Source organism: Cricetulus griseus, chromosome 3 (genome assembly GCF_003668045.3).
Source record: "Cricetulus griseus strain 17A/GY chromosome 3, alternate assembly CriGri-PICRH-1.0, whole genome shotgun sequence".
NCBI classification, from domain to species: domain Eukaryota; kingdom Metazoa; phylum Chordata; class Mammalia; order Rodentia; family Cricetidae; genus Cricetulus; species Cricetulus griseus.
In genome coordinates, this window is record NC_048596.1 from 273,490,766 (window position 1) to 273,609,401 (window position 118,636).

Below are 118,636 nucleotides of genomic sequence, written 5' to 3' on the forward strand. Positions count from 1 at the left end.
CCTCCAGGGCACTGGGTACAATCACACTGGGCTTTTTTACATGTATTCAGGGGGACAAACTGGAGTCTTCGCTCTTGCATGGCAAGCACTTTTCCCGCGGAGCTACCCGCGGCACTTCTTACGGATGTTACGGGATAAATCAATATACCAGGCTTGGCCTGAGCTATAACTCCAAAACCTATGACTGTGCTTCTGTTGTCTTCCTTCCCCTCCTCATACTCCATGACCTTGGAAGGAAAACCAGCTCTGAAATGTTCCAGCCAGCCAGTGCGTTTAGTGGGTCCCTAGAAACGCTGCTACCGGACAGCCTTCGAAATGGATTAAGGATCTGAGGCTCACTTTAATACTCTGCACACAAGATCAAAGAGTGCCGGAAAGAGCTGGGAAGCAGGGAGGGTGCAGGGTGGAGCAGACCCCAAGTAGCTGGCACAGCTGCAGGGAGCGGCAGGCCCACTTTCCGTCCAGGCTGTGCCTCCAGGAATCAAAACGCACACTTCACCTGCTAATGGCGCCGGCGTAAGGCTGGGGCACACTGAGTGTTTCCCAAAACAGCAGCTCGTGTACAGGGGAAAAAGGACGGACGGCCCGAGGCAGGCACACAGCCCACACAAAGGCTCCACAAAGGGGAATGCGGGCGGAAAGCACAGGCCCCCTCTGCACCCTGGAGCAGGTTTCCGCCCTCAGCCTTGCCTCGTCTGCCCTCTAGCGGCCACACAGGGACCCAACCGACTGGTCTTAGCCGCTTTGAACCTGAAAACCACATCCCCTGCTCTCTCTCCCTCCTTGGCCGCTAGCCTGGATCCCTTTCTCCTTGGACTCTGCTACAGCCTCCCCAGGGGTACCTCCTACTGCTGGATGGTGTCAGCGGGAACCGTGCTGGGCAGTCACGAGTCACCCGGAATTCTTACAACTTTCTTAGGAATCGGGTTTACAGAGAAGGAAACTGAGGCTCACAAAGGTTAAGGAGACCAAGGCCGTGTGTGTGGACGATCTGCAGTGTGATCCGTCTACATGCTGGATCTGTGTCCTTGTACGGAAAGAATTCACCAGCAGCAGCCATGTCTCCTGGACAGTTTGGGGGATTTAAACTTGGAGGCTTGATGACTAGTTAGCTGATGGTGAGATTACACAGTGGTGACAAGTGGGAGGTGGAGCCTAATTGGAGGAAGCTGTTCATTGGGGCATACCCTCAAAGAGGATATTTCATTCTCTGTCCTCTGTTTTCCTCCTTCCTCTCCCTCCCTCCCTCAGCAGAAGTAAACATTTCCTTTTAAGCTCCACTATTATGTTACAACAACGAGCGGCCAACAAGAGCTAAAACTCCGGGCCAGACCTAACAGCGGGGTTTAAGCCTCTAGCACAGCGTTTCTGAACTGCTCTGCCTTGCAGCAGCCTCCAGCATTTCTTCCTTCTGATCTGTAAGTCTCCACGCTGCCCCAGGCGGCGTTTCTAAAACAGAACTTCCAGCTGCTTAAAGACAGGCAAGGCACTCAAGCTGACCCCCTCAGCCCCCTCACAGCCAGCCAAAAGTGCCTCTCCGCCACCCCTCCTCCCTTTTTGCCGGAGAGAAGCTGGGCTGGAGCGGAGAGTCTAACGGAATGCCTTCAGTGCTCTGTGCCAGCCCCTCCGTGTGAGCGCACTGGAGGACATTCACTCCTCAGCTGCGGAAAAGGCACTACTTAGGGATGTTGGAGTTTGCCAAACAAAAGCCTGAGGCCAGGTGATGTTGCAGCCCAGGTGCTTCCAAGCCAAATTGATAGGAGCCGAGTCAGGGGTGCAGCGCTGTGGATGCTGAGATGACCCCAGGCATAGGCTCGACAGTAAAGGCTCTGGCGTCCGGCTGGTTTCATCAGAGAACCCCAGTGCACAAATTCCACTCTGGGTCTCCTTCCCTGTGACCCACAGAGGGAGACAGGGGCCTGGAGGAGCCCAGAGTCTGAAGATGAATAGGGCTTCTTACTGTTTGAGCCAGAAAATTTTTCTATGAACATGGGTGTCTTAGTTAGGGTTTCTGTCCCTGTGAAGAGACACCATGACCACGGCAACTCTTATAAAGGAGACATTGAATTGGGATGGCTCGCTTACAGTTCCAGAGGTCCAGTCCATGGTCACCATGGCAGGGAGCATGGCAGTGTGGTCCAGGAAGATGTGGTGCTGCTGAGGGCCCTGCATCCTACAGGCAACAGGGAGTCAGCGGACACAATGTGCAAGATCCTGAGCGCAGGAAGCCTCAAACCCACCCTTACAGTGACACTTCCTCCAACAAAGCCACACCTCCTAATAGTACCACTCCCTATGAGATTATTGGGGCCAATTACATTCAAGCTACCACAACCGGCATATAAGTATATAAAATAGGAACACAAATAAAACACTAAAAATACTACAAAAATTTATTTATTAGGAGATACGCTTTTATTATGTAATCCTGACTGGCCTTGAACTCACAGAGATCCGCCTGCCTCTGACTCCCAAACACTGGGACTAAAGGTGTGAGTCACAACATCCAGCTAAGAAGTGTGTGTGTGTGTGTGTGTGTGTGTGTGTGTGTGTGTGTGTGTAGGGAGAGAAGAGGGTTCCCTGATGTCTGTCTATGTCTGGTGCCTGAGGCCAGAAGATGGCATTGGATCCCCTGGAACTGCAGTAATAGGTAATTATTAGCCATCGTGTAGGTGCTGAGAATTGAACCTGGATACTCTAGAAGCACAGCCAGGTGCTCTTATCCACTAAGCCATCTCTCCAGCTCCAAGAAATTTATTTTTAAATTTTTTGGTATACATGTTATCATTTATTAAAAGCTAAAGCAAAGCCAGGTGGTGCTGGTGCACACCTTTGATCCTAACACTTGGAGGCAGAGGCAGGTGGATCTCTGTGAGTTTGAGGCCAGCCTGGTCTACAGAGAGAGTTCCAGGACAGCCAAGGCTACACAGAAACCTGTCTCAGAAAAAGGAGGAGGAGGAGGAGGAGGAGTGGAGGGAGGGAGGGAGGGAGGGGAGGGAGGGAGGAGGGAGGGAGGGAGGGAGGGAGGGAGGAAAACAAAAAACTAAAGCAAATTTTGTACCATTGCACTGTTTATTTTTGTGTAAATAAAATATTAGCACTATGGCTACACTTCCCCTGGAGTTACCCCCATTCAGTCTTACCTGTTTAAGTCCTGGTTACTACCATGATGAGAATCAGAAACTCTGGAAGGTTACAAGCCTGTGTGACTGTCAAGTTGTGGCAGGTTAGTGACATAGAGCAACTGGCCCTATGGTGTCCAGTCTAGCAGTCCCTCCCGGCCGGCTCAGCTCTGAACTTCAGATGATCTGCTTGTGAGCCTGGCCTGTCTGTACCCTGAGCCTTCTCCCTTGCTGGGTACAGCTTTCTTGTCCCCTTTGCGCCTCTGATGCCGACCTCATAGATGGTCCTTCTAAAGACCCCTCCTCCCTTCGAACCTCTCCCCTGGGCTCCCATGCATCCTGCCCCTTGGGTGGCTCTGATCTGGGGGTGCCTGTGGAGCAGGTATGGATGGGGGACTCCATGCCCTGTGGGTCTCTGAGCTACCAATGCTGGCTAGAAGTTGACCTGGTGCTGTGCAGAGGATTCTGTGTTCAGTAGCTTGAAGGCACAATGGGGTGTGTACAGGGAGCATCTGGTGTACTTCTCCCACCTGATCAGTTCTTGGCTCCTAGAAGTGATGCTGAACCTAACCCCCTCCCCAAACTTGTTTTTAACTAATTAAACTTTACTGCTTTTACTTTAAAAAAAAGAATAAAATATTAGCTGAATATTTGAAATTGTAGGATATTTTCCATGTTTTTCAAAGTTGATATTTTGATTCAAAATTGTCAGTACTGCCTGGTGGTGGTAGTGGCACATGCCTTTAATCCCAGTACTTGGGTGGGAGTTTGAAGCTAGTTTGGTCTACAGAACTCCAGGATAGGCTCCAAAGCTAGAGAAACCCTGTCTCAAAAAAAAAAAAAAAACCCACAAAGGTCAATATTGAGAACACCATCTCACATACTCAATACAAAATGACCCAATTACATTTAAGCCGCTTCAGAAGTTGCTGAAAACACTATTCTAATTCAAAGTCAAAATTCATTTAATGATTCTTTTAATGTAACAAGTCAGCAAGTCAACAGCAATTCTTAAAATCAAATGTTCTAACACTATATAATCCAAAGACAGACTAACTTGATACTTACATACTGAGAAATGCTGGAAACATTGAAATCTTTGTTCTCCATAATTAAGCCATTTTTGTTTAAGAGCATAAAAACACTGCAATTCATAATGGGCAGAAGTCTCAAATCTGATCTGTGGTACCTGGGGACCATTCGTTGGCATTGTGGAGCACGGAAGTACACAACACAAAGTGTACAGAACTTTGTGTGTTCGGAACCAGGGCTTCAGCAACACACCCAATGCCAGGCAGAAGGAGCGGGGCCCCAAACCCCCCAGATTAATTATAAATTTGATTTTGACTTCCCTTTTGGTCCCTGGGCATTCAGAACCCTTATATGGTCAGTTTTTGAGAGTTTCCCGCGTGCATTTGGCGGGCTTTCATTCCTCCCCTCCAGTCCCTCTCCCATCACCTCCACTACTGTTCCCTCCAACTCCGTGTGTCTGTTTTCATTTCCCTCAGTCCACTTGGCATTGCCAGTGTGTGTCCTGGAGTAGGGCCATCGGCTGCAGCACCTGTGGATTTCAGGGCGCCAGATATTGATTGAGAAATAAAAGGAGCTTACGATAAGGATATCCTTTATTAGAAAAACATCAGCCAAACCCAAGCCAGAGCGTGCCAGGGGCAGCAAGGCAGGGAGGCCAGAGAGAAGGGGCTCCCATGTGCCTTGCAGCCCCTGACAGACATGGTCAGGCACACCTGTAGCCAGCTTCTAGCAGGCATGGCTTACACTGTCCCCTATACACCTGTTTGAAGAAAAGTGACTCCCCCAGCAGCCATCAATTGCCATAAGCCCTCAGCTAAGCACAGAACCTCATGACCACCCTACACCTCCCATGCCGAGATTTTATCTGTCTCATTCATGCTGTCACACCGGCTGTGAATTCCTATGTGTGACCACCCTGTGGTTTCCTGAAGACACTATTGCTCTGCGGTCATCCATCCCCTCTGACTCTTACAGTCCTCCCCCCTCCTCTTCCACTACTACCCTGAGCCAGGAGACGGGGGCTGTGATAGAGACGTCTCATTTAGGGCTGAACACTCTGCAGCTTCTCTGCCTGCTGATGAGTTTTGGGTCTCTGTTAACCACCACCTACTGCTAAAGAAGCTTCTTTGGGAAGGATGAGACGTGCACTAATCTACAAGGGATCAGTGCAGGCTACATCCAGTTAGCAAACTAACACAGTGGGTTCTCCCCCACGGCCTATGACTTATCTAACCACAGATTCTTGACCCTGATAGCAACAGTGACAAGCACCAATTCCACCTTGTGCAGGAGGCCCTAACTCCAATCAGAAAGTGGGGATTGGTTTCTTCTATAACATTCTATCACACCAGTGACACCAATCCAGCCAGGCCAGTCATTCTTGCAGATGACAGGATCCATAGCCAGGTGAGATTGGCAAACCAGGTAAGATTGGTAAGACAGATAAAGCCAGTAGTGTATGTAGCACCTTCCAACACTATGAAATTAGATTTGGCCTAATCTTACAAAGTTTCCAGGTGGGTACCACCTTGATTTCTACATGTCCCATGACTCAAGAATGTGGTGTCTTCAGCAATAGGGTCTCACCAGCAAGTTCTGGAGAATAAGCAAAAGCAATGGCAATTTAACCTGTAATGATTGGTGCTCTGTGGGACCCTGTTGACCAACAGCTCCAAAAGAAGTAACCCATTTCTGGCACTGAGGTTTTTATTTGGTAGTCTATGAATTAGCTTGCCCCCTCACCATTTCAACATTTTGTATATATGCACCTGTATATATGTTAGAAAATTTCTACACTTTCTCAAAGGTCTTTGGTGTTGGTTCCCTCCCCCCCCCACAATCCCTCCTATACCTGCTTCCCTCTCCCCAACCCAACTCCTCCTGCTCCAAAACTCATGTAACCAAATTCTTATCGATACCCCTCGTTCAACTGTGCAATCACATGTGGGTTGGATCACAGCAGGCAAAGTAGAAGTGTCCGGGAATTTGGGTTAGCACGCTCATCAGTACAGGCACTATAAGGGAACACACTCACATTTCACAGCTACCTGCCTCCACCACCAGCCTTTGTTGCTACTCCTGACCAGGTTGGCTCCTCTCACTCAAACCTTTCACCTAGCCAGCACACAATGCAATGCCTCATCCAGGAAGTCCTCTCTCTCCATGTGCAGGCATTCCTCCTTGTCCGTGCTGAAAAAAACAAACAGGTTGAAGGCAGGGCTCCCAGTGTAACTGGTGTTAGAATTCCCTGGGGAGCTGGGGTAAGGTCTGAGGTGGGGTCTGAACATCAGATGGTTCAAGTGCTTAGCTAGGGCCTCTAAACTTATTTGGCATTCTACTCAAATTGTAACTCCTTTCCCATATATGTCTGTACTCAAACACATACTGCACACTTACTGGCAGTACTGGGCCCACGATAGACATGGAGGGAGAGCAATGTTGTGTCAGACAAGGTCCCTGGGACATGTGGCAGGTTAGTTGGAGAGACAATCACAAAACAAGCCAACAGATGAGCAGCTCAGATGGCGACAGGCGCTGTGGTCCAGTTACACCTCGGCACCTTCCCCACATAGAACCATGTCAATTCCAAGGTTCACAGTAAGTAAAACCTCTCGTTCAAGTGGCTCATGGACCTGGAACACTGGATGAGGGGAAGCCAGCTGATACTTGAGAAGCCCAAAGGCCAAGCTGCTGAATGAGGATCTAACTTCCCAAGAGCACAGCCTGAGATCTTAGGGCAGTGCGCTGGGAGGCCAGTGTAGTGTCCTGAGCACAAGAGTCTAGCCTGGGTTCATCTTTTTAAAGATGCTTCTATGTGTGTTTATGTGCTTAAGTAAGGGCACCCATGTCCCATAGCACACATATGAAGGGGGGGTGTCCAGAATTTGTTCTCTTTTTCTATCTTGTTTATTTTTCTGTTTGGCTTTGATTTTGGTTTCCTGAGACAGAAATCCCACTATGTAGCTCTACTGTCCTAAAACTCATTATGTGGACCAGGCTGGCCTTGAACTCAGAGATCCACTTGCCTCTGCCTCCCAAGTGCTGGGATTAAAAGCATGAGCCACTGTGCCCAACTATCTTCCACTTTGCTTGAGGCACAGCCTCTCGTGTTGTTTTTGCTGCTGTTCTGTGTCCTGGTCAGGAAGCCGCAGGCCAGTTCTCCAGTCTCTGCCCCGTTGTCCCGACCTGCAGGATGTCAACCTGGGGCAAGAGAGTCAGGGATAAGGAATGGGGACAAGAGACACAGAAAGAACGACCACAAGACAGGATTCTGATCAAGTGGCAACCTTTACTTTTAGCTCAGGCCAGCTTATATAGTTGGCAGAGCAGGATATGGGAAGGGGTAGAATGGGTTGTTTGTGAGCCAGGTGTTAGTGTAGGCAGGATATTAGGAAGCCACAAAGAGGATGTTTGGCAGGGTAAAGAGTTCATGAGTAAGAGGTCCAGGAAGGGTTGCCTAGGTGACTGAGCCTGCGGGTGGAGGACTGGGTCAGGTTGTTTCTTTTCTTGAGCTGAGGTTCTAAGGAGCTGCTATGTAAAGGTTAACTATGTGGCCTGCCAAGCATGGCCTAGGATCTCATGCCAAGCCCTGAGATTTGGCCCCCAACATCCTTCACCACCACATCTAGCTTTTTCATAGGTTCTAGGGTCAAATGAGATCATCATCAGGCTGGCCCAACACTGAGACATCACCCCAGTTCCTGACTTGTTCTTTTATGAAACCACTGTATCTATCAGTCAGGGTTCTCTAAAAGAACAGAACTGATAGAATACACATCTCTATATTAAAAGGGGATCTATTAAACTGGCTAACAGGCTGTGGTTCAAATAGTCCAACAATGGCTGTCTCCTGATACAAAGGCCAAGAATACAGTAGTTGTTCATGAGACCCGGTGTTTCTGCAGTCCCAATCTAGTGCTGGGGTCCTGAGGCATTCCTAAGTAGCCATTGTCTTTGGTTCATTCTGGGAATTACAAAGGAGCAGGTTCTGACACCAGTGAAAGGATGCTCCAGCCACAGGACGGATGAACTTGACAATGAGAGTAAGAACAAGCGGCAGAAGTAAAAGCTTCCACCTTCCATGTGTTGTTGCAACCAGAATGTGTGGCCAGTACTTAGGGTGGGTCTTCCCAGCTCAAATAATCTGATCAAGAAAACCCCTCCCAGATGTTCCCAGCTGCTCAGGTTTTAGTAGATCCAGAAGTGGTCAAGTTGACAACCAAGATTAGCTATCACAACCACAACCACACTGAACTGTAAGCATCTTTGCGCCAACCCAGGTGCTCCTGGGACAGAGACACTTGATCTCCACATTTGCATCCTTAGTGCCATGCTTGCGCTGGCACAGCACAGGTGCCAAGGCTGAGTGGACTCCGCTGCCTTCACCTGTCTTTTGCCTCCAGCTCACCACACCAAGCTTCACTTTTCTCTGGATACACCGGGCACAGTGGCACCTTCCCCACACAGAACCGCATGAAGCACGAAGTTCTACAGTTCCTGAGCCTTTATGTCTATGCCACCATCAGGTCCCCTGTACTTAAAGCTGGATTGTGGAAGGAGCATGGGCTTCAAAGCAATGCACTGACTCTGGATCCCGGACACGATCCTAACCTTCCTGTCAAATGGCTACGACTGCTTCATCCCGCTCTCCCTGTACTGGCCCCACACAGGGACCTCGGCCGTTTCCTAGTTGGCCAAACAAAGACAGTGAGAATTTTCAAAAGCCCTGCAGCTGCCAGGCTGGAGATGGAGCACACCATAAACACTCAAGGAAGAACTGCGGCAAACAGAATCCCAGGCCGCATCTCCTGCAATATGAACTTCACAGTGGCATCTCATTCCAGGAGAAACACTTCTCAAGACGGCTTTCATCCCCATTCTGTGTGAAGTTGAGGCCATGTTCTGGTTGCCTGTGCTCAGGGCATCACAGGGTGATCTGATTCTTGCTCCACTCCTGGCCCAGTGTCCCTCCAGTAACATTAACAGCAGCGGAGTAAGAGGAAGCCTGCGTTCACTGTTCTCAGAAGTGCCTCGGCAGCTGCGGACTGAGTGTGGCCAAGCATACACAGGTGACAGTGTTACTGTGGCATTGTTATCTGGGTGGCTTTTTCACACTCAGCCCTCTTCTCCTAACCCAAAAGATGAAGATGTCAGATGCCTTTAAATCACAGCTTAGGTCACGAGTGTAGTTCAGCTGCAGAGTGTTTCCATTGCATGTGTGGCGTCCCAGGTTGAAGACTCGACATCACAAAAAATACAAAAATCAAGCACTATGGGTCCATTTGGCAATAATTTCAAACATAAAAACCAGAAGTAAATCTTAATTGCTAACTAAACAGTTTTCAGTATACAATCCTTTTTCAAACGTCTGTGGAGAATCTAATGAAAATGTCCCCATAGGCTTGGTCCCCAGTAGGCAGTGCTGTTTGGGGAGATTAGGGAACCTTTAGAAGGTGCAGACTTGAGGAAGGAAGTGCCTTACTAGGGATGGGCTTTGAGTTTATAGCCTTGCCCAATATCCAGCCTGCTCTCTGCTTTGTGTTTGTGATTTAAGATGGGATGGCTCAGCTGCCTGATCTGGCTGCCTGTTGCCATCCCTCCCACAGCCATTATGGACTCCCCCTGTGGAGCCATCGGCCAAAATAAACTCTTCCATGAGTTGCTTTTGGTCATGGTATTTTATCACAGCAATAAAAAGTAACTAATACAGTGTTAAGGCTGTGTGAAGAGCTCCTGAAAAATATTAAATGTTCCTTTACAAATCCCTTCCCACTCCACTCCATCCATATTAAAGCCTAAACTAGACTATTTTCCAACTCCCCTTTGCTCAGGTGATGAACCCAGGCCACAGTGAAAGCCCTTCCTATGGCAGCAAAGTCTACACAGCATGAGCACAGCATAGCACAAGCTATGATGTTATACCTGCATGAGCTATTCCTGCATGAGCTCTACCTGCATGAGCTATTCCTGCATGAGCTCTACCTGCATGAGCTATTCCTGCCTGTGCTGTACCTGCATGAGCTATTCCTGCATGAGCTCTACCTGCATGAGCTATTCCTGCCTGTGCTGTACCTGCATGAGCTATTCCTGCAAGACTAAAAGAGCTTTTTACCCAACATCAGTAATGCCAGGCACTTTAACACACCAACAAACTCCACCCCAGCTACTCTGCTACTATTCACACTTTAAAGACAACCATGGGCTCAGTTGAAGAGCACTTGTCCAGTGTATGGGGGGCTCTAGGCTTGATCTCCAGCGCTACAAAACAAAATTCAAAAAATGTTCACAAGAAAGAAAAATCCTGAAGGTGAAGTAGCTTGTCCAGAATCCTCCAGAAAAAGAATTGGAGCCCAGGTCACCCAGTACCCTGCCAGCCCAGGGCCTGACACTCCCCCTCCTCTCCTCTGCAGTCCCCTCCCCCTCCACCTGACCATCTTCTCCACCACAGGACACCTTGCTGTGCTGCCAGCTGCAGCACCCTCCTCACGTGGCTCCGCTGCACATGTGACCCTACTGTACTCAGCAAGACTTGCACTGAGACCTCCTCCACACCCACCCCCTTGTAGGTACCCCAGCTACCTGGAGCTTTGCCCTCCTCCCCATACTAGCTACTGGCACAGTTTTGAGTTACATTGTCCTGTTCACCACACACAAACCCATCATGGGCCCAAACAGACTGCAAGCAAAAGGCACCTCTACCATGTCACTGTTCCAGCTGCTGTTCCAGGTGTGACGGCTGAGCCTTCTCCATAGCAGCTGCCCGAGTGACTAATGTGGCCCGTTCAGCTGTGGGGTGGGGAGTGGGAGGACCCACAAGCTGAGGGGGGCGGGGGGGACAAGTGACAGGTCTCTGGAGCCAGCCTCTGTGCTCTCACTGGGAGCTGCCCCATCTCACTGCAGGGAAGGGATTTATCAAGCACGCCCTGTGCCAGGTGCTGTGGGAGACACTTTACCTCATTTCCCTCTCCTCACAGCCCACGGGGAGGGGACGTAAGCCCACAGCTTCGTGATCAGGGTGGTTGCAGTCCATCACTACCGGCAAGTTCAGAGTAACAGGCGTCACTTGGACTGTGCAGTGTCAGGGGAGAACAGGGAAGAGCTCTCCTGCTCACGGGTATGCCCAGTCTGCAGTGCACTGGTGAGTGGTATCCCGACTCCCTAATCTTTGAGACAGAGCGAACCTTTTTGCTCTGTGAGGGTTTTCTCCTTCCACAGAGGGTCAGCATTCCATGGCTCTTTCTTTCCAGGGTGAATGGAATGGAATGGAATCTGCCCTTCAGAGAGTTAAGGGACTCAAGAACATACCTAACACTTGCTATATTCCTATATTTGATGTATTTTATGTTTATGTATTTTATGAGTGTCTTATCTCCATGTATATGTGTGTGTCACATGTACAGTGTCTTTGGAAACCTGAGATGGTGTGAGCCTGCTGGAACTGGAGTTACAGAGAGCTGTGAGACACCACATGGGTGCTTGGAACAGAACCTGGGTCCTCTGCATGGGCAGCAAGTGCTCTTAGCTACTGAGCCATCTCTCCAGCCCCTCCCTACCACTCTTTAAACCAAGCCCATCCACATACCACACGACTGCAGCCAGCTCCTGGCACACACAGGGCCTGTGGGCACTCACAGAGCTTTCAGGATTGCTGCTTCCTTCTTCTCTTGTGACACACCACACCTGTCATCTGTGAGCAGTGACCTTCACTGGGCTCAGCCTGCTCCTTTGATCCATTTCTCCATCCTTGGGGACACCAGCGTCTGATCAGGACTCCCTGCCCTTCTCCTAATTCCCTGCCAGGACTGTCTAGCAAGCCTTGTCCTGGCGTGGGTTAGAGAGGCAGGACAAAGCCTCTTCACACACCCACCTCATGCAATCTCACCTTGTGGCAAGGGGGATCCTTCCTGCATCTCATGCCATCACAGTCCCAGGGCTGCCACAGAAGTACTGGAGTTCTGGCTAGCCTGAAACGCTGTAGACTAGGCTGGCCTCTGCCTCTTGTGCTAGAACCAAAGGTGTGAGCCACCATGCCCAGATAAAAGTTCCTACCCTTTAGCTTTTTTTTCCTTCAGGTCAATACCAAGATAGGTCAGGGAATAGTAAATCCCAGTCTTACCTTGCCAACTAAAATCCAGTCCTTGGCCAACCTGCAGCCTCCCACCAGCTCTTACTACAGAATGCACTCAAAGAAGAAGTGAAGGGAAGAAGCATCAGGTCTGGGACACACAATGTCATTCTTCTGGATGCACTTGACTTCCAAAACTTCCTAGACAGAGATGGGTCCAAGTGCTGTGCACAGACCACCACTGGGGGGCGCTCCTCCCCAGCGGACTAGTGTAGATAACAGCTAATCTCTAAGTGACAGGTAGGTAGTTGCACCTCTTTACCCAAACTGAAGAAGGGAAAAAACCCATATAGATGAGGAGGGAATCAACTGCACACACCCTTAACATTCTTTTCCAATGCTGAGGGTGACAGATAGGTCACAGTGACCACAGGAATTAGAAAATACAAATGCGTCCAAGTGTATTCTAGTGACAATAAGAGTACAGGATTTAAATAATGGTGGCAAGCAAGGGAAGTGACAGGCTCAGGCTACTGGGAAGCTGAAGAAACATTACCAAGCCCAACATTGAGACCAGCAAATCACCTCACTAACCTGGGATAGTAGTCAAGGTTTTAGAATCACGGCCTCCTTCCTGTGAAACACCAATGGCAATCTGAAGAAACGAAGTAAAGGTCCAGACGGGCCTTCCAGCAAACCTGACTCTGAATGTGATTGTGTGATAACTAGCAGTGCGTTACCTATAATTCCCAAGATTGTGAAGCTGAAAATAACGCCCTCAGAAGGCAACAAGAACTGGCAACAGCCAATGCTCATCATACAGACACAGAGAAGGCCGTAACTAAAAACATCTTTAGGACTTAAGTCAGGCATGTATCTGTAACCCCAGCACTCAGAAGACTGAGGCAGGACTGCTTTGAATTCAGAGGCTACCCTGGTGAGTACTAGTTCAGACAGGGTTACACTGCAAGACCTTGTCTCAAAACAGTAAAAAATGTAAAACTACAAGAGCTTACTAAGTGCTGGTAGTAATAGTGAACATGGTGTTTGGCAGTGCCTAATTTCTCCATGGAAACAGCAACACGGCGGCCAGAGGACAACGCTCTAGAGCTGTGCACAAGCTTCCTCCACACAGGTCCTAAGGACTGAACACAGGTCATGGGGTTTGGAATCCAGTGTCCCTACTGAGCCACCTCGCCAGCCCTGCCAAGTGTTTCTCTTAAGAAGCTAGGCATGGCCCGAGCCAGTGGGAGCTAGTGTGACTATGGACTGACAGCTGGGGAACCTGCATGGGATCGAACTAGACCCTCCGAATGTGGGTGAGTTATGTGACTGGATGTGTTGGAGGGGAATCATGACAATGGCACTAGGACCCATCCCAGCTGCATGAACTGGCTTTTTGGAGCCCATTCCTTATGGTGGGATCCCTTGCTCAGCCTTGATATGAGGGGAGGGGCTTGGTCCTGCCTCAACTTGGTATGTCAGACTTTGTTGACTCCCCAAGGAAGGCCTTACCTCCTCTGAGGAGTAGATGAAGGGTAGAAAGGGAGGAATTGGGGGGTAGGGGGAGAGAAGCAGAGGGAGGGGAACTGGGATTGGTATGTAAAATGAAAACTGAACTTTTTTAAGTTAAAAGAAGGTAGGTATGATGAAGTAGAATAAGGTAGAAAAGACCAATTATTGGATGCTGATTTATTGACTTACTCAGTGATTATTAAAGCACTGCTTGTCCTATTTGCCAAGCGTGCCTTCACTTACTACTTGGAACAGAATGACCTGGACTAAAAGCTGAAACAATGGGTCGTTGCCCTAACAACCTGACAGCCAGTATGCTTCCATAAAATCATGGCAGCTTCTTCACACCACCTTGTGGTTTTAAAGTATAAAATGAGAATGCAAACTGGACCCAGGCCTGAGGCATTTTGGGAGCTGTCCTGGCTTTGGTCCACCAGTGACCTCTGTCTTCCTCTCATTGGTGTCAGTGCTTATTCTAGAAAGATCGCTACAACTGTGACAGCTGCCTGTAACAGCATTCAGGAGGACTGTGAATTCAAGGCCAACTTGGGCTACATAGCAAGTTCCAGACTGGCTCGGATGACATGATGAGAACTAGCACAGACTTAACTCCATCTTCTGTTTGCTGTCAAGGAAGTTCAAAGTCATGTTAGCTGAGTCATCCATGTAGGTCCTCACTCTTCACATAGTTCTTTTTTTAAAATAACTCCTTTTTATTTATGTGCACTGGTATTTTGCTTGCATGTATGTCTATAGGAGGGTGCTGGATACCCTGGAGCTGGAAATACAGTTGTGGGAATTGAACCAGGGTCCTCTGGAAAAGCAGCCAGTGCTTGTAACCTCTGAGCTGTCTCTCCACATTTCTGTTACATTTCCTCCACCTTGACTTTCTAATTGATATTTGTCTCAATCTGATTTTGTATTTGTTTGCTTTAAAATAAAATGTTTCTCTATGTTTGCCCTAATTTATTATTTACAAAACCAGGCAGAATGAGGCCAGACACACACCCAGCAGTCAAATAGCTTTCAAATACTGCAACAGCCCAACACTGCAGTTCAGAGCTATTGGTTAGGATATTAAACAGGGTTATAAACTCTACCTCTCAGATTTTTTTCCCTACCTCTCAGATTTAAAAACAAAACAAAATTTAAAAATCACAGAATCTTCCTGGGATAAAAACAGTAGCATAACTTTAGAAGCTTCATAATAAAAGCCAGTTTTATTAAATGCTCAACTCTAAAAATTATTTTTAAAAATCCCATCCCTATGCTGTGCTCCCTCTAAATAAATACTGCCTATGTAGCATCATACACAGTGAACTCTGTCGTATACAGAATCCAGAAAACAGGGCCCTCCCGGCGGGCATGCTGTGACAGTCATGTGATGGTTACTCTTGGGTGTTAACTTGACTGCATCTGGAAATCACTGAAACCCAACCAGCTGGGCACACCTGATGGAGATTTTTCTTGATCTTTTGAGGTGGGAAGACCCACCCTAAACCTAGGCCACATATTCTAGTGGCAGCCTATAAAAAGACATGGAAAAAAGGAAGCTTTTGCTTTTTGCCTGCCTGTCCTCACTCTCATTGCAAAGTCCATCTGTCCTGCTGCTGAGACATTCCTTCTCTGGTATTAGAACCTACTTCTTCAGGATTCAGCATAGCAGCAGCTCTCTAGGGCTTCCTCAGGACTCCAATGTCAGATTATCCAGTGTCTCAAGCCTGCAACATCCATCCAGGCTTGGCCTTCCCATCAGGAGACATCTGTCATTCACTACTCAGAAAACAAGCTGTAAGCCATTCTGATAAATCCCGAGTGTGTGTGTGTGTGTGTGTGTTTTCTATCAGTTCTGTTCCCGTAAAGAACCATACTTACGCACAAAGTCCTCATTAGCTAACTGGCAACAGGGGTAAGAATGGAAAACAGCTAACACAAAAAAAAACACCAAAAACAAAAACCAGAAGGGGTTGGGGGAGAGTAGCCCTCGCTTATCACAGTAAAATCAGTTCAGAGAGGATTAGGGATGCACAGTCTAATCAAAGTTTTTTGTAATTTTTACAATTTATAAACATTTAGATTGCCCACGACGTCCAAAGAGAACAGATCAAACTATACAAATGAAAGTCTGCATCTTCCCTGCTCAGGCCCCTTCTCAGGAGTCATTCGGAAGCCCAAACAGCTTCACAGTCCCATATAAATGAAAGTCTGCACCTCCTCTGCTCAGGCCCCCTCTCAGGAGTCATTCGGAAGCCCAAACAGCTTCACAGTTCCAGCTTCCCGACTGCTGTCATATTTGCCATCTTTGTCATCACAGGCAAACGCCAGCAGAGGCCTCTTGGGGTGCCACGCCACGGTGAAGGTCGGGGACTCACACTGCACCTCCCACAGCTTGTCTCCTATAGGAACCAATGTAAAGAATGCTGTTAAGTAGCACATTCATTAAGTACTCAGAGATGTCACACACAAGGAGGTGACGGGCTCTGAAGCTCTACTCTATAATCCTTAAAAAGCAATCTACAGCTATCGTATGCTGAGCGCCTCATAGCCAGCCTGTCCTGTACTGAATGCCAGCGGCAGCCCTCTCCCTGTAAGGCAGCTTTTAAACTATTTTATGACTGAGGGGGGAGCAGTATCTTAACAAAGTGACACCTACAGAAACGGCACACACAGTAAATGAAGCCATTTGCCTTCTGAAGGACTCAGGTTCAATTCCCAACACCTATATGGCAGCTCACAGCCATCTGTTTAATGCCAGTCTACAGGGATCCAACCCCCTCTGCTGTCCACTGTGAGCAAAAGGCACACATGATATAGATATACATGCAGGAAAAATAGCCATACAAGTCAAATAAATGGTTTTTGTTTTTTTAATTTTTACAAAAGACTTGTAGTGTAGTATACATCTAACAGGTCAATACATGGCCAAAAAAATTACATTGTATACTATAAAGATGTAAGCATGTATATGAAGTATTTAAAGTAATTCCATGTGGGGGCAGCTATCTATAACTTGTCTGAATAATCTCTAAGCTGTGTGGACATCCCAGTGGTCTGGTCTGGGGCATTCACCACTATACAACTCTCACTCTTCTTTAGGTGTTTAATTCTATATCATTTGCTATGGGTTTGGTTAATATAAAAATTTCACACAACTCAAGAAAACCAAAGCAATCATGAAAAAGCCTGAGGGCTGGAGAGATGGCTCAGCGGTTAAGAGCACTAGCTGTTCTTCCAGAGGACCGGGGTTCAATTCCCAGCAACCACAGAGCAGCTCACAACTGGCTATAACTCCAGTTCCAGGGGATCTAACACCCTGACACAGACATACCTACAGATCAAACACCAACACACATTAAAAAAAAAAAAAAAAATGGGGCTGGAGAGATGGCTCAGAGGTTAAGTGCACCGGCTGCTCTTCCAGAGGTCCTGAGTTCAATTCCCAGCAACCACATGGTGGCTCACAACCATCCGTTATGAGATCTGGTGCCCTCTTCTGGTGTGCAGATACACATGGAAGCCGAATGTTGTATACATAATAAATAAATAAACTCTTAAAAAGAAAAAATGAAAAAGAAAATCCTGAAATGTTTCCCAGGTAACCATGCAGCCTTACAAATGAGTCCTGTGCTGGCTAGTTTATGTCAACTTGACACAAGCTATAGTCACTGGAGAAAAGGGAGCTTCAACTGAGAAGATGCCTGCATAAGATCTGACTATAGGCAAACCTATAGGGCATTTTCATAGTGATTGATGGGGAAGGACCCCACCCACTTTGGATGGTACCATCCCTGGGTTGAAAGTCTTAGTTTCTATAAGAAAGCAGGCTGAGCAAGCCATAAGGAGCAAGTCAGTGAACAATACCCTCCATGGCCTCTCATCAGCTCCTGCTTCCAGGCTCCTGCCCTTTTGAGTTCCTGTCCTGACTTCCTTTGATGATGAACAGTGGTCACAGTGTTTAATCATAGCAACAGTGACCCCACCTAGAACAAATACCCTAACAATTTACTGCAAAGCTTAAGCACTAAATGACATACAGTGCTGACTGTATGAGAACGATGCTACAATCCCAAGCCACCAGCTCGAACAGACCAATACAAAATTGTGTGCTATATCTGAAAAATAACTTTATTAAAAAGAAGTTCTATTCTATACAATATCAGGAATAAAACCAAAATTCATTCTTACCTTGTTTCAAACTTAACTATCAAAAATATTCCAGGAATTATTCCTAATGTTATTTACTCCAAAAAAAAAAAAAATGTATATACAGAAAAAAAGACTAAGAAGAAATGTACAAAAAATTAGCAATAGTTAGCTTTAAATTATGGACCTAAAAAAAAAAAAATGAAGCTGGCAAAGTAGCTCATCAGATAATGGCATTTACTAAGCAAACCTGGTGACCTGAGCTCAACCCCAGAACACTTACTATCTGTAACTGGTTTGTACACCTGCTCTACACACCTATATAACCAAGGTCACATGAAAATTCTCAGGCAACTTTGTACCTGACCCCTTTGGGCCATGACTGGAGAGAGTTTAAGAAGCCAGCCCTAATGACCCTGATTGTTGAATGGCTGCCAATGCTCACCCAAGGCCAATAACCAGCTCTCTAACACACAGGTCCATGGTCCTCTCAGAAGTAGTCTGCATGCTGTAGATGGTACCATTAGGACTGTGCTGGCCAGTTTGAATTGTCAACAACCTTTTCTGTCTAGATGAGGCATGCCTGTGAGAGGCTTTAACCAGGTTCCGTGAAGGGGGAAGACCCACCCCACCGGAATGTGAGTTTCGGGGACTGGCCCTGGACTGAGTGAAAGGAGAAGGAAAGCTGCACACAGGCTTGCATCCGTGGCTCCCTGTCTTGGCCAAGACACTGTTCCCTAACTGTGGAGCAGACCGTCCTTTCTCCCGCAAGCTGCTTCCGTAAGGGCGTTTTATCACAGCTACAGGAAAGGGGCCAGGACAGATGATCACAATTGGTGAGAACTACGCAAAATTCAACAGAAAGGTGAATACTCCAAGTGTTCTCTCATTTGGGGGCCCTAGATTTTAGAGATGCATAAAATCATGTAGTTACAAATTACTTCAACGTAGAAGCAAAACTGAGGAACACAGAACGCTGATGGGAGAGGTCAGAGGGGCAGTGGGGTTTGGGAAGGAGCATGCACAAATGCCCAGCTCTCGGTCTCTTATTTAGAAACCTTTCAGCCAGACATGATAGTGTATCACGTTAATCTCAGTACTCAGGAAGCAGAGGTAGATAGATAATCTGTAAGTTCAAGGCCAGCCTCATCTACATCAGAGCTCCAGGACAGTGAGAGTTACAAAGTGAGACCCTGCCTCAGAAAAAAATACACTTTTACAAGAACTAACGCAAATGCAAAGTATTTCCCTACACCACTTCCCTTCAAACCCGGCACGTTTCTCCTGTCTATCCATCCATCCATCCCATCACTGCACCAAACTGACAGTCATATAAGACAGAGTCATTTCTGATAGTGCTGGTGAAGAAGCAGTGTGCAGAGCTCAAACCTGACAAGAAAAGGCCTGAGGCCAGACACCAAACCCAAAGGATTCAATCCGAGTCACCTGTCTCTACTTCAGCTATGTCAATGAAATGATCCTCTGAGGCTGACGCCAGCATTTTCCCATCGTGGCTAAAACTGAGGGTCCTCACAGGCCAGTCCAACCTATGAGAGGATGGACAGAAACATCAGAAACACCCAAAGGAAGAAGGAACAATTAACATATCCAACAGGAAAGGCTGGCAGTCACTTACCTAGAGAAGCACCGCACACACACTAACTCATCGACATCCCAGAGGCTAACCAAAGCATCTGCGCTTCCTGTGGCAAAATACTTCCCCATGGGATCAAACTTGATACATATGCAGTTAGAAGGGTGGGCGTTGATGGACTGCACAGGCTTCAGTTCGGGGTAGCTAAGAAACAAGACACACAGCATCAACATGCAGAAGAGAACTGTGGCACTGAAACACCGGGAGAAAAAAACACAACAAAAACCTTCCCTAAAGTCAAGGGGAAAAAAAATTGCTCAAGCTACTAAAGGAGCACAGCACAGCACACAGGTTCACAGTGTTGAACCTACACCATTTAACACCAAGATAAACTAGTGACGTCATAGAACATTACTTCCTCTCTGGATTTTCTGAGAGCACCACCTTGTAGCAAAAAAAAAAAAAAAGTAAGAATGGCATACCTAAGACACAGAAGCAAGAAGATGAATCCAAGACAGTTAGTTAGACCTAGCAAAACTATTCAATACAGGAAATAAAAAAAAAAAAACACAGTACAGTACCTACAAGTTTTTAACATATAACTCCTTCAATGTCCACAGCCAATAGGTTGAATTTTGTTTTGTTTTGTTTAACTCGGGATTCACAGCAACTCCAAACTCCCACACAGAACCTATGCGTTACTCACTGGCACAGCAATAAGCACAGGCTCTTATGGACCTGAATTTTAGTACCACATTTTCATTTACTTACAGAACAAATATTTACTGAGATCCCACTATTAAGGCAGGCACAGTCCTTTTCCACCATGACACTGCTAGTATAATGATAGAAATAAATAAATACACATTATAAAACAGAATTAAGAAATGCTTCCTGGCCAGGCAGTGGTGGCGCATGCCTTTAATCCCAGCACTCCGGGAGGCAGAGGCAGAGGCAGGTGGATCTCTGTGAGTTTGAGGCCAGCCTGATCTACAGATGGAGTTCCAGGACAGTCAGGGCTACACAGAGAAACCCTGTCTCAAAAACAAAACAAAACAAAAAAGAGCTTCTTATAGGAAATGTGTAAGATACATTAAAACCCTCCTCTAATCTTGGAGAAAAAGCAGGATAGAAGGATGAAAGGTTACAAAGTGAATTCCAGGACAGCCAAAGAAACCCTGTCTCAAAACACAAAAACAACAGAAAAGGATGAAAGTGACTGTGCTAGAGGGAAAATACTATTTAAGCTGAAATTTTAAGGGAGTGAATTCAAGGTATACTAAGCCCCTGGGCCAGCTATCTGATAATTAAGTGAACATTTACAATCAATATCAGTAAGAACTCAATAAAATGCAGAATATCTGGCTCAAATGTGCCCCTAAAAAAAACTAGGATTTTTAAATACTTTTTCTTTCAAGTCTTCTAGGTTAGGCTCACACTTAACTCATCTATGTACCTGACATAGCACCCAGTACAGAGGTACAACAGTCCCTCTAGCCAGAAGCCCCTCACCTGAGAATGTTGATACAACCGTTGCCATTGGTCAGGAAGAACATGTTATTGTCGTTATTCCAGGAGATTTCATTGACCTCAAACTTGAACTGCTCTTCCGCTTTGGAACGGTGTGTCTTGGCATCGATAAAGGTGACAACATCATCCTTGTTGCCCACAGCAATGGTCTGCCCATCGGGACTCCAGCAGATATTAATGTTCTCCCCTGGGAACCCAGACACAAGCCATCAGCAAGATCATCCTTGCCCATCCTCCTCCAGAAGCTTATTCTGCTACCCTAGAAAGAAGATCAGAGCTCTCTTCAGTGCTCAAATCACCAAGACAATGGAAGAAAGCTGCTGCTGGCAGCTAACATTTGTCCAAAAGTACCACGTCACACCACTCCCAGAAACCAGTCTTGTCATCTAAGTCCAGGAGTCGTCCACACTGCACACAACTTCATGGAATCAAAAATGCCATTTTTCTTTCACACTTTACTATCTATAGTGCATTTAAAAATCTATCAGAATTTGTTTCGGAGCAGGGTGGTGGTGGCACACACCTTTCACTCCAGCACTCAGGAGGCAAAGGCAGAGAGAGTTGGATCTCTGAGTGGATAGCCTGGTCTACAGAGAGAGCTCTAGAACACCCAGGTCTACACAGAGAAACCCTGTCTCAAAAAAAAACAAAGCAAAAATGCTTTGTTTAAAAATAAATAAATAAACAAAAACATTTTTGTTGTGGGGCTGAAGAGATGGTTCGGCACTTAAGAGCACTTGTTGTTTTCCAGGAGACCCAAGTTAAATCACCAGCACCCACAGTTCACAACCATTTGTAACTACATTTATAGGGGATAAGATGCTTTCTTCTGGCACCTGCATACATGAGGCACACATACTTGAAAATAAAAAAAAAAATCTAAAATAAAAAATAAAAAGAATTAAAAAAAAAAAGAAAAAGAAAAAAATCTGGGGCTGGGGAGATGGCTCATCGGTTAAGAGCACTGACTGATCTTCCAGAAGACTTGGGTTCAATTCCCAGCACCCACATGGCAGCTCATACTGTCTGTAACTCCAAGATCTGACACTCTCACACAGACATATATGCTGGCAAAATACCAATGCAAATAAAAGTAAATAAATTATTTGAAAAAAATTAAAAATCTAAAAACAACAAAAATGTTTCTTAAAAGATTGTAGATGACCTCTTAGAGTCAATTATGCTAGACTCAAGATTTACAGGGTATTATATAACAAGAAAACAGCGTTTGAATGTGATGTACAACTTTCCAATCATTTCTTGGAAACCAAGATCATCCAGGTTTCAGCCATTCTAACCTGCCAGAATCTCCTAAATCCTCTATGCCTTCACACACACTACTCCTCTTTGTATTGTTTCCACCGCTCTGACCAGTAACTACTACAGATGATCAAAAAACGTGCTCAAATTCTACTCTTCCTTGTCTCCTCCAGACGGACATGTATACATCATCCTGATAACCCACTCTGTGGCACTAGCTGCAAAGAACACGGTCAACAGTTTCTGGAAACTATAATTAGCTTTTCTACCTAAGGCTCCTCTCTCTCTGAAGTTACCTTTAGTATTCACAGTGGCGATGCACTTTGTAGTCCTCACGTCCCAGATGCGAATGGTTTTATCTCCAGATGCGGTGACAAAGAGGTCAGGGTTGCTTGGGTGCCAGCAGAGCTGATCCACACTATCTCCGTGGCCCCGGTAGTTGTTTTCTTTGACCTTAAAAGAGCAGAATCCAGGTGTCACTTCACACAGATGCACCTGCCTCCACACGCAACTTAACTTTTATCCAAACGGTGGTACCCTGAAACCGGCAAAGATGTGGACGATCCAAAAGAATCCAGTCCTTTCCAGAACTTCAGCCCCTGTGAATTGTTCTGAGCTTGGACACTGGCTCTTCTCTTGCCCTTCCTGCCCTCCCCTCTTCCACCACCATCATCATCCCAATCCAACGGTCCATTCCCAAAGGAGGCGCTATCGTTTCCAAATAAAACCTCTCGACCCCGTGGGGATGCCAGCACTCCCCGCCCAGGGCTGCTCTAGACCCTGACCACTGCAGGCCACCTGACTGCACCTCTCCGTCCCGCAGCCCCTTCGCCACCGCCTAACTGCCACCAGGTTCCCGCTCCGCGCTCCTCCGGGCGGCCTCGCCCGCTCACCGCACCACCAACGACGGTGCCCACACCACGTCCGCCTCTTCCCGGCCGGGCCGGGCCCTACAAGCTCACCAGCCGGTCCTTCTCCAGCAGGAACACGCTGGCCGTCTTGTCGAAGGACCCCGAGGCCAAGCGACGGCCGTCGCAGCTCCAGGCCACCGAGTGCACCTTGGCACTGTGCGCCGGGAACTCGCGCGTCTTGCTGTGGCCTCGGAACAGCTCCTGCATCCCGAGCACGTAGCGAGACGGGCCGCTGCTCATAGAGCACCAGGGCGCCATCGAGCCGGGGCCGCTCTGGCTGACCGGCGGGGGCCCCAGGATCGACGTGGGCGCCGCCATGCCTCCGTCTCGCTCCCTCGCTCTCTCTCTCAGTAAGGACCGCGTACCGGCGGCTACAGACACCGGGCCCGGCGCCGCTGCGGCGCGCATGCGCCGGGAGCAGCGCGCATGCACCAGGAACGCCGCCGCGTCACTCTGCGCAGGCGCGCGTGTCTCACTGGCGCCCCTCCCCCCAAGGGACTGCAAATCCCGCCATGCAACGCGTGTCCGCCTCTAACGTTTGGAAGTAGCATTTTGGAAGAGTTCGACTTTTTTAATGGTCTTCTAACCCGTTTCTTGATAGTCTCGCTTATTCGAAGAAGAGAACCAAGATAAAGCCTCCAGTTTACTTACCAGTAGAATATCTTTTTTTTTCCCCTCGAGACAGGGTTTCTCTGTGTAGTCCTGGCTGCCCGGGAACTCACTCTGTAGACCAGGCTGGCCTCGAACTCGGATTCTCCTGCTCCTGCTTCCCCAGTGGGGACATTAAAGGCGTGCACCACCACTGCCAGGACAAAAATACCCTTTTCAATAGAGCTGTTTTTTCACTACAAGGCCCTCTTCCCTCCCTTAAAGCAGAAGGCCACAGCAAAGGAGAAAGGTTAGCTGTTTGTGGAAATAAGGAGTTGGTTAATGAGAGTGTGGATTTGTTGGTTTGGGTTGGGCAAGGTTGCTTGGTTGGTTTGGGGGTTTTGTTTTGTCTTTTGATCCTAGTTTTTAGAATATATTGCATATGTATGATAGCAATTTTTTTCTTTTTCTTTTCTTTTTTTTTTTTGGTTTTTGGAGGCAGGGTTTCTCTGTGGCTTTGAAGATAGTAAATTTTTAAGAAGAGTGAAAAGTAAAGTGACCACTTGTGTATGCTACATTCACATCTCAGCGCCTCCCACTTCTTACATCTCTCTTAGACAAAAGATATTCAGCTGGAAAAACATCAATGGTGAGCTCCAGGATGAGCTAAGGCGCTGTACAAGAGCTCTGAGCTCGGGATAGGGGGCCCTGAAGGAATATGTTCAACATATAATGTATACTTGTGTGAAAATGTCTGTATGAAGCCAGCTGTGGTGTCGAAGGCTTGTAACCCCAGCACTGGGGACGCAGAGGCAAGCAGGCATTTTTGGAAACTGTGAAGATTTTATACAAAAAAGTGTCAGTGAAATCAATGAAGTCTTTTGGGTACAAATCTATTTGCTAATTTTCCCTCCTTACATTTCTTTTTCAAATATTTCATATGATTGCATATTTTTACCATGCACTGAGAACTTATACCTCCTGTGTTAGAGGCAAAGTGGCCTACCCCAAGTTACAAGACTAACATGGCAAAGCAAAGTATTCTTTTTGTTTCGTTGATTTTTTTGAGAAAGGGTTTCTCTGTGTGGCCCCGGCTGTCCTGGAACTCAGTCTGTAGACCAGGCTGGCCCCGAACTCAGATCTTCATGCTTCTGCCTCCCCAATGCTGGGATTAAAGGTGTGTGCCACCACTAGCCTAGTGGGGCTTTCTGCTTAAACAACAGTAGGTTGTGAGACAAGTTAGCAGGAATATAATCACAGGTGTTTTGTTCACAAGTGAAAAACCGCCTTTCAGGCAAAGGAATATGGCCATCCCATAGAGGATAGCCTCAGTATGGGAACAGTTCATTTGTCCCTTGGGGAAGTCCTGTGGGGCACGTGGTTTTGTATTTTAGCACAGGTCATTTGGATGTACTATAACAGAGAGTGTGGGGTGTGGTTTTGTGTTTTAGCACATGTCATTTGGATGTACTGTAACACGGGGAGAGTGGGGTTCTATTGCACCTACTGCTTTGTCTTTGGAAGCCCTTCCCCGACTCTAAGGATCTTTAGAATTGATTGAAGGGCTGCCCTGTTAAGTTAGCAATGTCCTGGACAGGTTTACAAACAGACACAAGACAAGCACCTAACACACTTTGAGCATTTAACCCCTCTTTTAACAGAAGTCAGCAGCACTTACAATATGAGCTGATTGTACCCAGGTGTTAGAATATAAACACTATCCTATTGTAGGGGATTTTTTATTTATTTCTGTCCTAGAATTGAGTTGTCTTAGTTAGTTAGGGTTTCTATTGCTGCAATGAAACACCATGACCAAAAAGCAAGTTGGGGGGCAAAGGGTTTATTTGGCTTAAACTTCCATTACACTGTTCATCAAAGGAAGTCAGGACAGGAACTCATACAGCAGGGGCCTGGAGGGAGGAGCTGATGCAGAGGCTATAGAGGGTGTTGCTTACTGGTTTGCTGCTCCCCATGGCTTGTTCAGTCAGCTTTCTTATAAAACCAAGACCATAAGCCCAGGGATAGAAACACCCACAAGAACTAGGCCCTCCCCAATCAATCACTAATTAAGAAAATAAAATGCCCTACAGGCTTGCCTACAGCCTGATTTTTTGTTTGTTTTGTTTTTTTGTCAAGAGGTTTTCCATATGTATCCCTGGTATCCTAAAACTAGACCAGGCTGGCCTTGAACTCAGACATCCACCTGCCTCTGTCTCCCCAGTGCTGGGATCAAAGGCATGTACCACCACCACCACCACCACCGTAGCCTGATCACTGGTGGAAATGGGGACATAACTCATAAATGGAGCTAGCTCTAGGAGAGGTGTCATCATCCCCTGTGACTTCCCTTAGGGGAGGGGAACCAAGACCCAGAGGGGCTCCACCTGGGTCCTGTGAGGACAAGTCAGAGGAGAGAAGCCTTGGATACAACCAAGAGCAGGGAGGTAGGGCATTGGAGGACCCACTGTGGGTGTGGGAATAACTAAGGACAGAGTCAGGAGCAGTAGTTTCAGGAGTCACAGGCAGGGCATAGGGGAGGGGGATCAGTGTTCTCTAGCAGTATGAAGGACTTTTTCTCCCACATTGCTAAAACCTTCTGGATACCATGTTTATGGTCTCCAGCAGCCAGAAAAGCCATGTTCCCAGGATGTGTAACCATGCTGGAATGTAGGGAAACTGATCCGGGTATCCAGGTCGTCCTGGAACAATAGCCTAACCCTGGCAACAACTTTGATGTTGAGTAACCCAGGTAACTAACCAACACACACAGAAAGCTGGCCAATAGAGTTCCCCTGGAAAAGTGGACTCACTCTCAGGATCCCCCTGTTTTTAAGCCAGATTTAAAGTTTTGTAACATTCATTACAAGGGGGATGTCAAAAAGCATCAGTGATGTTCAGTTTTCCATGTCTGTCTGTAAGATTAATGGGACCACAGAAGCACAGACAAGGGACAGAGACAATGAAAACCTACATGTCAGGTGGTGGTGGCACAGGCCTTTAGTCCCAGCAATCAGGAGGCAGAGGCAGGCAGATCTCTGAGTTCGAGGCCAGCCTGGTCTACAGAGCAAGTTTCAGAATAGCCAGGGCTACACAGAGAAACCTTATCTTGGAAAAACAAACCCGAAACCAGTGGGCACAGGATACAGATTGGTGGACACCAAGACAAACCAGGTCCTGAGGGTGTGTGGTGGCATACCAGCCACATCCCAGACTCAGTTCTCACACAAGCCCCCCAACTGGTGCCCCAGATTGGCCAGAAACCCAGGTTAATCTTACCTCCAGAGGTCCCAAATACAAGTATACATGTGGACTTCTTCTAGAAGTTTTAAGGGCAGGTTGGTAAGGAGTAGTTATTCCTGGAGTTAAGAAAAGTTCTCAGTGGTCTCCCCTAGGTTCACCAACCTTTACCCTTGCCTAGGAGAAGCTCCATCTCAGGGATCTCAGTGGGACCTCCAGATGTTACAGGATCCTGAAGAGAGCACCCCAGAGGCCTTAATTAGTCGAGTGACATGGAGCCTGTATTTCCTGCCACAGGGCTACCCCTTACAGAGTACAGGGAAGCAGGGCTGTCCCATACAGAGTACAAGGAAGCAGGGCTGTCCCATACAGAGTACAGGGAAGCAGCTGCCTCCAATATGCTTGAGCTTTTACAGACAAAAGCCCTAATTGTGTCATTCAGAAAGGGAGCTGTGAAATCTGCAGGAAGCAAGCAAGCACTGATACAGAAGCAGAGAGACAGCAGTTAAGGGTCAGGCTGTTCTCATAACCTCAAGATCAGGGACACACTGTATGGAAATGTATGGCTAGTCTACATAACCAGTTTACCCAAGATAATTTTAGCACTTAAAGATTTTCTTAAGAATGCTTTAATGAGATGGTATTAACTATAGTTCAGGGGCCCACTACAGTTGTGATGGTGAAGCCTTGGAGACCCCAAGATGTTGGAGATGCCAGAGCTGTGGGATATCTGTGAAGGGGAGCTGCAAACAAGGTGTAGTGTGGGGGACCAAAGTATTTCCGCTATGGAATATTTTGAGATTCAGCCTTGGGTCTCACTAAACATGGAGCACCAGAAAGCTCCGGCCCACTATTGTATTGTTAATGTCAGTAAGGCTACTACTGTTTACCATCGCCTGAGGGTAATATGCCTCTTATTTGCATCTGTATGTGCCTAAGCATCTGAATAGGCCCTCACCTGGGCAGAGGAGAGAGGTATGTGAATAACTTGTGAATATAGAAGGTTAGGAAGAGAGGCAAACAGCCAGAGCAGCCAGGGAACAAAGAGAGAAATGGTTGCCTCATGATATTAGCAGGATGGTTAAGAAACACCAGAAAAGATGGCTAATAAAGAAATGACTCTAGTTCCACAACATGGAACTGAGAGCTCTCTGAAGATGACAAGATGCCTGTGTTTGGTCTTTATCACTGTTGGGTTGCTCGGAGCTTCCAGGTCCACACACCCCCAGTCAGGTAGAACCTCATGGACTAAGGCTGAGACATGCTGGGTCACGACAAAATGGCGCCCAACGTGGGGCCTGAGAACAGGGGAAGAAGCCGTGGACACCACGAAGAAATGGACAAGGCAGAGGCTGAGACACTTCAGAGAGATAGTCGTCGCAGGCGAACCAGTTGGAGAAGAAGCACGCGCAGAAAAAGGAAGAAAGAAGTGGCCGAATGTGGTGAGTGAACAGCATTAAGTCAGGAATAAAACTGTATATAATGGTAGAAATTGGAAACAGATTTATGTAATATAAAATAGAAAGACGTCAGCCAGCAGCTGACGAAAAAGATAAATCAGTTATTTAACCCTTAAAGCAGAAATATGCACAAAATATACATAAGATAATAATATCAGCCAGCAGCTGACAAAAAAGATAAAGCGGGTTATTTAACCCTTAAAATAATGAAAGATGGGCAAATGAGAGAATGTCAGCCAGCAGCTGATAAAAATAGGTAAAGCGGGTTATTTAACCCTTAAAATAAGAGAAAATGCATGCCGGGCGGTGGTGGTGCACGCCTTTAGTCCCAGCACTCGGGAGGCAGAGGCAGGTGGATCTCTGTGAGTTCGAGACCAGCCTGGTCTACAAGAGCTAGTTCCAGGACAGCCTCCAAAGCCACAGAGAAACCCTGTCTCGAAAAAAAAAAAAAAAAAAAAAAAAGAGAAAATGCACACAGTAGGTATGAGACTGAAATGTCAGTCAGATGATAAAGTAATAAAATGTAATATGTTAAACTCCGAATGAAAATTGTAGGTAATTGTAAATATGAAACAGGAATATTAGCCAGAGGTAAAGAGAAGTAAGTTAGCCTTGAAAATAAAAATGTATATAGTTAGAAAAATCAGGCAGCTAATTGTTAGTCAGATGATTGTATATTTATTTACTTGGGTATAGTTTAATAGCTAGGAGACTAAAACAAAGTAAAAGCAAATACAGGAGATTTTAGAGTTTAAAAGTTTTAAAAGGATCCTTCCCGCTTGCAGAAGCAACCACCATGATGCAGCATTTCGAGTTGTGCAGGGGCTTGAGAAGACATAGGTGCAGCCTCACATACACGCAGGCCCTCAGGAGATATCTAGGAATGTAATGGAGAACAGAAAACTCCGAGCCTACTTAAGGGTGGCTGGATAGTAAAGAACATACAGGACAAATGATTGGGATGAGCAAGGAGAGAGAGTTAATAAGTACCAAAATGGAGAGCCTTCACCTCCTTCTTTCATTTTGAACTGGAAATACGGAAAGGCAAATACTCAATGGTAAAATTCAGCAAGAGCTAAGAGAATTGGAAATTTTAACGAAATTGCTTACAGGAGATAAGAAATTTACAGGTTTCCTTGCATCAGAGAGAGCGGCTAGGGGAACATAGCAGGACACATGTGCCAATACCATTCAACCAGCTCCAGGAACTAAAAATGGCTTATGTCCAGTATGGACCAACAGAGGCTGATAGGGAATATTGCTGTAGAAACCTCACCCCTAGGAAATTGAAAGCGGGTAGCCAAGGCCTGCCGGTCAGGAGGAGGAAATTTGTTATAGAGAGCAGGCAGGGACCTAGGGAGTTAGTTCAGAATTGATTTCTAGGCCTGTATGGACATTATACAAAAAGGTTAGAGACATGGGTGATAAAACTTTGATTATGAAATAGCTAGCTTATGATAATGTTGGTAATGCATGCCAGACCACGCTAAGGCCTCACAGGAAGAGGACTGATGTGGCGAGTTCGTTAAGAATTGTTCAGATATGGACCTAGCTTACACTCAGGGATTAGCGATGGTGGCTGCCTTACAGGAACTTTAAAATAAGTTATTCCTACACAGAAAGCAAGGCACAGGGAAGAAATGCACAGAGCCTTCTAGAGGTTGCTTTGGGCATGTTCAGGAAGAGCTCCAGGTCAGACAGAGTCCCAACAAAAGAGAAAATAAGGGATCAGGCTTATGCCCAAAATACAGCCGCAGATTTTTCAGCAGCCCAGAGGGCATGGTGGAGCTAAAGCCAAGGTCAGCCATGGCAGCAGCCACGGTCTGCCGGCCCTCAGCCAGCGGCAGGTGTCTGCAGCAGGCTAGAAAAAATGGCTGATGGGCGGCGGACAGCCTGCCTCCTCGTGGTAACTTACAGCCTTGGGAGGCGCCGCCATGGCTGATGGCTAATCATTGAATATAAATGCTATTGATACAGCCAGACAGAAACTGTTTTTGATACTTATAGAGAAGAAAGGGCAACATTTTTAAGCTTAGAATTGTTCAAATTTTGGATGCTCATATTTCAATGATTGACTATAGCTGCTATGTTAGAAATTTCAATTAGGGATTTTTCTTTTCAACAAACTGATCATAACCTAGGCAAAAGGAGAAATATGAGACGTATGCAAGTTATAAATGAATGGTGTGGCCACACCTGGATGCATGATGTGATTGTAAATTTATAAATTCGGATGAATGGAAATGCCTAAATTATTGCCTTGGATATGATTAGAGATATTTACATTGCCTCAGATATTGTTTAAAAAATAAATAAGTAAATATCAAAATCACTTTAATATGGTCAAAAAGAGCATCCAGTTAGTCAGTCAATGTCTTAACAGGAAAAATTATGATTTGAGCCCTAGGAGATAGTCAATTAAAAGGTTAGCAAAAACCTATAGCGTTAGAGACATGAGGAATCTATGAATGATTCTGTAAAATTTGGCAGATGAGAGGATACAGGTCTTACTAAATTTTTATTGTTAAAAAAGGAAATCTAAAAAATAAAAGTTGATACATGATTTTAAAAGGGGTTTATGAAAAGCCTCAGGAGAGAGCCAACCTGTTAGGTTCACAGCTTGATTGTATCTTTGCAAATGCAAATTAAGACAGGTCAGCTAACATGCAAATGAGGTCTTATCAGCTTGTCAGCTTCAAAGGTTAGATTAGAAAAGGCTACTCAGAAACTTTAAATAAATCTAAAAAATTGTTAAGGACATGTTGTATTCTAAAGAAATTAAGGCTTAATAGATAATTGGAAAAGATAGTTTAAAAATCTTTAAATAAATTTTTAAAAAAATGTTATAAAATATTCATTGGTTTAGTACCTTTTTTGGGGACATCTAATGAGTAAGATTCTATAAGGAGATAATGATCCAGATGTGCCCAAGCAGCTAACTAAGAAGATAGACAAGTTCTATAATTAGAGGAGGCGATTCAGCATCATCAGATATATTGAGTATGCAAAACCATGGGAAGCTTAGTACTCTCCACAAAGCATAGTCTGACTTCTGTTTTATGGCAGAAGGAACCATTACTATGGTTGCGTCTATCGTCTCACCAGCCTAAATGTATTAAACCCTTATTTTAAAGCGTTAGCCTACATGATACAGAAATGCCATATAGATTCTAGAAAGTATTTTAGGAGAAAACCAAGTATGATACATATCTTCTACTTCAAGCAAAGTTTAATTGTTGTTTCAGAACAATGAGTCATGGGCGATTGCCTTTGCTCAGTTTTCAGAAAGAATTGATAATCAATTTCTAGTTCATGGACTGTTACAATTTGCACTAATACATCCTTTTATATTTCCAAAATTGTAAAAGACAGTCCTATAAAAATATGCTATGTTAGTTTTTACCAATGGTTCTATTGGAAGAGTCACTTACATAGGTTATTAATAAAAAGGAATAGATAGAGCAGACAGCTCTGGCTTCAGCTCAAATAATCAAATTGCGAGTTGTTACAATGGCCTTTCAGATCCTGGTAAATAATTCATTTAAATTTATATACTGACAGTCACTATGTCTTTAAGGATCTTGAGGTAATAGAGACAATTCCATACATAGGATCCAATATTAAATTAATTTGAGCAAATTCAAAATGTTATTCACCTAAGAGAATTACCGTGTTTATGGGTCACACTGGGAACCTATTAAATAGGCCTTTCCCTGATTACTAGCCAAAGGGAATGAATTAACTGATTAACAAAATTGGTTGATTTGCCTCAAATAAAAAAAGCTCAACAGGTTTGTAACTTTCTTCATCATAATAGCAAAAGTCTAAGTAAAAAATTTGGCTTAACCAGAGAGACTGCTGGTCAAATCATCAAACAATGTGGTGAAATATGTCCACAATATGGGTATGGCTAATTTAAGGGTAAATCCAAGCATTGAATTATACCTTAAGTCTTACAAAGGTCTCTTCAGTCTCTTTTCTAGTACTAGTTCTGTATCTCCACTCTAACTCATATCTATCCTGTTTTATCCTGCCTTTCAAAGATTTCTTGTTTAATATGTGGATGATAGAATTATAGAGTCTTGCCAGGCAGTGGTGGTGCACGCCTTTAATCCCAGCACTGGGGAGGCAGAGGCAGGCAGATCTCTGTGAGTTTGAGACCAGCCAGATCTACAGAGTGAATTTCAGGACAGGCTCCAAAGCTACACAGAGAAAGCCTGAGAGAGAGAGAGAGAGAGAGAGAGAGAGAGAGAGAGAGAGAGAGAGAGAGAGAGAGAGAGAGAGAGAGAAAGGAGAATTATAGAGTCTTTAAACTATATTGATGAGATTTTTTTTTCCCATGCAAGAAGACAATATCTCTTTTGAATCTCCTCTCTCTCCCCCTCCCTCCCTCCCTCCCTCCCTCTCCACACACAGAGAGAGAAGATAGATAGATAGATAGATAGATAGATAGATAGATAGATAGATAGATAGATAGATAGCCGGGCGTTGGTGGCACACGCCTTTAATCCCAGCACTCGAGAGGCAGAGGCAGCAGTCTGAGGTTGGGTGGAACCAGGATTGCCTTTCAGTCTGAGGTAAAGATAAGAGCTCGTGACTGGCTGCTTTGCTTTTCTGATCTTCAACTTGAAGTTTGAACCCCAATATCTCTCTCTTAGTTCTTTTATTTTTTGTACAACATCATCCTCTTCTGGCTTCAGGGGTTCTAATGCTATCTCCTAGCTTCTAAGAGCACTGCACCAATGTGTATACAAACATGCAGGCAAAACAAGCCTACACCAAAAGAAAAAAAAAAAAAAAACTAAAGAAAAAGTCTGCTGTCTCTACCCTTTGTAACTGCTCCACTGAATTTTGATAGTGTATCAGTAGGACCAACAAAGCTTGTCAAAAAATCCCAGAAGAAAAGGGTGTGACTGAGCTGTGGTATGGACTCCCTGAAAAGCTGATAGAACAGCAAAGCTTTATATACATCATAAATTCCTGTGGGAAGAGATTAGAGGAACCAATAAAACCAGTCTCACAGAGCCCTGGGGCAAAACCGCAAAGGCCCTCAGGCAGCCAGAGAAGCAACTGCTAAAGCTGTAATAGATTCATGCTGCCATTCCCAAGGGAGTGGGGGGGGGGGGACACAGATGAACCAGGATTCCTCATCCATGGGGGAATGGAAGACAATGATTTCCTACTGTTGGAAATCATGGTCAAACAGTCAGTTTACAAATCTCCATGAGGCTTACCAACCCCCAGAAAACAGACCTCAGTAATCATAGGAAGCTGGGCTTCTGCCAGGGCCTCCTCTCCCTACATTGGGTCTGCCTCTCAACAGGTCACAGGTCCTGCCCGCCATCATTATCTTATGGCCATCTTGGCCAGCAGAAGCCTTCAGATAAGTCATGCTAAGGTCAGGGACTCACCATACATCTCTCCAGGCTGTCTTCACAAAAATCAATACTACCATTATGGCATGATGACACTGCTTTCAGTGGTGGAACCCTTATACAACTGTGGCTACCACACAGTATGGGGAGGACGCTATCACAAGTGGGCTCTGTATTGTTTACATGACAGTTTCATTCCAATGGTATGTTGCTCTATCATTGTACTGTATAAAAGAATCAACAAATGGTGTTACTAGTAAGAGAGACTATTCATTAACTTTTTGTTGCTCTAATTTTTTTCCTACAGGATCCCATGGAGTCATCATTGTCCCATTTCAACAGGAAGTAATCCTAAGAAAACAAAGTCCCCTTCCCCTACTGTTGGCATTGAGGGATAATATTCACTTGCATAGGGTTGGGTTTTAGTTGTATAGGGCTGGTTATGGAAGGTGATGCTCAGACTCAGGTATCTCTTTGAGATGAGTTTAGGGTATGGATGGGAAAGGTAAGGTTAGTATGGGATTAGGTAGATTAACATACTTTCTAGTGAACTAACTTTAGCAACTGTTAGCTATATATAGATAATTTAAATTGTTAGATTCTTGTTTGGGTCTTCTTTCTGTTTACAATGTTTTGCACACAAATATAAAACTATCTTGATATATATACATTTTGTATATTGATACAACTTAAGATATTTTATCATTGTGCACTTTATAGTTCTACCTCTAGCCAAGACATTTCAGTTCTATCTCTGTTTTTGAGAATTATATATATGTATATAGTTACAAATTTGAGGTCATTTTCCTTGCTACATAAAGGTTTTAAGATTGTTTAAATTGGGCTGGAGAGATGGCTCAGAGGTTAAGAGCACCAACTGCTCTTCCAGAGGTCCTGAGTTCAATTCCCAGCAACCACATGGTGGCTCACAACCGTCATCCCTAATGAGGTGCCCTCTTCTGGTATGCAGATATACATGGAAATAGAATGTTGTATAAATAAAATCTTTTAAAAAAGATTGTTTAAATTATTTTGGGAAGCTTCAGCCATTGTACAACTATGTTTCTGAGAATTACAGATTATTATTCACCCATGTTTCTTATACCTATGAGATTAGTCAGACATAGATATTTGATCTATATTTGATCTTCAAACACTTCATAGACCTACAGAATATGACATTTAAATGTTTTATTATTAGTACTCTGTTGACTTGAGACACAATTGCTCCTGACAGCACCAAGCTATTCCAGAGTATATGTTGGGCACTGATGTAACTCCTGGAGTTCATTCTCTCCTCAGTTAATGGCCTCTTGGGCAAAGAACTACCCCCACCTCGACCACTAACTTTGTTTTTTGGTTTTTGGTTTTTCGAGACAGGGTTTCTCTTGTGTAGCTTTGGAGCCTATCCTGTCACTCACTCTGGAGACCCAGGCTGGCCTCGAACTCACAGAGATCCATCTGCCTCTGCCTCTGCCTCTGCCTCTGCCTCCCGAGTGCTGGGATTAAAGGCATGCGCCACCAACTCCCGGCCTCGACCACTAACTTTGGACATGCTGTCCTACTGTGCTTACAGGAGACAAACATAAAAGACTGCTGAACCTTGCCAAATCAGGGTAAGACGGCCTTTCAACCTCCCTGCTTCTGTGTTGGTCAGTCAGATACTCTAGGCCTTAGCCAAAGCTGGTCGCCCCTACGCTGCTGTGAGACTTCGGGTGACTGTCCAGGTAGCTGGCTGTTTCTGTCTTCACTGTACCTTTTGGAAGTTGCTCGCCGGCACTTCCTGCCTACCCTAGTATTGCTATCCTCCTTCTCGGGTCTTTGATGAGGTTGAAGATTAGACTGTCACAATTATTGTTCTCTCTTCCTAGATAGAAATATTAGGTACAAGACTTAAATTTTCCAGCTTAGGACAACTCTATATCATCTCTGTTAGGCCTTTACCCTAGGACTGGATATGTAGTTCTTGCCATTTGCTCTTGTTGCTTCACTGGCAATAGGTCTTGAGTGTGTTTGCTCTTACTTTTCCCTCTCTTGGAGCACACTTGATATTTGCTATCTTTGTATATAGTTTTGTATCAAGTCTAAATCTTTTTCTTTAGACTAAAAAGGGAATTGTAGTGAGAAATCCACCCCACCCGCACCTGTGGCACTGACCATATCCACCCATTTGGGCAGACATGACAGAGAGTGATTTTAGGTCTGGGGTCGGGGCACAGGTAGCTCTCTCTCTCTCTCTCTTGCTTCCAGTCAAGTCGCAGAGAGCAGCCTGTGTGGATCCTTGGAGCGGGAACGTGTGGTGGTCATCTGTTTCCTGTGTAAGTGCCTTCTCCCCGAATAAAATTATATTAACCTATATTGAGCCTAATCCAGTGAATCTTGATCCACACATCTATACTTGCCTACATTAATTTAGTTAGTCTTCTTAATAATCCATAAGGACAGGTACAGCCATCATCCCACTTGACAGACAATACTGAAGTGCAGAGCAATCACAGGCCAGCATTTGCTCAGCCAGCAGACCTGAATAATGATCCCTGGAGCCCACACAGTCAGGGGACAGACTGACTCCCACGAGTTGTTCCATGGTCTCCACATGTGTCCACACACAAAATAATAACCAAATGTAAAAACTAGAAATAGAGGCCCTACAGGACTTAAAGGTGGCTGAAGATAGAGTGTCAGCATCCCGTGACTGATTATCTTTCTGTCTCTATCTGTATATACACTGTTGGGTATCAAACCCAGGACAGATGGCTAACTGAGGTGCCTGTTTAACATATCAGAGCAGACACTGCCCTGCAGGTTCTCAGCAAGCACCATCCTGCTGCACACCTGGACCCTACCTTAACCTCTCCAGCCCCCGAGCTTCACTTCCCTTTCCCCGCTTCTCTGATCCCTGTATAACCTCAGCCATTTTGGCTACGCAGTCTCTTAGTGCTCTTGGCCTCTGGGTTCCCAGGTGTACTCTTTGCTCCCTCTCTCCTCTCTTCCTTTCTCACCCACCCCCCATCTGTGGCCCAGTTCAGTCTGGCCATGCTTTCCCTCCTCAGCCCATTCCAAAGAGTATCTCGTCCCCATTTTACTTCATTCATATACACATAACCTAGTCCTGCCATTCCACTGCTGGATGTATACCCAAGAAAAATGGAGTGACAGATACATGGCGTATGAGAAGATGGCTACAGTAGCATTATTCGTAACTGCTAAAAAAGTACACAAAACCAAATATCCATCAGTTTGTAGACAGATGTACTCTGACCATAAAATGAAATACCATTAAGCAATAAAAGGGGCTGAGCACTGCTAAGTGCTGCAATATGGATGAAACTCAAGAAAAAGGCCTGGGCTACATGAACACGTTTGGGCACCAGCTGCTTATTCCCCAAGAGGATGAGAGTAGATTACAAAAGAAAAGAGCCTCTGACTGGACCTGGGGGAATTGAAGAAAGAACCTACAGAGGAATCTAGAAAGGAGGGGTTGATATGTAGACATTGATGCCATACCCAAAAGGCAGAGTGTTTCTGAGAAGACGACGCTGATCAGACTATTCTCTATATTAAGTGACTGGAGGTTTATTTGTTGTCAATCATAGAAACAAATGCTTCTGGGCATGCTCAGTTCAGTGTTATTATGGCTGAGTGTACTCTAAACCACCTAAAATTAGTCATAGTGGTATGGTGACCTTGGCTGGTTCTTCATAATTCTCTTCAAAGAGATTTAGGCTGAAGTAACAACAAGAAAAAGACAATTTTGAAGGCATGGTAATGGAATTTCACCTGGAAAATTCCCAAAAGCTAATATTGTATCAAATATTAATCTTTTAACAACTTAGAACAATAGTTATTATGTCGTGTAATTTTTAAAGTCCAGGAGTTGGGTGGTTTTGACTGAGTCTCTCACAAGAGACAGCCAAGACTTCAGTTTTCAGAATGGCTGAAGGGGCTGAAGATTCCAACCAAGGCTGTGGTCATCGGAATGGCTGATGGGGCTGAAGGACCTCTCATCAAGATGACCCACTCAGAGCTGCTTTCTCCCACAGTGAGTAATTCAAGACAGAGGTTCAAGCCATGATGTCTTCGATTAGCCAGACTTGGAAGCCAGATGTCGTCAGGTTGAAGAAAAATCATTACCCAAAATATTCAGAGGAGAGAGCAAAAATGAAGAGTAAAAGCAACCTCAGGGCTCTCCAAGCTCAGAGCCGTGGACACAGGGAAGTAAGAGAGCCTGGGAGCAGTGAACAGAGGCGGTGCCCCAGCTTTCATCCACAACATGGCAGCAGAAGTTTCTGCCTCCAGATAAGCCTGGAGAGGTAATCATGGCAGTGCCCTGGTAAGGATGAGGCTCATGGTTCCAGCGGAAAATTCTAGCATACCTCATCCAGCAGTGAATACAAACTCCCCTAAGCCACTGGCCACAGTGTATGGGAAACAAATCCAGCACTCACAGATGTAGCAACAAAAAGAATTTCAGGGACATTCCTAGAGCCAGTCGTGATAAACCCCAAGCTCCCAAAAGGAATGAAGCAGCATCTAAGGATGAGGAACCATGAGGGCAAATGATGTGGCTGGCTCTTCTGTGGCCTGAGCCAGAGAGAAACTTCAGCCTCCATTGTGCTCTGGTTCTGCCCCAGCAACCTCAAGGCACAGAATAACTCAGAACTTAGCTCTGAATGGAGAACAGCAATACGTTGATAAAGACACACAGGCTTCAAAGTCAGAATGCTTTCCCAGCATGCCAAACAAAGGATCATTTTACCTGCATAACAATATTAATGTAACAAACAGAATTCAGTACGAAGAGTACTAAAAGTAATACTTTGCTATCAATAAAATGATGAACAAAGAGTTATTGAAATTTTTTATATTTTATATAAGAGTTGAAATACTAAACTTAGAAAGTACATTAATTTCCTCCCTCAGTGTCTAACGAAATGAGCAGTAAATGGTAAACACACACACACACACACACACACCATCAACAAACTAGCTTGGTGGCCAGGGAAGCAGCAGAGAGTTCTGAAGCGAATGGGTCCAGCTTAGCTCAGAAACCATGCATCCCCACCCACCTCAATGCCCAGGAGCCTTGGCAGTTTTGGCAAGTTCACAAGTCCCTCTTGCTAATGCTCTCAAAGCTTAAGTGATCCACTGGATGGGAATTCTCATTCTTGTATCCCTGACCAGGAAGTGATACACTAATTTATGAAGAAGATGGGGGAGTCATGTGGTGGTGGCGCGTGCCTTTAATTAAATCCCAGCACTCAGAAGGTAGGGCACGTGGATTTCTGTGAATTCAAAGGCCAGCCTGGTCTACACAGTGAGTTCCAGGACAGCCAAGGCAAATAGTGAGACCATGTCTCAAAAAGCAACAACAACAAACAAACAAACATACAAACAAAAAGCACTATATATGTTAAGTGAAATGACTATTACCAGATCAAACAACTAGCCATACTGTAACTGCAAATCTGTAAGACTGATATACACACAGTGAAGTAGATTTTTGTTTTGGAAGGGAGAAAAAAATCAATTGACACTTAACATGTATCTGTAACAAATCAGCAAACAAACACCCATTTGTCCACCTCGCTTTGCCTGTAGTAATGTGGATGCAGGGTTTACCCATCTGGGTAATTATGTTTGCAAGATGGTGTTAGTAACTTCAGTTCTCAGTTAACTCAAGGTATACATCATGCTGCGCAAAACTGCCCTGGTATTCTTGAAATGTCTAGTTGAATACAGAGCCATCCTCAATAAATCATGTCAAACAAAAAGGTTGGCTTTGAGGTCATTAGTGCAATCAGCCCTGAATTAGCATCCCAATTCAATTAGTATTCAGATCAAAAATGCAAAACTATTTCACCCTGTATTCCATACTATACTTACGTACAAAGAAATCACTCTGTATTCTGTACTATTCTTATATACAAAGAAGTGGGTGTAATCTAGCCTTCTCCAAATCAGTCCTGTATTCTTTTAGTTTAATGTGTTGTTCTGTGTACAAGTTCTTTAGAGCTCTGCTCATGACTTAAGTCCAACAGCCCCTAAGTGGCTCCATGCTGCAATTACAGGGCCACCAAATGCTCCCCAATTTGGACCATTACTCCATCATATAATCCTATTTTTTTTAAGATTTTATTTATTTATTTATTATGTATACAACATTCTGCTTCCATGTATATCTGCACACCAGAAGAGGACACCAGATCTCATTACAGAAGGTTGTAAGCCACCATGTGGTTGCTGGGAATTGAACTCAGGACCTCTGGAAGAGCAGTCAGTGCTCTTAACCATTGAGCCATCTCTCCAGCCCCATAATCCTATTTTAAAGGTTTAAATGATTCAATTTCAAATTAGTACTTATTTCCACCTCTAAAAACCTAATTTAAGGTATCCACCTGTGATGGAAAGACAGCTCAGTACACCTATAGCTGTACAATAATCCTGTTATTATTAATCCTACACAGTAACTTCCTATCTAGGACTATATAGTAAAGACCTGTTAATGTTCCAAGTGTTTGTTACTTGGTGACTGATGAATAAATGATCTAAGCAACATGATGCTCATTTAATACATGCTAGCTATTCACATAGATTTCATTGATTGCTATTGAAGAGGGTGATTAGCCTGGGGGAGAAGGGCAATATTATGAAAGCTTCAAAGAAAAAAACTACAAATGACAGTGCACATTTAAAAAGTACTTTGCCTTCCCCATAACCAGGCAAATGTGAGACAACTGAGAGACCAGCCAGATCACTTGACTGCAACAGGAGAATGAGCTAACCAGTGCTGGAAAACGAGCACTTTCCCAAACTTTTTGTTGGAATACTATTTGGCACAGACTTTCTGGATGACAATTTGGAATTTCTATCAATGAGAATGACATACACATATTATCTAGCCTGGTTGCCAAGGTGTAGGAACTTCCCGGCAGCTGTACCAGCAAGACTTAGTAAGAAAAATACAGCTTTTTTTTTTTTTTTGGCAGTCCACACCTTTGATCCTAGCACTCAGGAGACAGAGGTAGACAGATCTCTGTAAGTTTGAATGCATATTGGTCTACAGTGTAGACTCTACATAATGAGTTCCAGGCCAGTCTGGCCTACATAGTTACTTCCTATCCAGGACTATATAGTAAAGACCTGTGTCTGTCAGGTCCAAAGAAACTCCTTTTCCCAGATTCTGGCAATTAGACAAAGAAAAAAAAAAAAAAAAAAAAAAAGCTTTTGCTCAGGGACTTGGAAAGCTTGCCAAAAGGAGTCATTCTCCTTATCGATAGCAAAGGGGATACATGGCTCCCCATTAACATGTGCCTGTGGTGCCTAATAGCATGTCTAGGTCCAGGCCAGCCTACAGGCTCCCTCAGGTCCTACTCATAAGTACCTGCTATACACTTTAAAGCCCCAACCCCAATTTACAGGCTCCCTTCCTCCCAGGTACCCATTCCCTTATAACCCTGAAGATTTTCCCGCCCCCACCCCACCCCCTACCCCGTTGCTTTCCTCTGCTCCTCCCACCCCTCCAAGAGTCAGCCTTGGCTGTTTGGAATAAACTTTTCCCTTTCATCCACAGAATGGCATTTCCGTGTCTTGCCAGACAAATATTTACAGCTTTTAACTGCCAGTCTTTCATTTTGATAACTTTGTGAAGCAAGACCTCTCTGGTCTCACAGACATGTTTCTTTTATCTTTAAAGACTGCTGCATGCCTTTTCTGGGAGAACACACATCACTTCACATCAGGCAGTGAACAAACAGACAGAAGAAACAATTCCACAAATTCCAACTTCGGGTGAGCAATGATTGTCACTGGGGTCACTTACAGAATATGGGCAACTTAAGAGCGGCTACACCACTGAAGAGTCTCCATACCAGCAATAGTGAAGGGCTTAAATGTTCTGAGGAGGGGCTGGGCTTATTAGCCCAGGTAGCCCACGCCTGTCTGTTTTCTGAGTGGGAATGTTAGTGGGCCAGTCTTATAAGGACTCTGAAGTAAAAAGTCAGCGGCCAGTCATGTCAAAACCAGACAACAGAGTTCTACAACACTGTTCCATTTCAGATATGGAAGATGGGAGACAAGCTCATCGCTGTTTTTTGTGTGGCTTATCTCCCTTGCCACAGTGACTTCAAAGTTTATCCATGTTGTTGCATATATCAGAACGTTATTCCTAACGTGATAAAATTCCTAATTTTATCCTAAATTATCTGTTATATGCACATCTGCCATACCAGCACTCCTAGGATTAAGACAGGTTGATTGGCTGGAGGCCATTCTGGGTTACATAGCAAGTTCAAGGTCAGCTTGGTCTATGAAGGAATAATACCTCTCAAAAAAAAATCTTAGTTGGGTAGTGGTGGCACACAACTTTGATCCCAGCACTGGGGAGGCAGAGGCAGGCAGATCTCTGAGTTCAAGGTCAGCCTGGCCTACAGACTGAATTCCAGGACAGCCAGGGCCTGTCTCAAAAAATCAAAAAAAAAAAAAAACAAAAAAAACAAAAAAAAAAACCCACAATAATCTTTTTCTAAAACAATAATCTTGTTTTGTTTTTTGTTTGTTTGTTTGGTTTGGTTTGGTTTTTCGAGACAGGGTTGCCCTATAGCTTTGGAAGCTGTCCTGGAATTCACTCTTGTAGACCAGGCTGGTCTTGATCTCACAGAGATCTGCCTGCCTCTGCCTCCCAAGTGCTGGGAATAAAGGTGTGCACCACTATCGACGAGCTCTAAAACAATCATATTAAAGGGTATGAAATAAGTAACTAAGTGTGGCTTCAGTTTGAATTTTTAGTTTATCTAAGTGTAATTTTAACTTAGTTAAGATTTATTGCTATTTTTTTGAAGTACAGGAATGGAATTTTTGTTGGGGGGGGGAGATAGGGCATGGGTTTGAGACAGGGTTTCTCTGTGTAGCCCTATTTGTCCTGGAACTAGCTCTACAGACCAGGCTGGCCTCAAATTCACAGATATCTGCCTGCTTCTGCTGGGATTAAGGTGTGCACCACCAGTGTCTGGCATTTGGGGGGGTTGTGGGGAGTTTCTTTCCTTCATCACAAACCAAGGGCAACTCCTCAGCTTCAGAGCTCTGGATGAAGGCAAGAGCTGCCTTACTGCTTTCATATTTCGAGTTTGTTTTGTTTGTTTGTTGAGACAGGGTGTCACTGTGTAGCACTGATTGGCTTGGTACCTGCCTTGTAGGTCAGGATGACCTCAGATTTGTAGTGATCTTCCTCCCTCAGCCACTGGAGTGCTGGGGTTACAGTTTACATCACTACACCCAAATTGCTCATTGCTTTGGTCCTGGCTTCTTCCATGTTAGCTGGCACACAAGAGGCACTCAATAAAGAATAAAAAATAATTCCAGGTGGTAGAGGCGCACACCTTAAATTCCAGCATCAGGAGGCAGAGGCAGGTAGATCGCTGAGCTCAAGACCAGTCTGGTCTACAGAGTGAGTTCAAGTCAGCCAGGGCTACACAGAGAAGCCCTGTCTTGAAAAACAAAACAGAAAACAAACAACAGAAAGAATATGTAAATATCTTACTAAGTACAAAAGACTACACTGGCCTCTCAGTTGATATGAGATTGTTTTACTACTTAGGGGGAGTAAATCTATATTGAAGTGACACCTTACAAAATACACACTTCTGAAGAAGACATCATTTTTGAAGTCTTAGATAAACAAGTTGTTTCAGGACAAACCCAGGATGACCAAGAAACCATTAGCAATGTGACTTACAGTTAAGGAAAGTAACTCCAGGGCCAGTATTCATCCCACTTGGTTGGCAATGTGGTCTTCAGAAATTCTCCAGACAATGCAGTCAGCAACTCTGTGCTTCCCAAGTTTTAGGCAGGATTACTGAAGAGAAAGATATATATATATATATATATATATATATATATATCAGAACATTGCTGTACCACTACAGTTATATGACCAATTTCACACTTAAAAGTCATTTATTAATGTTAATCATTTTATCATAAACTCTTTAGCAAAACAGTGAGCATTTGAAAATTTCCAATTAGTTACTATATCTCTGGGTGACTGTTCCATACCAGATGACAGCAAGCCATTGCTTCCTCCCCACTGAGGGAAATGGGGGCTGCTCTGCCTTTTCCATTCACTTCACACAGAGTAAAGTGAGACGAGGTGTTCCTTACTTCTTTCCCCAAGCTGAGAACTTGTCTGGACTTAACTGACTTGACTGAGTCTCAGATACTCACAGGAGGAAAGGGCTGGAAGGACAGAGGGCACTAAGATGAGAGCTTCCTGTATTCCCTTCCTCCTTGAATTATGTTAAATTCTCTGTGTTTGTAAGTCCTTTGCAGCTCAGCAGGTGGCTGGCATTTCTCAAGAAGCTCCTCTGGATCCCTCAACAGTGGAAGATTGTTAGATGTACCTGGAAGACACTGGTGAGAGAACATAGGAGAAAGAGGCTGAGCCTGCAGTGTCTTAACTCAGGAGCCTCAGAAAGCAGCCATGTGCAGAGTGCAGGCGAGAGAGCCAATGTTCACACAATGAGAGAACTGTTACTCAAAAAGGCAGAGTGACAAATGCCACTCTGTCAAGGACAGTCTTGCAAAGAACATTCTTTGTTTTTCTTAAGAATAGAAAGGAGAGAGCAAGGGGGAGACATCATTAACCCTTCCATGAGAGCAATTGTAAGTGTACTAGATCAGGAAAAGCTGTGTGTTCAATAGGAGATGAAATATTTTAAGGGGCCAGGCTGAAATTTTAATGCCTGGAAGGAAACCACATGAATGACTTTTTTGAAAGTGGCTACAGTAGGCTGTCCTCAGGAAAGTAGATACCCAGAGAACAAAAGGATTTCTAGAGACAGTGGTAGTGGTTATTGGAGGGGAAATAAAACTGATTTATATTTATGATTCACAGGTTGACACCTCTCACCCTGATGGTAGACTTACCAGGATTTCCTTAATCTGTTCTCCTTAAAGTATAAGCACTGTGAGACCAGGACCAAGGTAATCACCTCCATTGGCATAGCCCTTGAGAGAGTAAATACATTTACTCTATATCTAGATTTAGAAGCAGCTAAACATTTATATGATCTAAAAACACATAATGAGCTATGTTTGCCTTTAAATTTAGTTCACAGTGTGTTTGGGTACTGAATGTTTGCATTTTCCCCAAACACATACATTGAATCCTTAACCTTCAATGTGATGGTCTTTGAAGATGGAGCACTTGGGAGGTGACCTAGTTTGCTTTCTGCTGCTTTGGTAGATACCATAACCCAAAGCAACTTGGGGGAGGAGAGGGTTTATTTCATCTTATAACTTCCAGATAACAGTCCATCATTGAGGGAATTCAGGGCATGGATTCAAGGAAATTGGGGACTGAAGCAGAGGCCATGGAGGGAGGAATGCCATTTACTGGCTTGCTCTCCATGGCTTGCTCAAGCTGCTTTCTTATACAGCCCAGAACCACCCATCCACAGGTAGCACTGTCCATTTTAAGGTGGGCCCACCTCCAGCAATCTTGAAAATGTCCCCGTGGATGTGCCTACAGGCAGAGACAATTCCTCTGCAGAGGCCTCCCCTTCCTCGGTGACTGGAGTTTGTGTCAAACTGTTAACTGAGCGGAACCAGCAGTCCAAGGTAACTGATTTAGTGGGACTGGTGGCTTTGAAAGAGGAAGAAGAGGAGCTCTTTCTCCTCCCAGGTGCCGCAGATAGGCCATGTGAGGACACAGCGATAAGTTCACAACAGGCAACAAGAGAGAAAATCCTCACCAGGAAATGAAGGGACCAGTACCTCAGCCTTCTTCTAAGAGTTGGAGAAATAAATGTTTAAACCATACAGTCTGTGGTGTTTTATTAATGGCAGATAGAATTAAGACACCGTCAAGAGGAAGTGGCTAAAGGAAAAATGATGCATTCATACTTTGTTTGAGACAGAGCCTTTCTGTGGAGCCCAAACTGGCTACAAACTCTTGATTTTTCCTGCCTCCATTTCCCTAGTGCTGGAACTTCTGGCATGTGCCACCAGCTACGACTTGTAAGACTGCTTTGACAGAGTGAGCAAAAAAGGAGTAGAAGACAAGTACTTTCGGGAGGATTAGGCCAGAGATGACAGTAACTTGGCTATTAGCAGAAGTCAAAAAAAGAAAAATAAAAAGTGAATGAGCAAACACAAAAGATAGGAGGTAAAATGGGACTTGAAGTAGAAATCAGGCAGACTGTTCATGTCAACAACTGCTGGCTGATAATACCACCATTCACTAATACTAAATGCTAATATTTAGAAAGTATTAAAATACCAGCAAATAATAAAAGAAAGCAAGTAGTTTTTTTTTTTTTTTGAAAGAGAAAACAGTTTCTGTGAGGAGAACAGAGATGAGTCCAGATGCCTAGAAATGCCAATTCCATTTGGAGATTTGCAAATGGAACTTTAAGGACAGTCTGGGCTGGAGATAAACGAGTCGGATGCTGTTAGCATTAAGATGGTCACGGAAGTCACAGGAGTAGCTGAGATTATGTGAGGAGAAAGTAACGGTCGGAAGTGGCCCATGTCAAAATGCTGAGGAGCATTCAGATTTAAGGCCTGGGAGCTGGCTCTGAGGTTAAAGGAACCTGTTATTATTGCAGAGGACCATGTTCAGTTCCCAGCACCCCCATGACCCACAACCATCATGACTCCAACTCCAGGAGATTCAATGAGCTCTTCTGACTTGTGCAGCCACCAGGCATCTGTGTGGTGCACATATATACTTGCATGCAAGCAAAACACTCATTGACATAAAATAAAATTTAAAAATCTAAAGTTTTTTAAAAAACAAGGAACTTAAAAAAAAACTTTTTCACTGGGCAGTGGTATTGAATGCCTCTGATCCCAGCACTTGGGAGGCAGAGGCAGGCAGCTCTCTGTGAGTTTGAGGCCAGCCTGATCTACAGAGAGAGTTCCAGAACAGCCAAGGCTATACATAGAGAAACCCTATCTTAAAAAAACAAAAGAAAAAAATTCAAGGACTGAGTAGATGGATAGAGTCAGCTAGACACTAGAAAGAACTGCTAAGAGAATGCAATCACAAAGCCTAGAAAACACAATGTTTCAGAAAAGAGGGGGACTTTGGGCCAAAAAGCCAGAGATATAGCTAAGCCTGTATGGCATCCTAGATTCAGTCCCCAATGTGCAAGGGTGTGTGAGCTGAAATGAATGTTTGATAGCATTACAGGAAGCTCAACTTACTGAATCCCTTTGTAACAGTTCACCAACTGGACCAAAACATCTGAAGTCTATGAGTCATACACTACTTGCCCAGCAGGCCAATGATCTCCTCTCTCTCTTACCTCCCTCGCTGCTCATCTTTTCTCTTTTTCTCCCACCCTGGCTGCCCTCAGCCTTTCAAGTACTAGGATTAAAGGTATGTGCCACTATGCCTGGCTCAGACCAGTGAGTCTTAAAGTGTGCTCACCAGGCTTTAAGCAGCATCAGAATCACCTAGGAACCTGAAAGAAATACTAATTTGGGGGCCTCACTCACAAAATTCAGTTTCTCAATCAAAAAGACTGGTGTGTGGTCTTGCAATCTTTATTATACACCCTCTGGCTGATTCAGTTCACTGAAGATTAAAAAACACTGCACTAAACAATGCTTAGATACCACCCATTCCTGCAGGGAGGAAAAAAAAGATACTCTTTTTGCTAAAGCCATTTTAATTTGAATCAATTACTTTGAAAAATAAAGTTATTTGAGCCCAAGCAGCAGACTTTTGTCAATATCCCATATTTTTTAAAATAACCAAGGGTCCTATTTTGATTTTAATGCCCCTGCCCTACAACAAACAAACCGAAGAATTCACTACTTACCAACATTTCCCGATGTGGGGACATAGTTTTATCCTTATAACTTCTGCTCGTTCACAGCATAAGAGCATACATGCACTCTGAGACCTCATAGCTCTACCGTGTGCCTTTTTGGCATTTCAGTCAACTAGCAACTCAGTAACTCTTACATCTGACAGTTTAAATTTCTGAGACACATGTTGTTGGTGAAACTTCAAATTGGTACAAATTAGGATAATTTGGCGCCATTTGCCAAAATAACAATAAAAACACAGATCTGATCCAATAATTCCACTTGTGGGGGTTTATCCTATGGATGGATCTACCTGCACTATCAAACAAGCGGGGTCTCTTCCCCACCTCAGTCAGAAGTCAGGTCACCTCTGACCAACTGGCTCTGCTCCAGTCAGTAAGACACCAAGTTCAGGTCACCCTTCTCAGCGGCCTCCTTACCCCGTCACCCACTGTCGGTCAGCTGGAGGCCCCACTCCCCCGGCGATGGGAGGCTCTGTCAGAGGCCAGGCCAGCCCACCCAAGGCGAGCCCTGTCCGTGTGGGCCGAGCTGGCTAATCACGCCTCCTCACAGCAGCAGCCAGAGGCTAGCCACATCCCCGCACACCACGGTCAGTTGAGAGCGGCGGCGGCGGACACCCCCTCAACGCCAACGTTTTTCCACGCCCGCGAACCGCACGGCCCAGCCTCTGCCTCCCGTCCCTTCCTTGCCCCGCGCGCCCTCCCCTTCCTCTTTTCCCTCTCTTTCTTTCTGTGAGGAAAAGGGAGAGCGGCGCCTCCCGGGCTCGGCCCTCAGCCCTCAGCCCTCCAGCGCAGGCGGCGGGCGGGGCGGGGGCGGGGGGGGGGGAGGGGGGGCAGGCGGGGTACTAGCCCGGGTGTCGGCGACGCGGTCGCTGCAGTCGCTTCAGCTGCTGGAACCGAAGTCGCAGTCGCCGGGGTCGCTGGCCGCTCGCGCGTGGCTCTGGCGGGCCCGTAGCCATGGAGGACTTCATCGTGATCTCCGACGACAGCGGTTCCGAGAGCTCGGCCGGGACCCGCTCGGGCAGGGCGCGGAGGCTGCGCCGGGCCCTGTCCCGGACCCCCGGCGCGCTGCCCCGCCGAACCGTGGTGAGTGAGCCCGCTGCCGCTCGCCACGCCCCGCGGGACCCGAGCGTCGCCTCCCCGGGGCCTCGGCGTTGCGACCCTGGTTCCCCGCCGCCGCGACTTCCCGCCTTTGGCGGCCTCGGGCCTCGAGGAGCGCTGCGGCGCCGCCGGGACCGCAGGCCTCGGGCTGGCCAGCGCAGAGCCAGCCCTACAGGGCTGCGCCGCCGGGCGGGCCGAGCACATGGGCGGGCGACACACCGAGCACCGCGGCGGGCTGCCGTGCAGCGGCCGGCGGTGGCCTCCGGCCCCGGGTGGCCCCAGGGCTTTGGCAGCGGGAGGTGGTGGGGGTCCTGGGCAGGCCGCAGCCGCCACCGGACCTCGAGGCGGGCGCGCGGGAGCGCGCAATTGTTTGGCTTGTAGTGGGCACAGATGTGTGCAGGGAGGTAACAGGAGCCCGGCTGCAAGCGAGGGAAGCGCCGCCCTTGGCACGGTGGCGACTGCGCTCCAGGGCCTAGTTTCTGAGCCAGGGGCCCGGGTTTTGAGTTGTGGGGAAGGAAGGTCTGTTTTGCTTTGCAAACGCGAATCGCGTACAAAGCCCGAGGGCGGGGCACTTGCACCTTTGTTTTTCCTCCAGATCCTTTAGCTTTATCTCTCTACTCCTGAAGTGGTGAATAAAAATGTTTGTGGTCTCTGTCTTTCTAGAACCCTCCACAGAAATCTAGTGAAGCCCTGCCATGCTCCAGATGCTGTGGCTTCTTCCTAATATATGGCCTAACTCAAGGTCAGCTACTACATAAGCCTGTAACATCACTTTTGGAGTGCTCATTCATGCTAGGTTGGCTTTGGGAAGTAGGAGGGTCTTCCTACACCCAAAGGTAGGTGTCTGAGTCAGGGATACCATTGCTGTGATGAAACACCATAACCAAAAGCAACTTGGGGAGGAAAGGGCTTCTTTAGCTTACACTTCCACATCACTGTTCATCATCGAAAGAAGGCAGGACCGGAACTCAAATGGCTAAGGATCCTGGAGGCAGGAGCTGATGCAGAGGCGGTTGAGGGGTGATGCATACTGCCTTGCTCCCTCTGGCTTGCTCAGCCTGCTTTCTTACAGAACCCAGGTCCACCAGCCCAGGGGTGGCCCCACCCACAATGGTCTGGGCCTTCCCCCATCAATCACGAATTAAGAAAATACAGTCTTGCCTACAGCCCATCTTATGGAGGCTTTTTCTCAATTGACATTCCTTTCTCGAAAAATCACTCTAGCTTGTGACAAGTTGACATAAAACTAGCCTGTACAGTAGGTGTTCTCTCTCTTAGGAAAGGAACTTATATTTTTGTATTGTCCAGCTTGTAAATATATCTTTATTATATACATCCTTTCAGTACCTTTATTATGGTATGATTCCATATAATAAAACTCATCCACACAATACCTTGAATTGTACAGCCATCGTAACTGAAAAAAGCATCTACCATAAGGAAACCTTGTTGCTGTTCTTAAGGTCCACAATCATGTTTGGGAAAGTAAATTTTCACCACTTTGGATTATGACTTACTTGCCTATTTCCACTGTCTGGAGAGTTACAGTTTATTGTGTATATTACTATAGAAAATCTTCCTTTATGTATGCACAAATGTTTGTATCTAATTCTTTTCTAATGGGGTTGTACTAACTTTTTTTTTTTTTTGAGACTGGGTCTCATGTAGCTCAGGCTAGCCTCAGATTTGCTGGGTAGCTGAGGATGACCTTGACTTCTGATTTCCCCTTCTTCCACCTATTGAGACTGCAAGCGTGTACAACCATACTTGGCTTATGGGGTGCTGGAGATCAAACCTAGGGACTCATGTCTCTTAGACAGGCATGATACAAACTGGGATATATCCCCAGCTCTGAGACTGTAGTGATTTTTTAAACTCCCATAATAACTTTAGGCATTTAAATTGAACATCTCTACACCATTCAGATTATAGGCTATTTTGTTGATAATGTTATTCCCTGTATATAATATGGATCCTGGTACACAGTAATTTAGCAGCGTCATATTATTCTAACATAAAAAAATGATTCAGCTGGGTCTCTTTTGCTTTTGCTATTGAAGACTATGATGGGATGTTTGTAGGGAAGGTTCTGTACAATGTAATATATGCTACCAGAGTTTTTGATTGGATTGTTTTCTTGATATCAAGTTTCTTGAGGTTGTTTTGTTTTGTATTGTGGCTATTAGCCCTCTATGGGATGTGTAGTTGGTAAATATCTTTTCCCGTTCCGTAGGCTGCCACTTAGGCTGAATGATGGTGTCTTTTGCTTTTCAGTGTCATGAGGTCCCATTTAGTAATCGTCGATCTTAGTGCCTGTGCTAATGGTGTTCTGTTCAAAGTCTTTGCCTGTGCTTTCTCTTCTGTCAGGTTCAATGTGTCTGGCTTTGTATTGGGATCTTTAATCCATTTGGAGTTGACTTTTGTGCAGGGTGGACTTATTTGCATTCTTCTACATTGCAATCATCCAGTTCGACCAGCACCATATGTTGAAGAGACTTTTTTCCAATATGTATTTCTGGTTTCTTTATCAAAAATCAGATGTCCATAGATATGTGATTTATGTCTGGGTGTTCAGTTCAGTTACATTGATCAATGTGTGTCTGTTTTTATGTCAGTGCCATGTGGTTTTTATGACTACAGCTCTGTAGTACAACTTGAAATCAGGGATGGTGATGCTTCTGGCAGTCCTTCTATTGTTCAGGATTGTTTTAGCTATCCTGGGTTTTTGTTTTTCCATATGAAATTGAGAATTGTCCTTTCAAGATCTGTGAAGAACTGTGTTAGAATGTTCATGGGAATTACAGTGAATCTGTAGATTGCTTTTGTTAGGATGTCCATTTTTACTGTATGAATCCTATTGATCCATGAGCATTGACAATCTTTCCATCTGCTGATATCTTCCGAAACCTTTGGAGTTGGGGGCTAGAGTAATGCAGTGAGTGGTGGGAGGCCGGTTAGGAGGGGAAGGTCTGTGATCCCCTGGAGATGGGGGTGTGGTGGGTGGGAAGCTGAAGCAGGTTGTCTGTTGTAAACTGGTGGGGGAGAGGCTGGATTTGGAGGGGGGGAGGGATCGGTGAAGAGCTGTCATAACTGAGTGTTTTTAAAAATATACTAGGTGAGCTCATCAGAAAATTGGAAGACAGTAACAGAGCGCAAACATGGAAGTTCAGGACAAATCAATAGAAATCACCAAGTTCAAAACAGAATGGGCAGGGAGATTAAATAAATTCGTAAGCACATAGTTATTATGTTGGGTAATATGTGTGCCATGGAGTCTTAAAGAGCAGGGACAGCCAGGTGGTGACACATGCAGAGGCCGGCGGATCTTAGGGAGTTAGGGGCCAGCCTGGTCTACAGAGCCAGTTCCAGGACAGCCAAGGACTGCTACACAAAGAAACCCTGTCTTGAAAAACCAAAATAATAATAACAATAATCATAAAGCAGTAAAAGAACAGGAATAGATGAGAGAAATGTTTTTTAAAAAAAACAATTGATGAAATTTATCATATCTGATTGTGGGAGAATTAATGTACAGACCCCAAAAAATAAGACACATGGAAGAATAAACAAACAAAACTCCTTTTTTATCTACACAGAGAAAACGTGTGTGTTACACATTTAAAACAACTGTACAGTTAACAGCTAACATTTTGTAATTATGGAGGCCAAAAGACTCAGGTTGACATGGTCAAATAATGGAAGGAAGAAACTTTTCAGTTAAGAATTCTGTGTTGAGGCCGGGCATTGGTGGTGCACGCCTTTAATCCCAGCACTTGGGAGGCTGAGGCAGGGGGATCTCTGTGATTTTGAGGCCAGCCTGGTCCACAGAGCAAGTTCCAGGACAACTTCCAAAGCAATACAGAGAAACCCTGTCTCAAAAAAACAAACAAACAAACAAAAAAGAATTCTGTGTCGATTGACAGCTGGGGAACCTGCATAAGACCAAACCAGGCCCCCTGAAAGTGGGTGTCAGTTGAAGGACTTGAGCAGGCGATGGGGCTGCTGGCAGTGGAACCAGTATTTATCCCTAGTGCTCAAATGGGCTTTGGGAGCCCATTCCCTATGGAGGGACACTCTCTCAGCCTAGATTCACGGGGAGGGCCTAGGTCCTGCCCCAAAAGATGTGACAAACTTTGATGATCCCCATGGGAGGCCTCGCCCTCCCTGGTGAGTGGTCAGAGGGTGGGAAGGGGAGATGGTGGGGGGAATGGGAGAATAGGAGGGAGAGGGAAATGGGATTGGTATGTAAAATAAGATTGTTTTTAATTTAAAAAATTAATTAAAAATGAATTCTGTGTCTACAGAATTACCTCCAAGAATAAGAGCAAACTAAAACCATTTTTAAATATAAACTTTTCACTAGAACTCCTGCATTGCAAGATATTTAGGCTGAAAACAAATGACATCAAGTGGAAATACATATTTTCACAAAGAAATGAAGAGCATCTGAAATTCTAAATATAAGCTTAAAAACTAACACTTTAAGAAATAGGATCTAGAGGCCAGGCGTTGGTGGCATGTGCTTTTAATCCCAGCACTCGGGAGGCAGGTGGATCTCTGAGTTTGAGGCCAGCCCGGTCTACAGAGTGAATTTCAGGACAGGCTCCAAAGCTACACAGAGAAAACCCTGTCTCGAAAAACAATAAATAAATAAGTAATAGAGATAGTTTCTTTAACAATAACTTGCTTGAAAAGTGTAGTAATAACTACTTCTTACAGGAGGATTGAGACAGAATTATCACAAATTTGAGGCTAGTTTTGGCTTTAGAACCTGTCTGAAAAAAACAGTAACAGAAACCAATAGAAGTAGAGGAATGTGGTGATCTCTGCCACCTTCTCGGGCAGCAGAGTGACAACGTGTGGGAAGACAGAGTCAGGGTAACTCGACTCAGTAGCCAGTGCTGATTCAAACTGGGATTCTGGCCCAAGGTTCATGTAAGCACAGCACAGTCTGGTGAAAACTGTTTTTGTGATGGCTCGCTCAACCCCATGTGTACAACAAAGCATATCTAAAGTTTCTTTGGGGAACAAAGTAAACTAAATACAGATCAGACGTGACTACATCGAAACTCTGCGAAGCACATGTGACACCTTCTGTAAAGATAGATGCTATAGACTAACTGAGAAAACAAGTTTATGAGGAGGCTCTTGAGAGTTCAGTGCCAGGGAGCCCTGGGCTACAAAGATAGTGCAAAGGTCATCAGGCCAGAAAGCACATCCACTTCAGCCTTCTGGGTAGAAAACAGGTTTCATCTCTAGTCTCTTGAAAGAACAGCCTTGTGTACTTAATATTCCAGATTCCCCTACTGCATGTCTATGAGCACAAAGACCTCTGGACCCCTTACAGAGTAATAAATTGAGGAATTTGCATGTATATATATTTAAATTAGTATAAAGTTATTTATAAATATTCACCATAAAAATGTGGGTAAGGAACAAAGTAAACAATATCTCTTAAGGTGCCTATATTTTTACCCTAAATAATGCAATTTTTTTCTAAGCATACACTAGAACATACTGAATTTCTAGACTGTAATCCCCAGGTCAGCCACTGAAAATAGAATTAAAAGATGTATAACTAGAAAAACAAGAGGAATTCAAAGGAAATAGTTAGAAAATCAATAAAGTGACCATAGTCACTGCAGGTGAAAGAGCAGAAGCAAACATAAAAGATTCTTGAGAAATTTAGCACATTGGGGAGGATATATCCTGTGATAAGGAATAGACAGACTAGAAGTAAGTACCAGGCTTATGAAGAACCTTTATGAATCTTACTAAGGCATTTAACTTTAATCCTGAAGTTCATATCATGATGGTTGAAAATGGGAGTGACATGTGATGTGTATGTATTTGTGTTTATGTGTGTGTATGTGTGCATCTGTTGCTGGGGATTGAGTCCAAGGTCTTTTGCAAGCTAAAGACGTACTCTAACACTGAGCTATTCCCTCAACCTGATGTTGTTGCATTCTAGCAATTGGCTATGGGAGGTGAGTTAAATTCAGACCTTTGGAGTAGACTTTCAGCTTCATATATTCAGCTGGCTGTTGAGTTTCATCAAAGGCACCAATGCAGTATGATTCTTTCCTAGAAACAGAGGGTTTTGATTTGCCAAACAATTCCTGTTCTAGGACAAGGTACTCACCAGATTTGCACTTGACCCACTCAGAGCCCCATGTCTTTGAACCTGTTGACTGTGGTGACTTTCACGTCTATTAAGAAATGGCATGAAAGCAGAGGGAAAGAAGGTGCCAACAAGGAGTAGGGGAGATGAAGAAAACATTTCATGACCACCAAGAGGAAAACATTTGTAGAAAAGCAACATAGTGAAACACTTTGTATGCTAACTAAAATAATAACATTTAAAAGTCATCAATTGTATGGTGGCAATAGTATATTGATAACCAACCAGGTGAGAAGACACTTGGAGACCAACAGTGTTATTCCAAGCTCCTGGCACAACAGGTGGTGACAATACCTTGGGCTGGCATCATCAAGCTTTACAGTTTGTTTGATCAACCTGCTGAGGAATGGGAATGAAGATTAGTGGGTTTTCATTAGTTAAAACTCAGACCACTGCTTTTATTGTTTTAGAAACAATCTCTTTTAAAGCTGATTACAGGCTAGGTGTAGTGTTGCATGCCTTTAGGCCTAGCACTCCGGAGGCTGAAGCAAGTGGATGTCTGTCAGTTCAAGGCCAGACTGGTCTACATAGTGAGTTCCAGGCCAGCCAGAGCTACAAAGTTCCTGCCTCAAACAAAGACAGGGAGCTGGAGAGAAGGTCCAGTGGTTAAGAGCATTGGCTGCTCTTCCACAAGACCCAGGTTCAATTCCCAGCACCCACATGGCAGCTCACAACTATCCTTAACTCTAGTTCCAAGGTACTTGAGACCCTCACACAGACAGATATGCAGACAAAACACCAATGCACATAAAATGAAAATAAATAAATCATTTATAAGGAAAAAAGACATAAAGCTGATTACATATTGGAAAAAGTTATGCATCCCTAGGCCCTCAACAGCAAAGGCAAAAAGTTGAATTTGAATCTCTGCCCCTGTTATTTAGCCATTTAATCCTTAGGTAAGTACCCTGGCCCCTCAAAACTAATTTTTGCATGTATATAATGGAGATGGCAATACTATCATCCTGCAGTGTCATTGTGAAAATTTAAGAAATCATAGAAAAATTACGTGAGTAATTGGGGAGACAAGAACATGGGATGTAAATATTTTTTATTTTATTTTATATGTATGGATGTTTGCCTGTGTCTTTGTATCAGCTTTATGTCTTATGTTCATGGAGACCAGAAAAGGATATCCAATCCCCTGGAACTGGAGCTACAGATGATTGTAAATCACCCTGTGGATGCTGGGAGTCTAACACAATCTCCTGGAAAAGTAGCCAATGCTCTCAACTGTGCTCTAAGGAGACTCAGAGACCCAAGGTCACCTTCTTTAGCGTTCCATTATAGCTGAGCTTTCACACAGGTGCTGTCTTTGGCTCTGAACATTTTGTGTTTAGTCAGACCTCTCCTCTGATTGTCAATGTCCTTGAAATTTCCAGAAAAATTTACACTTACATATGGGTAGGATTAATGGGAGATTTTTCTTTAGCCCTTAAAAACTCAATTATCCAGCTAAGTTGCCTACTTTTCTCTCCCTTTTAGAAGTGTACTTTTTATCTTCCCTCCTCCAAGTCTACTTCTGTTTACATGTCCATCCTTGAGAGCCTTCTCTGGTGAGACTAGGAATCTTTGGGACTCCTGGGTCCAGTGACACTCAGTGTGTTCTTAGTACCTTAGGTCCTCATATTAACTTACCATCTTGCTTAGCTTCTATTGCAAATTATCCTGGAAATTTGCTTTTCAAGCAAAGGGTGCTTTTTGTTTGTGAAGAATAGAATATTCTCTAGTATTTACCTGTCTTTCTTGGATCAGGAAAAAAACCGCATTCTCACATACATCTGGAGTTATTTGGATAATTTATGAATGTACAGAAGAAGTTGACAGCTTTGACATTAGTATACTAGACTTTGTTTTTGGGCCACTAACCAACTCCTAAATCATGACACAGAGACTTCTTAGTTATGAATGCTCAGCCTTACCTTAGCTCTTATTTTAATTCATTTCTCTTTATCTACCTTATGCCTCGGGGCTTTCTGTATATTTTACCTTCCTTCCCTGAGGTCTCATATCTGGCTGTCTGCTGCCTGGGCCTGTCCTTCTCTTTCCCCCTTGTTCTCCTTCTCTCTGGAGCCTCCATTTCTCCTCCTAGTCATTCTCTCTGCCCGCCAGGCCCGCCTATCCCTCTCCTGCCTAGCTATTGTCTGTTCAGCTTTTTATTAGACCAATCAGGTGCCTTATGCAGACAAGGTAAAACAAATGAAACACACCTTTACCTAATTAAACATGCAGCACAAACAAATGTAACACACCTTTACACAGTTAAAGCAATATTCTGCAGCATAAACAAACATTTTAACACAGCTTTATCTAGTTAAAATAATATCCCACAACACATTAGCAAAATGTTACATGAGGAAAATAAAACTAGCTGGGCAGTGGTGGCGCACACCTTTAATCCCAGCACTCAGGAGGCAGAGGCAGGTGGATCTCTGTGAGCTTAAGGCCAGCCTGGTCTACAGAGCGAGTTCCAGGACAGGCTCCAAAACAATACAGAGAAACCCTGTCTCAAAATACCAAAAATAAAATAAAATAATAAAACTAATACTTATAGAAGCTATATAGGAAGCTTGAGAATTGGCTCAGAGGTAGAATATTTACCCAGCATGCACAAGGCCCTGAGTTCAATCACTAGCACTGCATATACAGAAATATCAATGAAATGAAGTGATGTTCATTGTTGAAAGCTAAAGCCTCAGTCTTCTCAAATAAAGTTATTGTGCCCTTCTCTCACTCTTCTCACAATCTTTAACAGGACTTCATTGACCTAACTAGAGAGACCAGAACAAGGGCAAAAGATCGTAATGGACTCTGTGTGATTGATCTGACAAGAAATGAGGAAGAAAACAGACCTATTGCCACTCTTGACTTGACTTTAGAACCTGTAGCTTCCTCCCAGAAGGAGCCACCCAATCTTCAGACATGTACCAGTCTTTCAGGCAAAGAGGTGATGGAAACACCTGGAGACATAGGCTCTCAGTCTGCAGCACCGAGAATCGTCAACAATGATCCTGTAGATTTGGATTTGTTGGAGGAAAACATGTTTGAAGGTTCTCGACCCCCTCCATCTATCAACCAGGACTCTGTTTATCCACCAGAGCCAAACTGTAGCTCGATCACATACAAAGGTGACCTCAGCTTCTTGACAAGCCTACAGCTCTCTTCAGATGTTAGCTCCTTCTCCTCAACAAGCAATAACAGTAGCAGCAGCAATCAGAGGTCCTCTTTACCATGCCCACAGCAAGACATGCCTTGCCAACCTCAAGGCTTGCTATGCCCACTGCAAGCCTTATCATGCCCACTAAGAGCTTCGCCATGTCCACCACGAGCTTCCTCATGTCCGCCGCAAGCCTTGTCATGTCCCCCGCAAGCTTCCTCATGTCCGTCACAAACTGTGCAGTGCCAACTCCAAGCCTTGCCTCATCCACCTCAAGAAGTGCCATGCCCTCCTCAAAATGTGCCATGCCCTCAGCAGAATATGCCAAGCACACGTCAGAACATATCATGGCATCCTCAACACCCATTATACCCACCCCAAGATACTCTGGGCCTACCTCAAGATGTTCCAGGCCAACCTCAAAACCTGTCATATCCACAGGATGTGCCACAACTGCAAGACATACCATGGTCCCTGCAAGACATGCCGCTGTCACTACAGGATGTGCTGCAGTCACTGCAAGAAATGCCACCACTACTGGGAGATGTGCCACAGTCACCAGAAGTGATGCAGGTACCAGGATATGTGACACAGTCACCAGAAGTGATGCAGGTACCAGGAGGTGTGATACGGTCATCAGGTGTAGCTCAGTTGTCAGGAGGTGTGACACAGTCATCAGGTATAGCTCAGTCGTCAGGAGGTCTAACACAGTCATCAGGTGTAGCTCAGTCATCAGGAGGTGTGACACAGTCATCGGGAGGTGTGATGTGGTCATCGGGAGGTCTAACACAGTCATCAGGAGGTCTAACACAGTCATCAGGAGGTCTAACACAGTCATCAGGAGGTCTAACACAGTCATCAGGAGGTCTGACACAGTCATCAGGAGGTCTGACACAGTCATCGGGAGGTCTAACACAGTCATCGGGAGGTCTAACACAGTCATCGGGAGGTCTAACACAGTCATCGGGAGGTCTGACACAGTCATCGGGAGGTCTGACACAGTCATCAGGAGGTGTGACACAGTCATCAGGAGGTGTGACGCAGTCATCAGAAGGTCTGATACAGTCATCAGGAGGTGTGACGCAGTCATCAGGAGGTGTGATGCAGTCATCAGGAGGTGTGACACAGTCATCAGGTGTAGCTCAGTCATCAGGAGGTGTGACACAGTCATCGGGAGGTGTGATTCTGTCATCGGGAGGTGTGACACAGTCATCTGGAGATGTGACACAGTCATCAGGAGGTGTGACACAGTCATCGGGAGGTGTGACTCTTTCATCGGGAGGTGTGACACAGTCATCGGGAGGTGTGACACAGTCATCAGGAGGTGTGACGCGGTCATCAGGAGGTGTGACACAGTCATCAGGAGGTGTGATGTGGTCATCAGGAGGTGTGACTCTGTCATCAAGAGGTGTGACGCAGACATCAGGAGGTGTGACACAGTCATCAGGAGGTGTGATGCAGTCATTGGGAGGTGTGACGCCGTCATCGGGAGGTGTGATGCGGTCATCGGGAGGTGTGACTCTGTCATCGGGAGGTGTGACTCTGTCATCGGGAGGTGTGACGCCGTCATCGGGAGGTGTGACACCGTCATCGGGAGGTGTGACACCATCATCGGGAGGTGTGACACCGTCATCGGGAGGTGTGACGCAGTCATCGGGAGGTGTGACACCGTCATCGGGAGGTGTGATGCAGTCATCGGGAGGTGTGACACCGTCATCGGGAGGTGTGATGCGGTCATCGGGAGGTGTGACGCCGTCATCGGGAGGTGTGACGCCGTCATCGGGAGGTGTGACACCGTCATCGGGAGGTGTGATGAAGCTATCAACTGTGTCACAGTCATCAGTAGATATGATGCAATCACCAGGAAGTGTGTCACAGTCATCAGGGGATGTGATGCAATCACCAGGAAGTGTGCCACAGTCATCAGGAGAGGTGATAGAATCACCGGGAGGTATGTTACAGTCACCAGGAGAGGTGATGCAGTCACCAGGAGGTGTGTTACAGTCACCAGGAGGTGTACCACAGTCAGTTGGAGATACACCGCACTTACCAGATGTGTCGCACTCATCACTAAGGTTGTTGAACTTAGCAAGAGACAAGCCAAAGACTTCTCCAGATGAAGTGCAGAATCATGACACTCCTATGGATATTTCTGCTCCATCCTCTCCGAATTGCTCTACCAACCCACAGTCTGAATTTTCCTTAGAAAAAGTTCCTTGGCTCTCTGCCACGGACAGCTTAGCCAGAAAAGAGAGATCATTGCCACAGCTTGCCAACCCTGGGCCTGCCCAGATACAAGGACAAATACCACAAGTTGGGGTATACAACAGACCTTGCCTGCATAGACTGAAATACTTCTTACGACCTCCAGTACATCATCTTTTCTTCCAGACATTAATACCTGATAAAGACACACGGGAGGTAAGCTAACATACTCAATCCCTTTGGGGGTTATGTCTCCTTCCCGTAGGCCCTGGGTAAAGTCACTATGACAAGAGTTCATGCATTAGACAATGGGCCAAATAGAAATGAATTTTTTTTCTCTCCCCTACTTGAAGGTGAAGTTAGGTCTGTGTTCAGATCTCAGCACACATATGCACTGCACATGTATGTCACTTTCCTTTGTAGCCTTAGCCTCCCTGTCTGTAAAGCAGGGTTAGAACACGCCTCAGAGGGCCGATGGATGAGATGATGTGTTCATTAAATTCTTTATCCTTCTCTTGATATCCATACAGTTCCCATATCACAGAGGGAAAGGAGACTCTTGTCATTTTAGCACCTCACATCATTCCTTAGAATCTGGGTATAGAAATTCAATTTAAACACTTTAATGTGGATACTATTTCCCATTTGTCTTCATTGACCTATGAGAACTAAATTAGATATATGTGGATAAAAATGTTGTGACACTCTTATAGCATGAAGTGTTTTTGTTAATCCAAAACCGCACCCTCAACCTTAAAAAGATATGTTTAGATTACTTTGCGGTAGTGCACACTTTTAATTCCAGCACTCAGGAGGCAGAGGCAGGCAGATCTCTGAGTTCGAGGACAGTCTGGTCTACAGAGAAACCCTGTCTCAAAACAACAAGAAAAAGTCATAAGGTAGGCAGGCTGGCAAATGGCTCAGTAGGCAAAGGCACTTGCTGCCAAGTCTGGCAACTTGTATTCTGTAGACTGAACCCACATGCTGGAAGTAGAGAACGGACTCATACAAGTTGTCCTCAGATCCTCACATTTGCACTGTGGTGTATACACTGTGCTCATAAACAGACACATACAAATAAATAAAGTCAAAAAAAAACCAAATAAATAAAGTCAATAAATAAGCAAACTGTAATTTTTAAAAGTCAAAAAGGCAGGGCTGGGAGGCAGCTCAGTGCTTGTCCACTGCTTTTCCCGAGGAACAAGGCTTGGTTCTGAGGGTGGGCAGAACCTCCTGGACCTCCAGCACTGTCCTCACATGCACAGGCCCACCTATGCACACATGAAGTAAAAATGAAAATAAGTCTTTGTAAAAAGTGCTTTCTAAAAAATATTTTAATGTATTTAAAGTCGCCTATAGTGCTATCAGACAACATTTATTATAAATAACTCTATGTAGTCCCTTTCCAACTGCCTTTTATATATAACCATTTAATTTTTTAGTGATTGGTATTTTTTTAACATGTATTTGTTATTGGTTTTGTTGTTTATAGACTGTAACACTTAAAAACCATGCATGGTGGTACATGCCTGTAATGCTAGTGCTTGGGAGCTGGAGGCAGAAGGATCAGAAGTTCAAGGCGATTGTCTGCTGCAAACACAGTAAATTCCCTATCAACCTGGGCTGTGTGATACCCTCTCAAAAAGAAAAGAGAAAGATTGTGTGAAAAGGAGGGGAAAGAAATGGTATTCATTCTTCTAGCAACACAGAGTACTAGTCTTTTTTTTTTTTTTTCAATGTATAGGAGTGCTCCATCTGCATGTACAACTTCATGCCAGAAGAGGGCATCAGATCCCACTATTGATGGTTGTGAGCCTCCATGTGGTTGTTGGGAACTGAACTCAGGACCTCTGAAAGAGCAGCCACTGCTCTTAACTACTGAGCCATCTCTGCAGCCCAACTCAAGTCTTCTTATCTCTAAAAATGTCTACTAATGTCACTGCCCTATAATCCTAGCATCTAGAAGGTGGAGGCAGAAAGATCAGGAACTCAAAGCCCCTCTCTGCTGTTCTTGGCTCTTTGGTATTTGCCTTTCTGTTACTTTTCTGTTGTTTGTTTTTCACAGCAGGGTTTCTCTGTGTAGCCATGACTATCCTGGAACTCACTCTGTAGACCAGGCTGGCCTCGAACCCACAGAGATCCACCTGTCTCTGCCTCCTGAGTTCTGGGATTAAAGGTGAACACCATCACTAAAGTAGAGCTTTCTTTTCTCTCTTTAATAAAATATTTCGAATGCACAGAAATTTTTGCTGTTTCCAACCTATTGCTGAACCTCTTGCTTTTAGGAAGTGCAGAACCCATCCTGATGTCTATCTATCTCTTTGTCTCTACAGAGCAAGGGTCAGAAATTAGAACCCATCCCTCATCGAAGACTAAGAATGGTGACAAACACTATTGAAGAAAACTTTCCTTTGGGGACTGTGCAGTTTTTAATGGACTTTGTCTCACCCCAACATTACCCACCCAGAGAAATTGTGGCTCACATCATCCAGAAAATCCTGCTCAGTGGCTCTGAGACTGTGGATGTCCTCAAGGAGGCCTACATGCTTCTCATGAAAATTCAACAGTAGGAGTCATTACTGCTGGGTGACGAGTCTTGTAGGGAATGTAGATGCAGGGCACAGCTTTCCTTGTCTAACCTTTACTAAGCTGACCTGGGGGTTTCTTAATGATGTCTATTGAAAGTGACAGGAAACCCAATCAAAACTGGCTTCAATTGCTGGTAAAAGAATTTAGTGATTTATTTTCACTAGAAACCTGGGAATAAGATGTTACTTGATACTGTTTTCATAAGTGGCTACAGGAACCCAACTTTCAACTCTGCCTTGGTTCTGGCTTTGGGGCTCTACACTGTAGTCCTCAGCTTCAGATTTTAATGGTACTCTGTTAGAAAATCAACTTCCATAATTACACAACAATTCTGAAACTGAGTCCAATTATATAATTGGCTTAACGTGACATGAGTCCATTTTTGAGATAATCACAGTGAACTGAATGATAGGATATTATAATTAAATCAAGAAATCACATGCTTCATGCAGTCCTGGTAGGTAAAGCTCAATAGCTATGGTGGCCAGAGACTGACATGGTGTGGTACTGGAGGGCAGGTCAGAGTGCTCAGGGTCAGAAGATGCTTTGTCTCCTGTCGTCTTACAGACCCTATCCCGTCTGCCACTAAATTCTCCAGAATTCTGACTGATGTCACTTGACTTTCAGGCTGCATCCAGCCAATGCCAAGACAGTGGAATGGGACTGGAAACTGCTTACCTACGTCATGGAGGAAGAGGTAACATAAATTATGAAGATAGATCCTTTGCAGAGGAATTTTTAAATTACATCTATTTGTGTGTGGGTGTGAGTATGGTTGTGTATTTTTGAAAGCACCATGTTATGTGTAAAAGTCAGAAAACAACTTGCAGGAGTTGGTTCTCCCTGTGTGTCCACCCTGTGTGTTTGGGGATGGAACTCATTCATGTTGTCAGGCTTGTCAGCAAGCACCTTTACCCACCACACCATTATTTCCTGCTGACAGTCCTACCTTGCCAAAAATAGACTTTAAAAAGCCAGGCGGTGGTGGCGCACGCCTTTAATCCCAGCACTCAGGAGGCAAAGGCAGGTGGATCTCTGTGAGTTCAAGGCCAGCCTGGTCTACAGAGTTCCAGGACAGACTCCAAAACAATACAGAGAAGCCCTGTCTCAAAAAAAACAAAAGCAAAAAAACAAAACAATGACTTTAAAAAAAAAAATGCCATCTCCCAACTTAAATATTAGTATATTCATGTCTTCTGTCCTTGAGGTCAGGCTAAAAGTATTAGTAAAAGGGTGAGTGATACAGTTCAGTAGTGGGGCACTTACCTACCATGCATGAGATGCTGAATTCAATCCCTAGTACTGCAAATAAATAAATATTAAAATGCAGTTATGCTCCATAGCTATGAAAGTAAAGGGAAGGACGACGCATGTGAACCAAAATGCAAGAGTGCAAGGAAAACATGGGAGTGACGAGTAGTGAGGCTGGCAGAGACAGCGTGAGCTAAAGATGAGTCGTGAGGCTGGGCAGAGAGCATGAGCAAGAGCACATGGGAAGGGGTCATAGCCAGGGAAGGAGGTCTTCACATTAAAGCATCAGACGTGTCCTCCACTTGGAAAGGCAGTTTATACGCTGAGAGGGATGGGTGAGTCCAGCACGGGGGATGAGTGTCAGCTGAAAATCATGTGGAGCTGTTAACTCCTACATTCTGGAATACAATAGGTGAAAAGTCTAAAGAAATGGCCATCTGTAATAAACAAAAGCAGATGCTGCAAAGTTAGTAATCCAGAAAAATATTTTCCACATTCTGTCTTTAATGACCTCCAACTCAACTGCTGGAGTTACTCTAGCTGCTTTCCCTAAAGTAGTCAAACAAGTGACTTTTTACTTAAAATTCTATACTCGGACAAACTATGAGTTAGGAATGAGGATGAAATAAAGATGTGGGCTGGGAGGATTGCTCAGTGGTTAGAGCACCTGCTGGTCTTGTAGAAGACCCAGGTTCAATTCTCATCACCCACATGGTAGTGCATATCCGTCTGTAACTACAGTTCCAAGGGATCTGGCTCCCTCTTCTGCCCTCTGTGGGCAACAGGAACATATGAGGTACACACATACATGCAGGCAAAATATTCATACACATTAAATATATTTCCAGATATGCAGAAACTTGAAAGCATGTCTCATACTCTGTTTCTCAGGAAATTGGGGTGGCAATAAAAAAAGGAAGTAAGGGATCCCAGGAACACAAGATGGAATCCAAAAGAATATTAAAGAGAAATTCTAAAGTGACAGTGGCAAGAAAACCAAGAGAAGAGTAATTCCGGAATGGAGTGGAGTGCCAAGGCATTGTGACAATAATAGAGACATCAGTAAGATGGCAAACTAAGATGCTCCAGGCCCTTGCTGTCCGATAGACACTGTGTCAACAACACATCTTAGTCACTGTTCTATTGCTGTGATAAAAGACCATGACCAAGGACAGCTTAGAAGAAAGAGTTTAGGGCATGGTGGCACACACCTTTTGGGAGGCAGAGGAAGTTCCAGGACAGCAACTGCTCTTATGCAGAGAAACCCTGTCCCGAAAAACCAATGAAATAAAAGAAGGAAGGGTTTATTTACGGCATACAGTTCCAGAGGGTAAGAGCCATCACCGTCATGACAAGGAGCATGGTACTGGAGCAACAGCTGAGATCTCTCATCTAAAGCCACAAGCAGGAAGCAGAGAGTGCACACTGAGGATGGAAGGGGACTTTTGAAATCATAAGACCACCACCAGTGAGACACCTTCTTCAACAATGCCACACCTGGTCATTCCTCCCAAACAGTCCTACTAACTGGCCAATCTCATTCAAACTGCCACACTACACTCCCTGGCCCCAGAATCTCAAGGCCATATAGTAATGCAGAATACATTCAGTCCAGCTTCAGCACTGTTTAGACTTAGACTGCTAGGAGATTCAAGGTAGTCTTTTAACTGTAACCCTCTATAAAGTCAAAGCACACATGACACACTTCTCTCTGCAGTGGCACAAAATATACATTGTCATTCCAAAAGGCAGGAAATGGAACAAGCAAGGAAGTGCTTGGGAAACACAGGAGAGCAAACTCCAAATCCTGTATCTCCATGTCTAATGTCAAGGGACTAGAGACTCCCTCTTCTGGCTTTGCTGCCTACAACATACTTGTCTGTCTTGAGCTGGTCCTACTCCTTGCATGCAGTTTCCCTTGGTAGATGTCTAATGGCTCTGGTATTATTATCACAGGCTTCACTATCACAGCTTTATGCAATGGCCTCTCGGGCTTCTGTGTAGGGACTCCCTTGCCACATACCTGGTCTCAGCAGCTCTCTTTAACTGTGGAGGAAGATACCACAACCTCTTCACTCATGTCCTTCATGACTCTAAGGCTAGAACTACATGGATACTGCCAAGTTTGGCTGCTTGCTTGGGATGGAGCCTGGCCCCCATGAAGCGTATTTGCAGCAGTTTTTAGGAGCAGAAAATTCCTTTCAAAAGCTGGAAGCTTAGTTGGGTGGGGTCTTCGTGAGGGTGTCCCTCCATTTACTCTAATGTGGTTAGGCCTTTTTTTTTTCAAGACAGGGTTTCTCTGTGTAGCTTTGGAGTCTATCCCAGCATTTGCTCTGGAGACCAGGCTGGCCTCCAACTCACAGAGATCCGCCTGCCTCTGCCTCCCAAGTGCTGGGATTAAAGGCTGTGCCACCAACGCCTGGCTACTTAGGCCTTCTTAAGCTCCTGTCTTTCAGCACAAGTTAGTTGCAACATTTACATGTCCTGGGATGCTCCTCTTGTCACCCTGCATTTTATATTTCTTCCTGCTGCCCTGCTTGCCTTTCATCATTGTAGACTTGAGTGAGAGTGATTACTAATAACCACGACTCAGACGGCATGAAGGCATCTAATACTTTACAATGTAGCCTCTGGCAGATTCTTAGGACAAGGTCAAAAAGCAGCCATGTTCTTTGCCAAAATATCACAAGAACAGTCTCTAGCTCAGTTGAAAATGCTGTTCCATTTTGAAACCTCTGAATGGGCTTCCAAAGTTCACATGGCTCTTGCACTACCTTACAGGCCCCTACTAGGTTGGTCCATTAAACTCTTACAGCATTTAATCACTTTTTAGTTCAAAGTCCCAAAGTCTTCCACATTCATCCAAAAACACTGCATGGTCATAGTCTGTCAGAATGGGGGAGGGGTCTCTGCATGCACCAAAGTCAGCAGAATGGGGGAGGGGGGTCTCTGGGTGCACCAAGGCCAGCAGAATGTAGATACAGGGCAGGGAAGGAGGAAATTTGGTTCAACAACTTTGAAAGTCTGACAATTGGTAATTATTTTAGGCATACTTAAATGAAGCACAATTTGGGAAAAAGTTTCCTGGTGATACTTAACTCAGTCCCATGTGCACAACAACGCTTAAGACATGACCACATCAAAACTCTTAGAAAGTAGAGGTTGACTTTACGGTTCCAGAGAGTTGAGAGTCCGAGCTGACCAAGCAAAGTCGTGACACCTGATAGATAGCTCACATCTTGATGCAAAAGCAGGAGGCAGAGAATGGAGTGGTGGGAGCCTTTTGAAACCTCAGAGTCCACCCCCAGTGACACACCATCTCATGCATGACCATCTATGTGCTCCATCAACAGAGGTAGCAATGCTGTAGTGTTTACCATGCTCAGGTACTTCCCCTTACTCAATGTAACAAGCTACATCCAGAAAGAAACCACTCAACCTCCAGTTCCTTCTTGGGGACACGTTTACCATACTCCAAGTGTGCCAGTTTGTCTGGGAGCTGCTTAGGGGATTAGTTTCTGTCCTACCTTTGTCAGGGCATGGGCAAAAACAATAGAATGGTTTGAAAACAGGCTCTAATGTCATTTTAACTACCGATGGTGTTTGCAATTCCCCAGGCAGACACCAGGGGGAGCAAGAGAGCTCTAAGAGAAACAAGACACACAGTTAAAAGTAGCTGGACCTACAACACTACTTCTGCCTTCACAGTGAAGTCTGCCATCCGAAGACTGAAGGAACCGAAAGACCAGTAGCAGTGCTACCTCTTGAGACCTGCTTGGCCTCTAATAAATGTATTAATTTACATAAAAAAGTACAGTACGTGGAGACTAGCAAGATAGTTCAGTGGGTAAAATTAGGACATCCTGAGTTTGATCCCAGAACCTATGTTAAAAAAAAAAACTTGTTATGTTTACAAATCTGTAATCCCAGCACTCCTAAAGTGAGCATAGTGAGTTAGGAAGTGGAGACAGCATCCCCCAAGAAATTGTAGGTTAGGTATGCCGGAATAAACAAAAAGACAGAAGACAAGAGAGAACCTGTTTCAGGCCGGGCATGGTGGCATACATCTTTAATCCCAGCACTCGGGAGACAAAGGCAGGCCAATTTCTGTGAGTTCAAGGCCAGCCTGGTCTACAAAGAGTTCCAGGACAGCCAGGACTAGACAGAGAAACCCTGTTTCTACAAAGTGGAAGGAGAAAAGGGGCTCTTAAATTATCTTCTGACCTTTAACTGCTACATATTGAGAGTTGCCTGCTAAATGCATGTTAAAAGTGTGATATATGGCGACCAGCATGATGCTCACCTGGTAAAGGTGTCAAACCTGACAGGCCGAGTTTAATCCCCTGGACCCACAGGGCAGAAGGACAGACTGACTTCCTTGAGTTGTCCTGTGGCTTCCACACATGTGTGAGTACACGCATGCATATACACTCATATAAATATGATTAAACAATAAGTTTTGGGTTGGTTTGTTTTTGTTGAGACAAGTTTTCTCTGTGTACCACTGGCTGTCCTGGAACTCACTCTAGACCAGGCTGACCTCAAACTCAGAAATCTGCCTTCCTTTGCCTCCTGACTGCTTGGATTAAAGGTGTGCACCACCACAGCCCAGCAGAGCCACCACTGCCCAGAACAAAAAGTTTTCTTTTTTTGGCCAGGCCTTGATGGTGCACACCTTTAATCCCAGTACTCGGGAGGCAGAGGCAGGCGGATCTCTGTGAGTTCAAAACCAACCTGGTCTACAAGAGCTAGTTCCAGGACAGCCTCCAAAGCCACAGAGAAACCCTGTCTTGAACAACCAAAAAAAAAAATAAGTTTTCTTTTCTTTTTTTTTTTCTTTCTTTTTGTTTTTTGAGACAGGATTTCTCTGTATAGCTTTGTAGATCAGGCTGGCCTCAAACTCACAGAGATCTGCCTGCCTCTGCCTCCCGAGAGCTGGGATTAAAGGTGTGCGCCACCACCTGGCCAAAAAGTTTTTAAGTCTAGTGCATGAGGCTGGGAAGATGGCTCTGTAGGTAAGACTATTTACTGTGCAAACATGAGTACCTGAGTTCCAGTCCCCGCATCCATGTAAAAGGATTGATGTGATACGCATCCCTGTAGCCCTGGCACTAACTGTGGGGCACAGACAAGAGGATTGCTGAGCTCGCTTGCCATCAGCTGCCTCTGAGGTAAGTGAGAGACCATGTCTCAGAGGGATAGGACAAAGTGACAGAGCAGGGCACCTGGCATCCTCCTCTGCCCTCCCTGCAACAGAATGACAGTATATGTGTGTACATACTTACAGTAGCTATTACTAGAAAACAGACAGGTCCAGAATTTTAAGCTGTGCTGAATGCTAAATGTCTTGCCCTAAATAAATCCAATCTGTACATACTAGAAAAGGTACTTTCTTCAAATACCTAATTCTCAGAAAAAGATCACAACCAGAGTTCATTCTCTAAAAAATAAAAATAAATAAGCTGTTAGCTAAACTTAAGAAGGACAATATTTAAATAAATAAGAGATGAAAAAGAAGATCATCAGAGAAGCCCCGGCATTGGTGGCGCACGCCTTTAATCCCAGCACTTGGGAGGCAGAGGCAGGAGGATCTCTGTGAGTTTGAAGTCAGCCTGGTCTACAAAGGGAATTCTAGGACAGCCAGGGCTGTTACACAAAGAAACCCTGTCTCAAAAACCAAAAGAAAAAAGATCACTAGAGATTAAACAAATGTGTGCCAATAATAATAGTAATAATATAGAAGAAATAGATTAATTTCTAAATATGTATATCTTGCCATGAGTAAATCATGAAAAAAATTATATATATATATATATACATATATACATATATATATATATATGTATATATATATATATATATGATACCTCCTGAGGTCCTATAAATGCTCATTTACTAAAAGCTCTGTCCCCAGCTTGTAGATTTAGCAGTTAAAAGGTGGCTAAATAGAGGGCAGAGGTGGTACACACTTTTAATCCCAGCATCCGGGGGAAGGGGGCAGAGACGGATGGGTCTCTGAGTTCAAGGCTAGACTGGGTTAATCAGATTCCCTGTCTCAAAAAAAAGGGGGGGGGGTGAGTGAATGAGGTTGGTTGGTCTGTTGGTAGGTTCGTGGTTGATGGCATTAGAGAGGCTGGTACTGGTTGAAGGTGGCTGGCTACTAGAAGCACTCTGGGATGTTATGTTCTCCCTATATCTCTGTTTTCTGATCACCATGAGATGTTCTTTTGGCCATGATGCCTCTTCCTTGCTAAGGAGCAAAAGCCAAGAAAAACAAGAGGAAAAAAAACAGTAATTGCCGGAGTCTGGGAAGAGTGGAAACAGCAGCTATTTAATAAGTTTGCTTATTAAACAAATAATGTTTGTTTAATTTTGTGACAGGGTGACCAATTTTGTACCCTTGTGCATGACTATGAATAAGCTGAATACTTGTACCAGAATTTTTCTAACAGTGACAAACACTTGAAAGAATTTGAAAGGACAGATTTATTTGGGCTCTTGGTTTCAGAGACTCCAGTCCATGGCTGGCTGGCTCTGTTCCAAACTGTAATGAGTCAAACATCCCAATAGAAGGGTGTGGTGGTGAAGAAAAGTCCCTCACTTAATAGCATTCAAAAAGCAGGGAGAAAGGGGGCTGGATCAAAATATGTCCTTTAAAGGCATGCTCCGCCTAACCACCCTCCCCCCCCCCAAAATAACACCAGTCGAGTCTTATTCTCCAGAATACCAGCTGGAAGAGAACACACATTCAAACTGTAACACTAATTTAAAAGGGCTAAGATAGAAATATAATATCTACTTTACCACACATTTTAAGGCAAGAATGTGAAGAATAAGTAAGGCTTATTGTTGGTGAGAATGCAAATGGTACAGCCATTTGGTAGTTATTGTGGCCATGACTCAAAATTCCTGCTGTCTCCCACAAATCTCCCTTATATACAGAAAAACTTGCTGGATCATGGCATTTTCTTGGACTTTTGCTTATGACAGCCCATGGTTTCCTATGGGCTGAGAAGCCAGCCTGACTTCTTATCCATTCTTCCACAGGGACAAACTCTGCCCGGACGAGTCCTCTTTCTACGTTACGTAGTACAGACCCTGGAAGATGACTTCCAGCAGATCTTGAGGAGACAGCGGCAGCATCTACAGCAATCCATTGCAAACACCGTTCTGTCATGTGACAAACAGCCCCACAATGTCAGGTAATCAGCTACTAGACTCTGGTTTGACAAGAATAAGGACTGTAGTGCGTAACAAGCAACACAGCATGTTAGTCAGTGCATCACTGGCAACTGTGAAAAAGACAACTCAAGGAAAGAGGATTGATTTAAACTCATAGTTTCAAAGGTTTTCAATCTGTCATGGCAGGAGCCGAGCCATTCAGCTTGTGGCAGCCAGGAAGCAAAGGAATTCAATAAAGGGAGAGGCCAAAGCAGAATGCAACCCCAAGGCCCTATCCCCAGTGACCCACTTTTCCAGCTAGGTGCTCCCATCCACATCTTTACCATCTCTCAACTGTGTGCTCAGATCTTGAGTTCATCAGTAGATTGGCATTTCTTATAGAAGAGCCTTCCTGATTATGAAGTCTAGTTGTTTTAGGCAGTTCTGTTCACAGACACACTGATGTGCTGGGGGTCCCCAGTCACTCACTGTAAACCCAAGACTATGAGGGGATGAGATTGTCCTCATTGCTAAATACCATAAATGGGATAAATAGCAAACACTAGAAAGAACTGAACTGACCACGTGGCTAAGTAGCAGGGTTACTCCCTTGTTCTGAAGATTATATGGAAAGTAAAAGTTTTGAGATCTCATATGTCTGAAAATATCTTTTTGTTCATGTATTGACTAATAAGTAGGCTTAATTATTTTAGTTTAGTTTAGATATTTAGAAATAAATTTTGTGCAGAACTTTGAAGAAATTGTCTTCTAGCTGTCAGAAGTGCTGTTAAGAAATCAGAAACAGGGCTGGAGAGATGGCTCAGTGATTAAAAGCACTGGCTGCACTTCTAGAGGACCTGGGTTCAATTCCCAGCATCCACACAACAGCTCACAACCACCTATAACTCCAGTTCTAGAAAATAGCCTTCTAGCCTCTGTGGGCACCAGGCATGTACATATGTGGTACACAGACATACATGTAGGTAAAATAAGCATACACATAAGATTAAAAATGTCTAAATTCCATCAATAATAATGGATAGAGGCAAACAAAAGAAAGGGCCTGCAGCCCACACATCTCTTATCTTTGATAATTGTTCTCTGTTTTGTACATGATATCTATTATCCCCAAGTTGGTTGCCTTTGGCAGGGGAGTGGGGTTGTTTTGGTTGTCTGGTTCCTTTTTTTGTTTTTGGCTTTTTGAGACATAGTCTCTCTATGCAGCCCTGGTTGGCCTGGAACTCACTTGTGTAGACCAGGCTGGCTTTAAACTCTTAAGATCTGCCTCCCAAGTGCTGGGATTAAAGGTGTGCACCCAGCTCAATACTTTACAATTTTATTTTCTCTAGAGTTACTGTAGTTTTAGGAGGAAAACAATTGTATGTATTCAATGCAACTATTTATCTTCGTTACTTAAGTCATCAGTAATCAAAAAAAAAAATTTTAGGGCTGAGTGGTAATAGCACTTTGAGCACTTGGGAGACAGAGACAAGCAAAAGTGGATCTCAGTGAGTTCTAGGTCAGCCTGATTTACAAAGCAAGTTCTAAGACAGCTAGTGCTGTTTCACAGAGAAAAACAACAAAATAAATCTTCACAATGTGAGATGTTTTTGCCTTACTGGTAGAGCCTAAGCTATGTAAAGTGTGTTTGCACTTCACAACTTCCAGCCCTAGCTCTTACCTTCGTAGATGATGCGTGATGGTGGAGCTGATGAGGGCCCGTCTGGTCATCGAGTCCCTCTTTCCACCCTGTTAGACAGTATTGCTGGCCAGAAAGTGGGCTTTACCCCAGAGGTGCTTGTCTGTAGTTCCAGTTTACATAGCCGCTTTTGACTGTGCAGGTGAGGGGATGTGTAATGCACACCTCTGTGGTCCTCAAGGGTGTTTCCCAAGGTAGTTAGATCTTGGGCTCTGCCCTAATGAATGTGCTAATCATTTTATGAATTCACAATACACTGGTGTTATTTAGAAGTGTTGGTCTCATTGGGGGAAGGGTCATGGGGTGGGGCTGTCCTGGACATCACAGCTCATACTGGCCACTTGCTACATTCCTCTTTTCTCCTCCGTTTTTTTATCCTCTGAGAATCGAAGAACAGCCTCTGCCACATGCCCCTCCCTGGATGTTCTTCCGCCTGACTGCACTCATCCAAGCACCCCCTGACTGCACCTCTAAAACTGGGAGCTGAGTAAACTCCTCCTCCCTTAAGGTATCTCTGTCATGGATTTGCCACGATGGTAAACGGAACTAATATAGAACTTACAGGAAAGTGGCGAGGGCTGGAGGCACAGCCCAGGGGCAGAAGGCTTGGCTAACATGCATGCACAGGGCCTAGGCTCGGCCTCCAGGACCACAGAAGAAGAAAAACAGGAGGAGGTTTTATGTTTCAGTTTGCTTTTATAACCAGGCTGCAGTTAAATGTGTGATTTTCATTAGACTTACTTAAATACTGAAAATAGCTGGGTGGTGGTGGTGTGCTCCTTTAATCCCAGCACTAGGGAGGCAGAGGCGGGCAGATCTCTGTGAGTTCCAGGACAGCCAGGGCTACACAGAGAAACCCTGTCTCAGGAAAAAAAAAAACATATATTCCTTGACTGCCTTTGAGGGGTCTCCTAGCCTGGGAGCCCATTGTAAGTATGCAGGTCTGAACACTGCAGATAGACAGCAGTGCCCACCTTTTCTTTCTTACCTCTTCTGTATTCCAGAGATGTTATCAAGTGGCTAGTCAAAGCAGTGACTGAAAATGAATTAACACAGCCCCAAGATGGTACTCAGACTTCTTCAGGAACAGGAGTCATGAAAGCTGCCAGCGACCACCTGTCTCCCCAACCTAACCTGACCAGGAACACCAATCAGCTGTAAGGAGCAAGCAAAGGGTTGTCTTCCAGGGCTCTGAGGATTTGTTATTTAAAGAATAGGACTGGGGGGCTGGAGAGATGGCTCAGAGGTTAAGAACACTGACTGCTCTTCCAGAGGTCCTGAGTTCATGGTGGCTCACAACCATCCATTATAAGATCTGGTGCCCTCTTCTGGTGTGCAGATATACATGGAAGCAGAATGTTGTATACATAATTAATAAATAAAATCTTAAAAAAAAAAAAAAAGAATTGGACTGGTCCCACAGAGCAGCTTGCCAGATTGCCAACTCTTGTAACAGACTGATTCTCTTAGTCTAGACTAGGAGTATGATTATGGTGGAAACCTTGTTAGGTGTGCATTAGGACCTGGATTCCACCAGCAGAAATGGAGGAAGGGCTGCTGCTTAGAGGCCCTCACTGCTAAACTCCAGTTCTCATTCAGAGTGTCACTTCCCCTCTTTCCAGCTCCCTTTTGTGGCTACTAACTCAAGTCCCAAGCCTGCTTTGCCGACCCTCTGGGCAGCAGCTCCCTCTTCGGATACCCCATCCCCTGTAGCTACTCAAAGACTTCCCTTGATGAGCCTTCTTGCCCCTTGACTTCTAACTCTGAACCATCACCTACCTCCTGGCTGGCAGGCTGCCAAGACCTCACTTGCCTACCCTGTTTTCTCTCAAACTCTAATTGTCCTTATGTTAAAAAAAGATTAGATTTGGATAGAGACAATATATCAGCTTATGAATGAGTCATTGTAGAGCCAGAATCTGGCCTACCCTTGTCTATATTGTTCTAGACAATTTTGTCACTGCCTGGAGTTTGTTTATTTGTTTGTTTTTTGTTTTTCTGAAACAATGTCCTTCCATCAAACCATATGTGTTTAATGACTGTGTCAAACCAGACTCACCCTTCTGGAGTGTTGCCCAGTTTCCCAGCTGCGTCTCTGCCCCTCTCCCGTATTTTTCATCTGGTGAGAGAAAAGGTGAAGGTCCACTAGGGGACACTCTGAAACCAGTTATTACAACTGCTGAAAACATTATCTGGTAGGGCTCCAGAAATGGCTCTAGATTCCCTGCAACTGGAGTTACAGGTGGTTATGAACCACCATGTGGGTGCTGGGAATTGAACCTGGGTCCTCTAGAAGAGTAGCCAGTGCTCTTTAACTGTTGAGCCAGGCATGCACACGGTGCATAGACATATTTGCCCAAAAAAATATTCTACATAAAAGTAATTAAGTAAATTTAATTTTTAAAAAATTTAATGTCAGATGCATGCCTTCTCCCATAACAAAGAGATTAAATGCTGGGTGGTGGCAGCAGCGGCGCACACCTTTAATCCCACACTCAGGAGGCAGAAGCAGGCGGGTCTCTGAGTTGGAGACCAGACTGGTCTCCAGAGCGAGTGCCAGAATAGGCTCCAAAGCTACACAGAGAAACCCTGTCTTAAAAAACCAAATAAATAAATACAGTTAGTCACTTTGGACCTGTTTCTTCATTTACAAAGTGGGGAAGTTACCATGTCTTTAAAGTTCTCTAGACCCTATGGATTGTGTGGTTCTGCTTTTGAGAGCATCTTGCTTATGTAGTGCACCCTCACATTCTGAAAGGTTCACATATGATCTGGCAAAAGAATTCAGGTGGATGAATTGCACAATGAGAGCAAGCTAATAACTTGATTACTCTCCTTGGCCTGGTGTGTGTTTTGCCAACCCTCTAATAGTCTGTTCTTTTATTGTGTTGTTGTTGCTGTTTACTTGGGGTTGTTTTGTTTTGTTTATGGCAGAGTCTCACCATGTAACTCTGGCTGGCCTGAAATTCACTATATAGGCGAGGCTGGCTTTGAACTTACAGAGGCCTCCCTGCCTCTGCTTTCTGAGTGATGGAATTAAAGGTGTGTGCCTCCATACCCAGCAGTGTGCTCTTGGTATACATTGGTGGGTGGGGACCTTCTGCTTCAGGAAGCCTCTCCCCAAGTCTTTCCACTCACTGGTACCCTGTGCTCTGGCTCCAGGGTTGTGTGTCAGCTGCAGAGGATGTTGTCCATCGCTGTGGAGGTTGACAGGACTCCTACCTGCAGCTCCAATAAAATAGCTGAGATGATGTTTGGGTTTGTGCTGGACATTCCTGAGAGGAGTCAGAGGTAAGTCTAGTTTGATGAGTTTGTTTTGGTTTTGGTTGGCTTTTCCATTAAAGGAGAACCAACAAGTCATTTTCTTATTAATTTTTTTTTTTAGCTTTGCCTGCTAGAAACAGAATTGAAACTAATTGAAAAGGAAGAAAGGAGTAGAGGGTCTACTTATGTCTTTGAAATGAAAGGAGGAGATTCCCAAATAATGAGTTTGCAGTCAAGGCATGACTCTTTGGGAAGAAGCAGGACACTGACAGGGAACTCTGTCATAGTGATTTGATTACAAGTCATCCTTCAAGCTTAGACTTGGAATAGACAAAAATAGTTAAATAAAAGCTAACATTAATATTTTCTCAGAAGGGGTAGATTAGCCACCTACCCAAATTCTATTTGACTGGTAGTTTCTAAAGAATAAATAAATACTGAGGAGTTCAGCATCTATTGAGATGATCATAATTTTTCCTCTTCTCTTCATGTGGGGAATTATGTTATTTTTGTTGTTGTTGTTTTTTAAAACAGGGTTTCTCTGTAGCTTTGGAGCCTGTCCTGGAACTCATTCTGTAGACCAGGCTGGCCTCGAACTCACAGAGATCCTCCTGCTTCTACCTCCTGAGTGCTAGAATTAAAGGTATGTGCCACCAACGCCCAGCTGTTAATCAATTTCTTAAAGTTTAATTAGCTTTACATCCCAGGAACCAAAACCCTACTTGGTTTCATACTATCTGGTTGGTTGGTTGGTTGGTTGGTTGGGAGGTTTTGTTGTTGTTTGGTTTGGTTTGTTTGTTTAGTTGGTTGTGTTTGTTTTTTGGTTGATTGGTTGTTTGGTTGATTTGGTTTTTGTTGTTGTTGTTTTTGGTTTTTCAAGACACGGTTTCTCTGTGGCTTTGGAGGCTGTCCTGGAACTAGCTCTTGTAGACCAGGCTGGTCTCGAACTCACAGAGATCCACCTGCTTCTGCCTCCCGAGTGCTGGGATTAAAGACATGCACCACCAACACCCGGCTGTTTTTTGGTTTTTTTAGACCGAGTTTCTCTGTGTAGCCCGGTTGTCCTATAACTAGCTCTGTAGACCAGGCTGGACTCGAATTAATGGAGATCCTCCTGCTTATGACCCTAGCGCTAGGATAAAAGGCGTGCAACTCCATGCCTGCCTTGCTACATTGTTTTATTTATCTTGATTTTGTTTTCATTTCACCATTTTTGCTGAGTACAGTTCCTAACTGCTAAGTACTTTATGTATTTTTAAGTTGTTCAGTTTTCCATGAATATATTATCTCTGATGAAAAGCATTAGGAATTTTAGGTCAAGGGTCCATCTCAGTGGGAGACAGCACTCTGAAGCACAAGCCCCCATGGGTTCGGGTCCGACTGGCCAGCCTCAAACTCATGATCCTCCTGCCTCCTCCCTGGATGTGCACCAGGACACCTGGCTTTGTCTTTTCTAAGTGTCAGGCTGTCCCTCTTCCTGTAAGTCACTTCTGTCACAGCATGTGGTTGTGTAGACCTCCGTCATGTCAGAACACTAAGGGGAAACATGCCATATGCTCTCTGAATGAAACTCTGCTTACTCCTCTTCTCCATACAGGGAGATGTTTTTTACTACCATGGAAAGCCACCTTCTGCGCTGCAAGGTGTTAGAGATCATATTCCTCCACAGTTGTGAGACACCCACCCGTCTCCCCTTGTCTCTGGCCCAGGCCCTCTATTTTCTGAACAACTCCACATCACTGCTCAAGTGTCAGGTACTTTACTTTTCCTTCAGTTCCTCACCCAGAGCCCTTTCCTTAACCTGCTGTCTGAGTGTCATGGCAAGCACTCATTCCCCACTGCTTTCACTGTCTCTGCAGTCAGATAAAAGCCAGTGGCAGACATGGGATGAGCTGGTCGAGCATCTGCAGTTCCTGTTGTCCAGTTACCAGCATGTGCTGAGAGGTAAGGGAAGGAGTCTCACAGTGGACATGACCACAGAGCAGCTTCTCTGCAAAGTCTCACTTGTAACCTAAGTAAAGCCACACATCCTAGGCAGGTGTGCTGACACTTGCCTGTATCCCAGCACCCAGGAAGCTGAAGCAGAAGGAAGAAAAGATAGGGGCTATATAGTAACAATGTGCCTCAAAAATAAAAATAATGCAAGCTGGAAAGATGACTTAATGATTAAGAGCACTTGCTGTCCCTATAGAGGAGCCAGGTTCGAGTCCCAGGACCCACATGGTAACTAACAACTGTAACTCCAGTTTCAGGGGACCTGATGCCCTCTCCAGTCCTTCATGGGCATAGCACATATTTGGTAAATAGAGATGGAAGCAAAGCACCCACACATAAAAATAAGTACATTTTAAAAAAATTTTTAAAATAGAAGCCAGGTGGTGGTGATACGCACCTTTAATCCCAAACTCAGGAGGCAGAGGCAGGTGGATGTCTGAATTAGAGGCTAGCCTGGTCTACAGAGAAAGTTCTAGGGCAGCCAGGGCTACACAGTGAAAACCTGTCTCAAAAACCAATAATAATAATAATAATAATAATAATAATAATAATAATAATAACAAAATAAAAATTTTAGAGCATTGTTCCTTGATGACAACTACTGGGAGCATAGCTGGAATCACTGTGGTGATGTGAAAACCTTCATATTTTGTTATAGCTGGTAGGAATACAGTGGTCCCCCTGGTGAGGAGTTTGTGTAGATAAGCAAAAAACCATTGTATGGTGAACCCTGGCTTCTCATAGCACCTTTATTATAAACAGCTGTCAATGAAATACAAATACAGAGCACATCTGCAGCAAGATGGACATACATCCTGTAAAAGATGTGAAGGACCTTAAAATAGATGGGCTTGTAGCTCACAGAGTGTTTGCCTGGAATGCCTGGGTTCCTGGGTTCAATCCCCAGGGCTGGGAGAGTTAGACTGGGTAGTACTGGGCCGTGTATATGGCAAGGATCACAGTCGAGTAACTTCATCAATTGAGAATGGCTTTATTAAACAGGGATTGTTGAGGACCTTGGTAAGGCTGAAGAACTGGCAAGTTAATAAATCACTAGAAAGGCTGGGCTATAGCTCAGTTGGTTGAGTGATTTCTAAGCATTCATGAAGCCCGGGTTCAGTCCCAGCACAGCATAAACTAGCACTCAGGTGGAGACAGGAGAACCTGATTCAAGGTCGCCCTTGGCTACTTGGCAAATTAAGGTCATCCTGCAGTACAGGAGACCTTCTCACTAATGAAGTTTAAATCAAAGTACTAAGTACATAGGTTTTTTTCTTTTTTTTTTTTCCTGTTTTACAATTCGACTTTGTTTTGTATTTCAAAGATGGTCTGAAACCTACTATGTATCCCAGATTGGCCTGAATTTAAGATTCTCCTGCCTCAGGCTCCCAGGTACTAGGTTTATAAAAATATACCACCATGACTGACAAAAATAGTAACATCACAGGCGGGAAATGGAGCATTTCCCCTGGACATGTTGTATGGAGAACACAGCCTCAAGCTGTTCTTCCCACAGCCCTCGACCTGGCTCTCATCTCAAGGAAGTACCCCACAAACCCAGACTGATGACTGTCTAGTCAGGGTTTCTATTGCTGGGCTAGAACTTTATGACCAATAGCCGCTTGTGGAGGAAAGGGCTTATTTCACTTCCACCCATCAACCAGGGGAACCTGGAAGCAGGCACTGAAGCAGAAGCCATGGAGGACTTGTTTCCCCTACCTTACTCAGCTCCACCTCCCACCCCCAGACAAGAGTTTCTTTGTGTTCAGAATTCCAAGGCTGTCCTGGAACTCAATTGTAGACCAGGCTGGTCTCAAACTCACAGAGTGCTGGGATTAAAGGTATGCACCACCCACACCCAGCTCCTACAGACCAATCTTACAGAGGCACTTTCTCCTCCTAAACGACTCTAGTGTCAAGTTTACTTGACAAGTTTACTTGTCAAGTTGACTCTAAACTTGTGGGACAGAGACCATTTGTAAATGAATGACCTAGCCAGGCGGTGGTGACGCACGCCTTTAATCCCAGCACTTGGGAGGCAAAGGCAGGCAGATCTCTGTGAGTTCGAGACCAGCCTGGTCTACAAGAGCGAGTTCCAGGACAAGTTCCAAAGCCACAGAGAAACCCTGTCTCGAAAAACAAAATAAATAAATAAATAAATAAACAAACAAACAAATAAATGACCTGTCCCCTTCAAAAGTACTGTTCCCAACTAAAGAGCAGTACGTGATCCTAGACAGGATTCTAAGGGAGAGCTGAGGATCAGCAATCAAACGCTTGCCTAACACATGCAAGGCCATAGGTTCTGTCCTAGGGGACTGGAGAGACGGCTCAGGGAGGCTAAGAGCTCTTCTAGAGGTCTTGAGTTCAATTCCCAGCAACCACATGGTGGCTCACAACCATCCGTTATGAGATCTGGTGGCCTCTTCCGGCCTGCAAGCATACATGTAGGCAGAACATTGTATACATAATAAATAAAATCTTTTAAAAAAAAATGAAGGGCATAGCTGGGAATCTGAAGAGTGCTGCATTATGGGTCATGGTGTCTGTAGATTATCTTCACATAGTAACGAGGAAATTTTACTTGCCCATGCTTATGTTGGGGTTGATTTTAAACTCAGTGACGTTACATAGAAAATAGAGAGACCTCATAGACAGACCTACTCAGCTCTGCATCCAAGAATGCTGTGCAGTCTTTCTCCCTGCCCCCCTCTCCAGGCTGGCCCTGAACTCATGGCTATCCTCCTGCTTTGGCCTCCTAAGTCCTAGATTATAGGGTAAACTATACATAGGCTTCTAGGTTCACTTCTCTACAGTGCTGATGATAAGTAACTTAGAATTTATTATTCTTGTATGAGAAAAAATAATTCTTCCATCACCAATATCTTAATTTCAGCCTGCCTGTCTGGGGGCAGACAGGGTCTTTCCTGCTTTATACTCTTACAACTATAACTTCAGGGGTCTGGGGCTGTTGTGCTAGAGAGTGAACCCAAGCCTCCTACATACTAGACAAGCACTTTCCACTTAACTGTACCCATTCCTTATAACTAGATGTCAAAGGGTGCATTGTCAGGCCGTGAACACAGTTAATAGTGTGCATTTTTTAGAACCCTCAATGAAAGGCATACCCAAACACACAAAGTAGTGAAAAAGAAAAAAACAAAAAAAACAAAAACATGAATTTTTCCCTAAGTGGTTATTAAAGTACAGAGTTACTGTTTAAGTCAAATGAAAGGAACTAAACTATTTTAATAAGTAAAGTTTCTTGGAGAGATTGCTCAGCAGGTAAGACCATTTACTGCTCTTCCAGAGAACTGCCGTTCAGTTCCCAACACGTACATCACAACTGTCTTGTAATTCCAGTTTAATCTGATGTCCTCTTCTGGCTTCTGGGCACCTGCACATACATGGTATACACACACAATAACTTCTACAAGTTTTCCTTTTTTAATTGTTTGAGACAGGGTCTACTTAGTCATGACTGCCTTGCCCAGCAATGGCTTTTCTTGACAATCAGTGTTGAGGCAAGAACACAAACCTTTAGGAAACAGGGCTTCCACAGTAACTCACTTGAGCTTTTGACTTGTTGCCTAGCAGCCAGGCCCATTTGACTTTAACTTTTAAATCCCAAGAACAAAAAGCAGACGTTTGATTCCTTCCTTCTTGCAGAGCACCTACGGAGTTCAGTGATTGATCGAAAAGACTTGATCATCAAAAGAATCAAGCCCAAGCCCCAACAAGGAGATGACATCACAGTGGTGGATGTGGAGAAGCAGATTGAGGCCTTCCGCAGCCGCCTGACCCACATACTGGGAGAACCCCTGGTCCCCCAGCTCCAAGACAAAGTGCACTTGTTGAAGCTGCTACTCTTCTATGCTGCGGACTTGAACCCTGACACAGAGCCTGCCTCACAGCACTGAGGCAGCCAGACTTGTAAGCACTGAGTACCAAGAATACCTCCGGATTGTCGCCAGCTACTTAGAAGCTCTGAAGTGGACTATCAAAGGACCAAACCTATTTATCTGTAGGCTGTAATCACTTTATAACTCTTCTTCAGTAGATCTTTTTTTTATAATCCTTATCCTAGCATACTCAAATGTGTCTTAAACATACAAGGTGTATATATTTTTTATTAAATTATTTATCTATGCTTTTGAAACAGGCAATACGATATTGCACTATATGTCCAACATTTCCATTCAAGATGTGAAAGACCCTCGGCTAAACCATCTCATCAGTGTTACATCTGTCAAGGTACTAACGTCCTGTTTCTGGAAAGACAGTTTTTCCTGAATAGAGCACATTCTATATTAGACTTTTCATATTGCCTATGATATGACTCTGTGGTCAGTTAATTAAAGCTAAAAAACAAAGCAGGCAAAGAAACAAAGAATAGAGCCTGTTAATGAAGCATCTGATGTCAAAAAGATAGCACAAAAGGTACTAAGTTTACAATGCGCCAGACTCCACTACGGGGCAGGCAGAGTGGACAAGAGAGAACCAGGATTGAGAAAGTAGTAAAGATTTTTATTGTCAATACAAGATAACACAAATAAATTAATTTTTACAACAATCTTGGGCTCCAGAGCTTCTCTGTGAGAAAGTTAACTCATTATATAAACAGACTATCTAAAATGATCTAGCAAGCGAATGTGACAGTGTGCAAGACCAACAGGCCTGTGAACAATGAGAAGAAAAAAAGGGCATTTTCTTGCTTCCTTTGCTTAGTAAGATGTGTTATTAAACATATGAGGCTAACTTGGTGGAAAATGGCCTCAAAGTTATCAGAATAAGGTGACACCAAGTTCATGTGAATCTGAAGACAATAATCCAATTGTATCTGTCATCTTCTTTACTCTAACAGAAGCTTAAGCTGGGTGTGATGGTGTATGCCTTTAATCCCAGCACTGGGAGGAGGGGCAGGTAGCTCTTCTCTGTGAGTCTACTGAGAGAGTTCCAGCCTAGCTAAGGCTACATAGTGAGACCCTGTCTCAAAAAACAAAACACACACAACTAAAATAAGATCCAGGAACTAGGGATGAAGCTCAGTGGTTGGAGCGCTTGCCTAGCTTGAGCAAAACCCGGCTTCATCCCCAGTAAGGGAGGGGAGGAAAAGGAACCTTTATCAGTATGAAACCAGTAGACTCGATTAGGACTTCAATTAAGTTCATGTTAAAGTGCAAAAGAGACTGCGAGACTAGGCTAGTGTTTGCTCTGAGACACAGCAGATAAACAGTCCTCCAGCTGCAGCGGCCAGGACCAAGTGTGCACTGGACCAATGAAAAAAAGAACCTGGGATCCAGCTTAGAAAGCCAGGGTCTGCCACTGTGGTCATGAACTGACCCAGCTCGCAGACAAGTCCAGGCCCACTCACAAAGCTAAAGCATGTCAGGAAGCCATGGCTGTCCAGACAGTTGCTGGGCACCTCTATCATGATTTGTAACTGCTCGTGTTGATCAAAGGAAAACAACCAAGAGGCCTTAAGTTTTGGAAACACACCAGCACTATTTACCCAGGAGAGCAAGGGTCAAAGTCCTTCTCTAGGATAAATGATTAAAAAAAAGAGGTCCCCACTCAGCACCACTGATGTTTTCTACCAACCCGAAAGCAATCCAAAATGGTTTCTCTCACACAAGGACAATCTGCACAATGTCACTCAGGCCTCCTGTTAACTACATCACTCCTATGTCAGAGCCCAGGGAAAGTTGCAGACCCTGGACACAAAGCATTCTAGAAGCCAGTGGGTGTGAGCACATTCAGGTCACGGGGTTTGAGATTATGGGTTCGAGGTGGTGGTTTCTTCCCTTCTACCACTGGGACATCTATTTTAGGCGGCTTGAAGGTTGCTGGGTCTTCACCTCCTCTTGTGGCCTGGGCACGCATTAGCTCCATAGGAGAGGGTTTGGGGGCACCTTTGTAAGCCTGGACAGCAAAACCTACCAAGGAAAAGCAAACGATTATAGCTCCCCACCCAAACAGCAGCCAGGGCCTCTCTACGATTTCTGAAGAAGCTGCCTTACCAGAGTCAGACCTCTGCAGGGGCCGGGCTCCAAAGAGGCTCCATTTGTCTGCTGAGTTCTTGTCATTTCCACTCCCAGAATCCATGGTGTGAGGGTTTGGGCCAGGTAAGGCTGTGGAGGAGCCAGAAGGGAACCAACCTCTGGAACGGAGAAGTATAGAGATATTTCTGAGTGTCGTCTTCCTGTGTCATAAGAAGTGTCCTCCACAGGCTGGAGGCCAGCACCACCTCAGCACCAGCTTCCTAAAGGAAGGACTCACCTGGACTTCTGCTTGGGGGAGGAGTGAGGGGTGCTGCTCGGGGTGGACTGGGCCGATGCAGGTGGCTTCTCTTCTCTGGTTGTCTCTCCACTCTGCAGCTTTAGTTTCTGCTCACATGGTGACAAGGGACTTTGAGAAGACAGCACACAAAGCAGCATAGTCTGGGTGCAAACACTCTGACACACATACCAACCAGGCGGGGGTGGGCTTGTGTCTTCCACATTAGATGGACTCCCAAGTTTCTAGAGCTGTGCACTACAGCACCTCACATTTGTGTGCTACAAGCTGTGCACCACAACTTGTGTCTGAAAAGGTCATTTAGGGGAAGAGGCACCACACTGCAAACCCTTTAGCTCTGGCCTTCAGTTCTGCTCCTGACTTTCAGTACAACCCTTGCCTGAAAGCTAAGACTTCGGGCTTGTGTCAGCCCTCCTTATCGAAATGCTCCCTCTAAGCAACCTAACTCATTCTCCCTTCTCTCCCATAACCAACCTAACTCATTCTCCCTTCTCTCCCATAACCAACGACCTCCCAGCATGGCTAAAATGCTGCCAACACACTGCAGTCTAGCAGGGAGAGCCAGAGCTCTGGATCTTGGCTGAAGCTCCCGAGTAGCATGTCTGTCCTCCATAAGGGACATGATGCTGGATCTAAGCGGACTCTCTAAACAGCAATTTGTGTAAGTTGACAATCCATTACAAGATGAAAGGCAAAACAGAGCACCCCTCAAGTATCTATCTTGTCTAAGCTCAGATGGATACCAGTTCAACACTCATTTCTCACAGCAGTGACTTTTAAATTTAGGCTGCAGATTCATCTGGAATCCTCATCCATGGCGTCCTGATCTCCCCCACACACACCCCCACACACACACACACACACACTGTGCACCATCTCCCGGTGCTTGTTATTGTCTCCCTATGTCCAAAGGAACTTGTCGTGGCTACTTGGGTTTTTTGTTGTTAGTTGGTTGGGTGGTTGGTTGGTTTTGGTTTTTTGAGACAGGGTTTCTCTGTGTAGCCCTGGCTGTCCTCACACTCAAAGACCCACCTGCCTCTGCCTCCCTCTGAGTTCTGGGATTAAAGGCGTGTGCCACCACTGCCCTGCTGTGTGTGTGTGTGTGTGTGTGTGTGTGTGTGTGTGTGTGTGTGTGTGTGTGTGTGTAGGTTTTTTGAGACAGGATTTCTCTGTGGCTTTGGAAGCTGTCCTGGAACTAGCTCTTTGTAGACCAGGCTGGTCTAGAACTCAAAGAGATCGACCTGCCTCTGCCTCCCGAGTGCTGGGATTAAAGGCGTGAGCCACCAACACCCAGCTGTTTTTATTTTTAATGTGCATGAGTGTTTGCCTGCATGTGTGTATATGTACTGTGGGGGAGGGTGGTGTGCACACCGGGTAGAAGTGCATATGGAGATCAACTTCATTTCACTACTCAAAAGACACCCACCTTGTTGGATTGGGTTTTTGAGACAGGGTCTCACTATGTAAGCTCTGGCTATCCTGGAACTCACTATATAAACCAAGTGAGCCTTGAATTCTCCAAGTGCTGGGAGTGGTGCATCACTATGTCTGGCACCACTGTTTTTTGAGGTTGTATCTCACTGGAATCTGGAGCTACTTAGACTATGCTGGCTGGACAGCAAACTCCAGGAAAACGCCTATCTTTACCTCCCTAGCACTGAGGCGGCCAGCATGGACCACACATATAACTTTACACATGGTTTCTAGGGACTGATGCTCATGCTCCTGTAGCAAGCACCTTACGGACTCATTTATCTGCCCAGCATCTTCTTTACTGACAAAACAGAATACAGTATCTACCTCCAAGGATCAATGTCAAAATTATGTAACTATATAAATCACAGAACACCATTCAGTAAGTAGGAAGTGGCCTTTCTAAAAGAAACATGTGAACACCAGTGAGATGGCTTAGTGGGTAAAGGCACTCACTGCCAGGCGGACAGCAATGTTTGATCCCTACATCTACAGGGTGGAAGAAAAGAATCAACTTCTACAAGCTTTTTTTCTGACCTCCACGTGTTCCATGGCATGAACTAACAGCACACACACACACACACACACACACACACACACTCTAAATAAATAAATAAATAAATAAATAAATAAATACAGGAAAAATTTTAAGGGAAGTCACTGAAATACTTCAACATAAGCCAGGCATAGTGACATACCAGGAATCCCAGCACTTGAGAGGCTGAGGCAGGAAAACCTTGACTTTAAGACCAGCCTTAACTACACAGAAAGATGCATCTTTTTTGAGAAAAGATAGAGGATGGGGACTAGAAAGATGGCTCAGCAGTTCAGAGCACCTGCTGCTCTTCCAGAAGTCCCCAGTTTGGTTCCCAGCAGCCACATGTGGGCGGCTCACAGCCATCTGTCACTCCAGTTCCAGATCAGATACCCTCTTTTGGCCTCTGCAGGTACCAGGTTTGAAAGTGGCATATAGTCATACATGCAGACAGATGCCCATGCATAGAAAAATCCATAAAACAAAAAACAAGGGAGTGAGGGGCTGGAGACGTAGCTCAGTGGTAGAATACTTCACAGTATGCACGAAGCTCTGGGTTCAATAACTGGCAGCACAAAGAAAAAATACTTTGTTGGTTTGTTTGGCTTTGGTTTTCTCTGTGTAACAGCCTTGGCTGTCCTAGAAATCATTTTGTAGACCAGACTGGCCTCAAACTTAGACATCCACTTGAGTGCTGGGATTAAAAGTGTGTGCCACCATGTGTGGCCACAAAGAAAAAATTTAACCATCATTAAATAAACCCTCACCAAAATAATCTCTGAACCCCCAAGACAGGGTCTCTCAATGTGGACCTGGCTGGCCTGGAACTCACTATGCAGACCAGGCTGGCCTCAAACACACAGAGATCCGCCTGCCTCTGCTTCCCAAGTGCTGGAATTAAAGATGTGCACCACCACACCCAGCTCCTGAATTTAATTTTTTTTTAAATATGGAACGCTTCACAAATTTTCATGTCATCCTTGCACAGGGGCCATGCTAATCTTTTCTCTATCATTCCAGTTGTAGCATATGTACTGCAAAAGCAGGCACCTGAATTTAATTTTTAAAAAGTTAAGTATAAGCCAGGCGTTGGTGGTGCATGCCTTTAATCCCAGCACTCGGGAGGCAGAGGCAGGCAGATCTCTGTGAGTTCGAGGCCCAGCCTGGTCTCCAGAGCTAGGATAGGCTCCAAAGCTACACAGAGAAACCCTGTCTCGAAAAACCAAAAAAAAAAAAAGTTAAGTATAAGTTAGGCATAGTGGTACACACCTAAAACACCAACACTTGGGAGCCAGAAGCAGGAGGATCAGAAGTTCAAAGCTAGCCTGAGTTTTCTGTTTGAAACAGAGTCTCACTATGTAGTCCTGGTGAGCCTGGAAACCCCCATGCTCACATACACGCCAATTCAAAAAATGTGCTAGCCTGGGTTTACATGCAAAGACCCTACCTCTCCATAAACAGAGAACAGTGTTACCCAGCTGAACTAGTAACTCTTGGAGCTGTGGGATTCCCCTCTTACTCCTTCTTAGCCAACCATTCTGGCATACAAGAGTTCACAGTTCTCATACATATCACATATAAACAAAATATGCCCTCACTTTATATACAAGCAAGCAAAATATCTGCAGCTAAGACCTCCAGGCCTTCAGCCAGGAATGCCACCTTAGCAGGACAGTCTAGTCCTTTGCCCACTAGCTTCTTGTCATTCTTCACAGCTGCCAGACAGCTAAGCTGTAAACTTCTAAACCACAGCCATATTTGAAGCCATGGACGATTCTGGTTGCTTACGTGGAGTGCTTCTGCCACTCGGAGGTACTTGGTCTCCTCAGTGGTGAGGCCCTTGTGAGGTGTGTAGCCAGCATCTCTCAGTCCTGCCTGTTGTTCAAAACGCTGGATGCTCTCCTGGGTCTGTTCTGAAAAAAGAGAACAGTCATGCTCAGCTCCTAGCTAGTTGCAAACCAACCTGGACAATACCTGCTGTTCTTCCCCGAAGCCAGAGGTCACAGTGACTGGTGGGCGGGCACGGGTATGGCAATTCTGACACCAATACACAGGTTCCCTGAGAAGCAGCACACTAAAAGGCAGGCTGCCCCACAGGGATGCTGGATGCCCCACCTCCTCTCACTCATACTCACATTCACCAACAGCAAGCAGAAGGCGCCTGGCATCCAGACACAGGAAATTCCCAAATCACTCACTCCCTCAGAGACTTCCCATTTGCACACGAGCTATGCCAAAGGGAAGTAGTGCCCGATGGCACTAAGTACCAGTCAGATTCACAGCACAGCCACCTGCCTTGAACTAGCCCTTCTAGGTTTGATCTTCTAGGGTTCTTAGGCATGTCTGCCTGCTGCTGTTCCTGGCCTAGCTAACGATGTTCTTTCAGCTTAGTTCATTATTTCCTAAGTCACTCACTACAGAATGAACAAGAGATGATTTTTTTTCTTAAGCTACAAACTATACACAAGCTTATAGCTGTGAACAGTCCCCACACCAGGTGGACTTCAGGATCTAGACAGTCCACTTCCGTTTTTATGTTACGGGTGTGCTGCCTGCATGGATTCTGGGTACCACGTACATGCCTGATGCCCTCGAAGCCACACAGCTGTGCTCTCTAACAACAGAATTGTCGAGCTACAGAATACAAGCAATAGCTGCTGCTTCCAACAATGCAGTCACAGAGAAACAATGGGTCTGGACTCTGACTTTCTCAGTCAACTTTCCAGAAGTGACCATGACAAACTGATGCCCTCCTGGAGGAGAAAGAACAGAACTTTGACAGAAAAAGAGCCAACCAAGGAGAACCTCTGGCACCTCAGCCCTGGGGTGGTATTACTGCTGACATGCAGAGTGTGTACTGAATAATTAACTTCCCACACCAACTAGAATGGCCTCGAGAAGGAAGAAGCTAGGGGCCTTGTAGAAGAAGTTTACAAAGCGGAGCTGGAGAGATGGCCCTCCTCTCCCAGAGGACCCAAGTTCAGACCTCAGCAGCCCACTGGATGACTTACAACCATCTGTAACTCTAGCTCCAAGGGATCTGATGCCACCTTCTGGCCTCCTCACCACCTCCAAACACTCCCAAGCACACATACTGTATACATAGTTTTAAAAAAAAATTTTAAAAAATGCTCTCATACCAAGCTTCATTAGGGGCCATTAATGACACATTTTAAAAACTAAAGAAACTGAGGCACCAAACCTAGTCATCTTATTGGTGGATCAACATGTACAAGGCCTTGGGCAGCACTACCAAAAATCTGTGAAAATACATATAAATTATTCATAAATGCATATGTGAATTTTTTAAAGTTGCTGGGGCAGTAGTACATGAGCAATACTGACCCTCATGAACACTAAGGCAGGAGGACTGCTTTGAGTTTGAAGCTAATGAGCACACAGCAAGACCCCGTCTCAAAACAAACCAAAGACATGTGTAACAGCGCAAGCCCAGAGGGCCGCCCTCCAGTGTGCCACCTTCTCCAGCAACACACGTAAGCCGGTAATTGCAGTGGACCCAAAGCTCCTGCTAGTGAACTAGTCAACCTTAACATCAACCTGCCAGCTAGAGCCCCGACTTCAGAAAACGGGGTGCCATATTTAGCATTAAGTAACTTGCCCAACACCACCACACTGATCAGTACAGACAGGAAAATGAAAGACTGTATCAAGCAACAGCAGGACTCTATCTAAGCCCTGAGATCCTCAACAGTCAGCAAATTGACCTCCCCGACGAGACTCAGCAGCCAGTGGAACGTGGGTCCCCAGAAAGCAGGTCTGATGATCATCAGCCGAGGCCCAAGCTCTCCCTCACTGGCTCTGCTCTGCCAAGACTGAAAGGCGCTTACTTGTGATCAGGGAATTCATGATGACATGGGTAGCTTTAGCCTTCACCACAGGGGTCTTGTCTGAACTGTCAGTGGCTGTTGCTGGAGTCACAGCAAGGGAAGAGACACTGGCCGCTCCTTCCTCTGTCTGTCCGAGAGAAGTAAGGAAGCACATGAGCAGGGCAGGAGCCGCACCCCTAAACTTACTTCTTTAGACAAGAGTTACAAGAATCTGTGACCGGTAAGTGAAGAAATACTCAAAAGGAACAGTGGCAACCTCCACTAGCCCACGGTGTAACAGAAAAGGACCTTCCTTATGGGGAGAGCCTGGAATCACCAAAGGAAAGGCAGAGTTTGGAGCCCTGAGGCCTAACTTTCCAACCTGCCTATAACACTACAGATATAACACTGGGCTTGGTGGCACACACATGTAATCCTGGTGCTAGAGAGCCCAAGGCAGGGGGTTCGGTATGGGTTCAAATCTAGTCTGGGCTACATAGTGAATCCAAGACAAGGATGGAATACCTACCAAAATCCTGTCTCCAAAACTGAGGAAAAACTAATGAGGGACAAAGGAAAGAAAGGACAAGCAGGGAGAAAAAACATAAGATAGAAGAGACACCTCTTACAAAGCACTGACCGAGCCTTATTTAGCCTGAGCAGAGCACTCCCTCAGTCACCTGAGTACTGGCCAAATACCTTTCAGGCTGCTCGGCAGGTCTAGGCTGTCAGAGGTGAGACATGAGGGTTCCATCTCCAGGACCACATAAACAGAGTGTGGTAATGCCCATCTGTAGGTCCCAGCACTCAGAAAGCTAAAGACTGCCATGAGTTCAAGGCCAACCTTGGCTACATAGTGAGACTCTATATCAAAAGAAAAAAGAATGTTTCTAGCACAGTATGTGTGAAGCCCCGGGTTCTAGCCCCAGCACCACAGAAAATAATATTTTTAAATAAAAATTATGTTTCTAACAAAGCCCCAAGTGTGTTGTTTAGTGTTAACGGTCAGTGTTTACTTGACAAAATCTACAATCAGGGCTGGAGAGATGGCTCAGAGGTTAAGACAAGTGGCTGCTCTTCCAGAAGTCCCGAGTTCAATTCCCAGCAACCACATGGTGGCTCACAACCATCTGTAATGAGATCTGGTGCCCTCTTCTGGTGTGCAGATATACATGGAAGCAGAATGTTGTATACATAATAAATAAAATCTTAAAAAAAAAATCTGCAATCACCTAGAAGAGAGGCCTCTGAGCACATCTATGAAGAATCATTTAGATGAATGTTAGCCTTTGTGAGTATCTGTGAGAGATTATCTTGATTCTGTTAGCTGATGAGTGAAGACCAATCTTTATGACAGGTGGCACCTCCCTGGGCAGGGGATCCTGGGCTGTATGAGATGGAGAAAGGGATGGAGCAGCAGTGTGCATCCACCTCTCTGTTTCCTGACTGTGAATGAGACTGACCCACTCCTTCAGTTCCTCTGCCTCTGTTTGCCCACCGGATGGACTGGACCTAACCTGTGAGCTCTGTGGGCCCTTTCCCTGGGGTTGCTGTCAGAGTATCTGATCACAGCAACAGGAAAGGAAACTGGACCAGCAAGTAAAGCTGCTGGACCACCGCACAAAGGCTCACAGCGGTCTGTCTCCCTATGCCAACCCCCAGGCTGAGCACTGAACCCAGGGCCTTGCACGTGCTCAGCAAGCACACTACCTCTGAGTATATCCCCGCCCCTTTTCAATCTATTCTGAGACAAGACCTTATTAAGTTACCTGGACTTGTCTTGAATTCACTCTGTAGCCCAAGCAGGCAATCCTCCTGCACCAACCTTGGAAACAGCTAGTTTGTTTTTGTGTGTGTCTGTTTTATAGTTGTTTAGGAGTCTTGTTTCTTTGGGCAGGGGGCCTCTGGATGGAGCTCATGCTGGCCTCAGACTCAAGACCCTCTGCATACAGACTGCCATAGTTCTTGCAGTCTTCCATTGTTTATTTTTTTGAAACAAAGGGTTTTTTTTGTTTTGTTTTTTTTTTGTATAGCCCTGGGTGTCCTGTAACTCTCTCTGTAAACCAAGCTGGCTCAAAGAGATCTGCCTGCCTGTGCCTCCCGAGTGCTGGGATTAAAGGTGTGCGTCACCACTGCCTGGCTTCCCAGTCTTTAGAACTTTCTGTCTTCAACAGCCGCCTGGGTCTGATTACAGCAAACAACTAAGGAGCTCTCCACAGAGCAGTAGGGGATGGTTCTTAGGAAGAAGTCCCCTGTCTGTGAGTATAAGAGTATAACAAGGGAAACAGAAAGGAGAGCTCAGACAGCACCCGGCTCAGCCCAGCCACACACTGACCAAGGCTTTAAGACTCCTGCTACTCCCTCACCACCTCTAAGATAAAGAATTCCCCTCTCTCAGACAGAGGTACTGTACTCAGGGGTAACACTGTGACCAGGTCAAACCACTTGGGATCCATTCCAGGTCTACTTTAAGCAGACCCTCACTGCATGCTTCCTCTGAGGCCTCCAGCTGAAGCTGCAGGGAAAATGGCTTTCTTTATGTGCTTCTCGGCCTGGTTAGAATTCTCAGGCAGAAGGATGACATTTACTATATTCTGGGTCTTGGAATCCAAGGTGAGCATCATAGGTTTCAGCAGCAGAGTGCACACAGTGACCTGGGGACTGCCCTGAGAGCACATGGAGCTGTTCAGGAGCCCGAGGGCAGGCACCATGCTTCCTGCCAGCAAAGGGGAGACACAGCACAAATGAAAACACAGCAGGCATTCAAGAGACCCCTGCTTATGCCAATCACAAAATGAACTTTCAAAGGTTTGTTTGACTCTCTGCCACACCTTCAGCTTAATACTGCAGTAGAATACAGAATGAGCATCTCTGTCCAAACCCTAAACTCTCAAAGTGCCTCAAATCTGAAGTCTTTTGCATGCGGCCATGACACAAGAGGACATAAAACATCCCACAGTGTAAAACTTCATTTTGTACATAACAGGCTATAAGTAGAAGGTATGTATACAACATAGATTAATTTCATATTTGGATTTGGGGCCTATTCCCCCACTAGCTCATTGTGTATATGCAAATATTCCAGTAATTCTTTGGCTAGATAACAGAGAAGCTACAGTGAGGTGAGCAGGACTCATCAGGACTCGGTATTGAGGGCGTGTGGAGTTTGGCTTTCTAGTTGAGGAAGTAGAGTCCAGAAGACTCTCAGGCAGATGACACTCTGTAGGAGAGATATACCAAGAGAACGATTGCTGCCTGATTTCATGGAGACAGAGAATCACTGAAGGCTTCTGGAGCAGGAGGAGAACAAAGGGAATGGGTTTGCCAGGAGCTGCCAGCAGGGGAAGGTACCTTGTCAAGATGCTGATACTTGCGCTCTGGAATCACTGGCTTCCAGGGAATGCTGCCCATGTCCGATGGAGGAGGAGTCATGGGCGCAGGGTCCTCCAGGGCATCATCATAGCTGAATGCCCGGCGGCACATCCCGATGGGCAGGGACATCTTGCCTAGAGGCCCACTGGGCGCAAGAGCTAAGAACAGAGACACCTGTCAACACGGGATTATTAACTGAACATACTGGTGGCTTTAAGTTGATCTGTAGACAAGAAATCTGTGAAACTTACTTAGGGACAGTTTCTCTGTGACAATTAATCCATTCAAGGGAGGGTAATAACAGTGTCATTGCCTTCTTTCTCCACCACACTCTAGAGTCTCCACTTCACCTTCTCAGCCACACTATCCTGTTTTCATTCCTCTTTTTCAGACAGGGTCTTGCTATGCAGTCCTGCCTGGCTGGTGCTCACTATGTAGCTTACACAGCTCAACTCAAATTCTGTCATTCCTCCTGCCTCAGCTCTCCCCAAGTGCTGGGACTACAGGCATGGACCATCACACCAGGCCCTAGTCCACTTTCAAGTCCCTGAACCTTAAGCACAATGGAAATTTACCTAGACAAAGTCTCAACTTCAAAGCACAATTTCCAGTCAAAACTCAAACCTATCTCATTTTAAAATTCGTACGCTAAACCCTCGATCATACAAGACTAAGTTGGGTATATAGAGTGACTGAGGGCATCTTCTCTCTTTCCCCTCACTGCCTCATTTGATGAGGAAACTAAACCCTAGTGCTGAACGGACTTGCCTCAGCTCATAGAGAAAATGGCTGGCTGAGTTCTGACCAAGCCTATGACAAGTCCTATGCCTTCACGTCTCCTCCACAAAGAGAACTACAAGCAGCAGTTCACTGTGTGTGGTCTGGCACCACCTCTAATTCCTAGTGTTCTGATGACTGAAACACCTCCATCAAAGAGACTACTGACAGCCACTCTCATCAACACTAAAGCTCGATCCTGCCATTCCTGTCCACGAACTGACTGCTAGAATGTCCAGCTGTGACGCAGGCACCATGCTCCAAGGGCACTCTCAGCTGTGCCAGAGAAGAGAGCAAGGTTCATTTGTTTGGTTGACTGATCCAGAACCTGACTTCAAGGTGATACTTTCCTGTTACATAATCACATTCTTCAAGATAGCAACCTGCCTGGCAGCAAGTCCCAAACCCGGAAAGTTTCCTTTAACAGCAAGGGGACCCAGAGCTACCTATCATGTGATTATTACCAATATTAACAATTACTAACAAACCCAGGGACCAGGGACCAGGGGCCAGGGAGAGAGGGCAGTGAGGTGTAACTCCTAATGGGAACAAAGTCTTTCTGAGAGAATGAAAATGCTCTGTAAGGACATTAATTTGATGGATGCACAACCTTATGACCACACCATCCACCAAACTACCCACGTTAAGTGGTGATTTTTCAGAATGTGCACTGTATCTCCACTAAAATAGGCATCCAAATAAAAACTACCAGGCACTTAATTCCTTCTCGTACCTAATCCTCACTAAACAAATTCTCTTCCCATTTCCCAGATCAGGACGTAAGCAATATCACACAGCAACAAATGTACAGTAGACACTGAACCCAGGCTCCCACCTTGCGCCCACTGTGCCAGTAACCCAGTGAGTCAACACCACAGCTCTACACGGTTACAATGAGTATATGGCAACTCTGCGTGTGTGGAAGACATACATAACAGCAGACACACAGACAGTATCTCACGGTAGACATATGAGGACACATGGGGACACTTTCAGTAACTTACCTAACTGGGGAGCAATTTCAAAAACATGTTCAAGACTTCTCCCAATGGCTTTATAAAAGCAATGGCACTAAAGTCAACTAACCTCTACTAGGAAACATGTTCCCACAAAGAGATCACAAACTTTTTGAGCCAGGAGTGGTATACACACTTTTAATCCCAGCACTCAGGAGGCAGAGGCAGGAGCATCTCTACTAGTTCAAGGCTATCCTGGTCTACATAGAGAGTTCCAAGACAGCCAAAACTATAAACTACACAGAGAGACCTGTCTCAGAAAAAACAAACAAAAAGATTTACTCTTCACACTAGACGAGCAGGCAACACCATCTACACTTCTGAGAACAAAGACAGGGTGATTCAGACTGACTTAAAAATCACCTTCCTTTCTGCTAACAAACAGTCCAAGGAGGAATCAGCAACTTCAGCAACCCAGACACTACAGTGCAACATAAACCAAAAACACACTAAATGTTGATGCAAACATTTTTACAGCTAAGTTAGATGTAACAGTGACTGTACCTTCGGCCCAGACCTCCATCCTAACTACCCTCAGAACAGGGTAATTTAATCACAGGGACACACCCTACAAACACTGTTAATTCTCCGTTGGTATAAATAATGCATCTGCCATACACTTAAGGACAGTGGCTCTAAGTTAAGATATGGGTTTATACCACGGCCGGGAGGGTAATGAGATAATACTCAAATGATGACAAGCTGGTTCCCTAGTGGCAAAAAGGAACCACCAATATATGATTTGGAGAAAATTAAGTTTCGATCAATTAGGGCAAAACAGACTTAACCAAAAAGAACTCAGTTTACCAGGCACTTCTGGTTGTCTCGAAGCCATTGAAAGACAGGGATCCAGGTGCTTTTCCTATACAGAATGCGGAGTTCAGTCCCTGCCACCTAATGAAAATAACAAAGGGCATTTTCTTATGCTGAACAGCAGAGGACTCCAGTGCTGTTCTTTTGACAGGCACAGCGATTTAGGGCTTGTTAACAAGGTTGAAACACACATACACCAGAACCAATGCGTGACAAACACAGCCCAAAAGGACAAACTTCAACGGTGGCTCATCTTAACCACTGAGAGGGTAGACACCAGACACAGCGGAGACGGACGCCTTACCACGGAGAAATGACGCGGGACTATGCTGACGGACAGATGGTAGTGAGGAGCATTGCCCAGCTGCTGCAAATTAGCAAAGCTTCAGAGGAAGAGTCCATCCAGGGGTCCTAATGACAATAAACGCCCAGGTTGGCACAGCGCTCCCGGGCCCACCAGACGATGCCCTGCACACTCGCTCGCTCCCCGCTGTCAGCCTCACACCAAGCACTGTGTAGCATTTCCCCTTGACAGGAACGGGCTGTGCCGCCCGCTGTCCCTGCCGCCGGCTGACGGCGATCGCCTTACGAGCACACACTTGTCTGTGAAGCCCGGCGCCGAACTGCACCGCGGACGCTGCGGGCCCGATGTCTCCCGAGTTCCCAGGGGCGGCTCGCCCGCCGCAGCCCAGAGCGTCCGCGAGCCAGGCGCTCGCCCTCGCCCTCCCCTCGCCCTCGGCGGCCCCAGCCCTTCTCCCCTCCAGCAGGCACAGAACAAAGCCTCCGGGAGGCGTCAAGCCCGGCCAGACCCTTCCCCGCCCGGTGCCGCCCCTCCAGGCCGAGCTCGCTGGGGATCGCGGCCCCCAGGCCGCGGCGCCCCGGGGCTCGGGCTGTCCCAGCAGCGCCAGGCCGCGGTCCTTCACCTGCTCGCCCGCCGCCTGCGGCCCGAACTCCGACACTAAAGAGGCTCCGGGGCTCCAGACGGCTCGAGAGGCTGCGGGGCTGAGCCGAGCCGAGCCATCGTGAGAGCGCGACACACGCTCCCCGACAGAGCACTGCCGGCAGCCGAACCCCAGCCCAGGCCGAGACCGCGGCGCGGCACGTCGCGCGAGACTTGCTTGACTCGGAGGTTCGCGGGGCGTGCTGGGAGTTGTAGTCCACGGTCCGGGCTCATCGCCATTACCGCCTTCACCCGCCCGGCAGTTGGACTCTCGGGACATGTCACCGGCTCCCGGGGCGGAGGGTGGCCTGCTGCCAGCGCCGCCTCTGCGGCTGTAATCCCGACACTCGGAGGCTGAGACGGGAGCGCGATGGGAAGTGGGGTGAGGGGAGGGGGAGAATGAAGACAAACGGAGATGGAGAGGCAGCGGGGCCTGCGTTCGTTCCCAGCGCCCGCTCTCGGCCGCCCTCTCCTGGCCTCCGAGGACGCTGCACGCACGCGCGCGTTCCCACACTCGCGACGCTCCATCCTTTGAAAACAGAAGGTGGGCGTGGCCTAGGAAACACCCTGGAGTCACAGCCAAAGCCTCCCTGCCGGCTTCCCTGGGCTTGTGGCCCTGTCACCATTTCCTGTCTGGCCCCAAACCAAGCACACGCACGTACAGACACACACGCACGTACACACACAGGCACGCGCGCATGCACACACAGTGGAGTGGGCAAACTGTCTTCCAGGTGCGTGAGGCAAGGTCTGTCCTAAACCACACACGCACACATACCCGCACGCGCACGCTTGCACACACACGCACATGCAGGCACACATGCACGCACGCACATGCACGCACACATACACGCGCGCGCACACACAGTGGAGTGGGCAAACTGTCTTCCAGGTGCGTGAGGCAAGGTCTGTCCATAAACCACACACGCACACATACACACATGCGCACGCTTGCACACACACACGCACATGCAGGCACACATGCACACACGTGCACGCGCATGCACGCACACACACTCGCACATGCACGCACACAGGCACGCACACACAGTGGAGTGGGCAAACTGTCTTGCAGGAGCGTGAGGCAAGGTCTATCCTAAACCACACACGCACACATACACACACGTGCACGCGCATGCACGCACACACTGGCACATGCACGCACACATACGCACGCGCACACAGTGGAGTGGGCAAACTGTCTTCCAGGAGCGTGAGGCAGGCAAGCGGGACCACACTACGACCTCGCCTCCCCGCGCTGGGGGACAGTAACCGTGAAGAAAATGGAGCGAGAGAGGTTTTCAGAGACCTTCTCCGCTCCCGCTCCCGAGGGAAAGCTGAATTCTGCTCCTAGTCCAAGGCTCGCAGGCACCTCCCGGGAGGGTAGTGGTTGTTGAAAGGAGGGGAATCTTACTTACAGTCAGAATTCAGCGTTGGACATTGCGGGCCTTCTGTCAGGACCATGTGTGCAACAGGAATTAAGGTCTTCTACTAGCACAACTCAGTGGCAGTATGACTTTTGGGAAAATATGCCCAATTTTTTAACTCTTGTAAATTTTAATTTATTTATTTATTTGGCTTTTCGAGACAAGGTTTCTCTTTGTAACAGTCTTGACTGTCCCGGCACTCTGTAGACCAGAGTGGCCTTGAACTCAGAGATCCTCCTGAGTGTTAGGCTTGAACTGCCACTGCACTGTTTAACGCTTGTAATTTTTTTTAATTTTTATTTATTATGTATACAACATTCTGCTTCCATGTATATCTGCACACCAGAAGAGGGCACCAGATCTCATAACGGATGGTTGTGAGCCACCATGTGGTTGCTGGGAATTGAACTCAGGACCTCCGGAAGAACAGCCAGTGCTCTTAACCTCTGAGCCATCTCTCCAGCTCTCTTGTAAATGTTTTAACTCTTGCCTGCTTCTACTGCTAGGGAGGAGTACACATCACTATTAAGTTTCAAACCAGAAACAAAAGATGGAGGTGCCTATTTAACATAGCCAATGGGAGCTAGCCTCCAGGTCCTCCCAGCATCCCTCAGTCCCTAGCTGTTACAGGGTGTGCCAGCCTCTACCCTGAACTCTCCAGCCCCGGGCGGGGCTGGTCTGCCCTTCCCCCACAGGCTCTTCCCTATGTAACCCAGGCATTCTGGCTACCCACCCATTTTGTGCCTTTGGCCTCGTGCTGCTGCTCCTGGTTCCCTCTCCCCCTCCCTCTTTCCGGTCCCCCTCTCTCCACATAGCCCAGCTCAGCCTGGCCATCACCACTCTGGACTCTACCTGATGTCTCTGCCTCTGGCTAAGCTCTCCCTTCTATTTACAATAAACTTTCTCCTCACCCATACCTAGGAGCAGTCCTTTCCTTTCCTTTCCTTTCCTTTCCTTTCCTTTCCTTTCCTTTCCTTTCCTTTCCTTTCCTTTCCATTGTTTTCATTCAATCACAAAGCACAGACAGGTTAAAATGGAGACTGGGGAGAAGCTCTGTGATTGAGAGCACTGGAGATTAAGAGATCTTCCAGAGGACCCAGGTTCAATTCCCAGCACCCACACAGCAGTTCACAACTGTCTGAGACTCCAGTTCAAGGGGATCCGACTCCATCTTATGGCCTCAGCATGCAAATGTCTAGAGATATATTCAGACAAAACACCCACACACATTTAAAAAAACAAAAATCTTTTTTAATTTTAAAATGTTCTAAGCTATACCTTATCTCTAATAGTCATATCTTTGGATACTCAGATTTTAGAATATGTATTACTTAATGCTGTGGATAAAATAACCAGATCAACAGAAACAACTTAAAATTAACAAATGAAAACTAAATGAAAGGCTATGAAATCCTTTATGTAGTCTGCAGGTGTCTATGCATTGTCTTCATGCATCCTTGTTTGCTGTGTCCTCTATCTGGTACCAAACTGGCTTATAAATTAGTGATCACATAAACTGAAAGTGTTAAGTTAGTCCTGATTCTGTTCAATTCACACTAGAACAGGAATCTCAAAGCCAAAGTCCTGGCTTTCACAACCTCAATAACCTTTGCTCAGCCACCCATCTGAACACACTGTTTAAAGAAACAGTAGTGAAACTAGGAAAGCCTGCTCAGGGTAGCCACATTAAGGGAAACAAACTTAGCAAACAAAAGTCTGAGCGCCAGGGTCATCTAGGGAGCTCTGACATAACCTTTAAATCTTAATACAAGATTCACAGAGAGCCTGGAGACACAGCAGCAGCTCAGGGTGCCCTGCCCTCAAAGAGACCATGTCTGTTTCCCAGCACCAATGTCAGGCTGCAAACCCTAGCTCCAGAGGATCTGATATCCTCTTCTGGACTTTGCAAGGCCCTGCATTCATGTGCATGTATCTATATAATACACATACACATAATTTTCTGAAATTTTTATAAACTTTTTTCTAAGACAGTGTCTTGCTCTGGACCCCTGGCTCGCCTGGAACTCTTTGTATGCTTAGCTGGCCTCCAACCCAGAGATCTCCCTGCCTTTGCCTCCCAAATGTCAGTGTTAAAGATGTGCACCACCACACCCAGCTTTTTATTTTATGTGTATGAGTGTCTGCATGTATGTGAAGCACTTGAGTGCCTGGTGTCCCAATAGAGGGCATTGGGTCCCCTGGAACTGGAGTACAAGCAGTTGTAAGCTGCCATGTGCATGCTGGGAATTGAACCTGGGGTCCAGCTTGGCTCAGGTTGAGATCCTGAGACAGGGAAGTTCTGTCTGCACATGGAAAACTGCTGACCACCAGGTGGATTGCACTCAAGTGACCCAAACAGCTTGAGCCATCTTCATACTTTTTTAAATAACTTATTTTTATTCCATATATATTGGTGTTTTGCCTGCATGAGGGCATTAGGTCCCCTGGAACAGGGGTTTCAGACAGTTGTGAGGTTCCATGTGGTTGCTAGGAATTGAACCCAGGACCTCTGGAAGAGCAGCCAGTGCTCTTAGCACTGAGCCATCTCCCCAACCCCCTTTATATTTTAACAGAGTTTTTCTACCAGGCTTACATGAACAGCTTTATTATTGGCTCCTTTTTTTTTTTTTTTTTTGTCAAGAGAGGGTTTCTCTGTATTGTTTTGGAGCCTGTCCTGGAACTAGCTCTGTAGACCAGGCTGGCCTTGAACTCACAGAGATTCCGCCTGAACATATATATATATATATATAATATATATATATTATATATATAATATTTATATATGTATATAGTCTTTTGCCTGCATGCCAGCAGAGGGCACCAGATCTCATTCAAGGTGGTTTTGAGCCACCATGTGGTTGCTGGGAATTGAACTTAGGACCTGTGGAAGAACAGTCAGTGCTCTTAACCACTGAGCCATCTCTCCAGCCCCCCAACTTTTTTTAACTTTTAAGAAATACATAGTAGCCAGGTGGTAATGGAGCATGCCTTTAATCCCAGCACTCAGGAAGCAGAGGCAAGCGGATCTCTGTAAATTCAAGGCCAGCCTTGTCTACAGAGCTAGTTCCAGGGCAGCTAGAGTTGTTACACAGACAAATCCCGTCTTGAAAAACCACGAAAGAAAGAAAGAAAGAAAGAAAGAAAGAAAGAAAGAGAAAGAAAGAAAGAAAGAAAGAAAGAAAGAAAGAAAGAAAGAGAAGGAAGGAAGGAGAGGGAGGGCTGGAGAGATGGCTCAAGAAGGTTAAGAGCACTGGCTGCTCTTCCAGAGGTCCTGAGTTCATTTCCCAGCAACCACATGGTGGCTCACAACCATCTGTAATGAGATCTGGTGCCCTCTTCTGGCATGCAGGGATACATGCAGGCACAACATTGCATACGTAATAAATAAATTTAAAAAATAATAAAAGCTTGCATTTAAAAAAAGAAAGGGAGAAAGAAAGAGGGCGGAGAAAAGAAAAAATAAATACATGATAATCGTTATAAAAGCCCCTCTTCTCCTTTATGCTTTCCCAAATACACTTTCCCACCCCTTACACAAGCTTACCCTAGATATACAGTTAAGCATTTTTGCAGGCTTAACTAAATATCTAGCCAGACACATCCTACTCTTGAAACACTTATGTCAGCTGGCAGTTACTTGTTACAGAGTAACAAGTGCTTTAAGGACAACAGTATTCAAACTCAAACAATTCTTCCATGTCTGCAAAACATGCTTTTATAAAGTTCCCTTTTCTACACGAGGGTCCCGTGTCACAATCTCTCTGTAAAAGGCACATTTAGACAAAGTACTCTTTTCCCATCTCACTATACCACACTTCTTCCACTAACAGAAGCTCCTGTGTATGGTAAAGATGATCTATCCATTCGACATTTTACATTGCATTTCCCCCATTGAATCATACTAGATCCTATCATTGTTTCTATATGCTTGGTGCCCAGGGAACTTACGCTCAACAGTTGGCACTATGTGTATTCCTGAGGCTTTTCCCTATTCTGTGTATGCAAGCCTTACTCTCCTTTCCAGAGCTGTGACATGGCTAATGCTCCAAGTGTTCTTTTCTCATGTGTACCTATCTGTCTCTATTGAATCAGAAAGAGATTTGAGAAGCATTAGCCCCCTGCTGAAACTCAGGGGAAAATATTCAATTTCCAGGAAAAGTTACAGCTGTTGCCCATGTGACTGACAAAATAAAACTAGAAACCACCAAAAGAATCAACAATATAATGAAAGAGAAAAGAGCCTGAAGGCTGCACGAATTTTGCAAATCCCTACACTATCCTTCTACTGGTCCTTGTCAATTTGGAGTCCTATTCCATGGGTGCCTCAAGGAAACCCACTGCACAGATAGTCATTTGTGGACAGCAATTTTTATCCTGCCTGGTCCCAAAGCCATTCAGTCCCAAATAAACACCAAAGGCTTCTATTAATTATAAACTGTATGGCTGACGGCTTAGGCACCGCTCCAAACCCCAATAAATACTTTAATTTTTTTGTTTGTTTTTCAAGACAGGGTTTCTTAGGGTAGTCTTGACTATCCTGGAACTCACTCTGTAGACCAGGCTGGCCCAGAACTCAGAGATCTGACTGCCTCTTCCTCCCAAGTGCTGGGATTAAAGGCATGCAACACTACCACCAAGCATAATATTTTACAATTTTATTTGTTTTATTTTATAGTGTCAGTGCTTGGCCCACATGTATGTCTGTGCACCATATGTGTGTATGGTGCCCATAGAGGCCAGGGGAGGGTATTGGAGTCCCTGAAACTGGAGTTAGAGACAGCTGTAAGTCACTTCTAGGCGCAGGGAACCAAACGGGGTCAACTGAAGAGCACCCAATGCTCTTAATGGTGAGCCGTCTCTCTAGCCCTGTAAAACAAATCTCCTTAAAAATAGTTAAAATAGAGGACAAGAAGCATTCATAACTGAGCAATCTTGGTCCAGGTGTTAGTTAGTTGATCATTATCTTAGGCCTGACTCTACAAGATGGACTAAAAGTTCATGTTTCTGGGCAAAGGGGCTACTTCTCAGGACAGGGCTGCTGAAGCTACAGGGTGCAACCTTGGTGTCATGGGTAATTTCTCTCATATAGGGACTGTCTGTTCCTGGACTCTAGGCTGAATACAGATTTGAAGAAATGGCTTATGTCTGTAGTGGCATCTGGCCTTGCCAGTGAATTTGCAGTGGTGACCACACCCTTTGGGCGTGGTTTCAGGTGCAGATGTGACCCATTATAAGGGAGAGGAAGGGCTGGCAAGCACTCTCTTGGGTAGCAGAGAGACTGCAAGTTCTGGAGCAGGAAGACTTTGGTGATTTACTCTGATCTGTGTAAGCACTTCTCTAATAAACACCTATTCATCAGTTATCTTGGGTCTGGCGACCACATTTAAACCCCACCCTCATATCTCTATGCGTAGTTTTCCTTGCGTGGTTAGCATGCTGACCTACAGAAACAGCAGAGGAAGGACTGGAAGGATGACAGGTAAAGCACTGGCTGCTCTTGCAGGGGACCTGGGTTTGGTTCCCCTAGAACCCACATCATAGAAAAGGAGAATCCTCTGTTGTGTCATCCTCTGACCACATGTGCGCCCACACAAACACAAAACAACTAAACACAATTAATTCTTTTGCTTTTTATTTTTGTCTTGAGGCAGGGTCTCACTATGTAGACCAGGTTGACCTCCAGCTTACAGCAATTTACCAAGGATGGGTTAAAGGCGTACTCTACCACACCCAGCTAAAATATAACTTTCATTTGTTTAACTCTGTGAAGCTGTGTGGCTTTGCCTGTCTAAAACACCTGATTGGTCTAATAAAGTGCCGAGTCACCAAAAGCTAGGCGGGAGGGAGGAATAGGTGAGGCTGGCATGGAGAGGATAAAGAAAAGGAGGAGAGGAGGATGCCAAGAGCCAGCAGCCACCCAGCAAGACAGCCAGCAATGGAGTAAGAAGTAAAGAAAGACATATAGAATAGAGAAAGGCAATAATAGCCCAGAGGCAAAAGAGAAATAAGATAATTTAAGAAAAGCTGGGTAGAAACAAGCCAAGTTAAGCCTGGGCATTCATAAATAAGAGTAAGTCTCTGTATATTTATTTGGAAGTTGGGTGGGGGGACTCCAAAAGAGTTTTTTTTTTTTTTTTTTTTAAAAAAAAAAAAAAACCCAAACCTACAGATGCTGACCTTTTTCTCTTTGAGGCCTTAGGCCTGTCTCGTCAGTGAGGCTGTTGTGGAGTTTGTGACCCCTGGGGAAAAGACCACAGAGTCAATATTATTGTAATTAGAAGGTTTATTGATTAACTGCCAGCATGGCGAACGACCTCTGAGCCAAATTTGAGATTTCTGTGCAGGAGGGTTCTGGGGAAGAACCTTAAAAGGGGAACACCACATGAAGACCTTCAGCATCTTTGAAGGCAAGTAAAAACTGTTGTGTTCTGCCAAGTGTAAAGGCAACTCAAAACAATCCTTAGGGATCTGTGTAAGCAAGTTACAGAAGCAAAGCAAGCAGTCATATCATAACAAGTAGACAGTCATGGCTTTACATTTTTGAGTTTGGGGTCACTGAGTCAGGGTGACTGGGAACTCATCTTCCAGGGCCTGGAAGTGGCAAACAGCTGGTGGGTACCAAGATGGATGCCTAGCATAAAATGGAGTTTCTTTAGCCATAACCAGGCGGGTCAGAGAGTAGATGTCTTTGGTGGTTAGAAGACATGACAGCCCCTGAAAGTCTTCAGTCTCAGGGCCAAGTTTCTGGTTTCTTTTGGTTTGAGTTTTGGTTTTTTTGAGACCGAGTTCTCTGTGTAGCCCTGGCTGAACAGGCTGCCCTTGAATTCAATAGATCTGCCTGCCTCTGGATCCCAAGTGCTGGGATTAAAGGCATGCACCACCACAGCCCAGCGTCAGGTCCAGTTTGCATTCTCATTTTATACTATAAAATCACAAGGTGGGTGTTATTCTTTTGTTGAAGATAAAGGACACGCTAGATGGGACAGGAACAGGAGAGATACATTAACCAGTTTATTACAGGGCAGGAGAGCGAGAGGGGGAGAGATGAAGAGGGTAAGGGAAGAACAGTAAGAGAGAAAAACAAGGTAAGAGGTAAGAGTGAGAGAGGAAGAGAGGAAGGGGCAGGGAGAGAGAATGTGGACGTACACGCTTAAAAGGGGAAGCTTGCACATTCGTACTGAGTCTTTATACAGCCCCATAACAAGTGACAGTGGCCAAGAAACACAGGCCCTTTGAACTGCCTAAGTATCTGCCTGAATGCTGTTTGCATGTCCCACCCATTGTCAGGGGGCGGGGTCAGCATACCAGGTCCCAACAGTGGGGGCAAGCAGGCAGAAGCATAAGGTGGTGTTGTGGAATATCCCTTTACACGCTGTGAAAATATGTCACTGCGATTTGTAAAAAGGAATTCTTCTGGGGGGGGGGGGGGACAGGGTTTCTCTGCGTAACTTTGGAGGCTGTCCTGGAACTTGCTCTTGTAGACCAGGCTGGTCTCCAACTCACAGAAATCCACCTGCCTCTGCCTCCCAAATGCTGGGATTAAAGGCATGTGCTACCAACGCCCGGCTAAATAGGAGTCCTTAATTGCTCTAAATAATAAAAACCCGGAGTCAGATACAGAGGAAAATGCTGAGAGATCAGAGAAAAGAAGGAGCAAGCCACAGCCACCTTTTCCTCAAGAGCCTCTCAGTGGACAAGAGCCTGAGTTCCTGTTTCTTCCCGCCTAGATCCTGTCTCTGCCCGGCCACCTCACTTCCTGACTGTCTGTACCGTCCTTCAGACGTCTATGGTTAGTGAGTGACAAGCTCCATTCTCTGATCTTCAGACAGATTTTATTTGTACAAGTAAGATATCACCAAAGTAGGGGGCTGGAGAGATGGCTCAGAGGTTAAGAATACCGACTGCTCTGCCAGAGGTCCTGAGTTCAATTCCCAGCAACCACATGGTGGCTCACAACCATCCCTTATGAGATCTGGTGCCCTCTTCTGGTGTGCAGATATACATGGAAGCAGAATGCTGTATACATAATAAATAAATAAAATCTTTAAAATAAAAAGATATCACCAAAGTAATTGGTTTCACTGTGATTAGTTTAATAAAGAGCCGAATGGCCATTAGCTAGGTAGGAAGAAGTTAGGCGGGACTTCTGGGGACAGAGAGATCTGGGAAGGCAGAGTCACAAGCTGGACACAGAGCTAGACATGCTGTTGGAGAGGTAAAAGCTGAAGGGACCAGCTCCCCATTTTGGCATCCATGATAGTAACACATGCTCGCCATGACCTTGCCTTGGTCACTAAGCAGTCAGATGCCTGCCTCGTGGCAAGGAACCAATCAGAAGTTAGCTGGTGGCGCTATGCCTTAGGGCTCTGGGTGTGCTTTACCGACAAGTGCACAGCAATGATGCACAGAGCATAGCAACCACCCTGGGAGGGCCTATGGGTCATAACAACCAATTGGCCAATCAACACAGGGCAAGTCCTCCAAGCCTGGAGGCACACCAATCCTGAGCCTGTGCATACCCCTAGACACTCCCCTTATGCTGCCCTACAAAATCTCTCTGCAGCCAGTTCGAGCTGTCTTTGCTAGCCTTCCACCATGGCGGGTGGGTGAAAGACCCGAGCTAACATGGGGTTAGCTCGTTAAACAACAATAAAGCCTCAAGCTGTTTGCATCAAGCTTTCGAATCTGCCTGGTGATTGGGGTGACCGAGGTCCTGGGCTGAAACCCCGGAGGCCTGAGTTTTCCGGGGGGTCTTACAAAGCCACGAGTCACATGGCAACACATAGGTGAATAGAAATGGATTAATTTAAGTTATAAGAGCTAATGGGACAATTCTAAACTATAGTCTGAGCTCTCATAATAAGTCTCCATGTCATTACTGGGGAGCCAATACTTCCAATGAAAAAGTCTGACTACAAGGTGTCTTTGGGGGCTTTGGGTTTCAAAGGCATGTGTTACATTGACAGGTCTAATTTGTTGTTAGGTTACTATGGGCAACAATTTACTGTGTTTTAGCTATTTCTTCAGGTCATTCTTGTTCCTAATAATTGATCTTTTCTTCCTTATTCTGCTTCATAATGACCCCCTGGAGTACATCTTCGGGGTCCTGGAAAGATGTTTGTTTAGATAACAAGCAAGCTGACAGGCTTGATGGTGCATGCCTTTAATCCCAGCACCAAGGAGGCAGAGGCAGGAAGATCTTCCCGAGTTTGAGATCAGATCAGCCTGGTTTACAGAGCTAGCTCCCGGCCAACTTAGGTTAAAGAGTAAGACCCAGACTCTAAAAAACAAAGAAAAAAAGGCAAAAACAGTCTGGTCAAGGTATAGTCCCACCCATGGAGTGAAGTTTCATTTTGGCTACAGTATCTCCTCTGAGGAGATCTGAAGAGTTGCAAGTTTACAGCACCGGCTTTCAACCTTCCCTTCACTGAACATGAGTTACCAGTGGTTACTGCTGTAAACTGCTGTGGCTCCAGGACATTGGCTTGTGGAGAAGGAACGAGTCAAAAGTCCAGAGCTCTAACACCATCTATTAGAACGACAAAAAGAGGGCTTGGAGAGATGGCTCAGAGCTGGGAGTCCTTTTCCAGAGGACTCGGGGTCCATATCCAGGAATGCACCCGCAGCCACAACGAAGGGCCAGGAAGGGGCTGCTGCAGTTTGGTCCTGTTCCCCTTCTAATGCGGAACCTGGAGGTCCTGCAGTCTCTAGAAGCGGCTGACAAGTGATTGCTCTAAACCCACTACACACACACACACACACACACACACACACACCCACACACACACACCCACCCACCCACCCACCCACCCACACACACACACACACACACACACACACACACACCCCGTGCCCAGCACTGCAGGAAGCCTCGGCCTCTAGGGGCCACCAAAGGAGGAGCAGAAGCCGCTTCGAGTTTGGAACTCTGGTTTTTGTTCCTTCTGCCACCCCCCTGGCGTATGATTCTATATGAATAGCTTCGATTTTTCTCTTTTGTGGTTCTGAGAGACCCAAGTGCTATTTCTCAATGTAAAATTAGACCGCTGCACTACGGAGCCACACAGGCCAAGGGAGCGGAAGACGCACCCCAGGCCGAGCCCAGCAACCGAACCATCCATCAGACCGTGCCCCCTACCCGGAAGGCCGCCCCGCCCCCCCCCGCCCCCCCGCCCCGCCCCCCCGCCCCACCGCAAGGCGCACGCCGCCGCCGCCGCCGCAGGAAGCGGTGCATTGTGGGGCTTGTAGTGTGGCGGGGTCGGGTGGGTGGGCACGGCCACAGCACCATCTTCTGCGGCTGGCTGGTTGTCTTCGCGCGGGCCTCCTCGACCCTGCCTGGCCAAATGGCGCCGCGGCCGCTGCGCCCCTTGGTTCTGGCTCTGGGTGGCGCCGCGGCCGTGCTGGGCTCGGTGCTCTTTATCCTCTGGAAAGCTTACTTCGGCCGCGGCCGGGAGCGGCGCTGGGACCGGGGCGAGGCCTGGTGGGGCGCGGAGAGCGCCCGCTTCCCTCAGTGGGACGAATGGGAGGTGAGTGTGGGGAGCCGCCGAGGGCCGCGCGGCCTGCGCGTGCTGATGCTGGCGGCGCGGAGGGAGTGCTCGCGCCAGGGCCTGGACCACGCCAGACATCGTCGGGGCTCGGGAGCCCGGAGGGCGCGGCCGGCCGGCCGGCCTGGTGAGCGCCGGGGCACCGCCCCGGGGATGCCGGGTAGGTAGATCCCTCAGGCCAGGTGCAGCTGCCCCTGAGGTCTTGGGAATGGCTTGGGGCTACCGTCTGAGGAGGCCCGCGATGTGCGATGGGCAAGGATGTGTCCGAGAGCACTGGGAGTAACAGAAAAGCGAGGCAGCCCTTGCCCTGCCATCCCAGACCACACCTGCCTGGGATGCGTGCATGGGCACCGCCGTGCCTTCCTTGTCCCTAGGGAAGGAAGGGTCAGGAGGGATGTTGCAGACCAGCCTTGATCTCTGTCCCGCAGCCCGAGGACGAGGAAGATGAGCGGGCCTTGGAGGAACTGGAGCAGCGCGAAGTGCTGGTGCTGGGGTTAGATGGCTCTGGGAAAAGCACGTTCCTGCGCATGCTGTCTGGGAAGCCACCGCTGGAAGGCCACGTCCCCACCTGGGGCTTCAACTCTGTGCGGCTGCCCACCAAGAATTTCGAGGTGGACCTGTTAGAGAGTGAGCAAGGGGCCCTTTCTCCCCACCATCACTGCGGGCCGGGCCTAGATTCTTTGGAGGAGTCTGTAAAATGTGTGTGTAAGCAGGGCATTTCCGCGTTGTGAAATCCTTCTTGCTCCTTTCCAGAGCACAAGATACAGGACATTCTGACACTTAGGGTTCTTCCTCATCCGGTGTCTCCAAATGGTCTTTCTATCTTTCACCACACACGCCTCATACTGACAGACTCACAGCTGAGGGTTCATATGACAAACAACTCCATAAAACTACAGTCATTTAATCTGCTTATGAGATACTTGTGGAAATGGGTAAATCAGGAAAGGGTCCCAGCTTTCCAGGGTTCTAATGCAGAAGGTCCACCTCTGGGCCCTCATGAAGGGTACTTGTTTCTCCTTTTCTTGGCATGCACTGTTCCCTTTGCCTGGAAAGCTTGATAAACTACTACTATTCATTCTTTAAACTGTGGCTTCTTTTCTTCTGTTATTTAGGGGTTTTTTTTTGTTGTTGTTGGGATGATCAGTAACTACTGTTAACTCATTCTTTAAACTGTAGTTTCTTCCATTAGTTAGGGGTTTTGTTGTTGTTTGTTGTGAGATGGTCTCATGATATTGAGGCTGGCCTTGAACACCTGAACCCTCCCTCTCCACCTCCTGAGTGTTGGGGTTACAGGTACATACATGTCAACATGACCAGTTCTCAATTGTAGTTGTGGATGACATTCTTTGAAGCTGTCCCTGCTCCTTCCTGACTCTGTCCCCTTCTGCTGCAGTGTTTGTCACATCACCCTCTGCCCCTGATGAGGCTTTGAGTACCTAGGTCACAGACTAATGGGATCCATTTTGGCCCAAAGGCTCAGACCTTCAGTAGGTATCTGAGAGGGCTTACTGAATGAGTGATCACAGAGAAGATTGTGGGGCCTACCCTCAGTCCTAGACTTCCTGGGATTTTGGAAGTGGGTGACAATATGGAGAAGGTAGCAGTTCTTGGCAACCTAAGTCTCGCCTCAGTCTTTGAGGAAGCACTGGGAGACTTCCAGCCACGGGACTAAAACCACGAGGATTGGTTATGTTTATTCACTACTGGGTGAGAGAATTGAGCTTTGGGAGCCTAACTCTTGGCCTGAGTGGCCTTCATTCTTCTGTTTGTAGGCATTGTGGACTAGCCAAGCCTGGCCACACATTTTCTCCCTGGTTGTAGCAAACATTGATGTTTATTTAGGGTTTTGGATCTCCCATCAAGTTTTCTCTGTCTTTTCTTGTGCCAGGGACATGAACTCAGTGAGGGTCTGACAGAAATAGTATCTATATACCCCCCACCCCCAACACACCATGTGAGAAGGAGTTTTCATGTCCCTGTGTTCTGACAGGTAACAGTCCAGGCTCAGTGGAGTCTCTCATCTGGGATTCAAACCCAGATTGCTGTCAGGCATGGTGGTTCACACCTCTAATCCCAGCACTCAGGAGACCATGGCAGGAAGATTGCCACAAGTTTCAGTCCATCCTGGCCTATATAATGAGGTCCAGTCCCAGATAGGGTTTCTCTGTGTAGCTTTGGAACCTATCCTGGCACTCGCTTTGGAGACCAGGTGGGCCTTGAACTCACAGAGATCCGCCTGCCTCTGCCTCCCGAGTGCTGGGATTAAAGGCGTGCACCACCAACGCCCGGCTCAGTCTCAAAAAACTCAACAACAACAAAATATCCCAGATTTCCAATTAAGTCCTAGAGAGAGCTTTCCTCCCCTACAACTGTCCCTTCACATGGTCTCAGCATTCTGGTCTGGGGTCCTACTGAGGATGCACACTTTGGGCAGAATTGATAAAGGGGCAAATTCAATACTGGTGACACTTCCTTAACTCCCCTATGAAATGTGGTGTCATGTCACCTATGTTCTGTCAGCTGTGTACCTGGATAGACTGTCTCTCTCCTACTCCTCTGTTGCTTCCTGGTTCAAGCCATTTCAACCAGGACTGCAATTGCTTCCTTACAGATCTTCCCGCTTCTGACCTCAGTGTCAGCTGCTGGTGTCTTTCAGAACCACATTCTAGACCGTTAAAGGCCAGCTTCTGCCCCTTCTCTTGCTGTGTGGAGGTACCTTACCACATTGCTCTCTCTCTCAGGTCCATGGAGCTTTGCTTTGACTGAAATGCTTTCTTTTGCTTCTTCCATGGCTAGCTCTTCCTCAGCCTCTACTCAGTTCACCGGCCTCCTTAAAGAGATATTCACAGACATGACAGAGAAACCCTGTCTCGAAAAACCAGACAGACAGACAGACAGACAGACAGACAGACAGACAGACATTCACAGACTACCCGATCCAAGACCAACCACAGCCTTTAGCCACATTCCTGTGACCAGATGCTTTGCTTTCTCGAATATGTCTTATCTGATTGCCTACCCTATTCTGGTAAGGGAGGGAGTTCTCAGAGCAGGACTCCAGGCTATTTGTTTCTGTATCCCCAGCACCCAGATCAGTGCTTGGCACCTGGTAAGCACTCAGTAAATATTTGATGAGTGCCTGCTGTGTGCCAAGGCATTGTGCTGAGGCTTTGAGGGATTTAGAGTGGACAGGTAATAGATGCAGAACCAGAATGAGCTGCAGGGGAACCAGGGGGAACTGAACAGAGGGCCAAAAGGAACAGAAAGGCAGCCCCAGGTGCAGACACTGTCTGTGTGGGTAACCCTGTTTAGTGTGCCTCGGTACAGTGTTTCCAAGGGAAGAGAAAGGGATAACACAAATGAATGGGGAATGAGTTGAGAATGGCAGTAAACTGGCCAGGCAAGGAACTAGGAACTGCTAAGAAGCAAGGCAGCTTGAGACAACTGATGACTGCCACTTGTAGCAGCATGCCTCATGTCAGTCCCATGAAGGGAACATCACAGATGGTACCTTTGGGGTCTGCTGGAACCGCTTTATTCAGTAACAGGAGACTGGCACACATAGGTAGCTCTTAAGAGAGTGGACTGGCTCTGGACCATGGTGCTTTGTCCCTGGCAAATGGAACCTTAGGAGCTGGAAATGGGGTTGTGGGGGGCTGTGGGAGGAGCCAGGTCACAAGGAGCCCTGGGCTCTGACTTGACCCTTGGCCTCTCTTCAGTTGGCGGCAGTCAGAATCTACGCTTCTACTGGAAGGAGTTTGTGAATGAGGTAGACGTGCTGGTGTTCATGCTGGACTCGTCTGATCGGCCACGGTTGCCCAGGGCTCGGCAGGAGCTACAGAAACTGCTGGACAGGGACCCTGATCTGCCTGTTGTTATAGTGGCCAACAAGCAGGTGAGAATATGGGAGGTAGGCTGAAGCCAGTAGGAATTCTCACAAATACCTGGATAAAGTGAGGGGGTACACAGAAGGACGAGAGCTTGAGCTCCATGTCCAGAGAGTGCCTGAAATACTGTCTGTACCCCTTCCACCTAACTCCAGTCTCTTGTCTCCCTCTTTTGTAACCAGGAGAGATGCAAGAAATAGTTACTAAGTACTTACTATATGCCAGGCAGTTTTGAATGCTTTGGTTTTCTGGATTTTTGAGACAGGATCTCGAGCACTTAGGTGCACTGTGCAGCCCAGACTGGCCCAGAATTCATAATTCTGTCCCTGCTTGAGTGCTGGAATTGTAGCTGTGCACCACCAAACCAGTAGCTGGGGCGGTGGTGGGGGGAGCTTGGGGGAGACATACAGGGTGGTGGAGCTGGAATGCCTGCTTCTAGAACCATCCTGCCCCTGCACTAAGCTGAGAACTGACAAGAAGTGGGGTACATTAAGTAATAATGAATGAGTGCACAGTATTGGGGCACAGTGTGAACACCTGATAGCCATCACCCCACAGTCTGGCTACTCTGCATGAAAGGCCTGCTGTCTCTAAATGCCTCAAGTTACTAGAGATCTTCCTCAGAGTTTGTGTTGTTGAGCTGGACTAGAACTCAGTGGTAAGTTGCTTGTTTAGTATGCATGAGGCCCTAGGTTCTGAACTCCCAACCCCCACAACTCCCCTGCAAAGAAAGATTTGTCCTTGACATTATACCTTTGCTGGGTCCAGAGGGCTGTCTTGGGTCAGAGACAGACTTTATGTGCTATCCTCAGCTACAAGAGGACTGCCACAGTCGAGAGTGCCTTGGGGCATGTACCAACGTTTCTTACTTGTCCCTTTGACCTCAGATTTGCCCTGTCTCTCAGGGAACACTCGATAATTGTTTATAAATATGGCCACCATTTGTCCTGGTCTAAATTTTTATTTTTTCTTTTATTTATTTGAGACAGCCTTGGCTGTCCAGGGGCTCAATATGTAGACCAGGTTGGTCTCAAACCTATGGAGGTCCACCTGCCTCTGTCTCCCAAGTGTTGGGATTAAAGACATGTTCCACCAAGCCCAGCCCTAGTGCCACTATTAATGGTGTCTTAGAATCTTAGAAATACTTTGTTTTCTTTAAAAAGAATTATAGCATTTTAGTCATTTTCTGTTTCTATGAAGAGACACCATGGTCAAGGTGACTTACGAGTATATTGGTGGAAGAGCAGAAGAGCTGTTTCTTACCACACTGGTGAATGAGTCCATGAACAGAGGGTGCCACAAAGGAGAGTCAGGATGAAGGACGACACTCAGTTTATTCAGTAAGATCTAGAAGTACCTCCTGGGATATAGGGTTCTGCCTTTCCCAGAGTACTAGCTGAACATTGATGTCCTTCGTGGATGACAAGGGTGGGCTCACACTGCTAGCACTGTCTGATGGCCACGCTTGTGTTTCTGCAGGACCTGAGTGGAGCCATGAGTATGGTGGAGTTGCAGCGGGAGCTGGGCTTGCTTGCTAGTTACAACCAGAGGGAGATTTTCCTCTTGGCGGCCAGCATTGCCCCTGCAGGATCTACCTTCGAGGAGCCTGGTACTGTGCACATATGGAAACTGCTCTTGGAGCTTCTCTCCTAAGCTGGAGCCACCTGCTTGCTGCCCAGCCTTGGAGACCACAGTTCTGCTTCCTCCTGCATCTTCCTTGCCAGCCTAGGCCTTGGGCAGGAGCACCGTAGCAACACCTCCTTTGTCCCCTCAGGAGCAAGGCCAAAATCATGCAGAAGGCTTCCTGATGAGGTGGACTTTGGGGCAGGAGGTTTGTAAGGCAGAGAAGAGACAGTGACTGCTTCACCTAAGGCCATAGTGTAGCTAGCTCCAGCTCCCCTTCCTACAGTGTGATGCTCAGCGTGCTTAGTGCTCCTTCCCCAGGTCCTGTTGGCTGACCAACCAGTGTGGGTATCCCAGGTACTCCTGGGCCTCCCATTTCACTGTTCACTCTTGGCTACATCCTACATTTTCCATGTGGGAAGGTTCTGGGTGGAGCACAGTAAATCCTTGCTCCCATGCCCTCATCATCCTCTAGCCCCTGCTTTGTCTGTGGCCTTGTGTTTCTGCCTTTCTGGCCCCAGGGCCATCATTTTTAAAGGGAGGTGATTTCCTAGTTTTTTCTAAATGCCAGTCCTGGCAATGCTAAATGAGGACCAACCTGAAGACTTAGCAAAGAATACTCTGAACACCTCCCTGCTGTTAAGGCCTGGTCTGCCAGCCTTTATTGACCACAAAGTGCAGTTCACCACACAGGGTGAAGGAGGGTTTTCCCCGGGTCTGGAGACAACCTGCTGCTTTTGGACTAACTGTGCCAATGCCCATGTTTACATAAGTCTAGAGAAGGAAGGAACCTGAGTACCGGAACAAGACTGGAGTTGGGGGGAGGGGCATCTTATTTATTTATTTATCAAAGGAATAGGCCAAAGTTTAAGGTTCTGTTTATAGGTGCTGTAATCAAAACCCTAGATTGTCATAGAAAACTTGAAGCTTTGAGTATTGTCTGGAATCATGATGGTAACCTACAGGTATCAATGGAGACAGAACTACAGTTGTGTCCCGTGTCTCCCCCCTCCCCCCATTCCCCAGCCTTGAGACCATAACTGGAAACAAGTACTTCAAGGGAACCTAGTACTTTAATTCTTCTATATGGCCCAGGACATAGGACAGGACTAGTAGAAGAGCCATCAATGTGGCTTTGGGTACATCATCAAGCCTCTGGGATCATTTATTCGCCAGCAAAACAGAGAATGAAATTCTGTGTTCTCTACAATGAACATTCCATGACTGGCGATCAATGCAAAGACAGTCTTTGATCTGCCAGGGCTGCTGGATGAGAGAACACCTACAAACTAGTTTTCTTTAAGGCTTTTACACCCCCCCCTTTTTTTTTTTTGACAAGCTGTTACTCTAGCCCAGGCTGGCCTTGAATTCATGGTAGTCGTCCGTCCTCAACCTCCCATGTGCTGGGATTGCAGGAAGCATTGAGCCATCAGCCTGGCTTTCAGTTTGCATTTTGAGAAAACACTGGTTGCCAATTGCCCCACATACAACCTGGGAAGTGGAAAGCTTCCAGCTGAAGTGAGCCTGGTCATCAGAAGAGGACCCACTGTGTGCTTGGACTCCTGCCATGAGAGGGGAGTCACCACAGACCAATCAGTCTCACCAGAAGTGATTTTCCTGCCTTTGTATTAAATAGTTAAGGAATGACTTGGATTTTAGAGTATTTGAAATTTTGTTGGCAACTTCTCATCTTGTAATTAGGAAGTTGAGAAACTTTGTATCATTGTTCTAAGGATTCCACCTTATTCTCCAGTGCTTAAAGCTTACCTTGGAACCAGACTTGTTGAGAGGAACCCTTTTTTCTGACTTTAAGCCCTTTGTCTAATGAGTATCATCATGTACAATTGTCATATTCCCCCAGGTGGAGGGATGAATTTCAGAATAAAGAGTTTCACTGTGTCTGTTGAAGCAGCTTTACCTGAGGTCTGTGATCCCAGCTTCTTGGGAGAAGGCACAGTTGAGGTCTGCCTGGTTTACAGAGTGAGTTTGAGGACAGCCTGGACAATTAGTTAAGACTTTGACTCAAAGTAAAAAGCCAGACAGGCCTGTGAGATGGCTCAGTAGGCAACTTGCCATAAAAGCCTGATCTGAGTTTGGTAGAGTGCTTGCCTAGCATGTACTAGGTTCAAACCCCCAGCACTAGAAAAACAGCAACAAGCCAAATGACCACTTTCTGGGCATTCTGCACTTAATAGTTTGGGAGGAACTGCCAACATTACAAGCCAGCTGTGAACTGTGTATGGCATCCACTTGTCATGGGTCCAGATCTCAGACCAGCTTCAGGCTGACCAGACACTTTCACCTCCAAGCCTCAAAGGGCAGAGTCCTTTCTAGTTGCTATGGAGAGGGAATCTCTAATCTTGCCCCACTGCTATCCCTGGAAGATGAACATCAAGGGACCAGAGGTGGAGTTCCTCAGTGTGTGGAAAGGGTCTTTCTGTCCTCCCCATGCACCCAGACACACAGGACCACCAAGGACAACTGTAAACTGGGCTGTCAGCAGGATTCTGAGGCACACAATGCCAAAATGAGTATATTGAGTGAATCTCCCCCCTGAGGGAGGAGTGCCTTGTGTTTATAGTTCCTGTCAGAGTAGCTCTGGAAAGTGAGTTTCCAGACAGCAAGTTCCAGTCCCTTATCCTTTGACCTTTGAGACAGACAGTGACCTAATGCTTTCTAAAGGGAAAGGGAGCTACCGGATGGTACCAGAGTGAGGGGGACCCAAACCAGCTCAGAAGTCTGCCAAATGGGCACAGTGGAGCACGCCTTTAATGGCAATACTGGGAGTGCAGAGGCAGATGGATCCCTGTGAATTAGAGGACAGCCTGGTCTACAAGAGTTTCAAGACAGCCAAAGCTAAAACACACCTCTCCCTCCACACTCAGGGCCAGGAGGCCACACACAGAACATTCTAGGAGCATGTACCACACACAGCACCTTGGGCCAGACTCTTAGAGTCCCAGGCAGAGTCCTTGTGGGAAGCTCAGTTTGGCAAGGGACATCAGGCAAAATTAAAGGCAACTGGAGTGAGAGCGCAGTTCACACAATGCTAGCAGTGGCTTTGTCTTCAGCGACTGCAAAACTAGGCAGCTCTGGCCATAACAGTTAAAAGGACACAGGAAGCTTACATGCTCTGGGAGCAAGGAACATAGCAGAGGTGGCTTCTGGAAGCTGGCACCCAGCCTACATAGAGTTAAGGAGACCTTCTAGCCAACATCACAAATCTGAATTTTGTAAAGGCCAGAAATGCAAAGCCAGATGGCATGAGCTCTTGTATACTTGAGACCCTAAGGACTATTCTAGGCACTAAATGAGATTCTCGGCCCTGATACTGTGGGAAGGATGAGCTGCTATCAGAACAGACTTCATGTCACACCCCAACCACACTATGGATACCTCTGACCTGTTTCCTTCTCTATAACAAAGATAAAAGTGCATTTTGGACGGGCGATGGTGCACGCCTTTAATCCCAGCACTTGGGAGGCAGAGGCAGGTAGATCTCTGTGAGTTCGAGACCAGCCTGGTCTCCAGAGCGAGTGCCAGGATAGGCTCCAAAGTTACACAGAGAAACCCTGTCTCGAAAAACCAAAAAAAAAAAAAAAAAAAAAAAAAGTGCATCTTAGCGAGGTGGTAGTGGTGCCTTTAATTCCAGCATTCTGGAAGCAGAGACTGGCAATCTCAGTTCGAGGAAGGCCTTGTTTACAGAGCGGGTTCCAGGCTAGCCAGGACTACACAAAGAAACCCTGGGGGGCGGGGTTACATCTTACTGGTGGGGAGAGATGGTGCAGGACCTCTTCCAGAGGTCTTGAGTTCAATTCCCAGCAACCACATGGTG

The 118,636-nt window shown here is 45.8% G+C and overlaps 4 protein-coding genes, 1 long non-coding RNA gene and 2 other non-coding genes across 13 annotated transcripts; 3 read left to right on the forward strand and 4 right to left on the reverse strand.

Annotated features, from left to right (window-relative positions):
- Positions 1 to 15,740: 15,740 nt before the first annotated feature.
- Positions 15,741 to 23,579, reverse strand: Thoc3 (THO complex 3). Its single transcript, XM_027409875.2, has 6 exons — positions 23,224 to 23,579; positions 22,558 to 22,714; positions 20,984 to 21,188; positions 19,514 to 19,675; positions 19,324 to 19,424; positions 15,741 to 16,130 (listed from the first exon to the last, which is right to left on the reverse strand). Exons 1-6 carry the CDS (start codon positions 23,488 to 23,490, stop codon positions 15,967 to 15,969), a joined length of 1,056 nt encoding a protein of 351 aa, XP_027265676.2. The 5' UTR covers positions 23,491 to 23,579; the 3' UTR covers positions 15,741 to 15,966.
- Positions 23,580 to 37,107: 13,528 nt separating this feature from the next.
- LOC103160172 lies at positions 37,108 to 48,448 on the reverse strand. Its single transcript, XR_004769419.1, has 5 exons — positions 47,659 to 48,448; positions 44,756 to 44,836; positions 44,054 to 44,239; positions 43,566 to 43,685; positions 37,108 to 38,591 (listed from the first exon to the last, which is right to left on the reverse strand). It is a non-coding gene; the product is annotated as an uncharacterized LOC103160172 (long non-coding RNA).
- Positions 48,449 to 48,511: 63 nt separating this feature from the next.
- On the forward strand, positions 48,512 to 82,843 carry Simc1 (SUMO interacting motifs containing 1). 5 transcript variants are annotated; one of them, XM_027409867.2, is made up of 11 exons: positions 48,512 to 48,753; positions 57,705 to 58,824; positions 58,885 to 60,527; positions 62,645 to 62,877; positions 63,528 to 63,597; positions 71,199 to 71,353; positions 74,016 to 74,168; positions 76,174 to 76,302; positions 77,873 to 78,029; positions 78,135 to 78,219; positions 81,940 to 82,843. In XM_027409867.2, the coding sequence occupies exons 1-11, from the start codon at positions 48,625 to 48,627 to the stop codon at positions 82,188 to 82,190; spliced, it is 4,125 nt and encodes a 1,374-aa protein (XP_027265668.1). In that variant the 5' UTR covers positions 48,512 to 48,624; the 3' UTR covers positions 82,191 to 82,843. The 5 variants fall into 5 exon arrangements, with proteins under 5 accessions (XP_027265668.1, XP_027265667.1, XP_027265669.1 ...); XM_027409866.2 differs by having other exon boundaries at positions 57,705 to 60,527; XM_027409871.2 differs by lacking the exons at positions 48,512 to 48,753; positions 57,705 to 58,824; positions 62,645 to 62,877 and having other exon boundaries at positions 60,389 to 60,527.
- On the reverse strand, positions 82,777 to 97,475 carry Kiaa1191 (KIAA1191 ortholog). 3 transcript variants are annotated; one of them, XM_027409872.2, is made up of 9 exons: positions 97,304 to 97,442; positions 96,685 to 96,791; positions 96,375 to 96,461; positions 93,754 to 93,932; positions 90,424 to 90,550; positions 88,364 to 88,488; positions 84,550 to 84,656; positions 84,291 to 84,430; positions 82,777 to 84,206 (listed from the first exon to the last, which is right to left on the reverse strand). In XM_027409872.2, the coding sequence occupies exons 3-9, from the start codon at positions 96,400 to 96,402 to the stop codon at positions 84,001 to 84,003; spliced, it is 912 nt and encodes a 303-aa protein (XP_027265673.1). In that variant the 5' UTR covers positions 96,403 to 96,461; positions 96,685 to 96,791; positions 97,304 to 97,442; the 3' UTR covers positions 82,777 to 84,000. The 3 variants fall into 3 exon arrangements, with proteins under 3 accessions (XP_027265673.1, XP_027265674.1, XP_027265675.1); XM_027409873.2 differs by lacking the exon at positions 96,375 to 96,461; XM_027409874.2 differs by lacking the exons at positions 90,424 to 90,550; positions 93,754 to 93,932; positions 96,375 to 96,461; positions 96,685 to 96,791 and having other exon boundaries at positions 97,304 to 97,475.
- On the reverse strand, positions 87,519 to 87,625 carry LOC113834933. The gene has a single exon (XR_003484290.1). It is a non-coding gene; the product is annotated as a U6 spliceosomal RNA (small nuclear RNA).
- An 11,528-nt stretch (positions 97,476 to 109,003) lies between the features above and the next one.
- Positions 109,004 to 116,712, forward strand: Arl10 (ADP ribosylation factor like GTPase 10). Its single transcript, XM_027409863.2, has 4 exons — positions 109,004 to 109,270; positions 109,717 to 109,915; positions 113,011 to 113,186; positions 114,658 to 116,712. The coding sequence occupies exons 1-4, from the start codon at positions 109,088 to 109,090 to the stop codon at positions 114,829 to 114,831; spliced, it is 732 nt and encodes a 243-aa protein (XP_027265664.1). The 5' UTR covers positions 109,004 to 109,087; the 3' UTR covers positions 114,832 to 116,712.
- Mir1271 (microRNA mir-1271) lies at positions 112,376 to 112,455 on the forward strand. The gene has a single exon (NR_105106.1). It is a non-coding gene; the product is annotated as a microRNA mir-1271 (primary transcript).
- Positions 116,713 to 118,636: the final 1,924 nt, after the last annotated feature.

What these genes read in the sequence shown, in the direction of transcription:
- Simc1 (XM_027409866.2), top strand. Translation starts at nt 48,625, where the DNA reads ATGGAGGACTTCATCGTGATCTCCGACGACAGCGGTTCCGAGAGCTCG. An exon ending in AAACAGCCCCACAATGTCAG is followed by an intron (nt 71,354 to 74,015) that starts GTAATCAGCTAC and finishes TCTGTATTCCAG; the next exon opens with AGATGTTATCAAGTGGCTAG. An exon ending in TTACCAGCATGTGCTGAGAG is followed by an intron (nt 78,220 to 81,939) that starts GTAAGGGAAGGA and finishes TCCTTCTTGCAG; the next exon opens with AGCACCTACGGAGTTCAGTG.
- Arl10 (XM_027409863.2), top strand. Translation starts at nt 109,088, where the DNA reads ATGGCGCCGCGGCCGCTGCGCCCCTTGGTTCTGGCTCTGGGTGGCGCC. An exon ending in CTCAGTGGGACGAATGGGAG is followed by an intron (nt 109,271 to 109,716) that starts GTGAGTGTGGGG and finishes TCTGTCCCGCAG; the next exon opens with CCCGAGGACGAGGAAGATGA. An exon ending in TTATAGTGGCCAACAAGCAG is followed by an intron (nt 113,187 to 114,657) that starts GTGAGAATATGG and finishes GTGTTTCTGCAG; the next exon opens with GACCTGAGTGGAGCCATGAG.
- Kiaa1191 (XM_027409872.2), bottom strand. Translation starts at nt 96,402, where the DNA reads ATGGCTTCGAGACAACCAGAAGTGCCTG. An exon ending in TCCCCCAAGCAGAAGTCCAG is followed by an intron (nt 84,431 to 84,549) that starts GTGAGTCCTTCC and finishes TCTCCGTTCCAG; the next exon opens with AGGTTGGTTCCCTTCTGGCT. An exon ending in CCTGCAGAGGTCTGACTCTG is followed by an intron (nt 84,207 to 84,290) that starts GTAAGGCAGCTT and finishes TTTCCTTGGTAG; the next exon opens with GTTTTGCTGTCCAGGCTTAC.
- Thoc3 (XM_027409875.2), bottom strand. Translation starts at nt 23,490, where the DNA reads ATGGCGGCGCCCACGTCGATCCTGGGGCCCCCGCCGGTCAGCCAGAGC. An exon ending in CGCCACTGTGAATACTAAAG is followed by an intron (nt 21,189 to 22,557) that starts GTAACTTCAGAG and finishes CTGGGTTCCCAG; the next exon opens with GGGAGAACATTAATATCTGC. An exon ending in CATAGCTGAAGTAGAGACAG is followed by an intron (nt 16,131 to 19,323) that starts GTGACTCGGATT and finishes TGGTTCCTATAG; the next exon opens with GAGACAAGCTGTGGGAGGTG.